This window comes from Erinaceus europaeus, chromosome 5 (genome assembly GCF_950295315.1).
Source record: "Erinaceus europaeus chromosome 5, mEriEur2.1, whole genome shotgun sequence".
In the NCBI taxonomy this organism is placed as follows: Eukaryota; Metazoa; Chordata; class Mammalia; order Eulipotyphla; family Erinaceidae; genus Erinaceus; species Erinaceus europaeus.
In genome coordinates this window covers 18,766,463-18,908,760 of record NC_080166.1, presented here as the reverse complement: position 1 = coordinate 18,908,760, position 142,298 = coordinate 18,766,463, and the positions used below count along the sequence as shown (strand labels likewise).

The 142,298-nt window shown below is 48.9% G+C and overlaps 2 protein-coding genes and 1 long non-coding RNA gene across 3 annotated transcripts in view; 1 reads left to right on the top strand and 2 right to left on the bottom strand.

Annotated features, from left to right (window-relative positions):
* DAP (death associated protein) overlaps positions 1-26,438 on the top strand; it is a 28,142-nt gene extending 1,704 nt beyond the window's left edge. The window contains exons 2-4 of the mRNA XM_007524311.3: positions 10,075-10,165; positions 24,893-24,935; positions 26,188-26,438. Coding sequence (XP_007524373.1) covers positions 10,075-10,165; positions 24,893-24,935; positions 26,188-26,301 — 248 coding nt within the window. The 3' untranslated portion in view covers positions 26,302-26,438. The remainder of the gene's footprint in view (positions 1-10,074; positions 10,166-24,892; positions 24,936-26,187) is intronic.
* Positions 14,397-15,602, bottom strand: LOC132538592 (uncharacterized). Its single transcript, XR_009549932.1, has 3 exons — positions 15,473-15,602; positions 15,264-15,380; positions 14,397-14,766 (listed from the first exon to the last, which is right to left on the bottom strand). It is a non-coding gene; the product is annotated as an uncharacterized LOC132538592 (long non-coding RNA).
* Positions 26,439-38,234: 11,796 nt separating the features above from the next.
* ANKRD33B (ankyrin repeat domain 33B) lies at positions 38,235-109,350 on the bottom strand. Its single transcript, XM_007524312.3, has 4 exons — positions 108,911-109,350; positions 53,902-54,031; positions 48,722-48,862; positions 38,235-46,262 (listed from the first exon to the last, which is right to left on the bottom strand). The coding sequence occupies exons 1-4, from the start codon at positions 109,247-109,249 to the stop codon at positions 45,448-45,450; spliced, it is 1,425 nt and encodes a 474-aa protein (XP_007524374.1). The 5' UTR covers positions 109,250-109,350; the 3' UTR covers positions 38,235-45,447.
* Positions 109,351-142,298: the final 32,948 nt, after the last annotated feature.

The window sequence follows — 142,298 nt, the reverse complement described above, 5'->3', positions numbered from 1 at the left end:
AGCTTCTCCTCTGCAAATATTTCCACATGATAGATGGGTCCTTGTTGTGGGTGATGGTGCACCTGCTTGCACAAACACAGTACGCGAGGACTCGAGTTCAAGACCTTAGTCCCCACTCGCAGGGGGGTAACTTTATAAGCAGTGAAGCAGTGCCGCAGGTGTCTCTGTCTCTCTATCTTCTCTTCCCTCTCAATTTCTCTTCTCTCTGTCATATATATATATTTTTATGGGGGAGGGAGATAGCATAATGGTTATGCAAAGAGACTTATGCCTCGGGCTTCAAGGCCCCAGGCACCACCATAAACCAGACTCAAAAATCCATTCACAAAAAAATACAAACATAAATAAAATGCTTTGGGGCCAGCAAAATAGCTGGGCTTGGACAGTGAGCTGCTTTGCACACGCATGATCCAGATTCGAGCCCGGCCCCCGTGGCTTTGAAGGGAGCTTCAGGGCTGTGGTCTCTTTTATTCTGTGTCTCTGCTTCCCTACCTCTTTGTCTCTTTAAAAAAAAAATTTTTTTTTTTTGAAAAGTGTGTCTGTTGGCATGGTACCAAATGCATGCAGTTAAATTGCATGTACCGATTAAATTGCACCTGGAGACATCTCCACATGGAGATGTTTTGGGGGCAGAGGTGGAGGCACCGTGTTGGGAGGAGTTGAATGAAGGAGTCTGCTGTTCTTTTTTTTTTTAATATTTATTTATTTATTCCCTTTTGTTGCCCTTGTTGTTTTATTGTTGTTGTAGTTATTACTGTTCTTGTTATTGGTGATGTTGTTGTTGGATAGGACAGAGAGAAATGGAGAGAGGAGGGGAAGACAGAGAGGGGAAGAGAAAGATAGACACCTGCAGACCTGCTTCACTGCCTGTGAAGCGACTTCCCTGTAGGCGGGAAGCCGGGGACTCGAACTGGAATCCTTATTGTTGTTAAAATTTGTAGGCTCTTGCCAGCCGGGTTGGCTTCGCAGTGGTGAACAGAGACACGGAGACAACGGCTGGGCAGGGAAGCTGTATTTCTTTATTCAGGAACAACGATTCATAAACTAAGACAAACTAATCACCAAACAGAACTCTGCTGTCTCTTGCGGTGGCGCAAGCACTCTTTCTTTTACTCTGGAACTCAGAAACCCAGGAACTCTGTCTCTCTGGCACTCTCTCTTACTCTGTAACCCTGAAACTCTCGCACTCAGGAACTCAGGAACTCTGACACTCTCGAACTCAGGAACCCTCTCCCGGGGTTCCTTGGGGCGGGGCCAAGCAGGCCCGTGAAATTAACAGGACTCATCCAATTCTCTTGGCGGGGGAGGGCTAGAACAAACCAATGTAAAGCATACGACACCTTATGCTGGTCCTTGCACTTTGTGCTACCTGCGCTACCGCCCGACTCCCAAGGAGTCTGCTGTTCTTTGGGTAGTCTGCACTCTGCACTCTGTTCTGTGAACTCCAGATCTATCCCAGGATTCCAGGGGTTTCTTAGCGAGGAGGTGGGGAACGGAGCAGCTGAAGTGAGACTTGTCACTATTGGGCTGGGCTTCACGGACTGGGAAGAGCCCAAGGCCAGGCCTGATGGGCTCGGGACAGTGGCCGGGTGGGGCTGCCTCGTCTGTGACTCAAGGGCCAGGAGGAGGTTGGCACCCAGGAAATGGGCCCCGGGGTAGTGAGTGAGTTACAGGGTTGAGCTACTGGCTAGCTCAAGGCTGGAATTGCTGAGAGTTGTCACTGTCTCTCTCTTATTTTCCAAGACCCCTCACACCTGGCATCCTGCACAGGGGCAGGAAGGGGGTGGCTCTGAGGAGTCCTCTGTGGTTTCTGATACCTCACCTTGCAGCTGTGGTCCTTGGAGAGAGGGTTCCCCAGCCCACACGCCAGAGGGGACCCCGGGTGTGAGAGCTGCAGGCGTTCTTGTTTGGCAGGGACAGCGAATTCTGCAAAGTACATATTTTGCTTTTCTTAAGAAAAGAAAAGGCAGCCCCCCCCCCCCCAAGCCCTTCACCAGAGCCCAGTTCAGGAGTCCCTGGGGACCGCTAGCGTTGCAGGAAACTTGGCCTGGGTGTGTCATATTGTACCAAAGCAAAGGACTCTGGAGAAGCAGGGAAAGGGACTGGATGAAGGGACATGGGGGTCCTGTTGTGTCTGCTAGACACCAGTCTAGGGGAGATGAGAGGCTGGGCCTGTGTGTTGAAGACTAGTCTGGTGGTCTGGGAGGTGGCACAGTGGATAAAGCATCGGACTCTCAAGCAGGAGGTCCTGAGTTCAATCCCCGGCAGCACATGTACCAGAATGATGTCTGGCTCTTTCTCTCTCTTCCTATGTTTCTCACTAATAAATAAATAAGATATTTAAAAAATAAATAAATAAAAAATAAAGACTAGACTGGGGAGTCAGCGGTAGCTCAGCAGGTTAAATGCAGGTGGTGCAAAGCGCAAGGATTGGCATAAGGATACCGGTTCGAGCCCCCGGCTCCCCACCTGCAGGGGAGTTGCTTCACAGGTGGTGAAGCAGGTCTGCAGGTGTCTGTCTTTCTCTCCTCCTCTGTCTTCCTCTCCTCTCTCCATTTCTCTCTGTCCTATTCAACAACAACAATATCAATAACAACAACAATAATGATAACTACAGCAATAAAACAACAAGGGCAACAAAAGGGAATAAATAAATATAAAAATAAATAAATAAGTAAATAAAGACTAGACTGGATTGTAAGCTATCAACTCCCCCAGTAAAATGGGGAAGGAAAAAAAAAGCTCCCACCACTCTTTCTCTCTCTCCTGGTTGTTTGTTTGTTTGTTTAATCACTGCTGGTCCCCAGGGACTCCATGTTCTCTGTCACTGTGCTTCTGCTCCTGTCTGCAACGTCCTCAATCCATGGGTCCTGGGTCAGGGTCCCCAGAGCCACTGTCACCTGTCACTACTTCCCCCACAGCGTGGTGACTCGTGGGGTCTGTCCACTTCTGGGCTGTCACCAAGATGTACTAGTGGTACCGGCAGGGAGCTCAGCCACTTGGTAGTAGACATTGTAACGGACCCACCCAGGCCAGCATGGCCCAGCCTGGTGTAGGAGGAGCAGTCCTGCCCCTCCAGCTCTCCATGGCTGAGCAGCCTGTGGAGAAAAAGCAGAGTGGCCAGAGGAAGCCAAGCAGAGGTTCAGTCCTCTGTACCTCCTGGGAGAGACCTGGGGAAACTGAGTCACTCCCCCAATGGCGCACACACCTCCGTCAGTAGCACGTTGGGCTAAAGACAGCCGATGTTGGGGCAGTGTGGGAGAGGGCACAGAACATGGAATGCCTGAAACTGTGAGTTCAAATCCCAGCACTGCAGATGTCAGAGTGATACTCTGATTCTGTCTCTCGTTAACAAGTAAGTAGATAAACTTAAAAACTAATAATAATGGGCTGGGCGGTAGCGCAGCGGGTTAAGCACACATAGCCCAAAGGGCAAGGATGTCCGTAAGGATCCCAGTTCGAGCCCCCAGCTCCCTGCCTGCAAGGGGGGGGCGGGTCACTTCACAAGCAGTAAAGCAGGTCTGCAGGTGTCTGTCTTTCTCTTCCCCTCTCTGTTTTTCCCCTCTCTGTTTTCCACTCCCCTCTGGATTTCTCTCTGTCCTATCCAACAACAGTAATAACAACAAGGGCAACAAAATGGAGAAAATAGCCTCCAGGAACAATGGACTCGTAGTGCAGGTACTAAGCCTCAGTGATAACCCTAGAGACAAAAAGAAATAATAATAATAATAATGTCAGGTGGGGGTCAGGCTGGGGTGCACCTGGTTGAGTGCATACATTACCATGCACACATGTGCAAACACCCCTCCCCACCTGCAGGAGGGACGCTTCACAAGTGGTGAAGCACGTCTGCAGGTGTCTCATTCCTTCCATCTCTCTCTACCTCTTCTCAATTTCTCTCTCTTATTAAATAAAAATAGAAGAATAAAAAGGGGAAATGACTGCTGAAGCAGTAGATTCATAATGCAGGCACCAAGCCCCAGCGATAACCCTGGTGGTTATAAAAAATAAAAATAGGGAGTCGGGCGGTGGCGCAGTGGGTTAAGTGCACGTGGCGCAAAGCACAAGGATCCGCGTAAGGATCCTGGTTCGAGCCCCCGGCTCCCCATCTGCAGGGGAGTCGCTTCACAGGCGGTGAAGCAGGTCTGCAGGTGTCTGTCTTTCTCTCCCCCTCTCTGTCTTCCCCTCCTCTCTCCATTTCTCTCTGTCCTATCCAACAATGACGACATCAATAACAACAACAATAACTACAAGAACAATAAAAAGACAACAAGGGCAACAAAAGGGAAAATAAATAAAAATTTAAAAAACTAAAATAATTAAAAATAACGTGAGGCCAGGTGGTGGTACCCCCAGTTAGAGCCCCTACGTCATCTTGCATGAGGATTCTGGTTCAGACCCCAATTCCCACCTGCAGGGAGGAAGCTTCACAGGCGGTGAAGCAGGGCTGCAGGTGTCTCTCAGCCTCTCTCCCTTTCTGTTTCTCTCAGTCTCTATCAGAAAGGGGGAAAAAAACAACTGCAGGGGAGTCGCTTCACAGGCGGTAAAGCAGGTCTGCAGGTGTCTGTCTTTCTCTCCCCCTCTCTGTCTTCCCCTCCTCTCTCCGTTTCTTTCTATCCTATCCCAACAACAACGCCATTAATAACAACAATAATAACTACAACAATGAAAAGCAACAAGGGCAACAAAAGGGAATAAATAAATAATTTTTGCTTTTTTAAAAAAAAGGCCACCTGGAGCAGTGGGATCATCATGCAGGCACCAAGCCCCAGAAATAACCGTACTGACAGAAATAAATAAGTGATGATGCTGGGGACCGGGGAGCAGTCAGAGGGCACGCTTGTGAACAGAAGTGGGGTTTGTCAGGCTGACGGAAGAGCCCCTGGAGACTCCGTGGGGGTCCTCTGCTCCCTGCACCCCTGACTCCCTCAGAGACAGGCCTATAGTCAGACAAGCATCATGAAGAGTGACGATAAGACAACATGAGAAGAAATTAGTAGTGGGCATAATCTTCGTATGCATGGAAGAGAGAGAAGAAAAAAAAAACAAAAGCAAAGTAACTTTCCATGTGTCCTGTGTGAGCCTAACTGGAGCAGAGGAGACTGGGAAGAAGCAAAGCCCAGCTCAGTTAGGGAGACACATAAGAGAAAGCCATGCAGGGTTCATTCCGACAGAGAGATTACAGGGAGCCAGGGCTGCGGAGAAAGCACAGTGGTGCTGCCAAAGACTCTCATGCCTGGGACTCTGAGCTCCCAGGTTCTATCCCTAGCACCACCACAGCCACAGCTGAGTCGTGTTCTGGTCTATCACTATTTCTTCTTTGTCTTTCTCTCTGAATCTCTCTCATTAAAAGAAATGAAATATTAAAAAAAAAAAAAAAAGACAAAAGAGCCACCTTTCAGAGAGAGATTGGCATGTAAATGTTGGTTTTTCTCCTCTCTCTCTCTCTCTCTCTCTCTCTCTCTCTCTCTCCCTTGCTAGCTAGTATTGGCACCTGGGAAATCCTGCCACTCCTAGTGGGCTGTTTCATTTTCTCTTTTACTTCTCTCTGTTATTTTCCAGATGGAGGGGGAGAGAAAGATAGATAGTAGACAGACAGACAGACAGGAAAGCGGGAGACAGAGACCACAGCAATTCTGCACCACCCTCGAAGCTTCCTCTGTGCGTTCTCTCCCATGTGGTAGCGGGGTCCCCAGCCTGGGTCCTCGTGAAGACATAGCTCTAACAGGTGAACTATCTTCTGGTGCTGGAAGCATCATTCTTCAAAGGTCACCCCCACCCCCACCCCCATCTTCAGAATGGCTGCCTTGAACTTGACCTTTGGCCAAGAACTTTTTTCATGAGAGAGAGTTCCTCCCCTGATGCTGCTAAAGACGCAAGGCCCTGGCTCAGCTGCGACTCCGCCAGTGCTGTAGCGGGGCCTTACAGCCCAGGTCACCACTGCAACAGAGAGCCTGACAGCTCTGGGTGGCCAAGATGTCTTCCTGCCCTGCCTGGACAGGAGCATTCTGCAAGGAACGGCCTGGCGTCCAAGGCCCCTCCCCTGCACAGCAGCCAGCCGGACACATGCACACGCACACACATGCACACACACGCACACACCCGCAGGGTCTGGCCTCTGTGGAGGGGGCATTGAGGGGACATGCATTTCACAGAAGAGCTCAGTGACCTACAGCAACGCAGCTGTATCATCTGATTGCCCCAGAGAGGATGGGTCTCCCTGAGCTGCCAACTAAGTGTCTGCAGAACTGCTTTTTTGGCCAAGACTCCAGGAAGAACCCACTCCTGGGCCTTTTCCTAGGTCCATCTGGAGGTTGCTCACACACCTTGGCTTGTGGTGCCTTCCTCCTCCTCTTCAGTGCTTTTAAATCCAGGCATAGCTGGTCAGGTCTTGCCTTCACCGCACACCTGGCCCTGATTCTTGTCTCCTCTTCCTCATCTTGGGGTCCTCGTGGTTACAGCACACCCACCTGGGGCTAAATAGTAGCCTCTGTGGCCACATGGCCTAGCTCATTTCTGCATTTCACAGATGGGGGAGCAAATGGTGGTGCACCTGGCTGAGCGCATGTTACTGTGTTCAAGGGCCAAGTTCAAACCCCTGTCCCCACCTGCAGGGGGAAAGCAGTACTGCGGGTGTCTCTCTCCCTCCCTCTCTGTGGTCCCCTACCCTCTCTATTTCTGGCTACCTACCCCAAAAACAAATTTCATAGACAGGCCCGTGGACATCCGGAAGATGGGGAAAAGCAGCCTGCCATGCCCCTGGACCATGGCTGGCACCCAGCTCCATGCCCCCACCCAGCTGTAAGGAAGGCCAGAGACAGAGCCTGAGCACTTGTTCAGCCTAAACTAGCCCCTCCTGCCCAGTGGCACAGACCCCACGGTCCCATAGACATGCATTCACACCTGGAGACACTCCCAGAGCCATGTGACACACACAGAGACAAACATGTAGACGCCAAGAACCCCAGTCACCTGCCTTCATCCCTTAAGCCTGGAAGAGGAAGCTTGTTTCTGTTTTTAATTTTTTTTATTTGTCATTGGATAGAGACAGAAAGAAATTGAGAGAGAAGGGGGAGATAGATAGGAAGAGAGACAGACACCTGCAGACCTGCTTCACCACCTGTGAAGTGACTCCCCTGCAGGTGGGGAGCCGGGGGCTTGAACCGGGATCCTAACCTGTCCTTGCGCTTTGCGCCACGTGCGCTTAACCCACTGCGCTACCGCCCAACTCCCTTTTTGTTTTTTGTTTTTTATGAGTGACTTAATATTGATTCACAAAACTGTAAGATAACTGGAGTATAATTCCATACAATTACCACCACCACCAGAGTTCTGTTTCCACTTCCCCTCCATTGGAAATTTCCCTATTGTTTACCCCCCTGGGAGTATGGACCACAGTTCTTTTCGGCATATAGGTGGGAATTCTGTCTTCTGAAATTTGGAAGCCTGTTTTTTTCCTTAACCCTGAAGCTCCTATTTCAATACCAGCTGCCAACACACACACACACACACACACACACACACACACACACACGGAAGAAAAAAGAAAGCTTCATTTCTCCTATTGTCTCTCATGAAAAGACCTGTGTTGGCAAATGAGACTGCAGAAATTTCTGGGGTGGGGAAGATCCCTCTGCCTTTTATGGTGGCAGAGACAGCAGTGCCAGATGACAGTCAGGGTGGATGGGGGCTGTCAGCCGTTGGGGTAGTGTCACAAGTCGGCACACAGCTGTCATGTTCCTGAGTTACTGGGATCCTTGCCGTGGTCACTGCTGCATCTGTCAAACTGCCACTGTGGGGGGCCGAGGAACTAATTACCTTTTTTTTTCTCTTTTTGTTGCCCTTGTTTATTGTTGTTGTTGTTATTGCTGTCATTGTTGTTGGATAGGACAGAAAGAAATGGAGAGAGGAGGGGAAGACAGAGGGGGAAAGAAAGATAGACACCTGCAAACCTGCTTCACCACTTGTGAGCAACTCCCCTGCAGGTGGGAAGCTGGGGGCTCGCGACCGGAGCCTTATGCCGGTCCATGCACTTTCCGCCATGTGCGCTTAACACGCTGTGTCACCGCCTGGCTCCCACTAGTTACCTTTATAGACTCAGTTAAGGACAGTGCTCACAGCTCAACAAGCCTCTGCCTCCCCCAGCACCCCCACCGGGCAGGATACAGCCCACTCTGAGCCTGGGCTCCACACACTGCCCCAGAGGTCACCGGCATCCAGTGTCCCTTTCCCTCTGCTTCTGGTCACATGGCCATGTCACTTGCCTTCAGTGCACGGGGCAGGTCTGTAAGCTGTTTAGGATGCTCGTGTCTGGGGTCAGTGCGTCTGTTTGGCCACATGTCTGACTCGGGCTTCAGTCTGGCCCTCTTTGTTCTGGACGAAGCTTTGGTGCTTGCCACACCTCTGTCTGTGTCTCTCTGTCTGAAAAAGTTGGCCCAGGTGACAACAAATGGAAGAAAGGATAGGAGGAAGGAAGAGAAGGGAAGGAGGGAGAGAAATATAGATTTGTGTCTACACTGGGAAGTAACTCACCCAGTAGAGTACACACCTTGCTTTGCACATAGTAGAGTGTGTAGGTTACCACGTGCAAGTATCCTGGTTCGAGCCCCCAGTCCCCACCTGCAGGGGCAGCTTCATGAACGGTGCAGCAGTGCTGTGGTGCCTCTTTCTCTCCCTCTCCTCTTTTTTCTTTTAAGAAATACATTATTTTAAAAAAAACACTTTGTTTTATTTGATAAGACAGAGAGAAATTGAGGAGTAAGGGGAGCAGAGGAAGAGAGAAACAGAGAGAAATTTGCAGCTCTGCTTCACCACTCAGAAAGCGTCCCTCCCCCACAGGTGGGGACCCGGGTTTGAACCCAGTTCCTTGTGCATGAAAGCATGTGCACTTCACCAAGGGCTCCACTGCCTGCTCGCTCGCTCTCTCTCTCTCTCTCTCTGACCTTCTGTATATTCCTTCCCTTTCAGTTTCTGTGTCTCTATCAAAAAAACACCAAGGGCCAGGCAGTGGTGCACCTGGTTAAGTGCACACATTACAGTCAGTGCTCAAGGACCCAGGTTCAAGACCCTTGTCCCTCCCCCGCCCCCCGAAGGGGGAAAGCTTCACGAGTGGTGAGGCTGGGCTTCAGGTGTCTTCCTCTTTCCCTCTCTCTATTCCCCCTCCCCTCTTAATTGCTATCTATCTGCAATAATAAACTGATAAATAAATATGGAGAAAAATGGCCGCTGGAAGCAGTGTATTCTTCATACAGGCACCAGGCCCCATTTGTTTATGTGATAAAGACAGCCATTGCATCACCCCAACACAGGCAGTGCTTAGAAATCAACTTCCAACCCGCAAGTCCAAGACTTTACTCACTATGCCACACCCTAGGAATGCAATAATAAGTCATGTTTAAATATATTGAACCTACAGTCACAGCCACAGGGCTTCTGCCTGGTTATTCGGTTGCTCTGATGAAATACTAAAAAGGGGGGCGGGGAGAGAATATGAAGAAAGAGCCCTGCCCCACCATGGAAAGAGAGGCAGGCTGGGAGTATGGATCAAACTGCCAACGCCCATGTTCAGCGGGGAAGCAATTACAGAAGCCAGACCTTCCACTTGCTGCATCCCACAATGACGCTGGGTCCATACTCCCAGAGGGATAAAGAATAGGAAAGCTATCAGGGGAGGGGATGGGATACGGAGTTCTGGTGGTGGGAACTGTGTGGAGTTGTACCCCTCTTATCCTATGGTCTTGTCAGTGTTTCCATTTCATAAATAATTTTTTAAAAAAGAGTTAAAAAAAAAAAAAAAAAGAGCGAGCAAGCCAAGGCAAAAGCAGACACAGAAGCCTTGTAAGGTTCTAGGCAGATCTGCAGAGAGAGAGCTGGGTGGGTCCTTCTGACTCTCCCCTGAACCCTCCTGACAGCAGTGACCTTTGTGGTGCAGACTGTCACCACCCAGTTATCTGGACTCTGCCGTGAGCGCTGTCACCTACATCCCTTTGCAGACACCCGAGTCCTGGGGTGGGGACACTGGGGTCCCCTTCCCTCCTCACTCCCTGTCCTCACACCCCTCCCCCTCTTTTGCAGTGAAAGCCGGGGGGATGCGCATCGTACAGAAGCACCCCCATTCTGGAGACGCCAAGGAGGAGAAGGACGACCAGGAATGGGAGAGCCCCAGGTGCGAGCGAGCGCGCGTGTCCCGGGCCCCTGCCGGTCACACAGGGGCGGGCGTGTGTGTGTGTGTTTCCCTACTCTTCCCGGGCAGGTGGGGGCAGGCGTGTGTGTGTGCTTGTGCGTGTGTGTGTGTGTGTTTCCATGCTCTCCTGGGCAGGTGGGGGCAGGCGTGTGTGTGTGTGTGTGTGTGTGTGTGTGTGTGTGTGTGTGTGTGTTTCCCTACTCTTCGCGGGCAGGTGGGGGCAGGCATGTGTGTGTGCGTGTGCGTGTGTGTGTGTGTGTGTGTGTGTTTCCATGCTCTCCTGGGCAGGTGGGGGCAGGCGTGTGTGTGTTTCCATGCTCTCCTGGGCAGGTGGGGGCAGGCGTGTGTGTGTGTGTGTATGTGTGTGTGTGTGTGTGTGTGTGTGTGTGTGTGTGTGTGTGTGTGTGTGTTTCCATGCTCTCCTGGGCAGGTGGGGGCAGGCGTGTGTGTGTGTGTGTGTGTGTGTGTGTGTGTGTCCATGCTCTCCCGGGCAGGTGGGGGCAGGCGTAGGCGTGTGTGTGTTTGTGTGTTTGTGTGTGTGTGTTTGCGTGCTCTTCCTGGGCAGGTGGGGGCAGGCGTGTGTGTGTGTGTGTGTGTGTGTGTGTGTTTCCGTGCTCTTCCCGGGCAGGTGGGGGGCAGGCGTGTGTGTGTGTGTGTGTGTGTGTGTGTGTGTGTGTGTGTGTGTGTGTGTCGTGGTCTTCCCGGGCAGGTGGGGGGCAGGCGTGTGTGTGTGTTTCCTTGCTCTTCCCGGGCAGGTGGGGGCGGGGATGTTCAGGGTCCAGCACAGTTTCAGCCCGTGCTGCCGCCATCCCTCTGGGGAGGGGCCTCACTTGGGTTCCTTTGAGGGTGTCCCACCCAGTCTGTGACTTCCAAGGGCAGAGGGTGGGACCAGGGTTCTGTGCAGCCCTGGGATAGAACCACCACTTTAGAAAGAAATGTCTGGAGATTGATCAGGACTCGAGAAATAGACCAGCAATTCCTTTCCTGGGATCTACCCAGAGGAAACAAAGACGCCTGCCCAGAAAGCCCTCTGCACAGCAGGTTTGTAATATCCCAGACTTGGAAGCAACCCAGATGCCCCACAACAGATGAATGGCTACGGGAGTTTGGTGCAGAGAGTACGATGCAGCTGTTAAAATGATTTCATCTCTTGCTCAGAACTTTAAGGCATCCTGTGGAGCGAGAGAAGCCAGAAAGAGAAAGACCAATCCCGAATGATCTCTTATAGGTAGACTTTAGAATGAAAGACACGGGGGCCAGGTGGTAGTGCACTGGGTTAAGTGCACATAGTATGAAGCACAAGGACCTGCGCAAGGATCCCAGTTCCAGCCCCTGGCTCCCCACCTTCGGGGGAGGGGTCACTTTCACAAGCCGTGAAGCAGAACTGTGGGTGTCTGTCTTTCTCTGCCCCCCATCTTCCCCTCCTCTCTCAGTTTCTCTCTGTCCTAGTCTATAAAAAAAAAAAAAGTGCAAGGACCAGCGTAAGGATCCCGGTTTGAGCCCCCAGCTCCCCACCTGCAGGCAAGTTGCTTCACAAGCGGTGAAGCTGGTCTGCAGGTGTCTGTCTTTCTCTCCCCTTCTCTTCCCCTCCTCTCTCCATTTCTCTCTGTCCTATCCAACAACAACAGCAGCAGTATCAACAACAATAATAACTACAACAATAAAACAACAAGGGCAACAAAAAGGAACAAATAAATATTTTTTAAAAGTGAATTTTTTAAAAAATTAAAGAAAAAAAAGGGATAAATAACCTCCAGGAGCAGTGGATGTGTACTGCCACACCAGGTCCCAGCAATCACCCTGGAGGCAAAAAAGGAAAAGGAAAAAGAAGAAAGGACAGACATGAGGTGAAACTTGGAAATGTGGACAAGGAGCTGCACATCGCACCAAAGCAAAGGACTCTGGGGAAGGAGGGAGAGGATGAAGGGACACTGGTGTCCCGGTATGTCTCAGACAGCCATCAAGGGGAGGTGAGAGGCTGTGCCTACTTGTTAAAGAGTAGACTGTAAACCATTCACCCCATTGAATTAAAAAAAAAAAAAAAGGAATATTTGCTCACACATTGGCCGCTGGGGAGATGGCTCAGCTGGTAGAGCACAGGACTTGTATGTCTGAGGCTCCTGGTTCAGGTCCCAGGGATGTTTGTACTAGAGTGGTACTCTGGCTTCCATGTGTGTGTGTGTGTGTGTGTGTGTGTGTGTGTGTGTGTGTGTGTGTGTTTCATGTAGAACACTCACATGTGAAATAGAAATTTTAAACCATTAAATCCCCAGTAAAGTAGAAAGAGGGAGGGGAAGGAAGGAAGGGAGGCAGGGAGGGAGGGAGGGAGGGAGGGAGGAAGAAAGAAAGAAAGAAAGGAAGGAAGGAAGGAAGGAAGGAAGGAAGGAAGGAAGGAAGGAAGGAAGGAAGGAAGGAAGGAAGGAAAGCGAGCACAGCAGATGAGAGACAGGAGCAGTTTCCAGCCTGGAGGGGAACATCAGCCTCAGTGCTCACACCTGTAGCCAAGGGCTAGCAGTCCATGGGCCCGGGACAGAGGCCAAGAAGCTGAGGCCAAGGCCAGCGTCCTGTCGGGTAGGGAACATCAGTGACTTGCCCTGACTCAGAAGCCCATGACCAGTGCTCTGAACTGATGGACTGTTTTTTGGTTTTTGGTTTTTTAATTGGGGGGGGGGGTATTAATGGTTTGCGGTAAATGCAGTTGTTGGTACATGTGTGAAATGTCTCAGTTTTCTGCAAAACATTCTCACTCCCAGCAGACACCAGGACCTGAAAACTCTCCCTCCCCCACCCCCCCCCCGAGTCCTTTACTCTGGTGCAATACACCAAACCCAGTCCAAATTCTGCTGTGTGTTTCCCCTTCTGTTTTTATTTCTCCACTTCTTTCCATGAGTCAGATCATCCCATCTTCATCCTTCTCTTTCTGGCTGGTCTCACGTCACAGGATTCTTGCAAGCTCCATCCAAGATGAGGTGAAGAAGGTGGGTTCACCATTTTTAACAGCTGAGTAGTATTTCATTGTGTATCTAGACCACAACTTGCTCAGCCACTCATCTGTGGCTGGACACCTGGGTTGCTTCCAGGTTTGGGCTATTAGATTGTGCTGCTATGAACATAGGTGAACACAGATCTTTTTGGATGGGCTTGATTGACTCCTTAGGATATACCCCCAGGAAAGGAATTGCTGGTCTTGATGGACTCTTTAAGGGCCAGCTGAACCAGCAATCTAGATCCTTCTGTAAAAACAGGCCCCAATGGTTCCAGTTCCAGGTGGCCCAAGCCCTTCCCGTTCATCCTCCAGCCCCTCCTGCCCTCTCTGACGCCTCACCCCTGCACACAGCTATCGCAGTCTCCCAGCCTCCACGGACCTGGCTGGACTCACTTCCTATTTGGAAGCATCTCTGTATTTGCAGAGTATGTCAGACATTCCCTGGGCTGCATCAACGTGCTGTGGAAATGGCGGGTCTGGTGGCATCTGCCACCACTGGGCTCCACTCCTCACAGTTTCTACTGTGTCAAGGCTGGGCAGTGGCACACATGGCAGAGTGCAAGTGTTGCCATGCACAAGGACCCAGGTTCAAGCCTCCTGTTCCCCACCTGCAAAGGGAAAGCTTTGTGAGTGATGAAGCAGTGCTGCCGGTGTCTCTCTATCTCTCCCCCTACTCTCTCCTCCTCCCCTCTCAGTTTTCTTTTTTCTCTGTCAGCAAGGAAAGGAGGGAGAGAGAGAGAGATTATTGTCTGACAGGCACCAAGTCCCAGCAGTAACTGTGGTGGCAGTTTCAGTCAATCAATAATCAATAATCAATCCAAGGGGAAAGCAAAGGCAGGGGCTGGGCAGTGTGGCACTCACTTTAGTGCATGTATCACCATGCAGGGACCCAGGTTCAAGCCCCCATTCCCCACCTGCAGGAGAGAAGCTTCATAAGTGGCAAGACAGGTCTGCAGGTGTTTGTCTTTCTCTCCCTCTCTATCTGCTGTCCCCTCTCAATTTCTCTCTGTCCTATCAAATAAAAATAAAGTCGAAAAAAAAGGGGGAAAATGGCTGCCAGGAGCGGTGGTTTGATAGTGCTGGCACTGAGCCCCAGCAACAACTGTTGTGGCAATGGGAGGGGGGGGAGAGAGAGAGAGGGAGGGAGAGAGAGGGGGGGGAGGGAGAGAGGGGGAGGGGGGGGAGAGAGGGGGGAGAGAGGGGGGAGAGAGAGAGGATGAGACAAAGGCATAATCTCAAATTTCTTTTTTACTAGTGATTTAATAATGATAAAAAAGATTGTGGAGTAAGAGGGGTACAATTCCACGAAATTCCCACCAGCAGAGTCTTATGATCCATCCCCTCCATTGGAAGCGTCCCTATTCTTTAACCCTCTGGGATCATGGGTCAAAGATCTTTATGGGGTGCAGAAGGTGGGAGGTCTGGCTTCTATAATTGCTTCTCTGCTGGACATGGGTGTTGGCAGGTGGATCTACACCCCCAGCCCGTTTCTGTCTTTCCCTAGTGAGACTGGGCTCTGGGGAGGTGAGGTTCCAGGACACTTTGGTGAGGTCATCTGCTCAGGGATGGTGTCATGGTAGCATCTGCAACTTGGTGGCTGAAGAGCATTAAGATATAAAGCAGAACAAATTGTTTAGTAAGCAGGAACCTAAAGGTAAGAATAGAGCAGGTAAGATTTGGGGTCTTCACGTTGGAAGAAGCTAGGAAGTCTATCGTAGATAAAAATCTCAGTTTTCTATTTCCCCCTTTCAGTCCATGTGTGTGAAGCCCTTTGCTCTCCCTGTAGATATCCTTAAAGACCAGCTTGACTATTCAAATCGTAGGAGAGAGCTTCGCATGAGATACAGAGGCAAAAAGCTTTAACCAAGTGATTCCAAGGATGGGACCCAGAGTCTCAGGCAGGCAAGCCCTGGACTCTACCAGCTGCTCTATTCCCCCGGCCGCCGTCACAACTCCTCCAGTCTGGCTGTGTGTGTGTTCTGACTCTTTGATGCTGTTCTTTCTCATGAATCATGAAATCAAAAAGTAATTAACTAGAGAGTGAACCGCCAGAATATAGGAGACATTATTATGTGAGCAAAGAGATAGCTTCACCTTGAACTCATAATTATTTTTCTCGAAAATATTTATGCTTCTCATACTCCCTTGAGTGCGATTTTGCAGAGACTCTGGAATGATTTCTCATGCTGCCAAACTGTTTTGAGATGCTGCCTTTTAAAAAAAAGAAAGAAAGAAAGAGAAAGAACGTAGCAGAGATTTGAAAATGTTCCCTGACAATTTGCATCGTGCTGAGCTCAACTCACCTGTGGTGCTTCCCAGCCAAGAAAAGTAATACTCTCAATCCTTATGGTTCAGCCATTTCCTGAGTGACTGTTAGATTCCGTCTCAGAACTGGCCCAATTAAGGTGAGGCCTCATTTTCCCCTGAGCGTTGTGTTGTGTCCACTGTGGGCCTGATAGGCTACTGAAAGGAGAAACAGTAGGGTTGAGTCATTCTATGATGGTGAGACTGCAGACCAGGCTTGAACTTCCAGAGCTGGTCACATGAGATACCAGCTAGATGGGATCATGTCTTGAATTCCTCTCTTGATTCAGACGTGGGGCAAGATGTAATAGAGGGAGAGGGAGTAAGGTTGAGGGAGAGAACACCCCTTCAGCCCTGAATCAACTTGACTTAGGACGGTGGTACTTTCCCTGCACCTGAAAAATAAGCAGTTGAGATCCACCAGGAGGTGGGAGAGACCCAAACCAGAACAGCTGACTCTGATTGTAACGTAGATGGTGATGACGGACACTGCAAAGACCTGAGAGAGGATAGCCAGCTTACGTAACTTCAGGAAGTGGTGTTTAGCCTGGATGCTTGAAGGTTAGACCACAGCTTCACAAGTGCTATACTCGAAGTGGTGAGCCTGTTTCTCGCACAGGTGGGGTGAATGAGCACTTCTCAAACTGCTTTACGAGTATCCTACCGTGGGAAAAATAAGTTAATATATTGTGGATATTGGTCGCCAAGCTCCTTGCTGTTCGAGAAAGAAATGACAACTAGAGAGGCAGGAAGACTGAAATGAACCTTGTGTGTTGAATTGGAAGTAGAGCTAATTATTTTTGTACTGATGGTCTTGGATGGATGGATGGATGGATGGATGGATGGATGGATGGATGGATGGACGGACGGACGGAGAATGGTGAGTGTACATACCTATAACCCCAAGTGCATTCACTGAAAAGATCTAAAAGACACCCATCAGGATCTGGTCAGAGGCACACCACATTAAGTATTGCCATGCGCAAAGATCCAGGTTCAACCCCCCCACCCACACACGTACTCCCCACATGCAGGGGTACACTTCACAAGTGGTGAGGCGAGTACTGCAGGTGTCTCTGTTTATCTCCCTCTCTTTCTCCTCCTCTCCTCTCACTTTCTCCCTGTCCTACCCAATAAAAAAAAGAAGAAATGGTTTCCAGGAGTAGTGGGATTGTAGTGCTGGCATCAAGCCCCAGTAATAACCCTGGTAGCAGAAAAAGAAGGGGAGGGGAAGGGAGGGGGGAGGGGAGAGGGGAGGCGAGGGTAGAGGAGAGGAGAGGAGAGGAGAGGAGAGGAGGGGAGAGGGGAGGAGACTCATCTACTATTGAGCATCCTTTGGGTCCAGCTATTCTGCTAAATACAGCTGTCCAGGCAAGGGACCAGGGTGACACAGGGAAGTCATTGATTCTAGGGCCAATGTAGGGAAAATATAGATGAGACTGGGACAGCCTGTAATGTCAGAACTTAAGAAAATGCCCCCAAAGCGTGAGGCATGTCAGAAGCCAACCTGGAGAAGCAGATTTTCCAACAATCAAATAATTGGGAGCAACTGCTGAGGAGGGAGCCTAAGACTCCGCCTGGAACTTGAATGTTCTTGGCGTATTTGCAGCACTGCGACCGCCTGACAAGGGACAGACCTCATTTCCGATCAAACAGTGTTGGAGACCTTCTGTCTGTCCCAGTGGTCAGCTCAGGTCTTGCAGCTTTGCCCAACTGCTGGGATCTGGGCTTCTGTCACAAACCTGGGATAGAAAGAATTGTTTCATCACACCATCGCCGGTGACAGAAGAGGTCCAGAGGGGCAGATACTGAATGCTTCTCCAGATGGGGATGCACCCAGTGCCCCTCTCACTAATCGCCCTCTCCATCCGTTTATGGAGTAAGTGCACACCCAGCTGAGTGTAAACACCTCAGGGGAGTTATGTGAGCAATCTCTCTCCTAGGATGTAGAGGCTCTCTGTCAGACCTGCTATCTCCTCTTCCAGTGATTCCACCAGACTCTGTGTTCACTCTGAAACTCCTGGCCCTGCCTCAAGGATATATATAGGCAGAGTTCAGGGTATCGGATATGGCCTCTTTCAGTCTGAAGGGCCTTTTGACCCACTGCCTGTTTTTACCCTGATGTTAGTCAAACGTCCCTGGGGTCTAGAGGCAGGAACAACAGAGAAAGCCAAGTATCCCTGACATGACTGGTTCTGATACGGAGTTCTTCATAATTAGAGAAATGAGTCACATATCCATAAATAACAGGCATTCTGAGTCACGGAGTTCCCAACCCCCAGCACCTGCTAAGATCTCCCGCCAGGAGTCGCCAAGCCTAGCCGGGAAGACAGCCGCGCACTTGGAGGCCGCCCAAGAGAGCGGTCCCAGTGCACTAGGTGGGGCCAGTCCACTTCTGGAGTCCTGATGGAGGGGTCCCCACATCAACTGCTAAGAAAGCAAATTGGCCCCCGAATCAAGCATGGTCCAGTCAAAGGAAGTTGGCAGCAGGTGAAAGTGGTGACTCACAGCCGCCCAACCACTGTGCCTGGAAGTGGGAAACAGGCGTCATGGGCCTTCCAGGGGGAGGGTGGTGCCGGGCGGGCAACACACACAGAGCTCGAGAACGAGTTCGCTTCCGCTCTGGCTACGGAGAGAAGCAGATGCACAGCCTTTCCAGCCCGGGCAAGGTGGAGGTTCAGGAGAGTGCCCCCAGGAACACCTGTGCTGGGGTCAGGAGTCTGCAGGTCGAGGCAGCCCGCAGTGAGGGGCCCTGACCACCCGTCCCTGTGGTCACCAGGGCTCCCCAGATCCCCTTCCTCAGTGAGGAAGGAGCTGCCAATGACTTACTTTGGGTCCCAGAGCCTTGCAGATGCCACAAAGGCTTTCTGCGAAGCTCCAAGAAGCACAGGGAGGGACTGGCTGTGAGTTCCTCAGCTGATGGAACTAATCTTCAATTTTCTGCTCTCCGTGTTTCTCCCGCACCCAGACAACGTGCATTTTGCAGGGAGTCTTCCCCATGGCATCCTAGTGAATGCACCAGGTGGCATGCTGTGTCCACAAGGCACAGGGCAGAAAAGATGGAGGCGTTTTCTGGATGGGAACTCCTCACTGTGGAGGGCAGGCGGCACAGTTGGGCGCCGTCAGGCAGATGCAGGCAGAGCCGCCCACCGCGGCTGGCGCTGGGTGGGAGTTCATTTTCGGGTTTGGTTCCAGCCTGTCACCTCAGTGTCCGCTCTCCCGGAAGGTTCTTTTAGCTATTGATGACTTCAGCAGACAGTCCTTCTCTTCACAAAACAATGTGCAAGGACTCTGTGACCTTCCCTCTCTCCTTGTCAGCTCCTGTCCCTGCCTCCATTTCTTTTATTATTCTTAGTAATGATTCAGTACTGATTTGCAAAACTGTAAGATCATACTGGTGTAGTGGCACACCATTCCCACCACCAGAGTTCTGTGTCCCCATTCCCTCCATTAGAAACTACGGTGGCAGGAGACGGGCGGTAGCGCAGTGGGTTAAGCACATGTGGTGCAAAGCACAAGGATGGGCATAAGGATCCCATAAGGATCCCAGTTCGAGCCCCCGGCTCCCCACCAGCCGGGGAGTCGCTTCACAAGTGGTGAAGCAGGTCTGCAGGTGTCTTATCTTTCTTTCTCCCTCTCTGTCTTCCCCTCCTCTCTCCATTTCTCTCTGTCCTATCCCGCAACAACGACATCAATAATAACTACAACAATAAAAAACAAGGGCAACAAAAGGGAATAAATAATAAATATTTTTTTTAAAAAAAAGAAACTATGGTGGCTCTCCCAAGGTCACAGATATGGGCTGACTTTATAACTATATTTATATATTTTTACCTGTTTCTTTTTTTTCATACAGTCCTGCCATAATTCGCTAAGTCACACCTATACCTACTATTACTTCCGAGTGTCCTTTTTTTTTTTATCTTCCTCTCAGATAAGAGAAACAATGCCTGGCTTCCTCTGATATTTTCCAGATTCACTTCCCTTTCAGTGATGGTATAAAAACAAGATTCCTGGTTGCAAACATTTTGGGTCCTGGTAGAATTGGAGGTTCAGAACCCTCTGGTCATCTTCCCCTGTCATTTGGAAGTATGGAACAAAAATCTTCATGGGGTGCAGAAGGTGGGAGGTCTGGATTCTGGAGTTGCTTCCCCAAAGGACATGGGCATTGGCAAATGGACCCATACCTCCAGCCTGTCTCTCTCTTTCCCTGGTGGGGCAGAGCTCTTGGGAGGTGGAATTCTAGACACACTGGTGAGGCCGTCTGCCCAGGATGGTCAGGATGGAATCATAGTAGCATCTGCACCTCCCTTCCTCTCTCACCTGCAGTTTGCCCCTGGGTGTCCTGAGCAGGTGTGCTTGGTGATGGCCCGCGACTGACCAGGAGAGGCTGGGCATTAGGCCTGAGGCTTTGTGTAGCTGCTGGGGCTTCGGGGTATGGAGAATATGGGTAATAAGCAGACCAGGCGTGGGGCAGCTGTGCCACCAGCCGGCTGGACGAGTGGCCTTGTACAACTCCAACCACATCTAAAGGAGAGAGACAGAGACAGAGAGTAAGTGATGGATGTGTAAGGTCTGTAGCGAATGTTTGTGTGTGTAGCCGAGAAAGCTGTGTGTATCCTCAATAGCATTCTACTCAGCTGTTGTAAATGTTGGCGTCCTTTGGATGAAACCTGAAGGCGTCGTGTGAATCTCAATAAACCAGAAAGAGAAGAACAAATATCGAATGATCGCTCTCACTCACTAAGAAGCAAGGACAGAGAGGGAAGCACAGAGTGAAAGTTGGACTGGGTGGGGTGTTTTGCAACAAAGCAAAGGACTCTGGGGAAGGAAGGGGAGGAGGAAGCAGGGATTTGAACCCAGGTCTTTGCATGTGGTAACGTGTGCACTCAACCAGGTATGCCACCGCCTAAGCCCCCAAATTCTCTTACTTTAATAATCATTTTATGTTTTTTTAAAAAATTCATCTTTATTTATTTATTGGATAGACACAATCAGAAATTGAGAGGGAAGGGGGTAGTAGACAGGGAGAGAGACACCTGTCTCACTGCTTCACCACTCATGAAGCTTTCCCCTTGCAGGTGGGGACCAGGGACTTGAACCTGGGTCCTTGCATGCTGTAATATTCAAATTTTTAAAGAAAAAAATCTATTTTCATGAGAGACAGAGAGACCAGAGCAGTGCTGTGCTCCGGCATCAGGTGGTGCTAGGACTCAAACCGGCGACCCCTGGGGCCTTGGGCAGGTATGTCTGATGCACTCTAGCTGTGCTGTCTCCCTCCCTGCCCTGTTGTACTTTTTTATCCATTGGGTCATTCGTACAGCGTCTTCTTCTGTGAGCTGAAGTGTTGGTTTTCATCGAGTCTGAGAGACTGTGTAGCTTTTTTTTTTTACAAAGTGTTTGTTTCTTTTTGGGGGGGGGTTGTGGGAGGGGCAGGTACCTGAGATTCACCTGTTTGCATTTCCTCAGCGTGGACATTACATCAGGGGGTGGGACAGGGCTCAGAAGGGGGAGGCAAGAATAGTCATTTCTAGCAGGAAGCACCCTGGGCGTCTGCCCACAAGGTGGGCGGGACAGGAGGACATTGCTGTCAGTGGCGGATCACTGGGACGCTGACGGTCTCTCCAGATGGTTTGGCTGAGGGTGACAGGTGGGCCCAGTGGGCTGTGACAGCCAGAGGCTGACCCTGGGACAGCAGTGGAAACCAGTTCAGAATTAGCAGCTGTTTGGGGGGGAGGGGGCGCTGGAGTGGGAAGGCATCTTTCTTCCTGCTACTGAACTCTTTCCAAAGAGTTCTCTTTGCGGCGGGCCAGCCTCTCTTCCCTGCAGCAGCTGCACAGGCCTGGCAGTTTGGGAGACGTGCCCCTGCACTAGGGCAGGACTCCATGGTGCTTTCCCAAGAGACTTCCAGAGAGCGAAGCTGTTGCTGAGAGGAACACAAGGGCGAAGCCCCCGGGCCAGCTACCTCCACCAGCTCAGCTCTGCCCAGTGCACTCTCCTATCCTGGGGGAGGGGCGAGGGCCAGAGGCCGGGGGTGGAAGGAGGGAAAGCCAGTGCCCGGTGTCCTCAGACAGCTGGTGCAGAGTCCAGACGAAAACTGCAAAGGCCTTCATATTTTCACACAGAAACTCCTAGGCCGGCAAAATAGAACTGCCATCAGGCTGTTCAGGGGCCTTATTTATCCTGCTGAGTGGCCAGCCAGGCGTTTTGCTGTGGAAGAGGTGTTTATAAAGAGCCACTTATTTTTATCTGTGTATTTATAAGAGTGAGGAGAGGAGAGGAAAGCAGAGGGAGAACATGGAGCCTGGCTCAGCTCTGGCTGTTGGTGTTGCTGGGGGCTGAAACTGGGAAAGTCATTTGCAGAACAGTTGTGCTGTCTCCCTTATTTGTTTCATTTTAACGAGAGGGATACAGAGAGAAAGATGGAGAGACAGAGAGACACCAGAACACTGCTCAGCTCTGGCTGGTGGTACTGCTGGGGATTGAACCCGGGGCCTTAGCTTTAGGTGGGAAAGCCATTTGCAGAACTGTTATGCTATCTCCCCAGCCCTATTTGTTTCTTTTTTCTTTTTCTTTCTTCTTTTTTTTTTTTTTTTGCCTCCAGGGTTATCGCTGGGGCTCAGTGACTACACTATGAATCCACTGCTCCTGGAGGCCATTTTTTTCCCCTTTTGTTGCCCTTGTTGTTGTAGCCTTGTTGTGGTTATTATTGTTGTTGTCATTGTTGTTGGTTAGGACAGAGATAAATGAAGAGAGGAGGGGAAGACAGAGGGGGAGAGAAAGAGAGACACTTGCAGACCTGCTTCACCACGCGTGAAGCGACTCCCCTGCAGGTGGGGAGCCGGGGGCTCGAACCGGGATCCTTATGCCGGTCCTTGCACTTCGAGCTATGTGCACTTAACCCACTGCACTACTGCCCAGCCCTCTATTTGTTTCGTTTTAATGAGAGATACACAGAGAGAAAGATAGAATGGGACGGGGTGGGGGGGGGGAGGGAACACTAGAACCCTGCTCAGCTCTGGCTGATGGTGGTGTTGGGGATTGAACCCAGGACCTCAGCCTCAGGCATGCCAGCACTGTTGCTGCATTACCTCCCTTCTCCCCCGCCCCCTGGGGAAAACATGAGTGCGTCTGATGGGTGTTGTGGGAAGCATTCGTTACACATGGTTGATATAATTAACCATTTTTTTGTAAGATCTAAAAACCATCTGAATCCTGAGACCTGCCTGATCCCAAGGGTTCTGGGTGAAGGATCAGGGGCTGTAAGGGAAACTGAGGCACAAAGGTGCAGGAGTTCTGGCGGGGGGCTGCTGGTGGGGGCCAGTGATCAGCGGCTAAGTCCTGCCAGGAAGCCACCTGCTGGAAAAAGCCGCAGCGCCACCTTGTGGGTGATCCGGGGAGGACGTCACCTTGACCCAGGGCAGCGGACAGTGCAGAGGCCGGTGGTGGCAGGCAGCCCCCATCACCGCCCAGTGGCTGAGCACCTCACCCCCAAATCAGTCAGCAGCTGTGGAATGACACCTCGGGAACCCAGGTGGAAAGAAAGAGTTTGTGTTCCCTCGAATTCACTAGGAAACTCATTGAAAATAACCCTGGGTGGGAAGGTATTTGGAAAAAAAAAGAAAAACAGGGCAGAGGGAGAGAGGGAGGGAGAGAAGGGGAAGGAAGAGAGAGAGATAGATAGAAAACATCTGTCTACCCTAGAAAACATTTTGAAAGTCATTCCAGGTGGGAATGTAGAGAGGAAAGAAAGAAGGAGGGACGGAAGGAAGGAAGGAAAGACAGACAGAAAGGGAGAGAGAACCCCAAAGCCAAGGTTTAAGAACAAAGTCCAAATAAAGATGCAGAGTCTGCTTTGGAAGAAGGCCCAGCTTCCAAGGGGCTGCAGGGGAGGGGCTGCAAGGGAGGAGCTGTCCCACAGGGGGGCTGCACCTCAAATCACCCGCCTCCATCATTGCACAGGAGTCCCCTGAACTCCCCCTCTGGCAAAAATTGCTTATTTTTCTTAAATTCCCACCGGCATTATTGCTGAGGCTGTATGCCTACATGATGAATCCACTATTCCCGGTGGCCTCCCCTCCCCACTTTGATATAAAGAGAAATTGATAGGGAAAGGGGGAGGTTGGGGGGGAGAAAAAGAGAGAGAAAAGGAGGCAAACAGAGAACAAAATGCATCATTACTTGACTGCTTGCAAAGCTTCCTCCATGATCAGACCTCAGTGGCCCTGTGACTGTGTCACCCGTGGGGCTGGAGTGGAGGGGGCTGTGGGTTTCCACCCTCCTGGACACTCACAGGGACTCTGCAGAGGTGGGGAGCTGTGTGGTCCCCTGCGGAAGCGTGTCACCCGTGACGGGGGATGCTGCTGTCATTTGTCTCAGCTGTAGCCACCTCACACCAACTGTCCAACTTCTAGGAAAATGGAACGAGAACACTGACCTCTGCTTTCTGAGCCTGGGGACAGGGACTGTTAGGGGGGACTTTTAGGGAAACCCCCTTTCTGAGCACTCAGGGACTTTCCTACCAGAAAGGAGGAAGTATCTTGAGATTCCCCCAACCCACCCCCATCTGAAGTGACATGTCACCTTTCTGGAAGACTCTGACCACTGGCCACTGCTAGGATCCCTGCTGGGGTCTCTGAGAAACAGAGCCTGGTGTTCCGGAAAGTGGTCCAGTGATAAAGCTTTGGGCTCGCAAGCATGAGGTCCTGAGTTCAATCCCTGGCAGCACATGTGCCAGAGTGATGTCTCGTTCTTTCTCTCTCATCCTATCTTTCTCATTAATAAATAAAATCTTTTTAAAAAAGAAAGAAAGAAAGAGAGTCTGAAAGGATATATCTTTAAAAGCAGTAATCAGGTATACATATAACTGTGGGCAAGGAAAACTACAAATAAGACTTTATAAAGAAAAAAACAGGGAGTCGGGCTGTAGCGCAGCAGGTTAAGCGCACGTGGCGCAAAGCATAAGGACCGGCATAAGGATCCCGGTTCGAACCCCGGCTCCCCACCTGCAGGGGAGTCGCTTCACAGGCGGTGAAGCGGGTCTGCAGGTGTCTATCTTTCTCTCCTCCTCTCTGTCTTCCCCTCCTCTCTCCATTTCTCTCTGTCCTATCCAACAACGACAACAACAATAATAACTACAACAATAAAACAACAAGGGCAACAAAAGGGAATAAATAAATAAAATAAATATTAAAAAAAAATTTAAAAAAGAAAAAAACAGGTACAGTTTCTCGTGGTGAAGAGAAAGTTCTGGAAACGGCTAGTGGTAGTACTTGCATTATGTTGCAGGCCTGGGAAGGTCACCTGTGGCTCTCAGACACAGGGCTCTGACCTCTCCGAGTAACCTTCTGGGTGTCCTGAGAACACACAGCCTGTGGTGAGCTGAGCGGCTAAATCTCTCTCCGCTTCTTGCCTTCCAGCCCTCCCAAGCCCACCGTGTTCATCTCCGGAGTCATCGCCCGGGTAAGTGCCGGCTCTGCCTCTGGACACCTGCTGTGGGGGCTGCTTTGTGACTCACGAGTGTGTAGGGGCTGAGAGGGGTCCTCGGCCACATCGCCTGTCAGTCAGTTTGGATTCAACCCTAATCACCTCATCAGGATCTCAGACAGCTCACCTGGGGCCCAGATCTGATCCCTGACACCACTTGGGAATGTCACAACACCAGGAAAAGCTCAGGCACTGTGGTGTGTGTGTGTGTGTGTGTGTGTGTGTGTGTGTGTGTGTGTGTGTGGTGTTTGCATTTTATCTGGTTGAAAAGAAAATCCAGCCCTCAGCAGTAAAACTGTGCATGTACGAGGTCCCAGCTAGCGATAATAATAATCTATGTGTATGCTTCTGTATCTGAATGTAAAACCAGAACACAGCACTGAGCAGTGAAGTGGAGCATGCGTGGAGACTAGGCAGTGGTGCGCTGTTCCGCACGCCCCCCCAGCATGACCAGGACTCACCCTCAGCGGCCGGACCCCCCTCAGTTGAACGGGCCTGTTGCCATGCATAAGCCATGAAGCAGTGCTACAGGCCTCTCTCTGTCTCTCCCTCTCTCTGTCTCTCCCTCTCTCTGTCTCTCCCTCTCTGTCTCTCCCTCTCTCTGTCTCTCCCTCTCTCTGTCTCTCCCTCTCCCCCCCCCCGCCTCCAGAGTTATCATTGGGGCTCAGTGCAGGCGCTACAAGTCCACTGCTCCTGGTGGCCATTTTTTTCCGTTTTTATTGGATAGAACAGAGAGAAAGTGAGAGAGACAGGGATAGTAGAGAGGGAGAAGGACAGACACCTGAAGCCCTGCTTCATCGCTTTTGAAGCGACCCCCCCCCCCGCAGGTGGGAAGCCGGGGGCTTGAACCAGGATCCTTGTACTTCGAACTATATACGCTTAACCGGGTGCGCCACCGCCCAATCCTCCCCCCCTCCCCTCTCTATCTCTATCAAATAAGTAAATAAATCTTTTTAAAGTTAAAAAAAATTGACCATGCATGAAGTCCTAGCTGCCATTAATAATAACAGTAGTAATAAGATAAGCAAGCCACCCGGTTCCCTCCCTGAGTTCTCCAGAGATGTGATGTCTCTGTGTGGGATAGAGTTCAGTGTCCTCAGCATCTGAATGGAGCTGTACCCCCTCTTTAGGACCCCACAGCCCCCCCCCCAAACTTTGATGGAGAATGGGTGGTGAGATGAGCCCCTCCCCTCTGTAACTCAGCTGTTCTGCACGCCCCTCCCCACAGGGTGACAAAGACTTCCCCCCAGCGGCCGCCCAAGTGGCCCACCAGAAGCCCCACGCCTCCATGGACAAGCACCCCTCCCCGAGACCCCAGAACATTCAGCAGCCTCGCAAGTGAGGGGCCCTGGCTGGACCCCCCTCTGCCAGGCCCCCAGGAAGAGAGCCAGCAGGTGCGGCCAGCAGAGGGCGCTCCAGGACAGAGACCAAGCCCAGCACCCTCCCTCACCTTCTGCTTCCTGGCGCCACATAGAATCGATCCAGCAGACAGACCCCAAACCTCCTTTCTGGGGAGGGGCTGGGGGGCACATTGGCGTGGTTTGAGGGCCCAGCAGATCCCAGTTCTTGCTTGGAACTCACCAAGGCCCACACAATATTAAAATGACCAAAAATCTCATTCCCACTCCCCAAAAAACAATCTGGGAAACATTCCTTCAGAAAATTCAGAAGGGTACAAACTTAACAAAAGCTGGAGACATGCCGTCATTCCACGTGCTGGGTCACAGTTCAGCCTGAGCACCCAGCAGAGAGCCAGGAGGCTGATGGGGCAGGGGACACCCAGCGTGTCCCAATGAAGCCACCCACCCTGGGGTGTCAGGAGTGTCTTGGGAGCCCAGCACTGACCACACCTGCCCCTGGTCTCCCAGAAGGAACAGACTGCCTGCCTCCACCTGTCTGTCCACCAGTCCACCTGCCCACCTGGCGTGGGAGATGGCACCGTGTTCTCTGGGAGAGCCCCTGCCCTGTCTCCCCGCCTCCTGGCAAGAGGCTGGGCCGCTGTGCTGGGTGTTCAGTGCTCTGGAACCCCAGGAGAGCCTGGGAAGAGCAGAATCTGGGACCCCAGGCTAGCAGCCCCCCGCCCAGTCCCCCAGAGCTGCATCTTAGAAGGGGGCTGTCAGGTGTGAACACTGCAACTTCCTCGCTGCCAGAGTTAACAGGCCTCCTGCCAGCCCCTCAGTGGCCAGCTAGGGGACCCCACACACACACTCAGCCATCCTTTGGGCTCCGTCTGGGGGGCTCTGGGGGCTCAGGGCTGGGAAGGCCAAGTGTCGCTCTGAGTGGGTTCACTGGCTGTTAACAGTGATGACAATGAGAATAAAGCCCCTGCTGCATTTCCTCCTCTGGGGTGTGTGTGTTATGTGTGGGGTGTGTGTGTTATGTGTGGAGTGTGTGTGTATGATGAGTGCATGGTCTGTATGTGGTGTGTGTGCATGTGGTGTAGTGTGTAGTGAGTGTGGGTGGTTGTGTGGTGTGTATGGTGTGTGTTTACATAATACGTGCATGTGGTGTATGATGGTATGTGTGTGATGTGTATGGTGTGTTGTGTATATATGTTGTGCTGTGGTGTGTGTGTTCATGTGTGTGTTATAGTGTGTGTGTTACATGATGAGTGAGTGTTATGTGCTGTGTATGTGTGTGTGTTATATGGTGTGGGGGGGTGTTATATGGTGTGTGTGTTATATGGCGTGTGTGCGTGATATGGTGTGATGTGAGTGTTATATGGTATGCATGGTGTGGTGTGTGTTAATAGTGTGGTGTATTACATGATGTGGTGTGAGTGTTATGTGCTGTGTGTGTTATAGTGTGGTGTGTGTGTTACATGATGTGGTGTGAGTGTTATGTGCTGTGTGTGTTATAGTGTGGTGTGTGTGTTACATGATATGGTGTGAGTGTTATGTGCTGTGTGTGTTATAGTGTGGTGTGTGTGTGTGTATGTGTGTGTGTGTGTGTGTGCCTGTGCACTCTCTCCCCTCGCAGCTGTTCCTCCCGCCCCCCAGGGCTGTGGGCTGGTTTCTGTGGCATCAGGAACATGTTTTTTGAAGACGGAATTTTCCCCAGTAGGTTCCCTGTGGCGATGCCTGTCCCCTCTGTGCTAAGCTTGTGCTCCAAGGTGACATTTGTAGCCAGGATGTGACTCCGTGACCCAGCACAAGCTTCCCTGCTCTGAGACCTCGGCTTTGATCCCGGGCACCCTACCCCTCCCCCCAAAAATTAAGCTTATAAAATAGAGAAGCAGCTGTTGTCTCTGGCTCCCAGCTGCCCTGTTCTCAGGGAAGCCTCAGAGGACTGGTAAGGGACAGGGAACTCGCACACCAGCTTACAGCAGATGGCGCCAAGACCTCAGGTGCAGGCCCCAGCACCACCACGAGGCAGGGCTGAGCAGGGCTCTGGTGAAAAGAAAAGAAACAGGCTGGTGGGATGGATCCACCTGCCAACGCCCAAGTCCATCAGAGAAGCAATTATAGAAGCCAGACCTTTCACTTGCCTCACCCCATAAAGAATTTTTGGTCCACATTCCCAGAGGGATAAAGACTAGGGAGGCTTCCAGTGGAGGGATGGGACACAGAACTCTGGTGCTGGGAACTGCGTGGACTTACACTCCTGTTACCTTACAAACTTGTTCATCATTATTGGATCACTAATAAAAAAAAGAAAAGAAAAGAAAGCAAGGGAGCAGGAGAGAGGCAGGAAAAGAGAGAACGAAAAGATAAAAAATAAAAGAATGGAGAGTCAGGTGGTAGCGCAGCAGGTTAGGCACACGTGGCGCAAAGCACCAGGACCGGCCTAAGGATCCCAGTTCGAGCCCCCGGCTCCCCACCTGCAGAGGAGTCACTTCACAGGCGGTGAAGCAGGTCTGCAGGTGTCTGTCTTTCTCTCCCCTCTCTGTCTTCCCCTCCTCTCTCCATTTCTCTCTGTCCTAACAACAGTGGCATCAACAACAACAATAATAACTACAACAATAAAACAAGGGCAACAAAAGGGAATAAATTTTAAAAAAAAAAAACCTCTGTGTAAGGGGCTGGGTGGCCGTGCACCTGTCTGAGCACACACATGTCCATGCACAGGGCCGGGGCTGAGCCCCCACTCCCTCTGCAGGGGCGAAGCTTCTTGAGCAGAGCGGCAGTGATACAGGTGTCTCTCTGTCTCTATTCCCCTCTACCCCCTCTTACCCTCTCAACTCCTCTCTGTCCTATAAAAAAACTAGAATCAATAAACATATGTTATGTGAAGGCTGTATGTGATCTATAAAGCTGCAGCATGCTGTAAACCAATGGCACAAGGATATGTTTGCATGAAAAGGCAGGAGAGGGGTCAGGCAGTAGCGCAGCGGGTTAAGCACACATGATGCAAAGCGCAAGGACCGGCCTAAGTAAGGATCCGGGTTCGAGCCCCTGGCTCCCCACCTGCAGGGGTGTCGCCTCACAAGTGGTGAAGCAGGTCTGCAGGTGTCTATCTTTCTCTCCCCCTCTGTCTTCCCCTCCTCTCTCCATTTCTCTCTGTCCTATCCAACAACAGTGATAACAAAAACAAGGCCAACAAAAATGGAGGCAGTGGCCAACAAGAGCGGTGGATTCCTAGTGCAGGCACCGAGCCCCAGCAATAACCCTGCGGGCTGGGAAGGTAGGGACCCCCAGGCTAGGGGTGATGGACTGAGCCAGTGTGACACGCGCGCACACACACACACACACACACACACTGACAGCAGGAGGCATGGCTATGTGGCACCCAGGCTCAGTCTTCAGCCACAGTGGGGTTCACACAGCAGAGCTGTGGTGTCCTGGCGTCTGTGGGGACCACTGGCTAAGTGGGAGCTCATCTGAGTCCAGAATGGTGCTGGGCTCAGTACCCCCTACCCCCCGTCCCTGAGAAAGGGCAGGGCTGGGAGCTGGGGGGCGGATGGAGAAAGGAGCCATTGACGGACCCAGCAACTTTTACATCAATTAATCATTTCCTAACACAGCTGCCTCTCTGGCCGCAGTGTGTGCTCCCAGCCTGCAGCTTTTGCTAACTCCACAGCTGGCCTACTGACTGAAGGCAGCTTCCTGCAGAGCCCAAAGCAGACTTTTATCTTTCTAGAAGACTCAGCATCCTGCTGGCCGCAGCACTGCAAAAGTAAAACTAAACCAAGAGCGTGGCTTGCGTCACCCTTCCAGGAGGCATTGAAGCCGGAAGCTCCTGAGGACGTGGAGACAAGTGGTTGGGGCACTGAACTGTGAAGTGCCCAGGGAGGCCTGGAGATCCCTGGCAGTCCTGCTCACACCGGCTCACTCAGCAGAGAAACAGAACAGAGGGGGCCAGTGGTAGAAGGAGAGATACATGCCCATGTGGATAAGCTGATGAGTGGATAGAAAGGCCAGATGGGTGAGATCTGGCTGGGCTAGTGGCTCTTTCTGTGGACTAGAAAGGCCAGATGGATGGACAGATGATAGATAGATAGATAGATAGATAGATAGATATAGTATATATGGCACACAAAGGAGATGACATGAATGGTTAGTAGATAGTGAAAGATAAATAGAAAGATAGATGATAGATGGATAGGTACCTAACAGGTGCCATATTGGGTGTAAATGTCAGAAGAAGGAGATGACATCAATGGTTAACAGATGTTAGATAATAGAGAGGTAGATGATAGATAAATGATGGACAGACAGATAGGAAGATGATTGGTAGAAAGACTTGTCTTGAGGAGCTTGTTCCTGTCATTATGTAGGCTGGCAAGTCTGTTATCTACCAAGTGGGTCAGCAGAGTCCATATTGGATTTGGTCCTGAGCCCTCCGCTAACAGAATCCCTCCTTCCTCAGAGGATGTGAGTCCTGCTATCTGCAGGTCTGTGATTGATTGGATGTGGCCCCTACCTTACTCATAGTCCACTCACGGAAAGAGGAATGTCAACCCCAGACATCCTGAGTGGCACTGACCCAAGCTCTGGGTTCTGGCCCAGACGTGGAATGAACCCCACGGGAGTCTACAGTCCAGGGTAGCGGAAGGGGAGTTCTTCAAGGCGTCTTGGCTCCATCTTCACTTTGACCGGCTGAAGCACCTGCACATCTGCTCACATCTGACGTTCACCACGCCCTTCCAGCCAACTCTCTGTCAGAAACGCTAGTGACGAGAAAATAACTCCCTCATCCACCCTTTTATTCAGTTTATTTATTTTGCCTCCAGAGTTACTGCTACTACAAATCCACTGCTTCTGGCGGCCAATTTTTCCATTCAATTGTATAGAACAGAGAAACTGAGAATGGAAATAGACTGGAAATAGAGGAGAGAAAAAGATAAGACACCTGCAGCCCTGCTTTACTGCTTGTGAAGCATCTTTCCTGCAAATGGAGAGCTGGGGGCTCAAACCCAGATCCTTCTGTGGGTCCTTGCACTTAGTACTATGTGCGCTGAACCGGGTGCACCACTGTGTGGCCTCTCACCCACTCTTTTAATCCTAAATATTATTATAAATCTAACCACCATGCTTCACACACACACACACACACACACACACACACACACACACACACACACACACACACACCAACTGTGTCCCTTGGAAATGACTCCATGGGGTCTGGTTTTGGTGAAGCTTATCTTCTTCTAGGATGTGGGGATTCTAGGATTTTGGATGCCGTCTCAGCATTGTCCCTGTGTGCTGCTGAAGGCACTTTAACGGAAAGTCCAGTGTTTAAGAACACGGGTGTCAGTTTCCAACACAGATGACAAGGAACTCACTTGCTGTGTCTTTCTGTAAATACGAACATACCGAGAACAGGAAGTATGCTTGGAACACTGGTCACCTTCTTCTTCATCTCCAAGGCTGTGACTTTCACCTGGGGGTGGATAACATTACCTCCTAGCGAACCTTCAGTCCACCTGGTACTGAAGTACACCTGGTTAAGCTCATGTATTGCTAGGCACAAGGACCCAGGTTCAAGCCCTCAGTTCCCACCTGCAGGGAAAAACTTCATGAGTGGTGAAGCAGTGCTGGCAGATGTGTGTGTGTGTCTCTCTCTCTCAATTTATCTCTGTTCTATCAAATAAATAAAGTAAAAAAAAAAAACACGTTTTTTAAAAAGAGGGAGTCGGGCTGTAGTGCAGTGGGTTAAGCGCGCATGGTGCAAAGCGCAAGGACCGGCATCAGGATGCCGGTTCGAGCCCCCAGCTCCCCACCTGCAGGGGAGTGGCTTCACAGGCAGTGAAGCAGGTCTGCAGGTGTCTATCTTTCTCTCCTGCCTTTCTGTCTTCCCCTCCTCTCTCCATTTCTCTCTGTCCTATCTAACAACGATGACATCAACAACAACAATAATAACTACAACAACAATGAAAAACAACAAAGGCAATAAAAAGGGAAAATAAATAAGTATATAAAAAAAAAAAGAGATAGAAAGCATTCATTCCTGGTCTAGAAGTCCACAGACAATAACAATAGTGTGATTCAGTAGTGAAGGGCCAACATCTCACCTCCTGGAATCTTAAGGAGAAAATTAACTAAGTCAAAAATATGTCTCTGAGGGCAAGTACACTGGAAAGGGCGAAAGCTACTCAGCCTCAGGCAACTTCAGTTCGTGGAGCAGAAGCTGGCCTGTGGGTAGGCTTCGATTTTGCTTCTGGATGCAATGGAAATGTTCAGATGAATTGAAAGCCTTTTTTTAAAAAAATAATTTTTATTTATTTTTTTTACATTTATTTATTTTCCCCCTTTTGTTGCCCCTGTTTTTTAATGTTGTTGTAGTTATTATTGTTGTCGTCATTGTTGGATAGGACAGAGAGAAATGGAGAGAGGAGGGGAAGACAGAGAGGGGGAGAGAAAGACACCTGAAGACCTGCTTTACCACCTGTGAAGCGACTCCACTGCAGGTGGGGAGCCGGAGACTCAAACCGGGATCCTTACATCAGTCCTTGCGCTTAGCGCCATGTGCGCTTAACCCACTGCACTACCGCCCAACTCCCTACTTTATTTTAATGAAAGAGAAATACAGAGGGAAAGACACACACAGAGAGAGAGACAGAGACAGAGAGAGACCAGAGCCCTTCTCAGCTTTGGCTGATGGTGGTGCTGGGGACTGAACCTAGGACCTTGGAGCCTCAGGCATGAAAGTCATTTGCAGAACCATTATGCTGTCTCCCCAGCCCAGGAAATCTTTTCCTCTGGGAGAACATGCAATACTTTGACAGTACAGCAGCTGTACTGTCAGCCCCCAATATGAAGAGCAAAGAGCAAAGACAAGGATTCCTGGTGACAGTCCCCTCGCAGCAGACACGCCTAGCAGAGAGAGAACGTTTACATGGGCGATGGACTCAGTGATTTAAATAGTCTCAAAAGAAGGTGGAGAAAGCTCTTCCCAAATGGCTCCAGCTTGTTTTCCAGTGTGTGTGAGCTTCAAGCTGCGTCAGCTGTGAGTCCACAGTGCAGGAGCAGAGAGTGGAGGAAGCACTTACCCTCTGCAGAGCCCAGCCTGGCATGGTGAAGGAGAAGGGGGTGGCTAGACAGGTCTCCTTGGGGCAAGGCCTTCCACCTCAGCCGCTGTTCCTAACACCCTCCCTGCTGGCACACACACCCCTCCATAAGCCCACATTCCTGCCACGGAAGGGGGAATGGAGACGATCATGGACAGAAGTGGAGAAATAAGAACAGAAGGGGAAACACAAAACAGAACTTGGACTGATTTTGGTGAACAGCACCAAAGGAAAGATAGCATGTAAGGACAGGGAAGGGATGGGAGGGCATGTCTGAAGTCCTGGTTTGATGGTGGAAAAGAAGTTTATCTGGGGGTGAGAGAGTTTTGCAGACACCTGTCATGGTGAGATAAGGAATTGGACACGTGCCAACAACTGTATGGGAAACCATTAACTTCCTAGTTAAAAAAAAAAATACAGAACTCTAGACAGAGCAAATGTGCAAGTCATATTTTTTTTTATTGCACAAATCTGCAGGGCAGAAAGCACACCCCTTTCCTCCCTCTGTGCCACTTGGTTGAGTCATTTCCGAAAAGCAGGACTCTTTGGGGACACTCTCACCCTCGGAGAGCCCTGTGAGGAAGAAAACCGTCAGGTCTAAATGAGTCATACTTTCAGTTTGACCAAAGCTCACCTGAACTGGGACACCGAGTTAAGCCAAACATCAGAGATGGTTCCCAGTCAGACACAGACAGACCAAATGAGGGAAGAGTCCCAGCCCTCTCAGTCCACCTGCAGCCTGAGGGAGCCTCCCTCCAGCCTGGGAGCTCAGACAAGAAGGCCACATCCTCACCAGAGAGCTTTAGCCAGGCCCAAGAAGGCAGGCCTCTGGGGGCAGAAAGGATCTTTGAGCAAAAACAGTTACGGGGAGAAAGGACCCTAAGAAACAGTGTGTGGGGCACATGTGAGTCGGGTTTCCATAAAGCACAAAAAGGAAACTTTCCCCCGGTGCGTATGATGCCACGTCAGATAGGTTTCCGGGCTCTGCTACGCCCCCCAGCCTGTTAAAAGAACCAGTGTTTTTCCATGTGTATTTGCTGTCTGGGTTACAAAGCTGTTTTTTCCCCTGCTTTCATACTAATTTTTCTCCAACTTAATGAGTGAAGTTATTGCACTAGCTTCACAGAGACCCTTAGTAAATCAAAGATTTCCCCAAGAGAAGTTGTAGGAAAAGGCAGTAAAACAACCAAAAGATTCTCTATCCCCTTGCAGACACAAAACTTGCAAAGTTGAAAAAAGGGTGGGGGGCAGGCAGTGGCACACTTGGTTAAGTGTACCCGTGACTGTGTACAAGGACCCAGGTTCAAGGCCCCGGATCCCCACGTGCAGGAGCCAAGCTTCACAAATGGTGAAGCAGGTCTGCAGGTGTCTCCCCTTCTCTCTTCTCCCTCTCTCCCTCCCTCTCCCCTCTCAATTTCTCTGTTCTATCCAAATAAAAGGGAAAAATAGCCTCTAGGACCCATGGACTTGTCAGGCAGGCACCCAGACCCAGCAATAATGGTGGTAGCAGTTTAAAAAAACCAAGCAGACATTTTGATAAGCATTTTTTTCTTCAAGAATCATCAGGTGGTCTGGGAGATGGTGCAGTGGAGAAGGCATTGGACTCTCAAGAGTAAGGTCTGGAGTTTCGTCCCTGGCAGCACATGTACCAGAGTGATGTCTGGTTCTTTCCCCCTCTCTTTCTATCTTTCTCTTTAATAAATAATAATTTTTTAAAAAAAATAGAATAATCATGGGGCTGGTTGGTGGTGCACCTGGTGAGTACACATGTTACAGTGCATAAGGACCCGGGTTCGAGCCCCTGGTCCCCACCTGCAGGGGGGAAGCTTTGCAAGTGGTTAAGCAGAGCTGCAGGTGTCTTTCCCTCTTGACTTCAGGACGTCTCTATCCAATACATAAGTAAAGATCATTAAATATATATATATATATATATATATATATAATCAGTAAGATAATAATGAAAGGACGCAAGTTAATTTTTCATATTTTTGCCACCAAGTCACTGGGCTCAGGTCTGCACTGCTTCACCAATCCCACTGGCCTTTTCTCCTTTCACAGTGATGGAGGGTGAGAGACAGAGAGATAGAAAGAAGCAGAGATGGGGAGTCAGGGATAGCGCAGCTGGTTAAGCGCAGGTGGTGTGTGGCACAAGGATGGGTGTAAGGATCCTGGTTTGAGCCCCCGGCTCCCCACCTGCAGGGGAGTCACTTCACAGGCGGTGAAGCAGGTCTGCAGGTGTCTGTCTTTCTCTCCCCCTCTGTGTCTCCCCCTCCCCTCCATTTCTCTCTGTCCTGTCCAACAACAAAGACAGCAGTAACAACAATAATAACTACAACAATAAAACAGCAAGGGCAACAAAAGGGAATAAATAAATATTAAAAAGAAAGAAAGAAAGAACAGGAGAGAAAGGAAAAAAGAAACAAAGAAAGAAAAAGGAAGGAAGGAAGGAAGGAAGGAAGGAAGGAAGGAAGGAAGGAAGGAAGGAAGGGGCAGAGGTATGGAGAGACATCTGCAGTGTGGCTCCACCGCTTGTGGAGTCTCCTTCCTCTAGGTGTGGACTGGGGACTTGAACCCGTGTCCTTGTTCATGATGATGTGTGTGCTCTATCAGGTGAGCCACCACCCAGCTCCCTGGTTACTTTCTTTATGTTTATTTATTTTCCCTTTGGTTGCCTTTGTTTTTATTGTTGTTGTAGTTATTATCATTGTTGTTATTGATGTCGTCGTTGTTGGATAGGACAGAGAGAAATGGAGAGAGGAGGGGAAGACAGAGAGGGGGAGAGAAAGACAGACACCTGCAGACCTGCTTCACCGCCTGTGAAGCGACTCCCCTGCAGGTGGGAAGCTGGGGGTTCGAACCTTGTGCTTTGCGCCACATGCGCTTACCCGCTGTGTTACCGCCCAACTTCCTCTTCATCTTTTTATAAACCTTTTTTATTATCTTTATTTTATTTATTGAATAGAGACAGAAATCAAGAAGGGGGGAGCTGGGTGGTGGCACACCTGGTTGAACACACACGTTACAATGCATAAGGACCCATGTTCAAGCCCCCGGTCCCCATTTGTAGGGGGTGGCTTCACGAGTGCTGAAGCAGGTCTGCAGCTGTCTCTCTGTCTCTCTTCCTCTCTATCACCCCCTCCTCTCTAGGTTTCTGGCTGTCTCTACCCAATAAATAAAGACAATTTAAAAAAGAAATCAAGAGGGAAGTAGGAAATAGAGAGAAAGAGACAGAGAGACATCTACAGCCCTGCTTCACCACTTGTGAAGCTTTCCCCCTGTAGGTGGGGGTGAGGTGGCTTGAACCTGGGTCCTTGCACACTGTAACATATGCGCTCACTTACCCAGGTGCACCACCACCTGGCCCTTAAATACAGCCTTTTTTTTTTTTTTTTTTTTTGCCTCCAGAGTTATCGCTGGGGCTTGGTACTTGCACTACAAATCCACTGCTCCTGCAACCGTTTTTTTTTTTTTTAATAGGACAGAGAGAAACTGAGAGGGGAGGGGAACATAGAGAGGAGAGAGACAGCATCTCTGCTGCAGGTGGGAAACAAGGGTTTGAACAGGTCCTTGGGCTTGATACACTTTACTGAGTGTACCACCACCCAGCCCTGAATCATATGATTCCTTCATGCATATCATTCATCTCCTGTCTGAAGTGTGATGTGCAAATATCTTCTTCTCCCAATTGCTGAGTTGCCTTTGCCCTTGTGCAATTTCCTTTTTACGAAATATATTCATTTATTGATTAATCAGAGATAAAGAGGGAAGGTGAGAGAGAGACAGAGAATCAGAGCTCTACTCCGATTAAGTGCAATGCCGGGGTTTGAACTTGAAACATGATGTTTGAGAGCCCAACATCTTATCCACTTCACCTTCTTCTAGCGTTTGCCCTTCTTCCGTAGCCAGTCAACAGCGTCAGGTTGAGCCTGATGTAAAGTTTCGAGACCTCCTTTGAATCTGGAGAGGTGGCAGTCGTTGACTATGTGGGTCATAGTCTGTCTGGAGCCGCAGGGGCAGTTCGGGTCGTCTCTGGCTCCCCAGCGATGGAACATAGCAGCGCACAGGCCATGGCCTGTTCGATAGCGATTGATGAGGGCCCAATCACTTCACCGATAGCGATTGAGGAGGGCCCAATCACTTCACCACCTCACAGTCACTCAGAACTCAGTCAGTGGTGGTAGTGTTTTGAATTTTTTCCCATTTCTTCTGAGAGTTTGTTTGGAGGTTCTAGCAGGGGAGCGCAGCTACTCATATACCCTCGACCAAAGACCGGTCCGTCTCTATTCGGTGAAGGCCGTCCTCTTCGACCCAGCGTGCAGCTTCGGGAGGGACGCACATGGAGTGGTGAGGGAGGACGGGGACACCCGCCTAGCCAGCCAGATCCGCCGAATCAACCCTGGCGATCAATGGGATGACAGATGTAACAGCCAGATCGCCCTCACATCCTCCCATTTCTTTTGAAAAATCACCTCTAGAAGTCATTTTTAGTGAAGGGACATGTGGAATCAGGACACAGAGAAAAGGATCTGACTCAAGACTCACCAGCCAGGTGAAAAGAGCTCACTCAGCAGAGACCATGCCTTACCTTGCAGATATTCCAGGGTCAAACCCGAGCACCACACAGCAACACCATAACACCTGGGAAGCTCTCTCTCTCTCTGTGTTTCTCTTTCTCTATCTCTCTCTGAAATAAAAGGGAAAAAATGCCAGTCCTGGGGCAGTGGAACTGCCAGTAGCAAGGCCCCAGAACTGGCAACAAAAAGAATATATATCATTACATCATTTTCTGATTTTTGCACATAGGTTTACTCAAACACCCACTGTTATACTTTAAGAGTGTTTATTTCACAAATAATTTTTAGTTCTTTCACCACAATTTCCCCATATTTTTTTACATGATCACATCTTTTATACTTTCTGAACATTATATACATACATTGTTAAAAGTTAAAAAGGGAAAAAGTACATTCTTTCTGCTGGATAAATGCATCACATTTAGCTTAGGAGATCATTGACCTTTGGGCCTTTAAGAGTTGAAGGTGCTGGCAGGGTTACATTTCTTTGTAATTCCCCAAATAGCCCTGAGATCTAAAACAGGAAAATACCTTTTAGAAACTGTAACAAACTCACCTCCCCCAAAGAAAACATAAAAAGTGGACACAGTGGCACCCGCAATCAACACCTTTGAAATCTCCTAAAACCTTTGAGCTTTCAGAAGTGACAATGGATATTGCTTTACAGTCAGAAAAATAGCTTTTTATTAAAATGACACTATGTCTTGAACTTCCACAGGCCATGCTTCAGTCTGCTTCGTAAGATGATCATAAGTTCCCCATTGCCAGCACACACGCCCAAACACCTTCTTCTTTTTCTAAATATTTATTTATTCCCTTTTGTTGCCCTTGTTGTAGTTATTATTGTTGTTGTTATTGATGTTGTCGTTGTTGGATAGGACAGAGAGAAACGGAGAGAGGAGGGGGAGACAGAGGGGGAGAGACAGACACCTGCAGACCTGCTTCACCGACCGTGAAGCGACTCCCCTGCAGGTGGGGAGCCGGGGGCTCGAACCTGGATCCTTATGCCAGTCCTTGCGCAGAGCCCACTGCGCTACCGCCCGACTCCCCCAGACACCTTCTGAACGCAGGTGTGGATGACGGGAAACTCAACAGGGTTTGTCTTCTCTGCTTGCCTGAATGGTTGTGTTACCCAAATTCCTGAAGCTTCTTCCCCAAAGGCTCATAGGGTGTCTGGTAACATTTCTGGGCTTGGAACATCCTTTTGTGACTAATTCTACTAGCAATGCGGTTGCGAACCAGCTTCCAGGATGTTCTGCTCAAAACCGGATATTAAAGTTATTAAAGTGTGTCCATGTGACCTTCCAAAGTGTGACAGAAAGCCGGCACCCGCAGCTGGACCTGGACTCACAGCGTCATTTGGATCTCACTGGAGCATTTCTTGGAAAGCAGTGTGGGGGGCATTACGGTAAAACGGTTTCTCTCGAGAACCGTAGGGTGTGAACTTTGGCTCCAGAGAGCCTCTGAGACACTTGGGCAGATTTGAGGGACACCCCAGAGCTTCCTCAGAATCCAGCGTGGAAGCTGCCGCTAGCATGGGCATCAAGCTTCAGAGAACTAAATGCCCACCTCTCTTCTGCCCCATGACCAAGGTGAATGCCCTCTGGGAGCCCCCTCAGGAGAAGGGACCCCTTTCTGCTCCACGGCTCCACTTAAAGGTTGACAGAACGTGCCAGGATGGCTCAGACCCTACTCTTGAGGGGCTCCCAGGTGAGCTGCCACCTCTCAGCACTGAATGAGTCAGCTGACACTGGGCAGGGGGCACCGAGGGTCCCTCCTGAACACACCCCATCCAAACCACCACACACATTTCCTGGGAGCCACTGGGAGGACACGGCCACACTCTGCAACAGGCGTGAGCATGCGCAGACCTGGTGATACAATGTCACAGGGTGACAGGACATGGCAGGGCTGTGCCTCTCACAGAAGCTGAGCCTGCACACTGATGTTCACGCAGTCACTCACAATTGAGTCGAGCCAAACTAGTGGTGGTGGGATCCTTTTCTCTCTCCTTCCTTCCTTCCTTTCTTTGTTATCCTTTTATCTTTCATTCTTTCTCTTTCCCTCTCTTCCTTTCTTTCTCTCCTACTTTTCTCTGTTTCTTTTGGAAAATCACCTCCAGAGGAAATCTATTTTTTATTTATTTTTATTTTTTTATTATCTTGATTTATTGGATAGCAGCCGGAAATTGAATGGAAAGGGGTGATAGAGAGGGAGAGAGACAGAGAGACACACCTGCAACTCCACTTCACCACTCACAAAGCTTTCCTCCTGTGGGTGGGAACCAGGGGCTTGAACCTGGGTCCTCAGAGGAAATTTAACATGCTAGTTGTGGAGAGATTTGTAGCCTGTGGTGCAGGAACAAGGAATGACCGCTCAAAACTCAGCAAGATCTTGAGAAGCCTGCGGTGACTGGCCACTGACTTCATGGCCTAAAGGACTATGCAGGGTGCAGTCCCTATATTGGGCTTTCTTGATTTTTATTGGCTCATTTCAAGATGATGCGTTTACATCAGCAGGACAGTTTGATAAGGGGGCTTATGGATAGTGAAGCCTGCATAGACTAGTAAGGGGAGACGAGCCAGAGGTCTCCACTAATATTCCAGGTCTTTTTTTTTTTAATAATTTATTTATTTATTCATGAGAAAGATAGGAGGAGAGAAAGAACCAGCCATCACTCTGGTACATGTGCTGCCGGGGATCGAACTCAGAACCTCATGCTTGAGAGTTTAGTGCCTTAGCCACTGCGCCACCTCCTGGACCACTCCAGGTCTTTTCTAAGCAGCATTCTTAAGGGGATTTTAGCAGATTCTACGGCTGCAATGACCAGAAAATGATCCCCACCCCTCCCCATTCAAAACAGGCACCAATCAGCTGTGGCCAGCTTTGGTTTCATTGACACCTGCCTGTGTTGGAGGAGTTCCAGATCTTTACTGGCCATGCAGAGTAAGGAAGCCATGACAAGCCTGTGACAAGCACAAAACCTGGTACGCTGGGATATCTAGTCTGGACATTATCCCACAGCTAGTGGAGAAATAGGTGGAGTCAAGGGCAGGGGGGAAGAGGAGCTGACCCAAGCGTCAAACCAGCTCCGTGCAAAGAATTCTAGATGCACCCAATGGAGGGTCTAATAGGACCCGCTCTCCTTAGACTGCTTTGGTATCAGGCCTGCTGATACCGAGGGAAGGGAGGCTGCCGGCAGAGAAGTGTGGGTCTGAACACATGCTGAAGGGGGTCTGATGAGTACTCCTGTGCTCAGACCATACAAACCCCCAAGTGGGAACGGGTTTGGGTTTCAGAACCAGGATGAGGTCGTGCAGGGGGATTCCCCCAAACACCAGAGAAATGAAGAAATGCTAGAACTTTGTCACCTGACAGACTGAAATGGGACACCCATAGGACAAAGCTCAGCCCTCCAGAAAGAAACTGCTCTGCTGAGATGGACAGGAGGGACAGGGTGTCAGGGTAAACCTGGGGACGGCTGACACCTGACACAGGTGGGCTGGAACTCTTTTCATGGGGACGCAGCACTTCTACCTGAAGCTACCAGAGATACATCACACCCACATCTTGGTCCTGCCTCCATCCACCTGTCTCTCGCGGTGCATCTCTTCCTGAGGACTGGGTGTCTGGAATTCCGTTTCCGAGGTAACAGTCACTCCTCCTCTGCCGGGAGAGACTTCTCAGGGTGCGGTCACCCACTGGCACCCAGGATAAGTGAGCAGAGCATCTGGGAAGTATTCAGGTCCCACTGTTCGAGTGATGTCATCATCTCTCCAGTCCTTCTGCACAGAGACCCGTCTGCCCAAAGCTGAGATGTCAAAGGGACACAGCTTCACCTTCTCACATTCCCAAGGTGCTGCAGGGGGAGGCTTCAACAAGGTCACAAATGGTCTAGTTTGCACTTCTCTAGCCTCTCAAAGCTTTACAGTGTCCGATCATCAAGCACCCAGGTCCTGGCAGATTGTGCCTCTTTCCTTCCCAGCCCGGAAATGCTCCAGACACATCTGCAGAAAGCAATGCTGTGCCGTGCCACGGTCCCACTTCACTGCCCAGTGTCACACCCACAGTGACCAGTTCTGGCGGCAAGAGCAATGGAAGACACACCCTCCTGGGTCTGGACAGTCATCACCAGCACTTCTGTGGAAGCTGAGTTTTCACTTACCCAGGGGTTCACAGACACAAAATGCAATGTACAGGACCTTGTGTCTACCCCAGAGCCAGCTCAGCCTCAAGTCCTCTCGGGTTCTTCAAAAACAGCAGCTAGCACAGGGTCTGGACAAGTGACCCATGACCACGACCCACTCAAATACTACAAGGTATTAAAATAAAACCAACCCGCCCCCACCCCAACTATGTTTATACAGAAATCCCTGAGAAGGTACCTGTTGAGTTGAACGTCACTATTTATAATGGCTGGTCTGCAGACCTCCCTGGCCGTCTCCCTCTCAAGAGCTGTGCAGAAGCTGGAGAGTCTGTCCTCCACCCACTCGGGACGGTCAGGAGGGCACAACATGCTAATTCCAGAGAGACAAATTGTCACTTTGAATGGTCTTGCTTTCCTGTCCATCCCTGACCTTGGATTCATGGTGGAGGGGGAGAAAGGGGAGGCCTCAGTCTCCCAAATTGGGAGAAGAAAACAGGCCAGGGAAGAAAAGGCAAGCGAGATGGGTGGGGGGAGATGGCATAATGGTTCTGCAGAACTATCCTGCTTGAGGCTCCAGAGGCCCAAGTTCAGTCCCCCACACCGCTATAAGCCAGAGTGGAGCAGTGCTCTGATAGAAAGGATGAAGAGGAGGAGGAGGAAGAGCAAGAGGAGGAGGAGGAAAGAGAAAAAGATAGTAAGAAAAAAGAGAAAAGAAAGAAAGGGGAAAGGCAGGTAAAGAAAAGAAGAAGTGAGAGCACAGCAAGGGATTGTCAATGGGAAAGCTTGGGGCAGACGTGGAGAGACGGGACTGTCTGTCGGTCCCATCGGCTGGCAGAACATGGCTTCTCCATGGGAAGATGCAGCTATCCAGAGTGATGAAAGCACTAAAACACAGAAACCTTTCTGCAGAGATGCTGGGCAGACTTTGGGGAGACTAGGTCCCCACTGCTGAACAGCATACATAAAGAAAGGGGGGGAAGAAAGGAAAAAAGGAGAAAGAGAGAGAAGAGGTGAAGGAGTCAGGAGACAGCTTACCCAGTTGGACACACATCTGGCTGTGCACAGTTTGAACTCCAGCATATCTCTCTCTCTCTCTCTCTCTCTCTCTCTCTCTCTCTGTGTGTGTGTCTGTCTAGAATAAAAAAGAATGAAAAAGTCATCACGGGAGCAATGGAGCTATGCATGCATAAGGTCCAAGCACTGCAGAAGGATCGTAATAAAATAAATAAAATGTGTCCTGAAAGCTGAGGCAGAAATCATGAAGATGCTGAAAATCGGACCAGCTACCTATCACCCCGACCCTAGTTCTTGAGGAGCTCCTGTTTCCCTTCATTGCCTCCACCCTCTCCCCTCACTTTTGGGGTGTCACTAGCCAGAGAAGCACAAGCAAGGGGACTCATTCAGAGACCCCAGCCTGGAGGGAGACTCCTCTCCCCAACACCTCTCTCTCCACATCTGTCCAGGAGCCTGTTTGCTCCAAGTTCCGGCCATTCCAGGGACAAGGAGGAGGCAAGGACTTAAGCCTGAACACAGAGCAAACTGAGACACTTGGCAGCACCGTGCCCTTTTGAGGAATGTCTCCACCCGCTGATGCCCCTCCAAAGCTTTCAGGAGTGCTCGGGGCAGCCGGGCAGCCGGTATCGGGAACCACAGGTTGGCGACTCTGGGCCCACGGAGACTGGAAGTGAGCGTGGAGCTCAGGGTGAGGGTGGAGATGACATGGATTCGTCCACGTGGCAGGGAGAGGCCACATGGTGGGGTACACAGGAAAGACCACATCCTAAGATGACTAAGGCTGGCCACAGCTCCCAGCTCACCCCAAGGGTCAGGTCAGATGGTTGCTGTACTAGAAAAGCAAAGTCCTTAAGGGTCCCAAGAAGAAGGGACTGGGGAGAAGCAGGCTCCCCCCACCCCATCCCCACCAAAGGACAGTCAGGGGACCTGGTCTGTGAAATGGCCCATGGCTCCCAAGCACGACGATCTCTCAATAAAGTGCCGTCGGTAAGTAGTGTTGTGCGGAGCAGTGCTCGGAGGCCCAGACGGCCAGAGGTTCTTCACACGCTCTCAGTGTTTGGCGGCTCATATCAGGAATAGCCAGGACACCCCCAGTGGCAAATCCCAGCCCTGGGGAACCCTGCAGAGTGGGCACCAGGGTCAATGGACAGGACACCAGGGACAGCAGCCATGAAAGGAGAGTGTGTCCTCCCCCTGGGGCATCTCTGGGAGGAAAGGAGGAGAGAGCCACCCACCCACCCACTCTGCCTCCTCCTGTCCAGTCCTCAAGACAGTCCCCGCTGCCCTAGCAATCCCCCTTCCATCCATCTGAGGAGCCTGCGTGAATTACTCCACGTTCCTGCGTCAAGTCTCCTGTTCCTGCTGCATCCTCAGCCTGGAGGCCATCGGGGCTCAGCACCTCCAAGAGCAGACGCAACTTCCTCTCGCCTCCCTCATAAGACCTCCTCAGAGTTTTGCTTGGGTTTATGGGATGGCACTCTTTTGTGTCTGACCATTTTGGAGACTGTGCTAAAGACTGTGAATCTCGCCTGTCCTGGCTGGCAGTGGGCTGAGTCCCAGTGGAAGCTGTGATGTGTCCAGTTTCATACCTGCAAACCAATCTTTGTTTCACCGTTTTGACTGTGCGTGTGCGGATCAGAGAGCTGGAAAAAATAAGGGAGAAAGAGACCGACCCTTTTCACTCTCGCTGGATCCCTCTGCAGTGAGCCAATGCCTCCATCCAGTGGAATAACTAATAATCCAGTTAGTTAGAACACATGGGGCTCCTCCAGGAGAAAGGGGCAGCAAACCCATTAGGAGGAGAATTCTGTGCCCTAGAGAGCACAGGACATTATTGCTGGAAACCTTTGCCTTCCGTAGAAGGGCTTTGGACGCCTTATTAAGAATAAGCCTTTGTCTTCAACACCCAGAGCCCCAGTCCCCCACCCCCTTGGGGCAGAGACTCGCAAATCCAGAAGGGAAGGTGAAAAGCACAGCATGATACAGAAGACACCTTTTGAGACACGGGTCTGAGAAATCACAGAGGTTCCAAAGGCAGCCGCCCATTGGGTTGACCAGTTGGTGGGGGCCAAGGGGGATGGGTTTGAGGCAGATGGACTTGTGCCCGGGCCTAGTTGGTTCTGGGGTGCAGCCTGGACAAGGGGGAGCCTTTCCAGATCCCCACCACCACCAGAAGCTGTGCATCTGGAAGGAGGCAGCAGGAGAGGGGAGAAGCTTTCCTCCCGGCTCACCACCAGGCCCCCCGGCTGCCAGGGACTCTGTGTGCAGGGTGCCAGGCCTGGGCACAGACACGTGCCCCTCTCACGTCCTTTTCTTCCAACGGGGGGTGCGTTTCTCCTGCGCCTCGGCCGCCAGCTGCTGCTTCTGAGCCTCCTCGGCCCTACGTTTCTCCTCCTTCACCTCCTTGTACCTCCACTTGGGGAGTTGCAGGTGGGTGTTGTCTTTGGTGGCAGCCTTGCCGGGGGCACGCTCGGGCTGGAAGGTGGGCGCTGGGGCCTTGCTCACGCGCACCCTGGGGACCACCAGCCCCGGTCGCACGCTGCTTCTCCTCAGCAGAGGCAGCAGGCTGGCCCTCCGGTGGGGGGGCCTGGACAGCAGCTGGGAGGGTGGCAGGCTGGCTCTCGGAGTCCCCTGCAAGGTCCTCAGTGGCTCCCCCGTGCTTGCCCCCTGCCCATCCTGCCCAGGCCCAGGCCCGGGGGTCTCTCTGTTGTCTAGCATCTCGGGCACCGCCAGGCGCCTCTTCCCCACACAGGGGGGACTCTGGGGGCACACAGTCTGGCAGGCGATGGCCACAGCGGGGCTGCGGAGGCCGGTGGTCATCCTGACCATGTGGTCCAGGGCGCCCCCGTCTTGTGGGCCAGGGCAGGGGGAGCGCGGGGTCAGGGTGGAGCGCAGGTAGTCACCGAGCCTCTGCAGGCAGTTCTTGGAGGCGGCGGGCTTGGTGGCCAGCTCCCGGGCCTGGGGCAGCTCCGGCCGGTAATGGGCCCTGAACTGCTCGGCGCACGGCCGCTCCAGCAGCCTCTGGATGAGCTGCACAGCCTCCCCGCGCCCCGTGAAGGCCGCCCACTCCGGAGAGGACAGCCCACGGCGGGGGTCTCGGGCATGGATGTCGGCCCCTGGAAGACAAGATGAGAGACTGGTGAGCGGGAACTCAACCCCGAGTCAGTTTTGCCAAGGGCTCAGCCATGCAGACTGGCTTCCCTCAGTGGGCCATCTGCTGCCAAGCTGAGGACTGTGCAGTGTGCGTTTGTGTTTGTCTGTTTGTAGCCACCAGGGTTACTGCTGGGGCCCGATGCCTGTAGGATGACTCCCCCACCCCTGGCAGCCACTTTCTCCTTTTTATTTTCTCACTCTTTTATTTGATAGGACAGAGAGAAATTGAGAGGTAAGGGTATTCATAAAGAGACACCTGCAGTCCTGTTTCACCATTCGTGAAGCTCCCCCCTCCCACAGGTGGGAACTGGGGGCTCAAACCCGGTTCCCTGAGCACTGTGGTGTTTGCTCGACTGGTGCAGCACTGCCCAGGTCCTCAAGACACCGAGGTCTAAGCAATGTCACCATGATGGGTCTTACAAGGGGGCAAAGTCCTGCAGCGACCCCCACCCAAATATGTCTGTCAAAGGTCAGTTTCCTGGAAGGGACTCTGAAGGCCATCTCTGAAATATGTCTACATGGCAATATTGAGAGAGAGAGAGAGAGAGACTCACAGGGGAGACACAACCTGTGGAGAAACGCAGGACTGGACCCTGCTTGCTTCTGTTTTCTGGAAACCTCATTAACTGACTTTCCCTCCCACCCCGCCCCACTGAAGCAGCCTTAGCATGAGCTGAGCTATTGGAAGACAGTGAAGAGCGTCTGAGACAGTTTAAGACACCATGAGAATCCACTCACGTCTTGTTGGGTCTCTACCGCATGTGTAGGAGGCCACATGTGGTGTTAATGGGCTTCTTCATATTTTCACTCTTATCAGTCTGAGGAAGTGTCCAGCGGGGACATGAGGAAGCCGCGGGGTTGTGGGGTGGCTTCATTTGTACCAAGACAGACTAAACCAGGGTTCTTCAGCCTCAGCACTACATATATATTAACTTAATTATTTATTCACTGGATGGAGACCATCAGAAATTGTTAGGGAAAGGGGAGATAGAGAGGGAGAAAGACACCCGCAGCCCTGCTTCACCAATTGTGAAGCTTTCTCCTCTGCAGATGGGGACTAGGAGCTTGAACCCAGGTCCTTGGGCATGGTGACACATCCTGGTCCCTGACACTATTATCTAAAGCCGAATGATGGTGGGGTGTCTGTCCTGTACGCTCCAGGGCATTTCTGTCCACTAGATGTCAGGAGAGATCCACTAACTTAACGACCAGCATGTCCCCAGATGCTGCAATTGTCCTCTGGGGGCAGAGAAGGGCTGATGGGTCCCCATTGTCCTGGCCTCTCTGCATCCCACCAATGCCCCCCCCCACCACACACACACACACACACACACATCAGTGAGCTGGGGGAGGGAGAGGAGGGCAGGGAGCACTGAGTCGGTAGGAAGCCCTACCGGGTCTGTGAGGTCAGTACTTGCAGGGACTGAGCTGCAGTACCAGCCGAGAAGTTCCCCAGCCCTGCTTGGGCTTTGGAAAGTATCACAAGACGACCATCCGTCGGTCAGCTCTTCCTCCACTGAGTGGAAATGTCCTCAACCCAGGGGAAATCCTCAGGGAGCTGGGCGGGGGCACAGGTCCCAGGTTCGGTTCTCGGCACCAGCAGTAGCCAGAGCTGAGTGGTGCTCTGGTTCAATAAATACACGCAAAGAGGAAAGGAAAACGGGCCCAGAGTCAGCACGTCTGAGTAAGAAGCAAACAGCCCAGAGCCTGCTGCTGGGGGAGGGGAGTTAGGCAGGTCCAGGAGTCGGACAAGTTCACGGGCAAGTCCTGGGGTGTGTGTGTGTGTGTGTGTGTGTGTGTCACACAAGGTGAAGCCGCCACCACGGTGTGTGGGGGGGAGCAAACCAAGGACAGCAGAGTGCTATGTGCACTTAACTGGGTGCACCACCCCCATAGATTTCTGTCTCTAGCCAATAAATGAAGAAAATATATATATTTTTGCCTCCAGGGTTATTGCTGGGGCTTGGTGCCTGCACTACGAATCCACTGCTCCTGGAAGCCATTTTTCCCCATTTTGTTACCCTTGTTGATGTAGTTATTCTTGTTGTTGATGTCATCGTTGTCAGATAGGACAGAGAGAAATGGAGAGAGGAGGGGAAGACAGAGAGGGGGAAAGAAAGACAGACACCTGCAGACCTGCTTCACCTCCTGTGAAGCAGCCCCCATGCTAGTGGGGAGCCAGGGGCTGGAACCGGAATCCTTATGCAGGTCCTTGCACTTCGCACCATGTGCACTTAACCCGCTGTGCTACCACCAGACCCCCAAGAAAATAGTTTTTAATCAAATAAATCATTCTTGAAAAGCAAAGCAGAAAGTTGAACCCCGGGAGTGGAGAGGCTGTGACCCCAGGGACAGAACCAACCCTGCCCCCCCCATGTCCTCTCACACAGCCCCGGGGGCTGAGGGGGGACAGGGTGCCCACCTGCCAGCATCAGGGCGCGGATGCACTCAGTGCGGCCCTGCATGGCAGCCTTCATGAGGGCCGTGAAGCCCAGCACGTTCCTCCGCTCCAAGTCCAGGCCCGGGAAGTAGTTCAGCAAGTAGTTGGTGATGGTGGTGTGGCCTGCGGAGGGAAGGGCACACGGGGGTGACTGTGGTGTGGAGAGAGGGAGAAAAGGAGAGAGAGAGAGAGGAAGAGAGGGAGAGAGGATGCAGGAGGGAGAAGAGGAAGAGGATGGAGGAAGAGAGGAGAAGAGAGGAGGGAGATAGAGGACAAATAGAAAGAAAGAAAGAAAGAAAGAGAGAGAGAGAAAGAGAAAAAAGAGAAGGAGGATGGAGGAGGAGAGGAGAGAAGGGAGATAGGAGAGCAGGACAAACAGGAGGAAGAGGGGGAGAAAAAGCGAAGGAGGCAGAGGAGGAAGAAAGAGAAGAGAGAGGAGAAAAGATGAGGAAGGGGAAGAAGAGGCAGAAAGAGAGACAGGAGAGGAAAGAAGAGGATGTTGGTGAGGGAAGAAGAGAAAAAGGGGAGGAGAAAGATAAGAAAGAGTATGTGAAGGGTTGGATAATTGCACCTGGTTGAGCACATATGTTACCGTGCTCAAGGTCACGGGTTCAAGCCCCCATCTGCACCTGCAGAGCAGTGAAGCAGGGCTCTAGGGGTCTCTCTTTCTCTTGTTGCCCTTTTTTTAAAAATTGTTGTCATCATTGTTGGATAGGTCAGAGAGAAATGGAGAGAGTAGAGGAAGACAGAGAGGGGGTGAGAAGCGACTCCCCTGCAGGTGGGGAGCCCGGCCTTGAACCTGGATCCTTACGCCAGTCCTTGCGCTTTGCACCATGTGCACTTAACGTGCTGCGCTACCGCCTGACTCCCTTCTTTCTCCCTTTCTATCTTCCCTTTCCTCTCAATTTCTGTCTTGCTTTTCCTTCCTTCTCTCCTCCCTCTCTTCCCTTCCTCCTCTCCCATCCTCCCCACCTGCTTCTTATCTCACAGTTTTCCTTCCCTCTGGTCTGGTGCTGCACTGCTGTGTGTCTCCCTCCCTGCCCTGGAAAGAATTTCTTTATTATTGATGTTATTTAAACCAGAGAACTGGCTTAGGATGGCTAAGGGAGTGAGGGGGATTGAACCCAGGAGTCTGGGGCCTCGGGTGGGAAATTCCTTTGGCACAGCCGCTGTGCTATCTCCCCACCCTGGGCAGAGAATCTGGTTTATGCCTTGATGCCAGGAAGGGAAGCCCGCCTGAAAATGGATGTGGACACGGGTGAGCCGGCACTCGCGGTGCCATTCCAGACTCAGCCGGCAGAGGGCGCTGTGGGCTTGGACGAGCTCGCACCTGCTCAGCCTGCAAGAGAGCTGAGGCCGCTCCTCTGGCCCGGGGTGTGGGGTGCTGGGAGCGGAGCAGAGGGTTCCCGGGGGAGGCCTGGAGGAGGCCTGGAGGTCTGCGCCAGAAGGAGCAGCCCGGGGGGAGCTGTGTGCATGCACAGTGGGGTGGGGTGGGTGGAAAAACTGGCGTTTTCGGGAGCCGCTCTGAGAAGGGCTCGCAGCCCTTGGGAGGCACAGGGGACTCCGCGGCCACCGCCCACTGGCCAAGTCGGACGGCAATGCAGGGTACCTGGTGCCCTGCTCTGAACAGGGCAGACACCCTCCTCTGAAGTGGGGTGCCTCCCCACAAATCCAGTGCATGTGACAGACCCCTACACTGATGGTGGGACACAGGACACCTGCAGTGAGGAGCCTCACTGCCCCACCCTGCCCTCTGCAGCCAGGCTGACTCTGGGGACAGTTCCTCAAGCACAAAAGTTTATTTTATTTTATCTTATTTTAACTTGTTTATATTTCTGTGACACTCAGACCTGAGCAAGTGCAATTGCACTCTCTCCCAAGCCAATTTTTCCATTCTCATCACTGGAGAGACAGAGGCAGAGACAGAAAGAGGCCACAGCGACCAGAACTCACACACAAGGCAGGCACCATACCAGATGAACTGTTTTTCTGGTCCAAAGAATGTTGCTTTCATGTGTGCCAGCATGATGTTTGGGCGGGCTCTCTCTCTCTCTCTCTCTCTCTCTCTCCAGTAAATATTTTTTATATTTATTTATTCCCTTTTGTTGCCCTTGTTGTTTTATTGTTGTAGTTATTATTATTGTTGTTGTCACTGTTGGATAGGACAGAGAGAAATGGAGAAAGGGAGGGGAAGACAGAGAGGGGGAGAGAAAGATAGACACCTGCAGACCTGCTTCACCGCCTGTGAAGCGACTCCCCTGCAGGTGGGGAGCCGGGGTTCAAACCGGGATTCTTATGCCGGTCCTTGTGCTTTGCGCCACCTGCGCTTAACCCGCTGCGCTACAGCCCGACTCCCTCCAGTAAATATTTTTAAAGATAGAAGAGGTCTGGGAGAAAGGCAGAGGTGACCTATAAGACTTGCATGCAAGAGTCCCAGGTTCAATCCCCAGCAAGCACCACCCATAAACAGAGCTGAGTGAGGGACGAGGGAAGTGGGCCAGAGAGTGTTCCTAGCATAGCACAAGTTTCTTGACATGTGCGTAGCCAGGTTCCAGCCCAGACACCATGTGGGGGCGCGCCATGCTGCCAGAAGAAACTGTGCTATTCTCTCCATCTCCCTCTCTCCCTCTCCCTCTCCCTCTCTCCCTCTCTCTCTCTCTCTCTCTCTCTCTCTCTATATATATATATATATATATATATATATATATATCTTTCTCTGAATGAAAAAAAAGTCCTAAAAGGGGGAAATCACACATCTGCAAAAGGAGCGAAGTAAAGTAAGAAGTGGAGCACACGCATCACCACTCACAAGGATCTGGGTTTGAGTCCCTGCTCCCCACCTGCAGGGGGGACGCTTCACAAGCAGAGAAGCAGGTCTGCAGGTGTCTCTCTTTTTCTCTCCCTCCCTATCTTCCCCTCCCCCTCTCAATTTCTCTCAGTCTTATCAAATAAACAAACAAACAAAAAAGAATAAGAAGAAGGGGAAAAATGGCCATCGGGAATGGTGGATTTGTAGTGCTGGTACTGAGCCCTAACACTGGTGGCAAAGGGAAAAAAAGAAAAAAAAAAAAATATATATATATATATGTATTTCGCCTGGCTACCCAGGACTGTCTTAAGAGCTGTGACCCACCAGCTTCACCTAACCTGGGCCAGCAAAGCTCAAGACAAGGCAGTCAATCCACGCTAGTAGAAATGAACCAGCCCCCAGACAATAATTAGGATATACCTGCGTATCATATTTCAGGCTCAGGCAAAAAAAAAAAAAAAAGAAAGAAAGAAAGAAAGAAAGAAAGAAAGAGAAACACTAGTATAGCCACAGGCCCTTTGGAATATAGCTAAAATATGCCTACTAGCTATCTACAAAATGGAGGGGCCCCCATCTGCACTATTCTAGCCCTTAGGTCCATGACTGGTCAACAATTTGTTTGCCTTTGTATGTTAACTCTATTTTCAGCCACCAGGTTCCAGATGCTAGCATGATGCTGACCAGACTTCCCTGGACAGACAACCCCACCAATGTGTCCTGGAGCTCTGCTTCCCCAGAGCCCCACCCCACTAGGGAAAGAGAGAGACCTGTCAACGCCCATGTTCAGCGGGGAAGCAATTCCAGAAGCCAGACCTCCCACCTTCTGCATTCCACAATGACCTTGGGTCCATACTCCCAGAGGGATAAGGAATAGGAAAGCTGTCAGGGCAGGGGATGGGATACAGAGTTCTGGTGGTGGGAATTATGCAAAGTTGTACCCCTCTTATCCTATGGTTTTGTCCAAGTTTCCTTTTTAATAAAAAAATAAACTAAAAAAAAAAATGAGCCAGCCATGCACAGCAGCAAGGGGCTGAGAACTGAGACAGGCTGGAATCTCTAGGCACCCTGAGAACTTCTCTCCAGAGGACACCCCCCCCCAGTTCCTCCAGGAGCCCTACTTCATGTGCTGTGCCCTATTTCTTACAAACTTGCTCTTTTGGGATATTGTATTACAATTTATTAGGTAGAGCCAGAGAGACATCAAGAGGGGAGGGGGAGATAGAGACAGAGAGACACTAGCAGACCTGCTCCACCACTCATGAAGCTTCCCCCCTGCAGGTAGGGGTGGGGGACTTGAACCCGGGCCCTTGTGCACTGTAGCAATTGGATGCAAAACTTCCCAACCTCCCCAAATTTCACCTGTGCCTGACAGTTCTTTCTGTGGCAGGGCTAAGAACTCCAAAGGGTCATGGCAGGCTCCTGTGCCCCCAGAGACAGGCTGCTGGAAAGTTTAATGGGGAGACAGACACAGCAGCACTGAGGTCCCAGAAGGCTAGAAGTGGACTTTGCCTGTGATCCTGAAATTCCTCTCCTGGAGATTTATCCTTAGGAACCCAACACAACCATCCAAAAAGGTCTGTGTGTACCTGTGTTCATAGCAGCACAATTTGTAATAGACAAAACCTGGAAGCAACCCAGGTGTCCAACAATAGATGAATGGCTGAGAAAGCTGTGGTCTAGACACACAATGGAATGCTACTCAGCTGTTAAAAATGGTGACTTCACCTTCTTCACCTCATCTTGGATGGAGCTTGAAGGAATCCTGTGAAGTCAGATCAGCCAGAAAGAGAAGGATGAAGATGGGATGATCTCACTCATGGGCAGAAGTGGAGAAATCAGAACAGAAGGGGAAACACAAAGCAGAACTGGGACTGGGTTTGGTGCATTGCACCAAAGTGAAGGACTCTGGGGGGTGAGGGGGTTTTCAGGTCCTGGTGCCTGCTGGTGGAGGAGGGCCTAGGCTGGGGGTGAGGGGGTGTTTTGCAGAGAACTGAGAAATTTTACACATGGTCCAACAACTGTATTTGCTGTCAACTGACATCCCCCACCCCAATAAAGAATAAAGAACTTTTTTTAATGCAGGAGTCTGAATGCACCCTCCTTGAAGAACAGGGGAGAATCACTGCACCACCCACTCTGTGGCTGCACCTGTTAGCCGTGGGAAGGCCTCCCTGATACATCTCCTGAGGAGTTTCTGGGTTCAGGTAAAACCAGCGCCCATCTGCCCGGACTCCAAGCCCCGCCCTCAAACCCAAGCCCCGCCCCAGGGTGGTGGCATTCTGCCCAAGCCCCGCCCCTGGGTGGAGCCCTCCAGCCCAAGACACGCCCCCAGGGGTGGGGAGGCGGGTCTTACCTGCCTGAGCCGCCGTGATGAGCGCGGTGTTGCCCTCCTTGTCCTGCCAGTTGACGTCCACGTGCGGGCACTCGGCAAATACCACCACCACGTCCACAAAGCCGTGGTAGCAGGCGACAATCAGGCCGGTCTGGAAGGAAGAAGAGACTCGCATCAGAGGGACCAGGGGGAGCCCCGTAGGCCCCAGGGCACCCACCATCCTCCCTAGGGCGTCTAGGGGCTTTGAGGACCCCCACTTTTTATTTTTTAATTTTAATTTTTTTAAGATTTATTTATTGACCAGAGCACTGCTCAGCTCTGGCTGATGGTGGTGCTAAGGATCGAATCTGGGGCCTTGGAGTCTCAGAAATTAAAGTGTTTTTGAAGAACCATGATGCTATCCCCCCAGCTCCATGACCTAAGTTTCTTAAGTCACCTGGGTTCAAGCCCCCTAGTTCCCACCTGCAGGGAGGAAGCTTCATGTGTGGTGGAGCAGGGCTGCAGGTGCCTTTCTCTTCCCCCCCTCTCTCTCTTAAATTAATAAGTAAATGTAAAAAAAAAGAAAAAAATTATTGGGGCTGGTGGTGGTGCACTCTGTAAACCACACATGTTACAACACTTACGGACTCGAATTCAAGCCCCCAGTCTCCACTTGCAGGGGAGAAGCTTCCTGAGTGGTGAAGCAGGGCTGCAGTTGTCCCTGTCTCTCTTTCTGTCTCTCCCTCCCCTCTCAGGTTCTATCTCCATGAACAAAACAAAGAAAAGGATGGTTGCAGGAGAGTGGAATCATTATGCAGGCAGCAAGCCCCAGCAATAACCCCAATGGCTATAATAAAACAACAATAAAAATAAGTCAACTTGAAACTTTTCAAGAATCTAACCTAACTAGTATAGTCATGGGCTTTGGAATATAACTAAAATATGACTACTGACTATCTACAAAATGGAGACCCCCACCCAACTCTTCATATGAAATATTCCAGCCAACAATTTGTTTGGCTTTATATGTTACTCTTTTTCAGCTACCAGGTTCCTGATGCTACCATGATGCCAACCAGACTTCCCTGGGCAGATGACCGCACCAATGTATCCTAGAGCCCTGCTTCCCCAGAGCCCTGCCCCACTAGGAAAAGAGAGAGACAGGCTGGGAGTATGGATCAGCCTGTCAACGCCCATGTCCAGCGGAGAAGCAATTACAGAAGCCAGACCTTCCACCTTCTGCATCCCATAATGACCCTGGTCCATAATCCCAGAGGGATAAAGAATAGGAAAGCTATCAGGGGAGGGGATGGGATACAGCGTTCTGGGGATGGGAACTGTGTGGAGTTGTACCCCTCTTATCCTATGATTTTTGTTAGTGTTTCCTTTTTATAAATAAAATTTTTTTTAAAAGAATGGTACCAAAACTTTAGTAAGGGGGGGGGGGGTTGAAGATAGCTCAGCTGTTAGAACGTATATCTGACTATACATGAGGTTGCGGGTTCAAGCCTGGGAGCACCGTAAATACCATGAATGCTTGGGCAGTGCTATGGCATCTCCCCTCTCCTCCCCCTCCCCCAATCAAAAATTAGTTCAAAGGGAGTCACTTAATAATAAATATATAAATCACACATGCATGAGGCTACAAGTTCATTCCCCAGTGCAACCCTGAAAAATAAAAACAAGTACCGATTATTTCACAAACTAAGGAGAGGGTCTGGACAAACCTCCCCGCAGGTATCCACAGGACTCCAAGCTGGCTTCACCAATGATTACATCACAGGCATCAAAAATGTGAAAGGTCTAGGGAAGACTGTTGACTTCTTAACTCGAACACCAGTGCCACACCGTGACCAGCCACACAGCCTGTGTGACTTAGGAGTGGCTGTGTACTGTCGTTCATTTCCTGTCTTTCTTCAAATAGTCCACCTGATCTCAGACCCAAAGGCTGCATATGACTGATGTTCAAGAGAAAAAAGCAGAGAGCGTGCAGTGAGCCTCACAGAATTCACCTGCGGACAGGGGAGGCTTTCAGCTTCTCCAGCACCAGACATCATGGCCGGTAGCTATCACCCGGCTCACCTGTTGGAATGACTGACTAAAAAAGCCTGTGATTCCATCCAATAGGCACCCAAATCTTACTCTGAACTTCTCAGATATCCTGCCATTCTCTGGCTTGCAAGTCAAGCGCTTGGGATACAACGCAACTGCCTCCTTTGCGGGTAATTCCACAAGATACTCAGATTTCTCACAGAAAGAAGACAAGGATGCAGAGAAGACAGCTCCCTCCCAGGTGTTCTCACACGTGCAGACATGTACATCTGAGTCAGCATCTCCAAGCACCCACAGTTTTCTGTTCCCCACATGTCAGTATCAGAATCCAAGTTAATTCTCCCAGTTATTTAAGGAGTCTTCCTTAAAAAATATAAAAACCTGGGCTTCCCCCCCCCCATTATCTTTATTTATTGTATAGAGACAGCCAGAAACTGAGAGGGAAGAGGGAGAGAGAGACAGAGAGACACCTGCGGACCTGCTTCACTACTTGTGAAACTTTTCCCCTGGAGGCGGGGGCTGGGGGCTTGAACCTGCTAGTGGATTCATAGTGCAGGCACCCAGCCCCAGTGATAACCCTGGTGACAAAAATCAATTAACTAATATGTTTAAGAGAGAGAGAGATTTCCTTAAAGGTAATTTTCCGTGAAATCATTATTTACATCAGTAGACTTTGAGGAAAGCAATTTGCCCTCCCTGAGTGGGTGGTGGGTGGTGGGTGGGGTCAGGCAGCCACCTGAAGACACTGATAAAAGACCCCCTCCCCCAGCTGGAAGGAGCGCTACAGCTGAATGGTGGCTTCTGGTCTTGAGCTGCAAGTCTTCCGTGTTTCCAGCCCACAGAGCCCGGACTTGTCAAAGCTCCAAGTTGCCTGAGCCAAGTCCTTAAAATAAACAGCTCTCTGCCTCCCCATATGTGTGTGTGTGGGGGGGTGCAGATATAGATATACTTGGACACATGGATACACATGGAGCCATATGGCTAGAGGAAAGTTAGACGTATCTCTCTGCAAAATAAGAGTGTACGTACATGCTAGCTAGGAAGAAGATAGACTGACTGGCGGGCAATAGACGGATTGGTGGGCTGGTTGTTTGACAGATGATAACTAGATAGACGTAGATACAGACCAATAGGTAGACACAGACAGATATAGAAGATAGAGCGGATGGATAGATGGGGTGGATGGATGGATGGATGGATGGATAGATGGATGGATGGATGGATGGGATGGGATGGGATGGGATGGGATGGGATGGGATGGGATGGGATGGGATGGGATGGGATGGGATGGGATGGGATGGGATGGATGGACAGAAAGACAAGACAGACAGAGAGACAGGTAGATGATAGGGTGGATGGAAATAGAAGCTAGGGGTGACAACACAGAGACTAGCAAGTACGGAGCGCAGGTGACCCCATGGCAGGTCATAAGCCATCAGGATGCCTCCAGCAGCTGCGCCTCCAACACTCAAAATGGAAAAACCCAAAGAGAAAGACCTCCAAAGCCCAGGGCTCAGAGGAGTTGACACAATAGCCTCGTTTCAAGCCGTGAATCCAGAGCTCGCCATTAGAGCTGACAGAAGCTGTGACAGCTGTCAGGCTGGCAGTCCTCTCACTGTGCGTGGCTCATACTGGTCACCCACATTTAACACAAGAGAGGAGAAGGACCTCTACAACAGTCATATGAGGAGGAGGACATGGAGGTGGGAGTGACGGTCTGTAACTGAAGATGGGGCTTCCGTAAGGCTCTGAGTGTTCAGATGGCAGACTCTGTAAGTTGCATCACCGCGTTACTGAAGGAAGAACAGTTGGGACCAAACCACCAAAGTGTTTTGTTTTTTTTTCTTCAAATCTTCTGTAGTCATCCCACTTTCTTTCCACAGAAAGAGCTTCTTGGTACTTTCTTTTATTAAACCCTCTTATAAACGTATCATGAAAATGGAAGTTTTTCTTTTGTTAGTTACTGACTTCGGTATTATAAAAGTGTCTACAGTGAAAGAAAAGGAGAAAGAAGATACAGACTACAAACAAATGATAGATATAGAAGATATAGAAAACAGATTAAGACAGATATGCAGACAAATAAATAGGTAGGGATAATAGCTAGATATAGAAGATAGACAGACATAGGGGGGAGAGAGAAAGAGTTGATAGACAGAGACACAGAGACAGAAATGCACACTCTTGTTAATTCTATTGCTTGGGAAGCCTGGTTGGATATAAGCTAGTTGGGGTTGCTTGGGAGAGCTCCTCTCACATTTTGCTCTCCATGCTTCTGCACAGCTAGACTTCTTCACATCAAAGCTGTGCTCACAAGAAGCCGAGATGATTTTAATTCCCACCCGAAGGCAAGTACGCAGACACGATGTTTACACTACTAGCACTCTCATTAGGAAAAACAGTTCCATCACAAGCACTGTAAACAGCTAACCAGAGTGTTGGGGGGGGTGGTCAGAGAGGAAGCAGGAGCTGACACCCCAGAGGACAGGCAGGAACACTCAGCAGCACAAGCAGACAGACACACAGCCCTGGGGATGTGGGCAGGTTGAGTCATTATCCCCAAGCATCCAGGAGGGAAAGGAGGCTCTTGGTGCTTCTGGGAGGACAAGTCCTCTCACTAGACAACCAACATTTCCCCTCTAGCTCCATCATCAGTTCTGGAAGGGAACATTCACTGAAAGAAATGTGGACGATTCTTCTAGACATCACAGAAATGCAAGTGAAACTGTTATCTTTTCAAATAGACAAAAAATTCCAAAATAGGAATGGGCATTAGACTTCAATGCCAGTCAGGAAACATTTCTGAATTACAGACATTCTATACAATGTTTGTGAAAATCAGGTTGAGTGAGATGACTCTTCTCTATAAAGCATGTGCTCATGAAGTGTGAAACCGTGTTAATGAACTTAAAATGCCTGGCTTTAGGGGCCTGGTGGTGGTGCGCCAGGTTGAGCACACACATTACAGTGTGCAAGGATCTGGGTTCAAGTCCCTGGTCTCCACCTGCAGAGGGAAAGCTTCATGAACAGAGGACAAATGCTGCGGGTGTCTCCCTCTCTTATCTTCTCCTTCCCTCCCAATTTCTCTGTATCTCTATCCAAAAGGAATTCATAAAACATAAATAAATAAATAAATAAATAAATAAATAAATAAATAAATAAATATAAAATGTCTTGAGAGGAGCTCAGAATGCCTTCAGGGAATATCGTCATCCTGTAATTCCTGATCCGAATGATGTCTGATCACACCACAAAGAAAAAACAAGATTGTGTGCTAAGACCACGCATTGCAAATATTCTCCAGAATGTCTAAGCCATTGCTCATGTTGGAAAATTCCATTTGGTGACATTAGCCCTGTGTCAAGAAACATGTAGTAGTGTGATTTTTACAAGTTCAGAATCAAGAGAATAAATATGAAAACATATATATGTTTTTTTCCTCCAAGTTTATTGCTGGGGCCCAGTGCCTGCACAACGAATTCACTGCTCCTGGTGGCCATTTTTTCCATTTTGTTGTTGTTTGTTGTTGGATAGGACAGAGAGAAATGGAGAGAGGAGGGGAAGACAGAGGGGGGGGGAGAAAGATAGACACCTGCAGATCTACTTCACCAATTGTGAAGCGATCTCCCTGCAGGTGGGGAGCCGGGGGCTGGAACCGGGATCCTTGTGCCAGTCGCTGTGCTTCCTACTATGTGCACTTAACCCACCACCCAGCCCCCTGAAAATATATTGCTATAAGCTGCCTGTTTCCAGAATTATAGATTTACAGGGAGGGTGGGTGTTTATGAAGTTTTATGAATGAACTTAAGAGTTCTGGACCTTGGGTGTCGGGCGGTAGCGCAGCGGGGTTAAGCATGTGTGGTGTGAAGCACAAGGACCGGCATAAGGATCCCAGTTCCAGCCCCTGGCTCCCCACCTGCAGGGGAGTCGCTTCACAAGCAGTGAAGCAGGTCTGCAGGTGTCTCTCTTTCTCTCCCCCTCTCTGTCTTCCCCTCCTCTCTCCATTTCTCTCTGTCCTATCCAACAACAATGACATCAATAACAACAACAATAATTACAACAACAATAAAACAAATAAGGGCAACAAAAGGGAAAATAAATAAATATTTTTAAAAAATTTTAGAAGAGCTCTGGACCTTTAATAATCTACTCTAGTTCCAAAAGGCACACAGAACAGAAGTCTGTGCATTTCAATCGTCTCCTTTAGGGTAAAAGGCAAGGTGAGAAGGTGAATCCCAGGGCGGGGAATTGGATCCAAACGCCAACAATGACACCTGCTCTCCCAGCAGTTCCTCTGCACCTGCTAAATACACGAATGAGGTCTGGGGTCTTAGGAAGGCTTTGCTTCCCAGCAGGCAAATGGATCAGACCTCAGCATGAGCACAGTTCATGATGGGGTGGGGGTGTCTGGAGACCCCCTGGACAGCAGGCAGTGCTCACGCGGCCTGAGGCATCCCCTGCTCCAGCCTGGAGCAGACACTTACAGACTTAAGGTCCAAGCAGAGCCTAACTCCCTCATTAAGCTCCACAGTGGTGGTGAGCCAGGCACACCCCCCCCATCAGCCTCAAGGCTGTAGAGAGAACAAGCCCCTGCACTTGGGAGGCAAGATTAGCCAGCTCCCACAGTCTCTGGTGTCCCCTGTACTTACAGAATTAAAGAGTGATTGAATGACTGACTGATCAATCGGTAGCTGTAAAAGAGAGGACATGGGGCACAGTATAGTGATTATGCCGTGCTTGGAATTGAACCTGGGGGCTTACTATGTGCAAGAAATGGGCTCTACCCACTGAACCACCTCCTTGGCCCCCCGCAGGACTAAATCTCTGTGATCCACTATGCATTTGCAGGAAAAGCAGATCACACCTCCAGGACCAGGATGGAGCACCTCCCTCGCGCTGGGACACAGGTGTGGGAAAGGGAGCCTCCAAAGCAGAATGGCAGGAGGCCCGTTGGCACTGACGCCTGGCACTTGACCTTACACCACCCAGAGGGCCAGTACCTCGTGAAGACTTGACAACCCCCCCCCCCATCCTCTTTTATGCCTGTCCTTCCCTTTGTCAGGTCTGCTGCACCAACATCATTGATCTGGTCCTTTGCGGCGATGTTCTTTGTGATTTGTTTAAGCAATTGTTCATAGTCAAAGGCCATTAAAAACATTACTGGGGTGGGAGGACAGTAGTGCACCAGATTAAGCACACATAGTGCGAAGCGCAAGGACTGGTATAAGGATCCTGGTTCAAGCCCCCAGCTCCCTCACAAGCGATGAAGTAGGTCTGCAGGTGTCTATCTTTCTCTCTCCCTCTCTGTCTTCCCCTCCTCTCTCTATTTCTTTGTCCTATTCAACAACAATAACAAGGGCAACAAAAATGGGGGAAAAAATGTCCACTAGGAGCAGTGGGTTCCTAGTGCAGGCACTGAGCCCCAGTGATAGCTCTGGAGGCAAAAATAAATAAATAAATAAATAAATAAATCTTCTTTTTATTCAGAAAGCTCTCAAAGTAATGCTTCATAGTCAGGTACAGTCAGGTCTAAGTCACATAGGTTATTTCCCCCTCCACAGGAAGCATATTGTAAATACGTCGTTTCTCTTTTTGTCCCCGGGCTGTGGAGAGGTGGCTCCCTTCCCATGGGTCAGAGACTCAGCTCCAGCTCCCTTTAAACACATGTGTGAAGTTGGGTGTTGGTTCACAGATGCTTGGGAGCTGGGTGGAGTAATTCAACAAACCCAAAACAACACTGATTGAACTCTTGTTCTTCTGTTGAAGCCAAGCATGGGCTCACTGCCCAGGACCACAGGAAGCCGGACTCTGTTACACCAGGTTTCACAGGAAAAGGAGAAAGAGGAGGAGGAGGAGGAGGAGGAGGAGGAGGAGGAGGAGGAGGAGGAGAAGGAGAAGGAGAAGGAGAAGGAGAAGGAGAAGGAGAAGGAGAAGGAGAAGGAGAGAAAGAGGAGAATGGGAGGAGGAGGAGGAGGAGGAGGAGGAGGAGGAGGAGGAGAAGGAGAAGGAGAAGGAGAAGGAGAAGGAGAGAAAGAGGAGAATGGGAGGAGGAGGAGGAGGAGGAGGAGGAGGAGGAGGAGGAATGGAAGGGAAGTTCTTTATTGCTACTGAACCCACAGTTGGAGGACAGAGTGCATCAACTCAAACCAGCCTCTAACTAGAGTCTGTTTCTATACAGGCAGCTGTGGACGAGGTCTGGGGAAGGAGGAGGTAGATTCAGGGACAACCAAGGACAACAAAGCCTTCAAGTCTCTCTCTGTGTGTATCCAAAATAAATAATGTTAATTAAAACTATAATAATAATAATAATAATAATAATAAACAACTAAGGCCTGCATGGTGGTGCAGCTGGTTTAGTGCACCTGTTACCATGCACAAGGACCCAGGTTCGAGCCCCCCATCCTGACTGGCAGGGAGGAAGCTTCATGAGTGGTGAAGCAGGTGGTCTACTGGTGTCTCTCTCTTTCTTTCTCCCTCTCCACCTCCTCCTTCCCTCTCAATATCTGTCTCCAAGAAATAATAAATAATATATTTTTTAAATATTAAAAAAAATCCAAGTCACTGAGCAGCCCTAGGGGACAGTGTAGAAGGCTGTGTTCCAGCAGCCGCGGACACGTGTGGACACGGGACTGGCAGGGAGCACCAGGAAGGGGCGGTGGCCGCGTCTCCTGGGGGACAGAGGACACTGCTTTGCAAAGTGCTGACTTCACGGGGAAGACTATAAATAGAGAGATGAGCTCACGAGGCCCCAGGCCGGAACAAAAAAACAAGCTCCAGGGCTCTGTGCTCAGTGTGCTTTGCTGCTGCCCTGAGGAAGCTGAGGGGCGGGGGGGGGGGGGGGGGGGGGGGGGGAGGCTTCACATAGGCCTTTTGGTAACCCTGTCTCCCAGCCCACCCCCCACCCCCCAGCTGCTGGCACCCAGACTGCTGGCTGTGCTGGGAAGGGGCTGTTATACACACACAGGGGCCCCTTGCCCCGGCTTTCTCCTTAGGAAAGCTTTCCTTTTTTAAAAAAGATGTTTTTATTTGTTATTCATACTTGTTACAAGACTGTAAGATTACACTTGACAGTTCCAAACCACACCCACCACAAAAGTTCCATAATCCTACCCATCCACCTTCCAAAGATAACCAGCAGAGTTCTCACAGTCTTACAGTTTACTTGCTTCTGTTTGTTTGAATTTTTTTTTTTAGCAAGTTCATGTAAATCAGATCTCTAGATTCCACATATGAGTGAGACCACCTGGTCTCTCAGCTTGTCTTTCATCTCTTATTTTGCTCAACATCATCACCTCCAGGTCCATCATCCATTTTGTCCTAAAGGACACAATATCATCGTTTTTGATGGCAGAGTAGTGTTCCATGGAGTCTACATCCCATAACTTCTGTAGCCAGACATCTGTTGTGGGCACCTAGGCTGCTTCCACTCTCTGGCTGTTGTGAATAATGCAGCTATGAACACGGGGGTGCATGCGTCCTTTCCAATCAGTGTCTGAGTGCCTACCGGATAAATGCCTAATTCGTCGGGATGCGCAGCATCATCTAAGTTCATTTCCCACGTCTACGCTCGACCGGACCTGCCAATATACGCGGATATCTTCGCCCACCCTGTCCAACGCTTGACGTCTCGTCACCCAATCTGGTCCCCTACGCCTACACTGAACTTCTCTGTTCCAGACTCTTGGAAACAGAGTTGGCAGTCAGCTGAGGTAAGGAACAAACACCTCATCACAGACCCCTGCAAGCGTCAACCTGGCTTTGACCTAGCACGTTATGATTGGGTCCTCCTCAATCGCTATCGAACAGGCCATGGCCGGTGCTCCGCTATGTTCCATCGCTGGGGAGCCAGAGACGACCCGAACTGCCCCTGCGGCCACAGACAGACTATGACCCACATAGTCAACGACTGCCACCTCTCCAGATTCAAAGGAGGTCTCGAAACTTGACATCAGGCTTAACTTGATGCTGTTGACTGGCTACGGAAGAAGGGCAAACGCTAGAAGAAGAAGAATGCCTAAGAGTGGTCTTGCTGCGTCCTAAGGTGATTCCATTTGTGTTTGTTTAAGGACTGTCCACACAGTCTTCCAAAGGGGCTGCCTCTGTTGGCATTCCCACTGTCCTTTGCTGTGTGATGGGGCATGAAACACACTCTCTCCTCACACACAGTGAAGGAGGTCTTGGTTTTGTTTGTTTTTCTTACCATCTCTTCACTTACAACATTAAAAGTTTGCTGGGCAGGGCGATGGCTAGGCAGTGACACATCTGATTAAGTGTATACGTCACCACGCGCAAAGACCTGGGTTCAAGCCCCCGCTCTCAACCACAGCAGGGAAGCTTCACAAGTGGTAAAGTACTGCAGGTGTCTCTCTGTCTCTATCTCTACCTCCACCTTCCCTCTCAATTTCTCTCTATCCTATCAAATTAAATAAAGTTTCTTTAAAAATTCTTAAGAAACACGCTAAATAAAAATTTAAGTAATACGGGGAAGGGAGTAAGTTGCTTTCCCAAATACATCTTAAGCAAAGAGTGAGTTTCTTGGGAGGAAGTCTGCAGGCCAGGTAGAGGGAACCTTTAAAAATTGCACCATGGGAGCCGGGGGTGGTGCAGAGGGTTAAGCACACTGTTGTTAAAATTTCGGTGGCTCTTGCCGGCTGGGCTAGCTTCACGGGCGGGTAACAGAGACGTGGAGACAACGGCTGGGCAGGGAAGCTGTATTTCTTTATTCAGGAACAACGATTCATAAACTAAGACAGACTAATCACCAAACAGAATTCTGCTGTCTCTTTGCGGCGGCGCAAGCACTCTCCCTTACTCTGCAACTCAGGAACCCTCTCCAACTCTCGACCTCTGGAACTCTGGTGGGGTTCCTAGGGGTGGGGCCAAGCGGGCCCGCAAAATTAACAGGACTGATCCAATTCTCTTGGCGGGGGAGAACTAGAACCCAATGTAAAGCATACAACAGCACACATGGCACAAGACTCAAGGACCGGCTAAGGATCCCGGTTCGAGTCCCTCGCTCCCCACCTGCAGGGAGTTCGCTTCACAGGCGGTGAAACAGGTCTGCAAGTGTCTTTCTCTCCTCCTCTCTGTCTTCCCCTCCTCTCTCCATTTCTCTCGGTCCTATGCAACAACTACAACAGCAATAACAACAACGATGACGATAAACAACAAGGGCAACAAAAGGGGAAATTAAAAATAAATAAATAAATAAATAAACATATAAAAGATTATTTAAAAAATGTACCACAATGACCCTAGGTCCACACTCCCAGAGGGATAAAGAATAGGAAAGCTGTCAGGGAAGGGTTGGGATATGGAGTTCTGGGGGTGGGAACTATGTGGAGTTGTGCCCCTCTTGTCCTATGGTTTTTATCAGTGTTTCCTTTTTATAAATAATTTTTTTAATTAAAAAAACTGTAAAACAAATGAAATGTTAAAAAATTGTAACCCTGTGGAGAGCAGTCTGGGGAACTCTCAGAAGGCTAGAAGTGGACCTACCCTAGGACCCTGCCATTCCTCTCCTGGGATATATCCTAAGGAAACAGACATAACCATCCAAAAAGATTTGTGTGCACTTGTGTTCATAGCAGCACAATTTGTAATAGCCAAAACCTGGAAGCAACCCAGGTGTCTAACAACAGATGAGTGGCTGAGCAAGCTGTGGTCTATATACACAGTGGAATACTATTCAGCTGTGAAGAATGATGAATTCACCTTCTTCACCTCGTCTTGGATGAAGCTTGAAGGAATCCTGTGAAGTGAGATTAGCCAGAAAGAGAAGGGTGAAGGTGGGATGATCTCACTCATAGACAGAAGTTGAGAAATAAGAAGAGAAGGGGAAACACAAAGCAGAACTGGGACTGGGTTTGGTGTATTGCAGCAAAGTAAAGTACTCTGGGCTGGGGGTGGGGTGTGGTGGTTCAGGTCCTGGAGCCTGATGGCAGAGGAGGACCTGGGGGGGCTAGCAGAGTGTTACGTGGAAAACTGAGAAATGTTACATATGTACCAACTACTCTACTTTACTGTTGACTGTAAGCCATTAATCCCCAACAAAGAAAAAAAAAACTTTAAGACTCGGGCACGGGGCATAAGCATAATGGTCCTGCAAGAGACCCTCATGCCTGAGACTCAGAGGTCCCAAGTCTCGAGTTTGGCTGTATGACTCGGGCTGTTACTGGCTGCATATCAGACAAACAGTCATGCTCTTGTTTGCCTTGAATGCTGGGGTGCAGAGTTCCATCTGCATCTCGGTGGAGCAATCTCGGTAGTGAGAGCTGAAAGAAGTTTGATCGAGTGTCTGTCACGTAGGCACTGATGGTTTGATCGAGTGTCTGTCACGTAGGCCACGAGGTTCTGATGGAACATCTCCTGCATGTGTCTCTCCCCTATCTCCAGTCTCTCTGATGTCTCACTAGGCTCACCGTCTGTCTGTGTGTTGGGTATCTGTACATACATCAATGTCAAGTACAAACATCATGTGGGTTACCCAGGGGCATCTTAAGAGCATGATCAGACTTGTTATCTCCAGCTCTAGTGATTATACCAGGTTCTGTTTCTCTGCAAATCCTGACCTTTCCCCCGGGATGTGGCAGGAGTCAGGGCTGTCAGACAAGGCAGGCTTCGTGTGAGCCTGAAGGCCTGTTGACCACTATCTGTGTTTGTCCTGTTTGTTTGGCCAGACACCCTGGGGGGTCTCTGGAGACAGAGCTACACAGAAAGCAAACAAGTTCTGATGTATCTGGTAGAATGCATAGCAGTGAGTAACTAAGAAAAATAGTTCAGTGGAAAAAATCACAGGCATTATAATCAGGGGCTCTCCACCAACTGTGTGAAACTGCTTTGTTTGACTCTAGTCTATCTCCAGAGCCACTTACTGGGCAACTTTCAGATTGGGGGTGCCAACTCCCTCCGCTTCCAACCACCCCACAGAGTGGAAAACTTGCATGTAACTTTTGACTCCCCTAAATAGGACCATTCACAGCTGGCTGTTTCCCAGAACCCCCACAGATGCCATCAACAGCTGTCCACAGTATTTCATATATATCTGTATGACAGGCAATGTTCTTAGAATAAAGTTTCATGTTTATGTGTGTGATATATTGTGTTCTTAGAATAAAATAGGGAAATCAAGATAAAGGAGACAACTACACAGTAAAGGCCAGAACTGGACTCCCCTATGGAGCCACCTGCCAACACCCATGTTCAGCGGGGAAGCAATTACAGAAGCCAGACCAATGGAGAGTTTTAAAGAGAAGGATACAGGCTCAGCAGTGGCATACCTGGTAGACAGCGCATGTAACCAGGTGCAAAGACCCAGGTTCAAGCCCCTGGTCCCACCCGCAGGAGGGAGGCTTCATGAGTGGTGAAGCAGTGCTGCTGTGGGTCTGTCTGTCTATCTTTTTTTTTCCCCAGGGTCATTGCTGGGGCTCAGTACCTGCACTATGAATCCACTGTGGCCATTTTTTCAAAAAAATTTTTTGATAGGACAGAGAGAAGTAGAGAGGGAGGGGGTGATAGAAAAGGAGAGAGAGACACCTGCAGACCTGTTTCACCACTTGTGAAGCGACCCCCCTGCAGGTGGGGAGCCCGGGGCTCAAACTGGGTTCCTTGCACAGGTCCTTATGCTTCATACTATGTGCGCTTAACCCAGTGTGCCATCACCCAGCCATATCTCCCTCTCCTCCCTCTCCCTCTCCCTCTCCCTCTCTCTCTCCCCCTCTCTCATAAATAAACAATCTAAAGCAGAAAGGGAGCCGGGTGCTGGTGGACCTGGCAGAGAGCACACTTTACCACGTGTGGGGATCCAGATTCAAGCCCCAGCCACCGGCTGCTGGAAGTTAAGCATCAAGACTAGGGGCCATGTGGCAGTGACTCTTTCTCTCTCCGTATTTCTCTCTACCTCCATCAAAAAAAGAAAGAAAAACAGAGGAAAAGACCCTCAGGAGTAGCAGATTTGCTATGCAAGCACAGAACCCCAACAGTAACCCTGGTGGGGAAAAAATAAATAAATACATATATACAGTGTGTGTACTTTTATAAATAATTCTCGGAGGTTGGGCAGTGGTGCACCTGATTAAGCGCACATATCGCCACGTGCAAGGATCCGAGTTCAAGCTCCCACTCCCCACCTACAGGGGGGTCGCTTCACAGGTCTGCAGATGTCTGTCTTTCTCTCCCTCTCTCTGTCTTCCCCTCCTCTCTCCATGTCTCTCTGTCCTGTCAAATTGAGGGGGGGTGGGAGAATGGCTGCTGGAAGCAGTGGATTCATAGTGCAAGCAATAACCTGGTAGCAAAAAATAAATAAATAAAACTAATTCTTTAAGGATGAACATTTTACAAAGAAAGATAGAAAGAGAAAAAGAGAGAAAGGGAGAAAGAAAGGAACCTGGAAACTAAGATTCCAGTAATGACAGCTCACACTGTAGACTTGAGAGGAAACAGCCCCTCACCTCAGAAACCCCCTTCCCTGGATGGAGTTGGAAGGGGGTATAAATGAAACTATAAGCCAGCAGGCAGCATGTGGAAAGCGAACCAGGCCTCTGGGGCTCTGTCCGTCAGGCTCAGCTCTGGGAATTTCCTGTCAAAAACACCCCAAATGGCTAAAAACAGGAATGCAACGTGTCTGTGACACTGGCTTCCACCAACTGAAACTCTTTGGGGGCATCTGGCCAGCTCTGCTCAGCTCCTCTGGCCAAAGCTCCCACCAGGACTGGGAAGACAGCTCCATGGGCAGGGTGTATGGCTTGGCAAGAGTGTGGTCCATGTTTGAGCCCGGGCACCACATGGAAGTGTCATAACACTGGAGGAACATCAGTGCTGCTGTCTCTCTGTCTGTCTGTCTGTCTGTCTCTCTCTCTCTTAATGAAAGTCATCCTGGATAGAATGAAATCATGCCTGCACAAAGTCCAGGCCCAAGAAAAACAGAATAAAAGTGAAACTCAGACATGACAAATAAAACTCTGCAACTGAGGAGGGCCTAGTGAGAGTTGAATGGAAATGTGGAAAACTGAGAAAGGTTACACGTGTACAAAGTATCGTGTTTTACTGCTGACTGTTAACCATTAATGCCCCAATAAAGAAATTTTTAAAAATAAAAATAATTTTTAAAATATTTTTTTAAAAACTCTACAACTGTCTCTGAAGAGATTTCTTTTAAAGCAAATACTGAGTCCCAGATACGGAAAAGCCAGGGACTGTCCCGGGCACTGTGGGCTCCGTTAATCCAGTCCCAGCCAGCACCTGGGGAGACAGGAGAGCTATCAAGATGCTTTGCAACTCACTGTGCACCCCTTCCTTCCGGACCAGGATGCTCAGGAGGGTCACAGAAACAAACACCAGGATGAAGCTTGGAATTTGAAGGGTGTGACACCCCCGCCCCCACCCCCGAAGTCTCCATCCTGTGACATCCTTTTGGGCTCAGAAGGGACCCAGACAGAGCCAGGCTAAGAGAGACCCCGGAAATTTCCCACTCATGAATATGTATGATTTCCAAAAAAAAAAAAAAAAAACCTAAATGTGTCAAAACGCTAAAGTGCCCTAATTCTCCTGGGCCCAGAACCAGACCCCCAAGGCCTCCTGTGGAAGCTGGCTCTAAGGCCTCTGCTCTCCAGGACGAGTATGTGATCCCTGCACTCCTCAAACCCACAGCCTCCCTTTCCCACAGTCCCTGATGATACTCTGACTTTTAGTTTTGGTTGTTACCGGGGCTTCTCTGCCGGAGGCCAATTTTTGCACCAAGAAGGGCAGAGACAGAGCTAAAGAGATAGAAAGACACCACAGCGTTGAAGCTTCCATCAGTGTGGTGGGGTCTGGGCTCGAACCCATAACCAAGTGAGTCCCAGTGATCTATCTTGCTTATGACGACATGATAAACAACTGGGAGTGGGGGGGTGGGGCATGGTGCACCCAGCTGAGCACATATGTTACAGTGCGCAAGGTCCTGGGTTCAAGGTCCCGCTTCCCACCTGCAGGAGGGAGTTTCACAAGCAGTGAAGCAGGGTTGCTGGTGTCTCTCCTTCCCTCCCTCCCTCACTCCCAACCTCCTTCCCTCCCTCTCCCTGCCCCTCTCCCTTTCCCCCTCTCTCCCTTGCCTTCCCCTTGACTCTTCTTAGTCTTTATCCAATAAATAAATATTTAAAAAAGAAACCTGATATATTATGTACCCACCCCCCTCCAACGGCAAACCATTTGCTGTTTTCTCAGGAGTTCAGTCTCCCACAGGCTCCCTCTGTGGAGTTTCCTGACACCGGCAGCTTGTGGAGGTTGGGGAGACATTAGAAATTTGGATGCTGGGCTGCAGAGACAGCACAATGGTTCTGCAAATGTCTTTCTTGCCTGATGCTCTGAGGTCCCAGGTTCAAGCTCTAGCATGACCATCAGCCAAAGCCGAGCACTGCTCTGATCTCTCTCTCTCTCTCTCTCTCTCATTCTCTGTGTGTGTGCATGTATCTTTCTGTCTGTATATCTCTCTTTCATTTAAAATAAAACAAAAATGATAATTGCAGAAGTTAGGGTTCAGACCTAGGGGCCTCGAGTGGCCCTTCCACCAGCCCAAGTCAGAAGGGCCTGAGTTAGATGGGCTTGGTACCCCAGGAGGGGCTCAAGTGACAGTGATGTCACTCTACCTGGGCACCCAACCTCCTTGGCCACTGGCCAGGGGTGCCCACAACAGGGCAGCTGCTTTGTCTTGTTGGCCTGCACGTGGGTCACTCTGCCTTCCGAAGGGGAGAACGTGTCCGTGTTCCAGGTCCTGCTCCTGCCTGTCTCTGTCAGGATGGCGCTGGCCCTGGTGCTGGCAAATGTCCCCTCAAAGGCCACCCAGCTCTGTCCCCTTCACCCTGACTCACCCCGAGCTTGTTAGCCTACAAGTCTCCCCAGAAGAGCGGGACAGACGCACAAGCAAGCTAGCCTGGCAGAAGACAGAAATGAGCTCTGAAATGAGGCAGCCCTTCCCCCTGGGAAGTGGGAAGCCTCCCCACTCCCCCAAGGAGACAGGGAAGGAAGTAAACAGAGAGCTGGGAACAGAGGCTCTGGAGACCAGCCGGCTAGGGAGGGCTGCTGTGGACCCGGAGCTGACTCAGCTAGGCCTCGGCTCATCCAGCTAAGGGGGGGTCCGCCTCCCCGCACCCCCACACCAAGACAGGGCTGGCACCAGCCCAGCTGAATCCTGCTAGACAAACAAAGAGGGTGCATTGCCTGGCAGGAGCCTGCACAGAGTCTGGGAGCCTGCAGCTCACCGGTCACTTCTCATGACTTTCTGGATCTGTCGCTGCCCACAGATGAGGAAGACGGAATTCTGAAGTTTTCCAGGAAGGCTAAGGCATGTGGATGGGGGGCTGAGACCACTGGAGACCGCCCCCCCCCCCAATCCCCAAGGTCTCAAAGCCAGTGGTCCTGTGATTACAGACTTGTCCTCTGAGAAGCCCGCTTTCTGGAAGGATGCTGGCAGGTCTTCTGGCAAAGGAGACGGACTTAGAACTTGACGACTGCCTGTCTGCCTCAGCTGTCACGGCTGACGGCCTCCACTGAACATTCTGGACTCTCTCCCCAGGTGCTCTCTTTTTCTTTTTACATGAGAACATTTAAATTATAACCTTTCCCACCAAGAAGGTTCCTGATATCATTAGTCACAGAGAAATGCAAATCACGCCCACACCGAGACACCACCAGCACCCGGCCCCCTCCTTGAACGGCTAAAATTAAAGAGACTGACAGTACAGAATGTTGGTGCAGGAGGGTGTGGACGGCTCCCAGCCGGGGTAGGGGAGGGGTGGGGAGCGGATGGGGCTCTGGCAAGCTGGAGGGGCTCTGAGAAAGCTCGGCTTATCCCTGCCTGCGACCCCACAACCCACACACACACACACACACACACACACACACACGGGAGACACAGGCAGGACTGCTCAAGGCTCCATCCCCTCAGACCGCAGGCAACCAGAGTCATCAGCAATGATAACACCCTGATGCAAACACAGGAATCCCACCAGCCAGCAAAGCAAGCAAAGATCTTTTCTGATCAGCTCAGAATGGAAGAAGCCCAGCTGGGGAAAAAAAGAAAAAAAAAAGTATCTGGTCTTGGGAGTAGGCAGCATAATGATTATGCAAAGAGACTCTCATGACTGAGGCTTTGAAGTCCTAGGTTCAATCCCCTGCACCACCATAAGCTACAGCTGATTCACTGCTCTGCTAACAAGAAGGAGAAGGGAGAAAAAGGACAAAGGAATCTGCTCTTTCCTTATAAGTGATGAGCCTCCAGGACAGATTAAAATGAAAGAAGAGCTAGAATGAAAGTGGATTGTTGGGGTCAGGCAGTGGCGCACCTGGTTAAGTGCACACATTCCAGTGTGATGCAGGTTCAAGCCCCTGGTCCCCACCTGCAGGGGAAAGCTTTACAAGTAGTAAAGCAGGGCCGCAAGTGTCTCTCTGTCTCTCTCCCTTTCTAGCTCCCCCTCCCCTCTCAATTTCTCTCTGTGTCTATCCAATAATAAATAAATAAATAAAACTTTTTTAAAAAAAAAATGTGGATTGTTGGAAAGGGGCACAAGAGAGCCTTTTGGGGTGATAGAAATGCCATGGGTCTTAACCTGAGTGGTACTGATACATGCACATGGATTTGCTAAAATTTACAGCTACTGGGGGGCCAGGCGGTGGCACACCTGGCTGAGTACACATTATGATGTGCAAAAGACCCAGGTTCAAGCCCCCAGTCCCCATCTGCAGGGAGAAAGCTTCTCAAGTGGTGAAGCAGAACTACAGGTGTCGCTCTGTCTCTCTCCCTTTATATCTCCTCCTCCCCCTCAAGTTCTGTCTCTCTCCCTTTATATCTCCTCCTCCCCCTCAAGTTCTGTCTCTCTCCCTTTATATCTCCTCCTCCCCCTCAAGTTCTCTCTGTCTCTCTCCCTTTATATCTACTCCTCCCCCTCAAGTTCACTCTGTCTCTCTCCCTTTATATCTCCTCCTCCCCCTCAAGTTCTCTCTGTCTCTCTCCCTTTATATCTACTCCTCCACCTCAAGTTCACTCTGTCTCTATCCAATGTAAAAACAAAAAAGAAAGAAAAAGAAAAAAAAATTTTTTTTGCAGCTAGCAGGGCTGTGTATTGGCACACCTGGTTAAGTGCACATATTATCCGAGTTCAAGCCCCCCACTCCCTACCTGCAAGGGAAGATGTTTTATAAGCGGTGAAACACCCCCTCCCTTCTCAATTTCTCTCTGTCCTATCAAGTATAATAGAAAGGGGGGAACAAAAATTAAAAGGAAGAAATGGCTGCTGGGACTTCTCTTGGCAGACGACCTCACCAATGTCTCCTGGACACTCGCATCTCCAGAGCTCTGGTCCACTAGGGAAAGACAGAAATAGGCTGGGGGCAGGTGCACCTGATTGGGCACACATGTTACAATGCACAAGGACTCAGGTTCGAGTCCCTGGTCCCCACCTGAAGGGGGAAAGCTTCACGAGTGGTAAAGCAGGGCTGCAGGTGTCTCTCTGTCATCTCTCTTCCTCTCTATCCAAACCTTTCCTCTCAATTTCTGGCTGTCTCTAGCCAATAAATAAATAAAGATTATATATGTATAGACATATAGAGAGAGAAAAGAAAAAGGCTGGGGGTAAGGATTGAGCTGTCAACACCCAGGCTCAGTGGAGAAGCAGCTCCAGAAGCCAAATCTCCTACCTTCTGCTCCCCATAAGCAGCCTTGATCCAGACTCCCAGCGGAGGAGAAATGATAGGAGGAAGAAAAGAGGACTCTGCACTCCAGCTCCATCAGCACCCAGAGAGAGAAGGAAAGGGAGAGGGACACGTGGAGGTAGCTATGATGTCATGAGTGGCTCAGAGGGGAAGAGAGGATTGAATCAGAAAAAGAAGGGGCAACTACATATAAATGTGGACAGATAGTTGTAGAGAAGATGGTTGGCCCAGGTCTACAACTTTAGGGGAGCTGTGGGGGATTGCAGTGGGGGAGAGGGAAGATTCAGAACTCTGGTGGTGGGAATGGATTCAAACCCCTGTTGATATGTAATTCTGTAATATAAAAATATAAAAACAAATTAAAAAAATAAGTCCTAAAAAAAGAAAGGAAGGAAGGAAGAGAGAGAGAGAGAGAAAGAGAGGGAGGAAGGAAGGAAGGAAGGAAGGTAGGAAGGAAGGAAGGAAGGGAGAAAGAAAGGGCTGCCGGGAGCAGTGGATTTGTATACCAGCACTGAGCCCCACTGATAATCCTCGTGGCAATAATAAAATTAAATATATATATATATCCAGGGCCAGGTAGTGGCTCCCTGGTAGTGCACACACATCCCCATGCAGGAGGGTACGGGGTTCAAGTCCTAGGTCTTCACCTGCAGAGGGGAAGCTTCATGGTCTGTGGAGCGGGGTTGCTGGTGCTTCTCCTTTCTCTCCCTCTCCCTCTCCCTCTCCCTCTCCCTCTCCCTCTCCCTCTCCCTCTCCCTCTCTATCTCTGTCTCTATCTATCTCTCTAACTCTCTCTCTCTCTCTTTCTCTCACCCTTATCCAAAAAAATTGAGTTGATGTATATTTCCATGTGCATGGAACAGTGGTGTTGTGCGGGCACTGGGACCCCAGTGCATTCCCAGGCTGAGTGGTGGTTCAGCTAGTCAAGTGCGCACATTACAGTGCACAAAGACCCAGGTTCAAGGCCCCGGTCCCCACTTAGCAAGTGGTGAAGCAGGGCTGCAAGTAAGTATCTGTCTCTCTCCCTTTCTTCCTCCCCTCTCAATTTCTCTCATCTTTATCCAATAAAGTAAAAAGAATTAAACAGTTATCTATTTCCACAGAAAAACAAACAAAGAGCATTTAGCTCCCAACAATGTGGAACACAATAAAACAGAGAAACAGAAGCCGCAGAAATAGGAGACAACTTTAAAGTAAGAAAGGAGGGGGAGATGGATAGAGGATGTTTAAAGCAAAGAACAGTAAGAACATTTTTAAAACACTCTCTTAGGTGTATTTATATGGGACATATTTATATGTGAACTATAGATATGCATTTAAGTATAACACATTTACACGCACGTAGTCCTCTATGTCTTTGTAAATCATGTCATTTTCTCTCTAGTACTTTGAAATCCCTCCAACATCTTTTTCCATTTGTTTTTCTCAGCCTTCTCACTATATATAATGCCTTGAGGTTCTTTAATCTGGTGCTCATGTCCAAGGCCTCTTGTTGCGACAGTTCCTATCTGCTATCAGATGACCTGCATTCTCAGAAAGAGCTATACCAGATGGTTTCCCTCATATGTGCAATGTAAAGAAACGAAACACATGAATTTGTTAAAAAGGAAAAAAAAAGTCAAACTGTCACTAAGACTTTGTGAAAACTATGATGGTTATCCTTGGGGGGAGAAGGGAGCAGGACACAGAACTGTGGTAGGGGCTGCAGTGTAACCTGTAACCTCATGATCTCATAAACCATTATTAAATCACTAATGATTTTTTTTTTTTAATTTTAGGGCTTGGACGACAGCATCACGGTTCTGTAAAAGACTTTTATGTCCCAGACTCCAAGGTCCCAGGTTCAGTGCCCAGCACCACCATAAGCCACAGCTGAACATGACTCTGGTCCCTTTCTCTCTCCCTCTCCTTTACTCTGTATCTCTCTTTCACTAAAAATAAATAAATTGGGGGTCGGGTGGTAGCACAGCAGGTTAAGCGCAGGTGGCACAAAGCCCAAGGACCACCGTAAGGATCCCAGTTCAAGCCCCTGGCTCCCCACCTGCAGGGGAGTTGCTTCACAGGCGGTGAAGCAGGTCTGCAGGTGTCTATCTTTCTCTCCCCATCTCTGTCTTCCCCCTCCTCTCTCCATTTCTTTCTATCCTATCCAACAACAACAACATCAATAACAACAATAAAACAACAAGGGCAACAAAAGGGAATAAATATTTAAATAAATAAATTGATTAGTTAATTAATTAACGTGCAAATGTATTTTTTAATATTTATTTTATTTATTTATTCCCTTTTGTTGTCCTTGTTATTTTATTGTTGTAGTTATTATTGTTGTTGTTGTTAGATAGGACAGAGAGAAATGGAGAGAGGAGGGGAAGACAGAGAGGAGGAGAGAAAGACAGACACCTGCAGACCTGCTTCACCGCCTGGGAAGCGACTCCCCTGCAGGTGGGGAGCCGGGGTTCGAACTGGGATCCTTATGCCGGTCCTTGTGCTTTGCGCCACCTGCGCCTAACCCGCTGCGCCACCGCCCGACTCCCGCAAATGTATTTTTTAAAGATTTTCACAGAGTTACGTATTTTACCATCAAATTATAGCTCCGTGGCATGCCGACAGCATGAACAGCCCAGCCAAAGGCACAACTGAACCACAAACACGTGTCATGCTCCCATCCTCAGGGAACCACAAGCCTAAACCACAAGGAGACACCACATCACACCCACGAGGCTGGTGGCAACAACAAAGAGAAGAGAGAGAGGAAGAGAATGACAGGTATCGGGGAGGATGAGGAGAAAGTGAAGAAAAGCCTCCTGCACAGCTGGAGGGAAGACAGCATGGTGCACGCGCTCTGGTCCTTCCCCAGAAAACTGAACACAGACTCAGCACAGACTCAGCCCCACAATTCCGCCTGGGAGTATATCCAAGCTGGGACTAGCTCAGCTGGCAGAGGGCAGGACTTGCATGCCTAAAGTTCCAGGCTCCATCCCCAGCAGGACACATCCTGCAAGGGTGCTCTGGCTGGCCTTTTGCTCTTTCTCTTAGCAAATAAATAAAAACCACTCCTTTTGCAAAATTAAAGTGGGGACTCAGATATCCGTACCCCAGGTGAAGATGCACGCTAACCAAGAGGGAGAAACCATACAAGTCCCGATGGATGGATGGATGGATGGATGGATGGATGGATGGATGGATGGATGGATGGATGGGCAGGCGGGCAAAATGAATTCTCGCTAAAGAGTGGAATGGTTGTCAGCCTTCAGAAGAACATGGAATCCTGACGCTGCCATCGCAAAGCATGTGCACAAAGACACGGAGCTGAGAAGGACAGGATTCCTGGGTGCGAATTCTCAAAGAGTGAGGCCCCAGAGACAGAAAGTGGGAGAGAGTCAATGGAGGAGGCGTGAGAGCCCAGAGCCGTCCCTCCAGGCCGGCAGGGCCTCTGCTGGACATGGTGAGAAGCTGCACAGACAAGCTGCACAGCAGGGTAACTGTGACCAGACCTTTGCCGCCCAACAGCACGCTGTTTACAGAGGTCTCCATGGCAACTAGACCTCATGTTTTGAAGAGTGAAGTACCTTGAAAAGTAGAGCAGTTTTGGTTTTGTGTTTTCCCCCTTTAAGTGGACGGCATCATCGGTGTGGGTGATATCTCAATAAAACCAGGAAAGGAACCCTCCTGCACTGCTGGTGGGAATGTCAGTGGGTCCAGCTCCTGTGGAGAGCAGTCTGGAGAACTCTCAGAAGGCTAGAAATGGACCTACCCTAGGGCCCTGCAATACCTCCCCTGGGGATATATCCTAAGGAACCCAACACACCCATCCAAAAGGATTTGCGTGCACCTGTGTTCATAGCAGCACAATCTGTAACAGTCAAAACCTGGAAGCAACCCAGGTGTCTAACAATAGTTGAGTGGCTGAGCAAGTTGTGATATATATACACAGTGGAATACTACTTAGCTGTGAAGAATGATGAATTCACCTTCTTTCTCTCCTCCTGAGCAGAAGAGCACGGTTGGCTAGGGAAATGAGCAGGCCAGACAGACAGACAGAGCTCTGGGGAAATAGAGATATAGACAGGGAGAGAGAAAAGAGGAGAGAGAGGGGAAGAGAGAGGACAGAGAGGGAGAGAGAGGAGACAGAGAGAGGGAGAGAGGAGAGGAGAAAGGGAGAGAGAGAGGAGAAAGGAAGAGAGAGAGAAGAGAGAGGGAGAGAAAAGAGAGAGGAGAAGAAAGAAGGGGGAGAGAGAGAGGAGAAGAAGGGGGAAGGAGGGAGGGGAAAGGGGGGAAGCCCTGACATCTGAGTAGTTTTCTTCCAAAGCAGGTACAAGCAAATGCCATGCCAACCTTCCCCTGGGAAGCCCCGTCCACAGCACAGAGAGCTGAGCAGGGTGGCACTTCATGAGGCCACCGTCATGTGCCCTCTGCCCCAGGCTCCCTACTCCCTCGGATGGAGGAGGGCATGTGCATGGGAGGCCGCATCACCGAGTCACTGTGCTCCAGCTGCCTCCTCCCACATTTTGCTTTGGCTTCTAGAAGCCCAAACTCTGGTGCTCTGCCCCCCAAGCCACCTCTGGGTGGCTGCATGTTGGTATCGGGGTTTGTTTTGGTGGGGGCAGTTTGAGGCTCACAGCAAACTGAGTGGAGCAGCTCAGAGACCCCCTTCCCCACACGGAGCCTGAGGCAGAGAGGTCTGTCCCCAAGCCAATTCCAGCAGCCAAAGCTAAGGCTGGGCTTCTTCAGTCGAGGAGCATAGAGGGTTAAGATGCTGAAGGTTTAAACAAAACAAAAAGAGGGGGAGGAAGGAGGAGGAGAAGGAGCAGGGAGAGGAGGAGGATGAAGAAGAGGAGGAGAAGGAAGAGAAGAAGGAAAAGAATGGAGGGAGGGAAGGGAAGGGAAACGAGTAAGCAGCAGGTAATAGTGTTCTTCATGCCATGGCTTAACAGGGACTTAGGAGGGAAGGCCGTGCGTGGTGCAGGAGGTTTGCAGTGGGCAGAGCACCTGATTTGCAAGCATGAGGTCTTTTCAATCCCTGGCATTACATGTGCCAGAATACTTACTCTGGTGTCCTCTCTCTCTCTCTCATTCATACATGAACTGGGGTCTGGCAGTGCTGCACTTGGTTCAGCACACACATAACCATGCTCAATCCCTCTCTCTCTCTCTCTCTGTCTCTCTCTCTCTGTCTCTCTCCTCTCTGTCTCTATCCAAAAATAAATAAATGAATTAATCAGTGTGTGTGTGTGTGTGTGTGTGTGTGTGTGTGTGTGTGTGTGTGTGTGTAAGATTCTGTGAAAACTCTTACCATTGGAAGAATAGGGGAACATTACTTTGGTGGTAGGTACAGTGTGGAACTCAATCTTGTCACCTAATAATCTCATAACCCACTATTAATCACAAATAAAAACGTAAAGAAACAGAAAGGTAGCATACAGTTGATTTTTCAGCTAGTAGTCATCCTATTGTAATAAATGCAATTTGCAGCCCATATAATTTGTAAGCTATGCCACTGACAACAGGTAAATCAGGACAAAGTAGATGAGACCCTTTTTCCATTTTTTGAGCCAAATTGTAGAAGGAGGAGAGGCACACAGGTATCATGAATTAGGGCTGGGGGGTGGGGGGGAACCACAGATGAAAACAAATTGAGGAGGGGGAGGGAGGGGAGGGGGGGAGGGGAGGTTGGAATGTTCTTCCTTAGAAGAAGTCAACGAACACTGGTTACAACGGACAGAAATGAAGCCCAGATGAAAATAAAAGTTGAGTATGGAACCAGAACAGTAAGTATGAAAAATGACAGGGAACTGGATGTGAAGGGAAGACAGCGTAAGTCAGCAAACAGTCTGCAGTCACTGCAAGGGACAGGAGTGCTGTCCTAAACAGACACATGCACCATCAAGGCACCATCAAGGCTGGGGAAACAGCACAATGGTTCTGCAAATGATTTTCTTGCCGGAGGCTCTGTGGTTTCAGGTTTGATTCCCCAGCACCACCATCAGCCAGAGCTGAGCAGGGCTCGGGTTAAAAAAGAAAATCAAAATAAATACAGCAACAGTGAAATCTTAAAATAGATATAGAGCAGAAAAAAAAAATCAAAGTGAAACATCAAGGAACACACGTGAAATAAATAGAACCTCGCTAGCAAGCAGTTGTGTCAATTAAAGTATTAACGAGACAGCATGTACTTAACACAAAAATAAGAATATATCTCAGACCTCCTACTGAGAGTGGAGTCTTCAAGTAACGGTGCTGGACCCATGCCTTTGCCTGGAAGGGAGCAGCGGAGGGGGTGAGCTGGACTTTACACCCCATGCCTTCTCTAAAAGGGATCATTAAATAGACAATAAAAAAAACAGTGGGAGAATTTTTTTAATGGCTATTTCTGTAAACTTGACTGTAAGAAAAAAATAGCATTTTTGAAGCATGCAAGGATAACCAGAGACTATCAAGAAGAAAGTAAAATGTGAGTCTACAAACCTGTGCGTTCCCAGAAAAACAAGACAATAAACAGAATACGGAGACAGGTCCTGGAGACTCTGGCTTTCAGCTAGGAGAAAGTAGCTTCAGCCGGCTCTGTCCTGCCTCCTGAGAACAAGCAGGACGGAATTCCTTTGCTATCACCCACCAGAACCAGCACCTGAGGGTACAAAGGTCCAGAGAGAAGAAGAAACACACCCCCCCCAACTCCTACTGCATTTGTGACTCAAGTTCTAGAGGAAAGGGTACTAAGCAGAGAGCCCGGGGTCTCTGCAGAGGAGCTGGGCACTTAACAGCATCTCTCATGGTCTCTAGAAAGAAGAAAATACTCTCAGAGTTCAGGGTCTGCCAGCAAAGTCACAGTCAGGCCTCACTTACCGTAGACAGCCCAGAGGGTGAGCCATGAGGGCCACCAGCTGGAAGTCCCCGGATGTTGCAAGCCCTCAGGGAAACAGCTTACCCAGTGGGGTGTGTGTCTGGCCATGAGTGAGGCCCAGGCTTGAGCCCTGACACCACAGTCACTTACGACTGAGCTTCAGGAGGAGAAAGACAGACAGAAACATCACTCTGGCACACTTCGTGCTGGGGCTTGAACTCATGCTTGAGAGGACAGGACTTTAGTCACTGCGTCAACTCCCAGCTACTATTTCCTACTTTGTTCCCTGCCCTGTTCGCTCCTTATTTTCCATGCCTATAAATTTCTATGAGAAACAGAAAAAAAAAAAATAGAAAGAAAGGAAAACAACTAACAGATACAAGCACAAAATGCCGTGGGAGTAAGAAGATGGTTCATGGGGCAATCAAGAGCAAGAAGCCAACAACATCCTCAGCACCTCTATCAGTGAGAACAATCAGGAGGCCCCAGTTTCACTGGCCCCTTGAAACTCAGCAAGAGAGATTCCCCCAGACCTTCAACCCAGCCAGCTCACACAGCCCCGGGAGGTGGGAAGCATGGAGAAGGCTCTGGTGGCTATAACTACAATGGAAGGAGTTTGCACGGCTGAGCTAGATGCAGGTAGAAAGGCCCCGTTTGCTCTGGAAGGAGCTTCTTCCCACCTCAGATTTGAATCTGAGGGGACTTGAAGCCACTGGCCTCCATGATGCATTTAAGGTCACACACCCAAACCCCAGCTTGGAAAAAGGGGACAGTGGGAACCCTTCTGCTGGCTGCAGTGTCTTTGAGGGGTGCAGAGGAGACAAAGAAGGCAGAGACACATTCTGTTTCCACAGGCTGTGAGAGTCCAGTCACGGCCTCCCCCAGGGAGGAAGACCCTCTTTTTCCTTTAAAAAATACTTTTATTAATGATTTAATATTGATTTACAAAACTATGAGGCAACAGGGGTACAACACCACACTGTTCCCACCACCAGAGTTCTGTGTCCCTGTTCCCTCCATTGGAAACTGCAGTAGTTCTCCCAAGGTCACAGATAATGGGCTGACTAATATATATATCCCCTCTTTCCCTTCTTCCCTTCCTTTCTAAGTCCTACCTACACCTATTGCTACTTCTGAGTGTCCATCCTTTTTCCTCTTCTCTCTCAGGGCCCTGATGAAACAAACCATCACCCAAACGAAGAGAATGGGAGAAGATCTTCACATGCCATCCATCAGACAAGAGACTAATAATTAAAATATACAAAGAGCTCACCAAACTAAGCAAAAAAAAAAAAATGAGGAGAGGATATGAACAGAATATTCACCGAAAAAAACATGCAAAAGGCCAACAGACATATAAAATTTTTTTAAATGCTCTACACCACTGATTGTGAGAAAAACGCAAATAAAGACAACAACGAGATACCACCTTCTCCTCTTGTTAGTCCTTAATGTCCCAGGACAGGGAAAGAAACAGGGTTCACTTGGCCCTGAGATAGAATGATGACGAAATGCCCAAGGCCTGCGTTATACAGAATCCGGAGTTTCACCACAGAGTGAGTTGTTGTTTGTGGGTTCCTTGAGGGCCCAGCCCCATGGTTTGTGCTTCTCTGGGTCACCCACAACTGCCTCTGTCCCAGGTAGAAAAGGCTGAGGGGTAGGGGTGAGAGACGGTCTCTGTGAAGCTCAGAGATACAGTCCTGTGCCCCTGGAGTCCTCACAACTCTGCCTCACACAGGTCTCTATGGAAACCTGCCCCGGCGCCCCCCCCACAGAACCTAATGGGGCCCCACAGCCCAGCACCTCCTCCTCCCCGTCGTGGGTCCCCAGCGCCCTCTCAGGCCAGCAGGCTGGTGATGATCAGGTCATGGGGTTGACAGGAAGCCACAGAGAACCCAGATGATCTTTCAGATTGCAGGGGTTGCTTTTGGGGTTTCCCTCCCCCAGATCAAGACCTCACACACCACAGGTGCTCATGACCACCCCCAGGAGCTTCCTGTGTGAAGCAGACGGGACCCAGAAACTTGGAGTCAGACGAAGAAAGAGTGAAAATGAGCGCAGCCTAGAATGTTCCCGGCTGTGACCACAGACTGTGAGTTCAGTCCAACAGGGATTCAGAGGCTGCACAGTCTCCAGGAATATATATATATATCCCAGGTTAGACCAATGTGGTCAAGTTAATTGCATTTATCTATCTTCTTCAAGTTTGCAAGCAACTCTCTGCCCCAATCCTCTTTCCTAGTTCTACTCCATCATCCCAGACAGTATTTCTAATCCGCTACTATAACTCCATCCTGACTTCCCTGCGTGATGACCTCACCAATGTGTCCTGGAACCTCACCTCCCAGAGCCCTGACAAAGTGCTACTAGGGAAAGACAGAAGCAGGCTGGGGGTGTGGATCCACCTGCCAATGCCCAAGTCCAGCGGAGAAGTGATGACAGAAACCAAACCTCCCACCTTCTGTACCCCATAAGGAATTTTAGTCCATGCTCCCAGAGGGATAAAGAATAGAGAAGCGGGGGGTTGGGCAGTAGCACAGCAGGTTAAGCGCACATGGAGCAAATTGCAAGGACCAACATAAGGATCCAGTTCAAGCCCCCGGCTCCCCACCTGCAGGGGGGGTCACTTCACAAGTGGTAAAGCAGGTTTGCAGGAGTCTTTCTCTCGCCCTCTCTGTCTCCCCTCCTCTCTCAATTTCTCTCTGTCCTATCCAACAACAACAACAGCAATGACAACAATAGTAATAAAGATAACAACAAAGGCAACAAAATGGGGAAAATGGCCTCCAAGAGAAGTGCATTTGTAGTGCAGGTACCACACCAGCAATAGCCCTGGAGGCAAAAAAAAGAATTTTAAAGAATAGGGAAGCTTCCAATGGAAGGGATGGGACAAAGAACTCTGGTGGCAGAAACTGTATGGAATCGTACCCCTGTTATCTTACAGTCTTGTTAAGCATTATTAAATAACTACTAAAACATAAAGAGAGAGAAAAAAGGAGAGAGAGAGATGAAGTATGTCAGGATGAGAGATGATTCAACCCAGGCCAGCCTAGGTCAGAGACCTAGCACCACACAGGGATCAGCAGAGATGAAAACATTTTTTTATTATTATTTAGAAAACATCACCTGTTGGGAAAGAGAGAGACAGGCTGGGAGTATGGATGAACCTGTCAACGCCCATGTTCAGCAGGGAAGCAATTACAGAAGCCAGACCTTCCACCTTCTGCATCCCATAATGACCTTGGGTCCACACTCCCAGAGGGATAAAGAACAGGAAAGCTGGGAGCAGCACAGCGTGTTAAGTGCACGTGGTGCAAAGCACAAGGACCGGCATAAGGATCCCGGTTTGAGCCCCCGGCTACCCACCTGCAGGGGAGTCGCTTCACAGGTGGTGAAGCAGGTCTGCAGGTGTCTTTCTCTCCTCTCAGTCTCCCCCTCCTCTCTCCATTTCTCTCTGTCCTACCCAACAATGATGACATCAATAACAACAACAATAAAACAAGGGCAACAAAAGGGAATAAATAAATATTAAAAAAAAGAAAAAAAAGAATAGGGAAGTTATGAGGGGAGGAGATTGGATATGGAGCTCTGGGGGTGGGCATGATGTGGAAATGTACCCCTCTTATCCTATAGTCTTGTCAATCTTACCATTTTATAAATAAAATAAATTAAAAAAGAAAAAAGAAAACACCACTTAGTATGGATCAACCTGTCAACATCTATGTCCAATGGAGAAGCAATTAAAGAAGCCAGAACTCCCACCTTCTCCTACCTTCCCAAAAAGAGTTCTGCTCCATACTCCCGGAAGGGTAAATGATGGGAGGAAAACTAGTGGGCTCTGAACCCTCATTCCACCAAGATTTAAAACATTTACCACCTGGAATGTTGGAGGAGGAGAGAGCAGAGGAAGGGAAGAGAAAGGAAAAAGAGGAGGAAGAAGAGGGGAGAGAAGGAGGAGGAGAGAGGAGAAGGAGGGAAGAGGAAAGAAGAAGAGGAGGAGGGAAGAGGAGGAATTAAGCCTGGGCTTCAAGGTAGTGCTCATGCTTTGCTTCAATGAGGCCCTAGAGCAATCCATTCCTGCTGTGTATACACACACACACACACATACACACACACACACACTCATTCATTCAATTCTGCACAACATTAACCATTAACTGAGCAGCTGAAACAACTATCCCTTAAGAATGTTGACTTTGGGAGGTGGGGCTACAGAGCAGCAGCAGCTGTGTTTCTCTCCTCTCATCTCCCAGGTCAACTAGGAATACCAAAGGAGACCACCTGGGACCACAACAAAGCAGGATTAGAACCACTTCAGGAATCTACCAAATCACCCGGTGAGTGCTTATACCTATAGCTCATGGACAGGGAGGAGCCTAGGGAGAAATTAAGTGGCTGGTAACAGTCCAGCAGTTTACCAGTTGAAACACCACCTCCAGTCTGTTTCACCAACAAAAAAGACAGCTGAAGGGAGGAGAGGACTCCCCTTCTTCTTCTTCTTCTTCTTCTACTTCTTCTTCTTCTTCTTCTTCTTCTTCTTCTTCTTCTTCTTCTTCTTCTTCTTCTTCTTCTTCTTCTTCTTCTTCTTCTTCTTCTTCTTCTTCTTCTTCTAGCGTTTGCCAAGGACTCCCCTAAGACTCACCAACTGCAACTGTGAGTCTCCATTGCTACTGCCCTCAGAGGCTGGAGCAGCAGGGGGGAGGCACTGTGCTGACATCCTGGGACAGAGAACTAACCAGGAAATTCAGGAGAAGAGCTACTCCTTGGTGGGGCTGTGTAGTGGGAGCCTTTCCATGTTGTTCTCCTGATAAGAACATGGTGAATAGTTGCCTCAGAACCTACAGACTTATAAATGGAACTCACAAGGCCTAGCAGTGCTGCCTGGTTTGGCAGAGAAGCTGAATTGAGCCTGAAGCTTTGAATCCTTGGGGTGTGAGTCTCTTTGCATAACCATTGTATTATCTCTTCCCCACCCTGCTTTATATCTTATTCAGGAGTGAGAGCTTAAGCTAAGAAGCCTACTTATAGTTTAAAAGCCGCCAGGCTCCAGTAGCATTCAGGGAAGAAAAGGAACAAAAGAGGTTTTTAAAGCCACTGTGCTCCAACTCAGGGATTAAAGTAATATCAAAATAAACCCTTTAAGTACCTTACTTAGACACAAGTCAATCCAGGCAAGAGTGATCAGTAATTTGAAAAGTACTGAGAGGGACCTCATAACACACTATATAGAATGGTTAAAACAATAAGAAGAAATATTGGAGAAATGAACCAGGACAACAGTCCAGCTAAAAGCCCCCCAAAGGTTGAAGCACGAAATAATGAGATCAATATCCAAATGTTAGTTAAGGAAATAGTCACAGGAGTGAGTGAGTAAAGAGTTTGAAAGAATTGTCTTCAGAAATGCAGAAACAACAAATGAGACTCTGAAAGAAAACAGTAATTATCTCAATGTTATTAGCTGAAAGCAGAAATAGCTGAGCTAAGAACACAACTTGCTGAACAAGCTAAAACAGTATCAAAATAGGGTAAGAAAATGGATGAACTCCAGAAAACAGTAGAGGGGAGAGAGAATAGAATAAATAAGGCTGAAGAAAGAAATAGCAAGATTGAAGATACATTAGAGACAACTAAAAAAGAAGTAAGAGATCTCAAAAAGAGATTAAGAGATGCTGAAAACAACAACAGAGACCTATGGGAAGACTTCAAAAGTAATAATATACACATTGTGTTACTGGCTTACCAGAGGAAGAAAGAGAGGGAGGGGAAGAAAGCATTCTTCAGGACATAATAGCTGAGAACTTCTCTAGTCTAGACAACATCAAAGACATAAAGGTTCAAGAATCCCAGAGGGTCCCAAACAGAATTAAGCAAGACTTAAAGACACCAAGACACATCATATTTAGCATGGAAAGGAAGAAGGATAAAGAAAGGATCCTGAAAGCTGCAAGAGAAAAATAAAGATTCACCAACAGAGGAAAACCCATAATATTAGCAGCAGACTTCTCCACACAAACACTATAGGCCAGAAGAGAATGGCAAGATATATATCAAGTGCTCAATGAGAAAGGCTTTCAAACAAGACTACTGTATCCTGCTAGACTGTCATTCAGACTAGATGGAGGCATCCAAACATTCTCAGACAAGCAACAGTTGAAGGAATCAACAACTATCACTAAGCCTGCCCTGAAAGAAGTTCTGAAAGGTCTCCTATAAATAGTCAGACCACCATAAATTTGCCATATATCAGAACACTCTAAAAATCTACAAGAGTGGCATTAAAATATCTTCAATCTTTGATATCAATAAATGTCAACGGCCTGATTCACCTATTAAAAGGCACAGAGTAGGAAGATGAATCAGAAAACACAACCCAACAATATGTTGTCTATAGGAAAACCCTCTAACTCAACAAGACAAGCACAGACTCAAAGTGAAAGGATAGAAAACTATCATACAAGCCAAAGGCCCACAAAAAAGGGCAGGAACAGCTACTCTCATATCTGACATGATAGACTTTAAAATAAATAAAATTTTAAAAGATAGGGATGGACATTACTTAATGCACACAGGATCAGTCAATCAAGAGGACTTAATAATTATTAACATCTATGCACCCAATGAGAAGCCATTTAAATACATCAAACATGCTACAGCAATATATTAACAGCAACACAGTCATAGTAGGGGACTTAATAATTATTAACATCTAGGCACCCAATGAGAAGCCATCTAACTACATCAAAGAACTACAGCAATATATTAACAGCAGCACAGTCATAGTAGGGGACTTCATAGTGGGGTCACTGTCTCAACTTGACAAATCGTCCAGGCAGAAAATCAATAAAGAAATGAGGAAGCTAAATGAGGAGATAAACTAGAACTATTGGACATTTTCAGTCATTCACCCCAAGAAACTGGAATACACATTCTATTCAAGTCCACATGGGTCATTCTCAAGGATAGGCCATATGTTAGGCCACAAAGACAGCATCAGCAAATTCAAGAGCATTGAAATCATCCCAAGCATCTTCTCAGACCACAGTGGAATTAAAATAACACTTAACAGTCAACAAAATATTAGTAATAGTCCCCAAATGTGGAAGCTCAACACTACTTAACAATTACTGGGTCAAAGAGGAAATAAAGGAAGAAATCAAAATGTTTCAAGAGTTCAATGAAAATGAAGACACAAGCTATGAAAACATTTGGGACACAACTAAGGCAGTACTGAGAGGGAACTTCATAGCCATACAAGCACACATTAGGAAACAAGAAAAAGCACAAATAAACAACCTGATTGCACATCTTAAAGGCCTAGAAGTAGGGAGCTGGGCAGTAGTGCAATGAGTTAAGCGCACATGGCGCAAAGCGCAAGGACTGGCATAAGGATCCCGATTTGAGCCCCCAACTCAACACCTGCAGGGGTGTCACTTCACAAGTGGTGAAGCATGTCTGCAAGTGTCTATTTTTCTCTCCCTCTCTCTGTCTTCACATCCTCTCTTCATTTCTCTCTGTCCTATCCAACTACGATGACATCAATTACAATAATAACTACAATAATAAACAAGGGCAACAAAAGGGAATAAATATTTTTTAAAAACCTAGAAGAAGAAGAAGAAGAACAACAACAACAACAACAAAGGAACCCTAAAGCAATTAGTAGGACAGAAATAACTGAAGTTAGGGCAGAAATACATAACTTTAAAAATAATAAAACCATACAAAAGATCAATGAAAGTAAATGTTGGTTCTTCGAACGAGTAAACAAAATTGACAAACCTTTAGCCAGACTCAAAAAACAAAAAAAAGGGAGAAGACCCAAATAAATTGGATCGTAATTAAAGAAAATATATCACAACAGGCACCACAGAAATTCAACATTTCATGCAAGACTTCTATGAACAACTATATGCCACCAAGCTAGAGAACCTGGAAGAAATGGACGATTTCCTAGATACCTACCAACTTCCAAAATTAAGTAAAGAGGAAGTAGATAATATGAACAGGCCCATCACAGCTAATGAAATTGAAACAGTTATCAAAAACCTTCCCAAGAATAAAAGTCCTGGACCAGATGGTTTTACAGATGAATTCTACAAAACCTTCAAAGAAGAACTAATACCTCTACTTTTAAAAGTCTTCCAGAAGATTGAAGTCACTGGAATACTCCCTTCCAGCTTCTATGAAGCCAACATCACTCTGATACCAAAAGCAGACAGGGACACAACCAAAAAAAGAAAATTACAGACCAATATCTCTGATGAACACAGATGCTAAATATTGAACAAAATTCTAACCAACCGGATACAGCAGTCTGTTAAAAAGATTGTTCATCATGACCAAGTGGGGTTTATCCAAGGCATGCAAGTTTGGTTAAATATACATAAATCAATCACTGTGATCCACCACATCAATAAAGGCAAGACCAAAAACCACATGGTCATATCAATAGATGTAGAGAAAGCCTTTGACAAAACACAGCACCCCTTTATGATCAAAACACTACCAAAAAATGGGAATAGATGGAAAATTCCTGAAGATAATGGAATCTATATATAGCAAACCTGCAGCCAACATCATACTCAATAGTGAAAAACTGAAAGCATCTCCCCTCAGTACTAGACAGGGCTGCCCACTATCACCATTACTATTCAACATAGTGTTGGAAGTTCTTGCCATAGCAATCAGGCAGGAGCAAGGAATTACAGGGATACAAATTGGAAGAGAAGAAGTCAAACTCTCCCTATTTGTAGATGGCATGATAGTATACATAGAAAAACCTAAGGAATCCAGCAAGAAGCTTTTGGAAATCATCAGGCAATACAGTAAGGTGTCAGGCTACAAAATGAACATACAAAACCAGTGGCATTCCTCTATGCAAACACTAAGAAGAAGATGAAATCCAGAAATCAATTCATTTTACTATAGCAACAAAAACAATAAAATATCTAGGGATAAACCTAACCAAAGTGAAAGACTTGTATACTGAAAATTATGAGTCACTACTCAAGGAAACTGAAAAGACATCAAGAAGTGGAAAGACATTCCATGTTCATGAAATGGAAGAATTAACATCATCAAAATGAATATACTACCCAGAGCCATATACAAATTTAATGCTATCCCCATCAAGATCCCAACCACATTTTTATGAGAATAGAGCAAATGCTACAAAGGTCTATCTGGAACCAGAAAAGACCTAGAATTGCCAAAAACAATCTTGAGAAGAAAGAACAGAACTGGAGGCATCACACTCCCAAATCTCAAATTGTATTATAGGGCCATTGTCATCAAAACTGCTTGGTACTGGAACATGAATAGACACACTGGCCAGTGAAATAGAATTGAGAGCCCAGAAGTAAGCCCCCACACCTATGGACATCTAATGTTTAACAAAGGTGCCCAGACTATTAAACGGGGAAAGCAGAGTCTCTTCAACAAATGATGTTGGAAAAAATGGGTTGAAACATGCAGAAGAATGAAACTGGACCACTATATTTTACCAAATACAAAAGTAAATTCCAAGTGAATCAAGCACCAAGGATGTTAGACCAGAAACTATCAGATACTTAGAGGAAAATATTGGCAGAACTCTTCCCGCATAAATTTTAAAGACATCTTCAATGAAACAAATCCAATCACAAAGAAAACTAAGGTAAGTATAAACCTATGGGACTACATCTATTTAAAAACCTTCTGCACAGCAAAAGAAACCACTACCCAAACTAAGAGACCCCTCACAGAATGGGAGAAGATCTTTACATGTCATCAGACAAGAGGCTATAATCAAAGTAAAGATCTTGCCAAACGCACCAATAAGAAAACAAATAACCCCACCCAAAAATGGGGAGAGGACATGGACAGAATATTCACCACAGAAGAAATCCAAAAAGCCAAGAAACACATGAAAAAATGCTCCAAGTCTTTGATTGTCAGAGAAATGCGAATAAAGACAATAATGAGATATTACTTCACTCCTGTGAGAATGTCATACATCAGAAAAGGTAACAGCAACAACAAATGCTGGAGAGGTTGTGGGGTCAAAGGAAACCTCCTACACTGCTGGTGGGAATGTAAATTGGTCCAGCCTCTGTGGAGAGTACTCTGGAGAACTCTCAGAAGGCTAGAAATAGACCTACCCTATGATCCTGCAATTCCTCTCCTGGGGATATATCCTAAGGAACCCAGCACACCCATCCAAAAAGATCTGTGCACACATATGTTCTTAGCAGCACAATTTGTAATAGCCAAAGCCTGGAAGCAACCCAGGTGTCCAACAACAGATGAGTGGCTGAGCAAGTTGTGGTCTATATACACAATGGAATACTACTCAGCTTTTAAAAACGGTGACTTCAGTATTTTCAGCTGATCTTGGATGGACCTTGAAAAAAATCATGTTAATTGAAATAATTCAGAAACAGAAGGATGAATATGGGATGATCTCACTCTCCCTCTCAGGCAGAAGTTGAAAAACAAGATCAGAAGAGAAAACACAAGTAGAGCCTGAACTGGAATTGGCGTATTGCACCAAAGTTAAGACTCTGGTGTGGGTGGGGGGAGAATACAGGTTCAAAAAGGATGACAGAGAACCCAGTGGGGGTTGTATTGTTATATGGAAAACTGGGAAGTGCTATGCATGTACAAACTATTATATTTACTGTCGAATATAAAACATTAATTCCTCAATAAAAAAATTTTTAAAAAGAACTTTGACACTTGTGCACTCGAAAGCCTGAGGCCTCAGAGGCCCCTGGTTCAATGCCCCGCACTGCTTTAAGACAGAGATGAGCAATGCTCCAGGGGCCCTCTCTCCCCTGGACTCTCCTGAACTTCGTGGCCATGTGCCACTAAGCCCCTCCCTGCTAGGTGGCATCCACTGGGGTTTCCCCACCTGCCCCCAGTCTGCCTCCTATCTTTATCCAGGACCTACTCCTCACCTCCTCTCCTGCTGTTTCCCCACCTACCCCTCTGGCCTCCTGGGTGTTCCAGAACATTCCAGACACTCACACCTCCAGCCCCAGCCAGGGATGGGGGAGACGGGCGAGGGGGGGGGATCTAAGCCTCTGACTGAGCACACAGCCCTAGCTAGGCCACTTCAGCAGTCTACCCAGAGCAGAGAACCCCATTTGAGAAGACCCCACTCTCTGGCAGGGTGGTGACACCCCTGGTTAAGCACAATTAGTACTAAGTGTAAAGATCAGGGTTCAAGCCCCCGCTCCCCATCTGCATGGAGGTTACTTTACAAGTGGTGAAGCAGGTCTGCAGGTCTCTCCCTCTCCCTCTCCCTCTCCCTCCCTCTCTCTCTCTCTCTCTCTCCTTTTCCCCTTCTCCCTCTCCCTCTCCTTCTCCATCGCCCTCTCTCTCTCCTTCTCTATCTCCCCTTCCCCTCTCAGTTTCTCTGTCTGATCAAATAAAATGGAAAAAAATCACTTCCAGGAGCAATAGATTTGTAGTATTGGCACCGAGCCCTGGAGGCAAAAAGAGAGAGGGAAGCCCCCCACCCCCGCCAACAGGACTGGCCCCCAGGACACATTCCACCAGCATTTGCTCAATCAATGAACCCCTTTAGCAAGAAAATAAAAATAATAATTAATAATAATAATAAAAGGCAGCTTCACAGAGAATCAGAAGCTTGTTTCATGCTAATTTTAGTGGCGCTTCTATTTGCTTTTAGAAACTTATTCTTGTGAATTTTTTCCCTATTTAATCACTGTTTACTCAGTTATTTTCTTATGTTTTGGACCATCTTCTTCTTAGTTTTAAACAAACATGGCGTGTCTGTTTTTTTAATGATGCATTTATTAACAACACAGACAGAGAGCCGGAGGATCTGACATGCGCAATGCTGAGATTCAAACTCAGGACCTCAAGCTTTCAAGTCCTGTGACCTGGGTCACTGTTTTTTTAAAGTGACTTTTTAAAAAATATTTATTTATTTTCCCTTTTGTTGCCCTTGTTGTTTTATTGTTGTAGTTATTATTGTCATTGATGTTGTTGTTGGATAGGACAGAGAGAAATGGAGAGAGGAAGGGAAGAAGACAGAGGGGGAGAGAGACAGACACCTGCAGACCTGCTTCACCGCCTGTGCGTGGCTCACTGTTTTTACAGCACTCACTATTTCGGCTGAGTGTTATAAAGCAACAGCAGACATCATTGTTGTATTTCTGGGGCTCGATGGCTGGGTCTTTTTGTCTTTTCCATTTTTTTTGTGGGGTTCATGGTTTATATAATAGGACTAGATGCCTCAGAAGCCTTCTGTTGTATTTTGTTTCGTTTCGTTTTGTTTTTAATGGTGGCCAGGCTGACTCACGAAGGTGCGTGTTTGAGCGGCGTGACTTCCCACCTCTTCGTGCTGTGTGTCGACACACCACACCCACCACCCAAGGGCCTGCGTCTCCCTCCGCCAAAATCCATTTCCTGAGCACCCCCCCCCCCCGCCACCCTGTCCCCCAAGCCCTGGACAGCCCCATGCTCTCCTCTGCTGCTCTCGGCTCTGCTCCAAAGTCGGCTCTGCCCCAAAGTCGAGCAGCGGGTGTCATCATCCACCCTGTGTCCTTCTTCCCTGAGCCACTTCTCAAAGCGTGGGGTCCACAGTCCAGTCCAAGTGGACGCAAAAACCAGGCTCTCCTCTTCCTTCTCAGCCATTCTTTCTCTTCTCCTTTTTTTGCAACCACGGTTATCACTGTGGTTCATTGCCTCCATCACTCCATCACTCCCAGTGGCCCTTTTATTTCTTTTTTCTTTTCCCTCTTTCTTTCTTGCCACAGGGTTATCACTGGGGCTCGGTGCCTGTACAATGAATCTACCGCTGCTGGCAGCCATGTCTGTCTGTCTGTCTTTCTTTCTTTCTTTCTCTCTCTCTCTCTCTTTCTTTCTTTCTTTCTTTCTTTCATTGACAGAAGTTGAGAGGGGAAGAGGAGGAGAGAGGGAGAGAGATAGGGAGACACCTATACCACTCCCCTGCAGACGGGGAGCAGGAGAAGGGAGCTTGAACCCAGGTCCTCCCTTTGGTGTCTCTTTTTCTACCTTAAAAAAAAAGTGAGAGATAAAGGGGAAAAAGGTAGGAGAGACAGGGAGACACCTGCAGCACTGCTTCAGCACTCATGAAGCTTTCCCCCTCGCAGGTGGGGACCGGGGGGCTTGAACCCAAACCCTCACATGGGCTAGCAGAGGCATTTCTTTTTTTTTTTAATATTTATTTTATTTATTTATTCCCTTTTGTTGCCCTTGTTGTTTTATTGTTGTTGTTGTTGGATAGGACAGAGAGAAATGGAGAGGGAGGGGAAAACAGAGAGGAGGAGAGAAAGATAGACACCTGCAGACCTGCTTCACCGCCTGGGAAGCGACTCCCCTGCAGGTGGGGAGCCGGGATTCGAACCGGGATCCTTATGCCGGTCCTTGAGCTTTGCGCCACCTGCGCTTAACCCGCTGCGCTACAGCCCGAACCCCCAGCAGAGGCATTTCTTTCTAAAGGCAGGAGTGCAGGGCAGAGTTGCCTAAAGTGCCACGAGCGGGAAGGCGTCGCTGTGGAATGGCCACAGACCAGGGCCGGGGGCCTTCAAACAGGACCAGGACGCCATGGCCCAGCCGGCCGGGAACAGGCTGCCTCTGCAGGCTCCTTCCAGAGCAGCTGGCGGCCGCCCCCAGCATCCTCCCTGCAGGCTCTGATCTGGGTGGATCTCATTCCAGTGCTTTGGAAAAGCACCACAGGCCCTGCCAGGAGTGATTCCAGAAACAGGCAGCCCAGGGGGTGCAAGGAGTGAGAATAGGGTGTCAAGGAGTTGGGGGCCTCAGGAGACAGTGCTCCTTAATGGGGGGGGGGGAGAGGAGGAAGAAGAGAAGGAAGAGGAGGAGGAGAAAAAGAAAAGAGAAGGAGGAGGAGGAGGAGGAGGAGGAGGAGGAGGAGGAGGAGGACACAGAGAGCTTTCTCCCCAATTGTGTGTACATTCTGACTTCAAACAACACTCAACCAAGCTTTGGATGAAGAGGAGGAAGAGGGCCCCCACCCAAGTTTTCTAGAAGTTTCTATGTTTTATTTATGTACCTATGTATTTATTTAGGATGGAGACAGAGAGATGTTGAGAGAGAAGGGGAGATAGAGAGAGAGAGAGACCTGCAATACTACTTCTCTGCTCCTGAAGCTTCTCCCCTGCAAGTGGGGAGCAAGGGCTTGAACTCAACTCTGCACAGTAATGTGTGGACTCAACCAGGTATGCCACTGCCTGGCCCCTCCAGATATTCTAGAAGTTTCCACAGCAGGTGAAAGACACCCATTTCTCCACTTAAGCACCACCACCCCCGTAGCCCACACTTCACTTCCACTGTGGTCAGTTTTAACCAGGGGTTGATTCTGCCAAGGACAATGGGCATTTTTAATTAATCCTTTTTAATATTTAGCTTCTTTCTTTTTTATTTGTTTGTGCTGAGGCAAGAAAAACCAAAGCACTGCTAAGCTTTGGCATATGGTGGTGCCAGGGATCGAACCCAAGACCTCAGAGATACAAGTTCTGTACTCCACTACTGTCCTGGCTTCGGGCATGTTAAAAAATAAAAAATAAAAAATAAAAAAAGCTTCTAGAAAAATGTAAGGGATTCCTTGTAGACTTTCACTGCTGGTCTCATCTCTGCTATTCACAGGCTGGTATTCCAGATTCTAAAAAGTCCCGCTCCCCATCTGCAGGGGGAAAGCTTCACAAGCAGTGAAGTAGGTCTGTCTACAGGTGTCCTCTGTCTCTTTCCCTCTCTATCTCCCCCTCCTCTCTCAACTTCTCTCTGTCCTAGCAAATAAAGAAAATAAATAGAAGAAAGAGAAGAGAAGGCCATTGGAAATGGTACATTCATCATGCAGGCACTTCAAATTTAAAAAGGAAGGAACAACGGAAAAACAAGCGGGAACTGACAAAATAGCTTGACTGGACAGCGCTCTGCTTAGCCATATGCTCAGGCTCAAGCCCAGCCACCACTGCATCAAAGGCAGCTTCAGCTCTGTGGTCTCGCTCTCTCTCTCTCTCTCTATCTCTCTCTCCCTCTCTCTCTCTCTCTCTCTCTCTCAAAAAATTAGCCCAGAGCAGTGAAGCCCTGAAGAGGAGCAAAGAACTGAAAAGAAAAATATATATTCTCCTCCAGATGTTTGATAAATCCAAAGAATGAGCCAGACATCACATTCGACACCAAATTCGGCTCCAAGAGGAGCCTCTGATATAATAAGTGTGAAGATAGAAAGAGTTGGAGTGGCTTTTTAAAATACATATGTGGAGGGGGTCAGGCGGTGGCGCAGTGGGTTAAGCGCATGTGGCGCAAAGCGCAAGGACCGGTGGGAGGATCTGGGTTCGAGCCCCCGGCTCCCCACCTGCAGGGGAGACGCTTCACAGGTGGTGAAGCAGGTCTGCAGGTGTCTGTCTTTCTCTCCCCCTCTCTGTCTTCCCCTCCTCTCTCCATTTCTCTCTGTCCTATCCAACAACGAACAACATCAACAATATCAATAATAATAACCACAACGAGGCTACAACAAGGGTAACAAAAGGGGGAAAAAAATGGCCTCCAGGAGCGGTGGATTCATGGTGCAGGCACCGAGTCCAGCAATAACCCTGGAGGGAAAAACAAAATACATAGGTGGAGTGCACACATTACCAGGCACAGGGCCTGGGTTCAAGTCCCCATGCCCACCTGCAGGGGGGAAAGCTTCAGAAGGGGTGAGGCGGGAGTCGGGCGGTAGCGCAGTGGGTTAAGCGCACGTGGCGTGAAGCACAAGGACCAGCGTAAGGATCCCGGTTCAAGCCCAGGGCTCCCCACCTGCACAGGCAGTAAAGCAGGTCTGCAGGTGTCTGTCTTTCTCTCACCCTCTCTGCCTTCCCCTCCTCTCTGCATGTCTCTCTGTCCTAACAACGACGACATCGATAACAACAACAACAACAACAGTAAATAAATAAATAAATAAATATGGAAAAAAGAAGAGGTAAGGCAGGGCTGTGGGTGTCTCTCCCTCTCTCCCTTCCCTCTCCTTCTCCATTTCTTTCTCTCCTATCAAATAAAAAGTAAGGGGGGAGAAATAATAAGCTTTTATCTTTAAAAAAAAAGTGTGGACCCAAGTTATAGTCTGGGGAGATGACATTATGGTTTGCCCATGCTCAGTGGGGAAGCAGTCACAGAAGCCAGACCTTCCACCTTTTGTACCCCACAATGACCCTGGGTCCACACTCCCACAGGGTAAAGAATAGGAAAGATATCAGGAGAGGGAGTGGGATATGGAGCTCTGGTGGTGGAAATTGTACCCCTCGTATCCTATGGTCTTGTCAGTGTTTCTATTTAATAAATAAATAAATTTTTAAAAATTAAAAAAATAAAAGTGTGAGGTGTGTATGTCTTTTTTAATATCTATTTATTATTGTATAGAGACAGAGAGAAATTGAGAGGGGAAGGGGGACAGGGAGGGAGAAGGGGGCACAGGACATGTCATACCTGGTTAAGCGCACACATTACAATGTTCAAAAACCAGGTTCAAGCCCCAGGACCCCACTTATAGGGGAAAAGCTTCAGGGGTGGTGAAGCGGGGCTGCAGATATCTCTCTGTCTCTCCTTTTTTCTATCTTCCCTCCACTCTCAATTTCTTTTTTTAATATATGTTTTTATTACTTTAGTATTTATTTTAGTGAGAGAAAGGTATAGCAAAAGGCCAGAGCACTGCTCCGTTGGCTTATGGTGGTGCTGGGGATTGAACTTGAGACCTCAGAGCCTCAAGCATGAAAGTCTTTTGCAGAACCCTTATGCTGTCTCTGCAGCCCCCCCCCTCAATTTCTCTCTGTCTCTATGCAATAATAAATAAATAAATAAATAAATAAATAAATAAATAATACTAAAATAGAAAGACACCTGCAGCCCTGCTTCACTACTTGTTAAGTTTTCCCCCTGCAGGTAGGGAACAGGGACTTGAACCTGGGTCCTTGCAGACTGTAATGCGAGCGCTTAACCAGGTGCGCCACTGCCCGGCCCCTGTGTGTGTGTCTTAGAGACTAACAGGGAGGGTACCTGTTTTGCCCTGAGCCCCCATTGGGGCATCACAGGCTGCAGCAACTTCCAGGAACAGGTCTCCTCTGTCTCTTGGGCTTACTGGCTCCAGACAAAACAGGAGCCGCAGACCTGTGGCCCCTGACACACACAGGACAGTGGGCGTGCCCAGGGGAGACAGACACGCGTGCCCAAGCAGAGGGTCTGCTTCCAAGTCTCCCCCAGCCTGATCTGGAGCTGCCCACCCTGTCGCCAGGCCCTATTTTTAGCACCTGACTCTTGTCCCTCCTGGGTCCAAACACAAAGGCTGGGAGGAGGTCTGACAGGAAATGACAGCAGACCAGCTGACCCCGGCCAGTTTGGTGGGGAGCACCTCCCTGAGGAGGCCCCGAGACACAGAAGTGGAAAGAGGCTTCCGGAGTTACCGCAGCTGCCAAAGTTTACACTCAGTTCTGGACACTGCAGGGGGAAGGGGCTCAGCTGGCAGAGTGCAGGGCTTGCACACCTGAGGCTGCCGGTTCAATTCCCAGCAATGCATGTGCCAGAGTAAGTCTCCGGCCTCTCTGTCTCTCTTTCTCTTGCTCTATGCTGACATATTCTTCTCTCTTTTTCTTTTTTAAGATTTTTATGTATTTGTTAATAAGAAAGATAGGAGAGAGAAAGAACTAGGGGCCAGGTGGTGGCACACCTGGTTGAGTGCATATGTTACGGTGCACAAGGACCCAGGTTCAAGCCCCTGGTCCCCACCTGCAGGGGGGAAAGCTTCATGAGTGGTGAAGCAGGATTGCAGGTGTCTCTGTCTATCTACCCCTTCCCTCTCAACTTCTGGCTGTCTCTATCAAATAAATAAATAAATATAATAAAGAAATTTAAAGATATTTTTTTAATTTAAAAAAAAAAGAACTAGACATCACTCTGGCATACATGCTGCTGGGGACTGAACTCAAGACTTCATGCTCAAGAGTCCAAGGCTTTACCCACTGCACCACCTCCTGGACCACTACACACTCTTCTCTATCTCCTATGAGATCAATACAAGAAGTCTTCATTTGTTTATTGATCTTTTGAAAAACCAGAGCCTTCACAATTCCACCATCCCTGAAGCTGTTTTTTTTGGTTTTTTGTTGTTTTTTTCATTCACACAGACAGACAAAATGACAGAGAGAAACACTACACCTTGAGAGCTTCCTCTGGGGCCATGGCATCTCTCACGGAGTGCTGGGGCTTGCACCTAGGTCGTGTACAAACAAGGTAGGCTCCCTAGTTGGTGCATTAGCTCTCTGATCCATAGCATAAATCTTCAAAATAAAATAAAAGATGTTAAAAAAAAAAAAAAAAAAGATTCCACTCCATTCATTGAATAGGCTCTCCTTTAACATCCAATATTTTGGGCAGCCTTGTCAGAGTGGTTGACCATACGTGTGAGAGCTGATTTCTGGGCTTTTGATTGTATTCCACTGGTCCAGGTGTTCTTTTTTGTTTGTAGCAGCAGAACGTTTTGGTTATAGTGGCTCTGAAGTATAGTTTGAGGTCAGGAGGCATAATGTCTCCCCCCTTCTTGAAACCGATCTGATTCCAGGTTTTCTGTGTGCACTTGGACTCACAGAGAAATGCTGAAGCGCTTACTATTCACTATCAGTATTCCAAGCAATCTATGTCCATAACTTCTCTAGCCAGTCATCTGTGGATGGGCATCTAGGCTGTTCCTGCTCTTTGGCTGCTGTGAATAATGCAGCTATGAACACAGGGGTGCATATGTTCTTTTAATTAGCGTCTGAGTGTCCACTGGATAAATGCCTGAGTGGTACTGCTGGGTCATACAGTAATTCCATTTGTATTTGTTTAACGACTGTCCCAGTTTGCATTCCCACCTGTTGTATGCTTTACATTGGGTTGTTCTAGCTCTCCCCCTGCCAAGAAAATTGGATCAGTCCTGCTAGTTTCGCGGGCGCCCCAAGGAACCCCAACAGGGTTCCAGAGTTCCAGAGTTGCAGAGTTCGAGAGTGCTTGGCGCCGTCACGGGGGAAAGAGGCAGCAGAGTTCTGTTTGGTGATTAGTTTGGTTTAGTTTATGAATCGTTGTTCTTGAATAAAGAAATACAGCTTCCCTGCCCAGCCGTATGTCTCTGGTCGTCTCTGTTACCCGCCCGTGAAGCTAGCCCAGCCAGCTAGAGCCTCCGAATTTTAACAACACCCACCAGCAGTGAAGCAGAGTTCCTTTTTCTCCACAACCTCTCTAACACCTGGCATTTCCTGACTTGTTAATGTAACATCTATCTCTCAGGTGTGAGACTATTCTATCATTAAATTCAGCGTCTTTATAATTTCATTTTAAATGTACTCAAGGGGCCTGGGGAGTGGTGCAGTGGCTAGGGTGTTGGGCTTAAAAGCACACGGTCCTGAGTTCGATCCCCAGTATCGCATGTGCCAGAGTGATGCTCTGCTTCTCTAGCCTCTTCCTCCCCCCGCCCCTCTCATGTTAATAAATAAATTTACATTCATAGAACGCTGAGTTCTGTTCCAGCACCGCAGGCCAGAGTGAAGCTCTGATTCTCTGCCCTTTCTTATTTACTAATAAACAAGTCTCTTAATTTTCTGACAAATTAATAAATAAAACAGAATCACAATGTGCTTCTCAAATGCACTTCCATGCCAAAGAACAGAGAGACTTTCCAAAACTGCAGATTCCAGTGGGGCTGGGGTCGGAGGGGCCTGAGAGCATGCGCCTGGGAACAGTTCTCAAACTTTGCACCAAAGGTCCCAACACCTGATGTCCCCACAGACACACACACACACACACACACACACACACACACACACTCGCCCTGCCTCATCCTGTTTCCTTCTCCTAAAGGCGGCCAGGGCACAGCAGGTAAGGCCTCAGAATAAAAGTGCCGGGAAACTGTCTTTCCCGTTATTTTTATGGCGGCAAAATCCACAGGCGACTTACCACTTCAACCCACTTCTGAGTGGTACCCACCTTCCTTTCTGTTAAACCTTTTACATGGAAACAGTGAGAGGCCACAGGAAGCGGCTTCTTCCCCTTCCTGCCCAGGGCAGCACCGTGCCCACTTCAACGGGCAACACTGTGAACTTGGCATTGCTGCAACCCACAGAGGCTATGCAGGGTCTGCAGGTATACAGTGAGAGAGAGAGAGAGAGAGAGAGAGAATGTGTCTGTGTCTATGTGTGAAAGTGTGATAATGTGATAATGTGTGTGAGTGTGTGCATGTGTGTAAGAGAGAGTGTGCATGTCTGTGTGCTTGTCAGAGTGTGGATGGATGTGTGTGTGTGAGTGTGTGTTGTGAGAGTGTGTGAATGTGTATGTGTCTGTGAGTTTGTGCGTCTGAATGTGTGTGCATATGTATATGAAAGTGTCTGAGTATGTGTGTGTGTGTGTGTGTGTGTGTGTAAGGAAGGAAGGAGTGTTATAAATTTATTTGATCTCTGCAGCCCAGGAGATAGAGTTCTGAACTTGTAAGCGTGAGTCACAAGTTCAATCCTCCCCAAAGCACATTCTAAAGTACTTCTATGGTCACTCCCTCTCTCCCTCCCTCTCTCGACAGAGACAGATGTACACCAGATAAACATCTTGTGAGACAAACACATCTTATACAGAGTGTATTAACTCCCGTTCTGGGGCACTTCACCTGGGCCTTCTCTTGCCTCTGGCATGTGCCCTCTGTCATCACCCCCCCCTTTCTGGGCCTGTCCAGGCTGCTCTCCCGCTGTGAGCCCCACTTCCAGAGTCTCAGAGGAGCTCGGGCTGCGCACCCCCTCAGAGACCCTCCTGAGAGCTCGCTTTCGGTCACTGTGACCCTAAAGCTGCCCTCGGTCCCACGATACAGAAGCCAATTTTGCCGCCGAGCCGAGTGTCACGGGGGACCCTGTGTCTACCTTGATTCTAGCAGCTGACAGGAGAGAAATCAGTCACAGTCACCTTCATCTGTCTTTCAGATTCAGGGACGACGTTTAAAAATAGGCTCTCCCCCAGTCTCTCGTGTTCATACACATGACACGATGCTACCCAGGAGGGTTCAGATCCTACTTCTTCCTCTTGCCTCTGGTCTCAGGACACACATGCACGCACACACGCTACCAAGACATCTTAAAGAACGACTTCCCAGCCTCCTGGAAGCAATCTCATTTTCTTTGTTCACCTATTTTAACGACTTGCCCACGGCCTTCTGATTCCTTTTAATTAAAGGGACTTGCATCTTGTCTGACATACGGAACTGTTGGGACTCAAGTCACATGAATTCTAGAGTGTCATATGGTGATCGTTTAGAATTCCTGGCCCTGTACTTTTGGAAGCCTTGAGAAATTGCATTTGGGGCCTGGAAATATTTGAGACAGCGTTAGGAACTGGATTTTCACGGAGGCCCTGGAGATCCCGGGTTCAATGTCCAAAGCCACTGGTAAGCCACAGCTGAGGGGTGCTTTTGTCTCCCTCTCTCACTGTTTCTCTCTCATTTAAAAAATAATAATATTTTTTTAATTATAAGGTTTTGTGGGGCCAAGCAGTGGTGCACCTGGTTAAGCCCACACTTCACAATGTGCAAGGACCCAGGTTCAAGCCCCTGGCCTCCACCTGCAGAGGGAGAGCTTCAGGAGTGGTGGAGCAGGGCTTCAGGTGTCTGTCTCTCTCCCTCACTATTTCTCCTTCCCTACTCAATTTCTGTCTCTACCCAATAGCCAATGCATTTAAAAAATTATAGGTTGGGAGTAGGGTGGTAGCGTAGCTGGTTAAGCGCAGGTGGCAAGAAGCACAAGGACCGGTATAGGATTCCGGTTCGAGTCCTGGGCTCCCCACCTGCAGGGGAGTCGCTTCACAGGCAGTGACGCAGGTCTGCAAGTGTCTATCTTTCTCTCCCCCTCTCTGCCTCCCCCTCCTCTCTCCATTTCTCTCTGTCCTATCTAACAACGACAACATCAATAACAACAATAATAACTACAACAACAATAAAAAAAAAACAAGGGCAACAAAAGGGAAAATGATTTTTTTAATTATAAGTCTTCACTAAATTTTTTTAAAAAAAGCATTCTAAAAGTTCTGGACAGTTGAAATAATGTAGATTTTTGAGATTTACTTATTAGCATGAGCGAGAAAGAGAAAACAAGAGCATCATACCAGATGATACAATGCCAGGAATCCAATTCGGGAGAGACATCACAGTTTTAAATACAAGGATTCCATCACTGAGCCATTATCTATGCCACCCAAACAAATGCCAGATCAAATAAGGGACCTCATAATACGAGCTAGAACACTGCAATATGGTGACATGAACCAAAACCTGGGGCAAAGGCAGGTGACCGCCTGAAAGACAGTTGTTAGTAGACTAAGCCTGAAGGGAGGAAACAACAAATAAATAAATAAGTAAAATTGGCTGAAATTGTGAAGAAATAAAACCAGACCAAATGGAAGCGTAACAGGACACATATTTCTGACACTACTTCTCATAAAAATAGCACAAATTGGGGGGGGAGGCAGGTGGTAGCACAGCAGGTTAAGCGCACATGGCTCAAAGTTCAAGATCCCAATTTGAGCCCCTGGCTCCCCACCTGCAGGGAAGTCACTTCACAAGCAGTGGGGCAGGTCTGCAAGTGTCTGTCTTTCTCTCCCCCTTGCTGTCTCCCCTCCGTCTCTCCATTTTCTCTCTGTCCTATCCAACAACAACAACATCAGTAACAATAATAATAACCACAACAACAAGGGCAACAAAAGGGAAAAAATAGCCTCCAAGAGCAGTGGGTTCATGGTGCAGGCACTGAAACCCCAGCAACAGCCCTAGAGGCACACACACACAAAAAAAAAAAAAATAGCACAAATTTGAAAGTACAGATAGAAAGGTACTTTGCCACCTGCAGGGGGAAAGCTCTGCGAGTGGTGAAACAGGACTGCAGATATCTTTCCATCTCTCTTCCTCTCTGTCTCCTCCTTCCCTCTCAATTTCTGGCTGTCTCTATGCAATAAATGAATAAAGGTAATTGAAAAAGCAGAAAGAAAAAAAAAGGTACAGGATGCAATATAGCAGAAAGTGATAAGACAAAAATTCAGACAATTAACCTTTCAGACGGAAAAAAAAAAAAAGAGAGAGAGACTCCTTGAAGTTACCACAGTGAACTCAACAAGAAACAGAACCTTGCTTTCCAACCCATGACGATCCTACAGCCATTGACGAGCTACTGCCCCCAAGTTCCGACAGATCCTGGACATTAGTGGCTTGACACTTAAAGAAGACCAAAGGCTTCCCCAGGAGTTGCCACTGAGAACAGCTTTGGATACTCACTTGCATATTCCAAGCCAAGGTGAGAATGAATAAATGATATCATCTGGAGTAGTCTGTGACTGCTCTCTGTTGTTAAAATGCACCCCTGGGGTCTTCTTTTATATAAACATGGTGTTGGGAGTCCAGCGGTAGTGCAGCGGGTTAAGCGCACATGGCGCAAAGCGCAAGGACCGGCATAAGGATTCCAGTTCAAGCCTCCGGCTCCCCACCTGCAGAGGAGTGGCTTCACAAGCGGTGAAGAGGTTCTGCAGGTGTCTATCTTTCTCTCCCCTCTCTGTCTTCCCCTCCTCTCTCCATTTCTTTCTGTCCTATCTAACAATGACAACATCAATAACAACAACCATAATAACTACAACAACAATGAAAAACAAGGGCAACAAAAGGGAAAATAAATAAATATTTAAAAAACATGGTGTTAAAGATGTTTGTGAGAGGGGGCCAGGCTAAACAGCATAATAGTTATGTGAAGAAACTCTCATGCCTGAGGCTCCAAAGTCCCAGGTTCAATCCCACATACCACTGTAGAGACAAATAATTCAATCCCCTTAGAGAGACCTCTAAGGGTGAAAAGAGCAGCAAGAGCCTCAGATCATTTTAAAGCTCAACTCTCTCAGCATCACCCAAGCCCCCACTTCTTTTAAAGAGAAAAACAAGAAGCCAGGTGGTGGCGTACCTGGTTGAGCACATGTTACGGTGCGCAAGGACCCGGGCTCAAGCCCCTGGTCCCCACTTGTGGGGGAAAGCTTTGCAAGTAGTGAAGCAGGGCTGCAGGTGTCCCTTTCACTCCCCATCTCTATCATCCCCTTCCCTCTTGATTTCTAGGTAACTCTACCCAATGAATAAAGATAACAAAAAATTTAAAAAAAGAAAAAAGAGAAAGAAAATCTAACATCCCCCCCACCCCGCAAAAAAAAAAAAAAGAGAAATCAACTCAAGTTCCCCCCTAAGCTGCCAGCCCTCAATAGGCATAGACACATGAAGCCAGAACTCACTTTTGGGGGTGTCTTCTGCTTTAAAGATTTAATGAAAGCATGTTTAGGGAGTGAGAAAAGAGAGGTCAGGCAGTGATGCACCAGGTTAAGCGCACATGGTATGAAACACAAGTCCCCCCCCCCCCCGCAAAGGATCCCGGTTCAAGCCCCCGGCTCTCCATCTGCAGGGAAGTCACTTCACAAGCAGTGAAGCAGGTGTGCACTTGTCTATCTTTCTCTCTCCCTCTCTATCTCCCCCTCCCCATTTATCTCTGTCCTATCCCAAAAAAAATAGCCCACAGGAACAGTGGATTTGTAGTGCCAGCACCTAGCCCCAGCGACAACTCTAGAGGGAAAAAAGAAAGAGAGAAAAGGAGGGAGAATCACATCACAATGGCCTGTGTGGCGATGGGGTTTGAACCTAGGGCATCAAGTTTGCAAAGCATACCACCACCCTGAACCCCCTTACAGGTGATACAGGTAGGGAGCTGGGCGGTAGCGCAGCAGGTTAAGCACACGTGGTGCAAAGCGCAAGGACCCGCATAAGGATCCTGTTTCAAGCCTCAGGCTCCCCACCTGCAGGGGAGTCTCTTCACAGGCGGTGAAGCAGGTCTGCAGGTGTCTCCTTCTCTCCCCCCTGTCTTCCCTTCCTCTCTCCATTTCTCTCTGTCCTATCCAACAACAACGACAACAATAATAACTACAACAGTAAAAAAAACAACAAGGGCAACAAAAGGAAATAAATATTTTTTTAAAAAGATACAGGTAAATAGTATAATGGTTATATAAAAAGATTCTCATGCTTGAGGCTCCAAAGTCCCAGGTTGAATCCTCTGCACCACCATAAGGCAGAGCTCAGCAGTGCTCTGGTAAAAATAAATAAAATAAAATATTCAGATGACCAGCAAACACCTGGACAGTTTGCTGGCTTTGCCAGGTTTGGAAGGAGCTTCAGTGACATGGAGTCTCTCTCTCTTCCTGTCTCCCTCTCTCTCCCCTCATCCTCATCTTCTATCTCTGTCTCTGTCTCTCTTTTTCAACACAGAAAATTTAGACCAGAGCAGTAAAGCCCCCAAAGATGACCAAAGCATATTTTAAAAGATTCACTAAAAAATAAAATATGAAAAATGAAAAATAAAAATGAAAAAGCAGAAGTGAGCAAACGGTCGCTAAGACACTGAGAGCACTCTGGTGGTTGTCTTTGGGAGGGTGGGGACACAGAGCTCCGGTGGTGGGGGTGGCGTGGAGCCAGACCCTGCCACCTTGTAATCTCGTGACCCACTGTTAATCACAAATAAAGAACGAAAAAAAGGACTCATTTTAGTCACGTCATACGACAGGAATTCTCACGTCGAAGGCTGCATAGCTCACCTGAATCATGTGAGGCTCTGCCCTGTGTGTGACCCAGGTTCAAGGCAGTGTTGGGAGGAGGAGGAGGGCAAAAGCGGCCGGAAGCATCTGGGGACACAGGACTCAGCAGGCTGGGGCTGTGTGTTCCCCACTTTTCTGGGTCCTTCCTACCACTGTGTGAGACTGACGGGGGCCCCCACATCCCAGACCCTTGTACCCTTGTTCTTCAGTGTGTCCTGTGACATCCTGCCTCTGGCTATCAGCACTGAGCACAGCACTCTCTGAGTACTTGGTCCCATTCCTTGCTAAGTAGCAAGCACCACTGCTAAGCACTGGGCACTACCATTCTCTAAGCACTAGGCTTTCCTCAGCGCTGGATAGTATCACTCTCTAAGCACCAGGTACTATGGCTAGGTACTTTGAACCATCACTGTGTAAACGCTAAGCACTATAAGCCTATAAACACTAGCACCATTACTAAGTACTTGCACAGTACTCTCTAAGCACTGAGTACTCTGACTCACTATTACCCTCTTAGCACCAGGGCCTACTGAGCACTGCGCACTATTTAACTCTCAGTACTGCATATGCTTACTCTCTAAGCACTTAGTAATATTACTCTGAGTAGTCGGTACTATAACTAAGTTCTTCTTTCTGTAACCAGAAAGTGAAGGCTCTTATAAGTAGGGGCCAGGCAGTGGCACACCCAACGGAGCACACGCATTACAGTGCACTAGGACCCAGGTTCAAGCCCCCACCCCCCACCTACCTACAAGGGGGAAGCTTCATAAGCCCTGAAGCAGAACCACAGGTGTCTCTCTGTCTCTCTCCCTCTCTGTCTCCCCCTTCTTTCTCGATTTATCCCTGTCTCTATCCAATAAAGAATAAATTAACAAATCTAAACAGCAGGGACTGGCTGACTCATCTTCAAGTACCCCCGCGCACCCGGCCGTGCTCTGTACACAGTAGGTCTGTAACAGACACCAAGGTGAGGACTCACTGCTCCCTCCGCGAGGAGCTCTGAAGCATCTGACCTAAGTAACACTTTCCTCTTCTTCTAGTTGTCGTTGTTGTTGTTGTGTGTGTGTGTGTGCAGCCTGTGTGTGTTTTCAGGAAGTTGAGGCCCCTTTGAAGTGGTTTGGTCTGGTCAGCTAGGAGCCCCGGGCCTGCCCCAGCCCAAGGCCCAGAGCACAAGGAAGCAGGCAAGGGAGCCAGGCGGCCCAGGGTCCAAGAGCCAGGTGCTTACACCCCCAAACTAGAATCACCACCCCTTCTCCCTGGTTTAGGGGGAGGGGGGACTGAAGTTCAGAGCAGTGGAGACAAAGGCAGTCTCCTCATCCCCTGCAGTCTCCACAGAGGCCCCGCAGAAGCACCCAGAAGTTCTGTGTGTCCCCACAAGTGTCGGGGGGGGGGGGGATTTACATCCTTCTTGGTGGCTGGGGTGTCAGCTGTTTTTAACTTTTCCTTTCTGGTCCCCCAAAACACACACACACACACACACAAAAAAAAAAAACACCCACCTCTCTGTCTTCCCCTCTTTCCGTTCTCTCTGTTCTATCCAACAACAGCGACATCAGTAACAACAACAATAATCACTACAACAACAATAAAAAACAACAAGGGCAACCAAAGGGAAAATAAATAAATATAAAAATTTTAAAAAACCTGAGATCTGGGGGAGAGGGGCCTTCCTGAGTGACCCCCTCACCTTCCTGGGATCACAGAAGAGGTATCCCAGCCCCTGTCCCCTCACCCTTTCAAAAGGGTGTCGTGTCCCCCCCCCCACCTGCTTCCCAGAACCAGCCACCTGAGCCACAGCAGCTGCTGAGACCTGAGTAAAAGTGAAAGTGTCCTTTGGCAGCTCCCCAGCGGCTCCCCCAAGTCCTGGCCATGCAGAGCTCACAGGTGCTGGGGAAGGGGTGTCCAACTTGAGTCTACTTGCCTTTGGGGGACCCTCTGGCTCCTTCAAGGAGTGACCCACAAAAGATCAGCCCCTCCTCAAGGTCAGACGCAGAGTCCACGTGGAGGGAGGTCCCTCCCTCCCTCACCCCACCCCAGCTCAAGCAAAGACTTTGAGGGTCATGGGGATCCCCAGTCAAAACAGAGTTTGGGGGCGCCCTGGCAGAATCCCTGTCCCAGCTAACACCACTCAGCCCCAGAGCTGAGGACACAGGTCCCAGGGGCCCTGAGGACCACAGGCCAGCGGTCACTCACAGCTTCTGCGCCCCAGGACTTGCGGCGAGTCCGGGGGTGCACGGCGACCTTCCCACGGTGCCCCCCACCAACTCCGGCCAACTTCTCCTTTCACTTTCTCTGGGTATCTGGCTCCCGGCCCGCCCCCTCCCCAGCTCCCCAGCCGCAGGAGCACAGTCCAGTGAGCCCGCCCTCACCTGCGGGTCAGGGGTAGGGGAGCAGGCGGTGTAGACGTAGGGGCCTCACTCGGCATGGGGGAGGGGGCACAGGTGAGGGGATCGCAATGGGGGAGCACTTGGCGCTCAGGGTAGAAGGGCTAGCCAGGGGGGTGGGGTGTCCCGGCAGGCGGGGACAAGAAGGGGTGACAGCTGCATCCCAACCCGAAAGAGAGGGTGGGAGGTCGCAGCGCCTTGACACCCCGGAGAGGACACTCTGTGTCGGGCTACCCAGGGCGCAGAGTCGCTGCGGGGGGAGGGTCCCAGTATGGGGGTGGGGGGCGCTGGGTACCCCAGAGTGGCGGGTTGTCCCTAGGGTGGTGGTGGGGGGCGCTGGGTACCCCAGGATGGTGGGAGGGTGCTGGGTACCCCAGAGTGACGGTTTGTCCCCAGGGTGGTGGGGGGGCGCTGGATACCGCAGGGTGGGGGGGTCGCCTCCCCCGCTTACCCGGCCGTTGCGGTCCGTCTCCTGCACCTCCTCGGCTCGGGGCCCGCGCTGGACCAGCGCCCGCAGCAGCCCCACGTCGTTGGCGCCGGCCGCGCTCAGCAAGCTGGGTGCCTCCTCCTCCGGGCAGCCCACTGGCTCGCCCAGCCCGGGCTCGGCGCCCCGCTCACCCTCGCCGCTCGGCGGGTAGAAGGAGTCGTCCGAAGCGACGCTGCGGGCGTCCGGGAGGACCGAGAAGTCCCCCAGGTCCTCGAAGTCCTCGGGCTCCTCGCGGGGAGCGGGCGGCGGGGACACGCAGCGCGCCCCGCCGCCCTCCAGCCCCGGCCCGGCCAGCAGCACCATGTCGGGGGCCGAAGGGGCCCGGGGGGGCCAGGGGGAACCCGGCACTCGGGACGCGCGGGCAGGTCACCCAGCCACCGCGCTGCGCCTCTGGCTCGGCGGGCGGAGACGCCCCTGGGCGGGCGGGGCTGGAGCTTTCCGGGGGGGGCGGGCGGCGGGCGGGGCCGCAGGGGGCGGGATGGGGGGGGGTCCCCCTGACCCCGCCCTGTCCCCCGCCGCGGGTCCCCACCCCGCAGAAAGTTGAGGGGCTTTCGGGTGTGGGGAACTGGGGCCACCCTGGGGCTCAGCCTCCAAGCGGAGCACCCCAAGTCCGCACCCCAGCACCTCAAAACCAACGCTGAAGTGGGGCTCGGGGTTGGTGTGGGGGGACCCCCGCCGCCAGGCTGAACCAGCTTCCGGAGGCCGGAACCCGAGCCCCACCCCCCACCCCCCCACCCCGGGGAGCCAGGCTCCGAGCTTTAGAGGGGAGGGTATTTCAGGGTGCCGTCCGCACCCCGCTGTTTCTGCCAGCTCCTTACCCCCGGGAGTCTGGCTCTACGAGGGGCTTTGCAGATTTGGGGGGTCACTGATGGGGAACCCGGGAGGTGGGGGTCCTGCGGAGCCGGGCGTGGGGGTGCCTGGAGTTGGGGTGCTCCGGCCTGGGAGCCTCCCCCGCAGGCGCAAGGTAGCTGGAGGAGCGCGCGGTGCCCAAGCTCCGCACCTGCCTCGGGGGATTCGGGGGCCTGGGGTGGGGTTTGGGGGCGCACGGCGTGTTCAGGGCGAAGCTGGAGTGCCCCTTCCCCGGCCACCTTCCCGCGGCGCTGTCGGGGTTTCAGGAGACTGAACCCCGCGCAGACTCGCAGCTGGAGCCCCAAGTGCTGCGCCCGCGCCCGCCCCCGCCCCCGGCGGGCTTCAGCTGCTCCCCGCAGCTCGGGATGGGGGTGAGCCCCCCAGCTGAACCCCGGTTTCTGGGGCCAGGAGGCTCCCGGGACTGCTGGCTAGGACGCCCCGAGTCTGGGTGGGGGTGGTCAGGGCGCCCCGAGTGAGGTATGACGAAGACACCCCGAGTCTGAGTGGGGGGGGGGGTGACGAGGGCACCCAACTTGAGGAGAGGGGGCGAGAGCTCCGGGAATCTGGACCTGAGGGAGGGACTGAGTCAAAATGTTGGGGACAGGATTTAAGGGAAGCTGAGGGTCCCCACAGCCTGTAGGTGGGGAGGAATCTCACTTGGTGGTGGGTGACTTGTAAATGCATCATTTCCCACAATTAAAAAAAAAAATTAAGTGCTGCACGGTGGCGCACCCCGTTAAGTGCACACATTACATACAGTGCACAAGGACCCAGGTTCGAGCACCTGCTCCCCACCTGCAGGGGGGAAGTTTAGCAACCGGTGAAGCAGGTCTGCAGGTGTCTCTGTCTCTCTTCCTCTCTTTCTCTTTCTCTCTTCCCTTCTTTCTTGATTTCTCTCTGTTTCTATCCAATAAATAAATTATATTTTTTTTCTTTTTTTTTTTTCCTCCTCCAGGGTTATTGCTGGGCTCAGTGCCTGCACCATGAATCCACCGCTCCTGGAGGCCATTTTTTTTCCCCCTTTTGTTGCCCTTGTTGTAGCTTCGTTGTGGTTATTATTATTGCCCTTGTTGACACAATTCGTTGTGGATAGGACAGAGAGAAATGGAGAGAGGAGGGGAAGACAGAGAAGGGGAGAGAAAGATAGACACCTGCAGACCTGCTTCACTGCCTGTGAAGCGACTCCCCTGCAGGTGGGGAGCCGGGGGCTAGAACCGGGATCCTTACTCCGGTCCCTGCGCTTTGCGCCACATGTGCTTAACCCACTGCGCCACCGCCCGACCCCCTATATATTTTTTTAATTAAGGGCCTAGGTCCCAGGCTAGGGGAAGGCAGCAGATGAGACGACACAGACTCTTGGGGACCCCCACCTCCCTAGCTGTGTGCTCAAGAGGTTGGAACTTGCTCGCTGGGGGGGTTTGCTACATGAAAATAACCCAAGTCAGACTGGCTTCTCCATTGACTTCCCCTCTCACCACCTAGATACACAGAAATTCCCACTGGGAATCCCCCCCCCCCTTAATGGCTTTTCCAAGGATCCAGTCAGTGAAGTCAACTTCAGGTGGGCCTGAGTGTCTTGGGGGCCCGGTTTGCTGTCCTCCCCCAATCCCAGCTGGGTGGGCGCTGGGCAGGAGAGGTAGCTCAACTGGTAGTGCGCCTGATGGGCCCTGGCTGCATCCCTAGTCCCTCCGGCTCCTGAGGGATACTTTGGAGTGCTCCTCCTCCCCCTTCTCCTCCTCCACATTCTCGCCCTCTTCTCTTCCTCTCCCCCTTCCTCCTATTCCTTCTCTTCCTCCTGTTACTCCTCCTCCTCTTCTTCCTCCCCTATTCCTTCTCTTCCTCTTCTGATCCTCTTCTTCCTCCTCCTCCTCTTTTTCACCCTCCTCCTCCTCATCATCCTCTCCTCTTTAGTCCTCCTCTTTCTCCTCATCTCCTCCTTCTCTTCCTCTTTCTTCTCCTCTCTCCCTTCCCCTCCTGCTCCTCTTCCTTCTCTCCTCTTCTGCCTTCTCTCCTCCTCTTCCTCCTCCTTCTCCTTCTTCTCTTTCCCTTCTTCCTCCCTCACTTTCTGTCTCATGCAAACCCCTCTCTCTTGGGTAATAAGTAAAACAAACCTCTTGCTCAGCGAGCAGCCAGGGTCCCCAGGGAGGGGCGGGGGCCTTCCACAGGGAAACCCCCTAGAGGAGAAGGTTCCGGCTTCCTTCTCTGGAATCCTCAGCCCTGGAACCTCCAGGGGGCCCACCCCCTGAGCAGGGAACCTGCTTTCCTGCTTTCTCCTTTCCTTCCTCTGAAATCTCTGAAATCTTAAGTGTGGGGGGGGGCGGCAAAATAACCCACCTGGACAGTGTGCGGATTTGCTATGAGTGCGGCCCAGTTCTCTCCAGGCCCCCACCACTTGGAAAGAAGTTTTGACACTGTGATCTCTCTCATTCTGGACCTCTAACTGAAAAAAGAAAGAAAGAAAGAAAGAAAGAAAGAAAGAAAGAAAGAAAGAAAGAAAGAAAGAAAGAAAGGAAGGAAGAAAGAAAGATATAGTCAGTCTGGAGCAGTGAAGCCCTAGAAATCACACACACACACACACACACACACACACACACACACACACACACACACACATACACACACACACACGGTGGGTGCATGGTCTTTCTCTTCCCAGATAAACTTCTGGAACATTCTGCTCCAAACCAGAGCCACCTTGTGTGAATGTTCAGACTTCAGGCCTAAATGAGCCACCCTTTCTTTCTTTCTTCCTTCCTTCCTTCCTTCCTTCCTGTTGTTTGTTATATACATATATTTTTTTTTCCCTTTTGTTGCCCTTGTTTTCTATTGTTGTTGTAGTTATTATTGTTGTTGTTATTGATGTCATTGTTAGATAGGACAGAGAGAAATGGAGAGAGGAGAAGAGAGGGGGAGAGAAAGATAGACACCTACAGACCTGTTTCACCACTTGTGAAGCGACTCCCCTGCAGATGGGGAGCCGGAGGCTCGAACCGGAATCCTTATGCCGGTCCTTGCTCTTTGTGCCACATGCACTTAGCCCGCTGCACTACTGTCCGATTCCCTCTATTGTTTGTTTTTATATTTCTTTTCTTATTTGTTTGTTTAGTTTGATAGGACTGAGAGAGAAATTGAGACACAATGAAAGAGACACCTGCAGACCTGCTTCAACACCCCCCTCCCTGCAAGTGGGAACTATGGGACTTGAACCCAGGTCCTTGTGCACTGCAACAGATGAGCTCAACCAGATGTGCCACCACCCAGCCCCCGCTTTCTCATTTCTTGATGCGGTTCTCCAGCACAGACAGTTACTTCTCAACAGCCCTCAAGGACAGACTTGTGAGGACCATGGCTCAGGTGGGCTTGTGTGTGTGTGTTAGTGGAGCCAACGTTTTATTTCAGGTGTGTGGAGTCGACACAGGAAAGGGAAAGTCTCTTGTCAGAACTACCTGCACGGGGGCCTTTGGGATGGCTCACTGGGAAGACACCTGCCTTGCCATGCTTAAGACACGGGGTCCAGCCCACCTGCTTCTCCTGCACTTCGGGAAGCTTCAGTGCTGTGCTGACTTTCCCTCTCTCCATCTGTCTCTCTGTCCCTATCATCCCAAGAGACAAAGAAACTGCTCACAATCTCAGAACATTTCCATAAGGGGCCCAGGCAGTGGCACACCCAGTTAAGCGCAAGTAGTACAAAGTGCAAGGACCAGCATAAGGATTTGGGTTCGAGCCCCCAACTCCTAACCCGCGGTGAGGGGGGTCTCTTCACAAGTGGTAAAGCAGGTCTGCAGATATATCTCTCTCTCTCCCTTCTCTGTCTTCCCCATTTCTTTTGGTTTTTCTCTGTCTTATCCAATAAAATTGAAAAAATGGCTGCCAGGAGCAATGGATTCGTAGTGCCGGCACTGGGTTCCAGCAATAATTCTGGAAGCAAAAGAGAGAGAGAGGGGGAGAGAGAGAGAGAGAGAGGTAGGGGGAGAGAGAGAGAGAGGGAGAGGGAAAGATAGAGAGGGAGAGAGAGAGAGAGCTCAGTGGGTCGGGTGCCTGCTTTGCCGTCTGAGCTGCCCATTTTAAGCCCCGGCACCACATCGGTACTGGGGGAGCACTGGCGCTGTAACGTCTCATCCTGGCACTTTCTCTGTGTCTCATGTCTCCATCTGATGAAGCGCTTGGCCCGGAACTGTGATAGGGAGCAGAGGTGAGGCCCCTCCTGCTCTACCAAACAGATCACTAACCTGATGAGCAATTATTGTCTTCTCCTAGAAAATGTTTACTTTCAGGAAAGGCATCCACTTCATGATTTTTTTTTTTCTGAGTGGTGTGTATGTTGTAGCCATGACACAATTTGTAGGTTTAGAAAAATCATTTGTCTTCAACCACTAAGAAAAGAAAAAAAAATAATAAAGCTGCCCAGAACTACTTCATTTGTATTTCTGGAGCTGGCCTCCTCAGCAAAACACTGCCCAACACAGGAACCTTCCAGAATCCCCAGCCATCAAGCCAGGTTCAAACCGCCGATCTCCACCTACAGGGCTGAAGGTGTCTGGTCTCTCTCTTCCTCCATTCTCTTCCCTCTCGATTTCTCTCGGTATTTAATTAAATTAAAAATAATAGATAAATTGGGAGTCAGGCAGTAGCACAACAGGTTAAGCGCACGTGGCGCAAAGTGCAAGGACCGGCGTAAGGATCCTGGTTCCAGCCTCTGGCTCCCCACCTGCAGGGGAGTCGCTTCACAAGTAGTGAAGCAGGTCTGCAGGTGTCTGTCTTTCTCTCCCCCTCTCTGTCTTCCCCTCCTCTCTCCATTTCTCTCCTATCCAGCAACGACGACGACGACATCAATAACAACAACAATAACTACAACAATAAAACAGCAAGGGCAACAAAAGGGAATAAATAAATAAATATTTTAAAATAATCATAAAAATGGATAAATAAATATTGGGGGAAGAAAAGAAAGTCTGAAAGCCTGTCTATCTTAAGGAGACCGGTGGGGGAGGGAGTATGTCTATTTTTTTTTCTCTTAAAGACATCTGCAGGGGCCAGGCTGTGGCACACTTAGTTGAGCACATGTGTTACAGTGCACAAGGACCCATGTTCAAGCCCCATGTCCCCACTTGCAGGGGGGGAAGCTTCACAAGCTGTAATGCAGGGCTGCCGTGTATGTGTGTGTGTGTGTGTGTTTATGTGTGTGTGTCCCTCTGTCTGTGTCCCCACCCCCTCTCAATTTCTCTCTGTCTCTATCAGAGAAAAAGGAAAAAAAAAAAGGAGGGCCCAACCGCTGATGCCCTTGGCTGAGCGCACATGTTACCATTCAGCATTCATTCACCTTTGCATGTGACAAGCTCAGAGGAGGAAGGGTGACGACAGTACCGCAGATCTAACACAAATCTCAGGAAAGGACGTTCATCTATATGCGCAGGAGAAGGCCTGGCTCCCTGGACACTTATGGGGGAGGGGCACAGAGACAGAGAAATCACACCACAGGAGCTTCTCCTGGTGCTATGGCAACACATGGTGCCTGGGTCTGAACCCCAGCCCAAGCATTCCGAGGCATGCACGCCATCAGGTGAGTAAGCTTCTGGCCGCAGCATGCCCTTCTGATAAGTTCTTGTATTCTTGTTGAAGCTTTCAAAGGTGTTGGCTATTAGCACGCAACAAAAAAAAAAAAAAAAAAAAGTGAGCCAATGCCAGATGGAAAACAAAAACAGACATTGTAGAGAGATGCATGTTGTATCGCTGCTCATGCGTTGTTCAGAGCAGTCGCTGAGAGAACAGGAGAAATCAGTGTGTTCATCCTGTGGCCTCCTGCAGAGCTGGAAAAAAAAAGGCACCTCTTCCCCCCCCCCCCTTTTTTCCCTAGGGGCTTCATCTCTTGGGGTAACCTTTCCATAAGAGGAAACTATGGGGGAATCATCACAGCACCAAAACTGCTTCCAGTGTGGTGGGGACCAAGCTCAAACCTGGGTTGAGCACAAGGCTAAGGAGACGAACTGTTGGGGCCAGGTGGTGGCGCACCTGGCTGAGTGCACACATCACAGTGCAGAAGGACCTGGGTTCAAGCCCCTGGTCCCCACCTGCAGGGGGAAAGCATCAGGAGTGGTGACGTAGGGCTGCAGGTGTCTGTCTGTCTCCCTCTCTCTCTGTCTCCCCTTTCCCCTCTCAATTTCTCTCTGTCTCTGTCCAATAATAAATAAATAATTTTTAAAAAAGAAATGCCCTAGCCCAGTGAATTATTTGGAGGTCTCATTCATTTCCAGTGCTACTGTTCCCCCTAGTTTAAATTTCCTTTTTTTTTTAATTACTTGATTGGGGGGTTAATGGTTTACAGTTGACAGTAAAATACAACAGTTTGTACATGCACAACATCCTAGTTTAATTTCAATTCTTTATTATTATTATTATTTGAATAAGGGGGGAAGAGCTCAGCTCCCTCGGTACCATCATAATGCCCCAGTGTGGTGCCAGGGCTTGAACCCATGCTTTTGTACATGGTGAAGCATTTATCCACTAGCACCACACTGGGGCATCATGATGGCACTGAGGAAACTCTAGGATGGTGGAGGGATGCTGAGGTGTCTCCTTCTCTCATCTTTCCCTGTATCTTTCTCTTTTTTTTGGCCTCCAGGGTTATTTCTGGGGCTCAGTGCCTGCACCATGAATCCACTGCACTTTCCCCCTTTTGTTGCCCTTGTTGTTGTAGCCTTGTTGTGGTCATTATTGTTGTTGTTGATGTTATTCATTGTTGGATAGGACAGAGAGAAGCCGAGAGAGGAGGGGAAGACAGAGAGGGGGAGAGAAAGACAGACACCTGCAGACCTGCTTCACGTCCTGTGAAGCGACTCCCCTGCAGGTGGGGAGCCGGGGACTAAAACCGGGATCCTTATGCCGGTCCTTGCGCTTCATGCCATGTGCGCTTAACCCACTGCGCTACCACCTGACCCCCATCCCTGTATCTTACTAACAACGATGATTTTTTAAAAATTGCCCAGTGGCAGGTGTGGGAGGCTTCTGAGCAGTGGCTGAGGCCCTGAGTTCATGCCCCCACACCCACGATAAAAGGAAAATTATCATAATGAAAAATGAACTTTCTCACCATCCTGGGGGCTAGAACTCAGACCCAGGTGGCAGGAGGGCCAGCCCAGGAGCATTCTGACAGGGTCTGCTGCAGGCAGTGCCCTGGCTTCTGCCTCCTTCCTGGTAAGCTCTGGGTCCCTGGCCTCCTAGAAATGGCACCCCATCTGTGTCTCTGTCTCCACATGGTGTCCCCGGTGCCAGTGGCTGTGTCCCTGTGTGCACGCCTTCCCACTACCAAAGGACATCTCAGACACTGGACCAGGGCCCAGTCCAGTGACTTCACCTGGACTGACGGCCACCACAAGGACTATCTGTCCAAATAAAGTCACTTTCGGAGATGCTGGGGAGTGAGGGCTGCAACATCGGAGGCTTAGGAAGACCATCTGGACCCAGATCCCTGCCCTGGGAGCGCTCCGTCCCTCCAGGAGACACATACAGTGGAGAACAATGTTCTTGATGTTCAGAGCAGGTCCCTAGAGGTGCGGGGGGGGGGGGGGGGGGCGGGGAGAAAACCGGTCCCCACCTACAGCGACAAAGCAGGACTACAGGTGCCTCTCTTCCTCCCTCCCCCTCTGTCTCCCTTTCCCCCTCTCAATTTCTCACTGTCCTGGCAAATAAATAAATAAAAAGAAAAAAGAAAGCAATGACAGAGAATGGGAAGGAGGCAGGGACATTTTGGGTGAGAAACAGAAAGAGAGAAGTTCCCACGGAGAAAGGGGCTTTTGTCTTACTTATTTGTTTGTTTTATTGGAGGCATTAATGGTTTACAGAAAATACAGTTGTTGGCACATGTGTAAAGTTTCTCAGTTTTCTGCAAAACACTCACCGCCAGCCTAGGTTCTCCTCCACCATCAAACAGCAGAATCTGAACACCCCTGCCCCCACCCACACACACACATACAGGGTCTTTTACTTTGGTGCAGTATGCCAAACCCAGTCCAAGTTCTGCTTTGTATTTCTCCCTCTCTCTCTCTCTCTCTCTCCTTCATTAAGGGGATTGGTGGTTTACAGTCAACAGCAAAATACAGTAGTTGGTCCATGTGTATGTAACGTTTCAATTTTCCACACAACACTCTACCCCCTATACCCAGGTCCTCCTCCACCATCATGTTCCAGGACCTGAACACCCTCTACTCAGCCCCAGAGTATTTTACTTTGGTGCAATACATCAATTCCAGTCCAAGTTCTGCTTTGTATTTCCCCTTCTCTTCTTAATTTTCAACTTTTGTTCATGAGTGACATCATCCCATCTTCATCCTTCTCTTTCTGGCTGATCTCACTTCACATGGGTCCTTCAAGCTCCATCCAAGATGAGGTGAAGAAGGTGAAGTCACCATTCTTAATAGCTGAGTAGTATTCCATTGTGTATCTAAACCACAGCTTGCTCAGCCACTCATCTGTTGTTGGACATCTGGGTTGCTTCCAGGTTTTGGCTATTACAAATTGTGCTGCTATGAACATAGGTGTGCACAGATCTTTTTGGATGGGTGTGTTGGGTTCCTTAGGATCTATCCACAGGAGAGGAATTGCAGGGTCATAGGTCCACTTCTAGCCTTTTGAGAGTTCTCCAGACTGCTCTCCACAGGAGAGGGAGAGAGAGAGGGAGAGAGGGAAAGGTAGAGAGGGAGAGAGGGAGAAGTAGAGAGGGAGAGAGGGAGAGGGAGAGAGAGAGAGGGAGAGAGGGAGAAGTAGAGAGGGAGAGAGGGAGAGGGAGAGAGAGAGGGAATAAACTTCAGAAGTATTAGGGCTCTGAACTCCAATTCCATCAGGACCTAGAGAGGAGAGGGAGAGAGAGAGACTCAGAAGTAGTAGGGCTCTGAGCTTCAATCCCACCAGGACCCAGGGAGAGAAGAGGAAAAAAAGGAAGGACATTCAGAAGTAGTGACAGGTGTAGGTGTGACTTAGAAAGGAGAAGGAAGGACCATGGGGAAAAAAGTGGGGGGAGCAAATATGTATAAATATAGACAGTAATAGAAATAATAATCAACCCATATCTGTGACCTTGGGAGAACCACTACAGTTTCCACTGGAGGAACGAGGACACAGAACTCTGGTGGTGGGAACAGTATAGAATTAAATCCCTGTTATCTTATAATTTTGTAAATCAATATAATATCAAACCCCTGTTATCTTATAATTTGTAAATCAATATTGTATCATTAAATAAAATCTTTTTAAAATAGCATTTTTGGAGCCTAGTACATGAGTGACCATACCACTTTGGGTAGACTTTGTCAGAGAGAGAGAACAACCCTAGAACTTCCTCTGAGGTCATGGCACTTCTGTGTGGTTCCCAGGCTTGAATATCAACCCCCTGCACCCCCATCCACCCCCTTCCACACACACACACACACACACACACACACACACACATTCTCAGGTGTATGTCAGAGCAGTACCAACCCTGGTATGTGGTAGCATTAGTGATAGAACCTGGGACCTCAGGCATGCAAGTCAGGCACACTGCCCTTGCACCACCTCCCCAGATCTCCATTTCCTTTAGGTCTGTGAAAAGTCATCCTTTCTGGTATCATTTGAGTGGAGCCCGATGCTGCCTTCACAGAGAAATCACACGAGCTCTCTGGGGCCAAAGACCTTTGAAGCAGTTGTTTTCAGCAATCATCCAGTAAACAGTTGAGCAGTCCTCTGAGTCACGGATTTTTTTCTAGGATAGACACAGAGAGAGAGAGAGAGAGAGAAAGAGAGAGAGAGAGGGAGAGAGTATAAGAGACCACAGCACTGTGAATGTGTGAAGGGGAGGTGACCAGAGGAAGGCAGGAGAGACAGCTGAGGGGAGCAGTCTGTTTAGAGACTTAGATGTGAACTAGGAGGTGGCACTGCAGTGATGTCACAGGCTCTCCTACCTGAGGCTCTGAGGTCTCACGTTCAGCTCCCAGCACCACCATCAGCCAGAGCTGAGAAGAAAAAAAAATCCTACTATTTTAGTGTGATCAAACCTCACTGCTGTTTGCTTCCCACTCTGACCTGGAACTACCAATCAACTTTCTGAAGGGACACAAAGCAAGCCAGCATCTTGGTCTGCACAGCTCATCACCTGCCCCCCCCCCCCCCCCGCCCATGACTCACCACCATGTGCAGGTGGCAGCAGCTGGGTCCTGAGTGCTCCCCACCACTCAGCCAGGGTGGTCCAGGGACCACCACCCTCTGGGGTCTGGCTTCTGCCTCCTTTCCAGTCAGTATCAGACCTTTCTAACCCCTCCCAAAGGTTCTAACCTCTCCCATAGGTTTTATTTTTTATTAGTGATTTAACATTATAAAATAGTAAAGGTATAATTCCACAGCGTTCCCAGAGGTCTGTGATCCCATCCCCTCCATGGAAAACTGCAGCAATTCTCCCAAGGGTACAGATATGGGCTTGACTATCTATAACTATGTACCTCTACCTCTATCTATCATGTTTACCCCTTTTTTCTATGAACCTGCCCCTCACTTCTTTTCAAAGTCACACCTATACCTATTACTACCTCTGAGTGTTCTTCCTCCCCCCCGCTTCTCTCTCAGATAAGAGAAACAGTGCCTGACTTCCTCTGGTGTTTTCCAAATTTGCTTCCCTTTCAATGATGGTATAAAAATTTAGATTCCTGGTGACAAACACTTTGGGTACTGCTGGAAGAGGAAGGAGTATGGAGTCCTCTGTCATCTTCCCCCATCATTTACCTCTCTGGGAATATGGGCCACAGTTCTTTTTTTTTTTTTTTTTTGGGGGGGGGGGGAGGTGGGAGTTCTGGCTTCTGTAATTGTTTCTCCACAAGAAATGGATGTTGGCAAGTCAACCCATATCACCAGCCTATTTCTATTTATCTGTTTATTGCTACCAGGCAAATACTGATAAGGCTTGGCACTGGCACTACAAATCCACCACTCCTGGTGGCCATTTTTTTTCTTTTCTGTTTTTATTTGACAGGATAGAAATTGAGAGGGAAAGAAGAGATAGAAAGAGAGAAAAACAGACACCCACAGGCCTGTTTCATGGCTCATGAGTGTCCTCCCTGCAAGTGGAGAGCAAGGACTCAAACCCAGATCCTTGCACACAGCGACCTGTGCACTTAACCAGATGTACCAACTCTCTCCCACCTCCACCTCCCCCACCTCAGGCTGTTTCTAATGGGGCAGGGCTCTGGGGAGGGGAGGTTCCAGGACACATTGGTGATGTCATCTGCCCAGGGAAGTCAGGATGGCATCATAGAAACATCTGCAACTTGGTGGCTAAAATGTGGTAAGACATAAAGCAGGAGAAAAATGTTGAATAAACAGGAATCCAAAAGAAGGAATAGAGTAGATGAGAACAGGGACCTTGGGGTGGGATGAAGCTGAAGTCTATTTTAGGAATTCCCACACACAGTAGTTATTAAGTGTCACTTCAGTGTGGGGGTGTCATATACAGTTTCAGTAACTCCAGGGTGCTAACAGCCACTCAGACATGGACTGGTTTTGTACTTGACAACTCAAGTCAATTGCACACTATTTTTTTAGAACTTGTTTTCTTTTTTTTAATATGTTACGTATTTGACAGAGTCAGAGAGAGATGGAGAGGGAAGGGGGAGATGGGGAGGAAAAGAGAGACCTGTAGCAGTGCTGCAGGTAGGGACTGTGGGGTTAAACCCTGGTCCTTCTGCACAGGAATATCTGCCCTCAACCCAGTGCGTTACCACCCAGAACCTACAGGCTTATTTCCATGGGGTGTGTGTTGGGGGAGCAAGGTGGGGAGCAGCTTTTGACCAGAGCACTGGCCTAAGGCAGTGCAGGAGTGTGAACCTGGGTCCCTGAGGCGTGGAAGTCTGTCATGCTAGCTCTCCTCAGCCCTCCAACGGCATGCAATTACAATATAATTTTTAGAAGATTTTTAAAGTCTTTATTTTTATTGGACACCGAGCACAGTGTACCCACTGTAGGTGGGGAGCAGGGGCTCCCACCCAGGTCCTTGCATATGGTAATCTGTGTGTTCATCTAGGTGTGCCATCACTGGGCTCTCAACAACAATGTGATTTTAAAGTTTCTTTTAAAAAAAAAAAATCTTTGTTTATTGGATAGAAACAGCCAGAAATTGAGAGGGGAGGGGTTGATAGAGAGGAGAGAAACAGAGAGACCCCTGCAGCCCTGCTTCACCACTCGTGAAGCTTCCCCACGCAGGTAGGGATGGGAGGCTCGAACCCAGGTCCTTGCACTTTTTAACATGTGCGTTCAACCAGGTGTGTCACCACCCGGCCCCCAACAATATGATTTTATTGGGTGCATTACAACAGCACCTGACTATGACTCAGCGAGCATCGGAGTGTGAAAGGAGGAATGGGAGTCAGGTTCAGGTGAAGGAAGCCACTGAAGCCCAGGGAACTCATTTGCAGCTGTCTGTCTGCAGCAAAAGAGAGGCCTTTTCTGAATGAGGCTCCCTGGTGACTCCCATCAAAGAAGGTGTTTGATACACAGATGTGGAGACCACAAGACAGTTTAAATCTGCCCCAACCTGTAGCTTTTCACACAGGTGTCCTTTCAGGAGAACCTGATAATTTTCATTTAGGTGGTTAAAAATGGAATTAATAATAAATCTTAGGAAGTGTGTGTGTGTGTGTGTGTGTGTGTGTTTACGACTTTGTGTTTCACTCATATGTGGACTCTGGAAAACTGATACACACAAAGTCGTAAACACACACACAAAAACAGTTCCTAAGATTTATTATTATTATTATTTTGCCTCTAGGGTTATTGTTGGGGTTCGGTGCCTACACCACAAATCCACTGCTCGTGGAGGCTTTTTTTTTCCCTTTTGTTGCCCTTGTTGTTTAACGTTGTTGTGGTTATTATTATTGTTGTTATTGATGTTATTATTGAATAGGACAGAGAGAAATGGAGAGAGGAGGGGAAGATAGAGAAGGGGAGAGAAAGACACCTGCAGACCTACTTCACCACTTGTGAAGTGACCTCCCTGCAGGTGGGGAGCTGGGGGCTCGAACCGCACAGTCCTTACACCAGTCCTTGTGGTTTGTGCCAGGTGCTCTTACCCTGCTCTTACCCTGCGCTACTGCCTGACCCCCCCCCCAGTTCCTAAGATTTTATGAGAACAGTGTTTATCTTGGGGAGGTGGGAGGGCAGGGACACAGACTTTGGTGGTGGGTGTGGTGTGGAGCTAGACCCTGTCACCCTGCCATTTTGTAACCCACAACTAATCCAAAATTTAAAAATATATATTTCTTTCATTGCGGTGAAGACTCACACAACCAGGCTTCCATTTGTCCTTGCTGTTCACACACCTGCCGACCCTGATAGCAGGAACCCCTCCATTTCCTCCACCTTTGGATCAGTGGGTGTCACCCTGCCTGCATGGCCCCATCTCTTCACCAGCTGTGGTCATTTCATAGCATGTGGGACAACCGGAATCTTTCAGCAACAGCCAGGGTCACAGGGAGTGAACAGCCTTTCAGCACAGCCCTGCCTTACAAGCTTGCAACCACTTTCTCCTCTCCTCCTAGAAAGCATTTGATTCATCATCATTCAAGTCTGAATCTCCACCACCACCCCCAATTTTACTGGGGGAGGGAGTCTTAATGCTTTCCAACATAGTTGCGGACATACGAGTACTGTCTCTCATCTCCCAGAGGGAGGTCTCTGCAAAAACGCTTTCTCCCCCGACTTTGGGCTTTTTCTAGTCATGCACCAGGACCTCAAAGCCCTCTCCACCTATTCCCTCCCTCTACTTCCCCAGAGTCCTTTGCTTTGGTGCAATATACCACACCCGGTCCAAGTCTCACTTTGTGTTTTCCTTTTCTGCCCTTTTCTTAAGTTCCACCCATGAGTGAGATCATCTGGCATTTGTCCTTCTCTTTCTAGCTTATCTCATTTAACATAATGCCTTCCAGTTTCATCCACTATGAAGCAAAGGAGGTAACGTCATCAATGTTAACATCGGAGTGGTTTTCCACTCTGCCTATATAACACAGCTTTCTTAGCCACGCATCTGTCACTGGGCATCTACATTGCTTCCAAGTTTTGGCTGTTACAGATTGTGCTGTTGGGAATATAGATGTACAACAGATCACTGTCAATATTTTTGTTTCCTTGAGGGTAAATTCCCAAGAGTGAATTGCTGGGTCATAGGGTAGGTCCATTCCTAGTATTCTGAGAGATCTCAGACTGTTTTCCACAGGGTTTGGACCAACTTACACGCCCAGCAGCAATACAGAAGTGCCCCCTTTCCCACATTCATGCCAACACTTCTGTTCTTTCTACCGCAAAGTGCTCATTGTTGCCTTTATTTGCATTTCTCTGCTCAGCAGTCTGAGATGTAAACAGACCCTCAGATGGGGTGCCTCACATCTGTCCACATGCTCAACTTTACCTCATCTCCAGGACCTTTACCATGAAGCTCCACGAAGTTCCTCCCCCACCCCCCAGGGGGGCTGTTGCATCACCGGCTCCTGTCACCAGAGCAGGAGGAGGTAGACCAGAAAGCCCTTCCTGTGCTCTCTACAACTGTGTCATCTACAGTCAATTTGCTGACTACTCTCTTCAAGTTGTTCATCTCTGTGTCATGATGTCCAATGATCTTCTTCCAAATTTGCCACTTACTGATGTTGAGGGGGAAAAAAATATTTTCCACAAGTGATTGTTGTTGTTGCTGTGGTTGTTTTTAGTAAAACTGATACAGAATTAATCGAGTAAATAACATTTTGTTGTTGTTGTTTGGGTTTTATTGCCACCAAAGTTATCACCAGAGTTTGGTGCCACCACTCCCAGCAGCCAGTTTTTTCTTTCTATTTTGTTGGGTAGGATAGAGAGGAATTGAGAGAGGGAGAGGAAATAGGGAGAGAGAAAGAGAGACACCTGCAGACCTGCTTCACCACTTGTCAAGCTTTCCCCTGCAAATGGGGAGTTGGAGCTTAAACTTGGGTCCTTACTCATGGTAATATGTATGCTTAACTGGATTTACCACTGTCCTGCCCCCACAAATAACATTTTTAAGAAAGAGAGAGGGGGGGGGGAGGGAGGGAGGGAGAGAGAGAGAGACAAGGGGCCAGGTGGCAGCACACTGGGTTGAGTACACACATTACAATATGCAAGAACATGGCTTCAAGCCCCCACTTCCCACCTACAGGGGAAGCTTTCCAAATGGTGGAGCAGGGCTGCCGATATCAGTCTCTCTTCCTCTCTGTCACCCCCTTCCGATTTCTGACTGTCTCTATCTAATAAATAAAAACAATAGGAGAGATTGAGAGAGAAGGAGGGGAAAAAGGAAGGAAGAAAGAAAGAAACCACAGCACTGAAGTTTCCTGCACAGTGATGAGGGCGAGGCTCACACCTGGGCCACATGCCTGGCAAACAGCAGCACCATCCAACTATTTTGCAGATACCCCAATATTTCTTCTTCTTCTTTTAACGTCTCATTCTTTCTTTTCTTTTAGATTTTTTTTTTTTTGGTCTAAGAAAAGATTTGTTTTGAAATGATGGATTAATGGTTTACGGTAAAAATAGTTATGGATCCGTGTGCAAAATTTGTTTTCGGCAAAACATTCCCCCAGCCCAGGTCCTATTCCACCAGCAGGCACCAGGACCCGAACCCCTCACCGCCACCCCCTCCCGAGTCCTTTTCTTTGGTGCAATACACCAAACCCAGTCCAAGTTCTGCTTTGTGTTTCCCCTTCTGTTCTTATTTCTCCATTTCTGTCCATGAGTGAGATCATCCCATCTTCATCTGACAATTCCTCTCCTAGGAGTATATCTTAAGGAATCAAACACACTCCTCCAAAAAGATTTGTGTATACCTATGTTCATAGCAGCACAATTTGTATTCTTTCCTTTTTGTTTTTTTTTTTTAATTTGGAGGGATTAATGGTTTATGATAAATACAGCTGTTGACATATGGGTAAGATTTCTCAGTTTTCTGAGATCACCTGGGACGGCAACAAGACAGGACTAGAACAACTTCAGGAACCCACCACATCACCAGTGAGTGCAAACACGTGTGGCTCATGGACAGAGAGGAGCCTAAGGAGAAACTGAGCAGCTGGTAACAGTCCGGCAGTTTACCAGTTGAGGCACTGCCTCCAGTCTGTTTTAGCAAAAAAAGACAGCTGAAGGGAGAAGAGGACTCCCCTAAGACTCACCAAATGCAACTGTGAGTCTCCATTGCTACTGCCCTCAGAGGCTGGAGCAGCAGGGGGAGGCCCTGTGCTGACACCAGGGGACAGAGAACTGACCAGGAAACTCAGGAGAAGAGCTACACCCTGGTGGTCTAGCAGTGGAGCTGTATAGTGGGAGCCTTTCCACATTGTTCTCCTGATGAGAAAACGGTGAGTAGTTGCCTCAGAACCTACAGACTATATATGGGACTAGTTCAGTAACTCACAGGGCCCAGCAGTGCTGCCTGGCTTGGCAGAGAAGCTGAATTGAGCCTGGAGCTTTGGATCCTTGGGATGTGAGAGTCCCTTTGCATAACTACTGTATTATCTCTCCCCACCCTGCTTTATCTCTTGGTCAGGAGTGAGGGATTAAGCTAAGAAGCCTACTTATAGTTTAAAAGCTCTCAGGCTCCCATACCCTGCAGGGAAGAAAAAGAACAAACTAGGCTTTAACAGCCACTGTGCTCCAACTCAGGGATTGAAATAATATTGAAACAACTGTTAATTTCCACAACTGTGAGCCCTTTAGGTACCTTACTTAGACACAAGTCAATCCAGGCAAGAGTGATAAATAATTTGAAAAGTACTGAGTGAGGAACCTCATAACATACTATATAGAATGAGTAAACCAACAAGAAGAAATACTAGAGAAATGAACCAGGACAAGAGTCTAGCTAAAAACCCCCCAAAGGTTGGAGCACAAAATAATGAGATCAACATCCAAACGCTAGTTAAGGAAATAGTCACAGGAGTGAGTAAAGAGTTTGAAAGAATTGTCATCAGAAATGCAGAAACAACAAATGAGACTCTGGAAGAAAACAGTAATTATCTCAAGGTTATTAGAGAGCTGAAAGCTAAAATAGCTGAGCTAAGAACACAACTAGCTGAATAAGGTAAAACAGTATCAGACCAGGGTAACAAAATAGATGAAGTCCACAAAACAGTAGAGGGGAGAGACAATAGAATAAATGAGGCTGAAGACAGAATTAGCAAGATCAAGATTTCTCAGTTCTCTGCAAAACACTCTCACCCCCAACCTAGGCCCTCCTCCACCATCAGGCACCAGGATTGAAAGCCCTCCTTACTCACCAGAGTCCTTTGCTTTGGTGTCTGACAATATTCTTGTAAGGAACTCCTCTGGCATGTCCATATCACACCCATCATTCACTGATAATCCATCAACCTCTTTTTATTGAGGTTCCCTTTCAGCCACCTCCACTAAGAGGGGTGGGGGTTTAGCCCTCACCTTGGTGCTTCTCAGAGAACCAAAAGCTGGCACTTTGGGGCCGGGAGACAGCTATTCTGGTAGAGCACACAATTATACCTACACAAGGACACAGGTTCAAACCTCCAGCACCACTTTGGAGCGGTGTTCAAAAGGGTATCTTTGGGGGCCAGGTAACACATCTGGTTAAGTGCTCACAGTACTAAGCACAAGGACCTGTGCAAGGATCCAGGTTCAAGCCCCCACACCCCACCTACAGGGGGGATGCTTATAAGCAGTGAAACAGGTCTGCAGGTGTCTTTTTCTCTCCCACTCTATCACCCCTCACCTCTCAATTTCTATCTGTCCTATCCAATAAAATGGAAAAATTGGTCACCAGGAGTGGTGGATTCATAGTGTTAGCACCAAGCCCCAGCAATAACTCTGGAGAAAAAAAAAAGTTTTTGCCACCAGAATTAAATATATATATATTATGAGTTTATTTTGAATAGAGATAGAAAGAAGTTGAGTGAGTAGGAGAAAAGAAAGAGAGACAACCACAGCCCTACTTCACCACTTGTGAAGCTTCCTCCCTACAGGTGGGGGCCGGGGGCTTGAACCCAGGTCCTTGCACACTGTAATATGTATGCTGAACCAGGTGCATGACCACTTGGTCCCAAAGGATTTATTTATTTATTTATACTTAAAATGTATTCATTTATTTTCATGAGACAGACCAGAACTGATGGTAGTGCTGGAATTGAATCTGGGACCTCATAGCCTCAAGATGGAAAGCCATTTGCAGAACCATAATGCTGTCTCCCCGGCCCTATTTCTTTTCTTTTCTTCTTCTTCTTCTTCTTCTTCTTCTTCTTCTTCTTCTTCTTCTTCTTCTTCTTCTTCTTCTTCTTCTTCTTCTTCTTCTTCTTCTTCTTCTTCTTCTTCTCCTTCTCCTCCTTCTCCTTCTCCTTCTCCTTCTCCTTCTCCTTCTCCTTCTTCTTCTTCTTCTTCTTCTTTTTTGCCTCCAGGGTTATTGCTGGGACTTGGTGCCTGCACCATGAATCCACTGCTCCTGGATGCCATTTTTTCCCCCTTCTGTTGCCCTTGTTGTAGCCTTGTTGTGGTTATTATTGTTGTTGTTGATGTTGTTCATTATTGGATAGGACAGAGAGAAATAGAGAGGGGAGGGGAAGACAGAGAGGGGAAGAGAAAGACAGACACCTACAGACCTGCTTCACCGCCTGTGAAGCAACTCCCCTGGAGGTGGGGAGCCAGGGGCTCGAACCAGAATCCTTAGGCTGGTCCTTGCACTTTGCACCACGTGCACTTAACCCGCTGCTCTACTGACCAACCCCCCCTATTTATTTTAATGAGAGAAATACAGAGAAGATGGAGAGAGAGAGACCAGCAGCAGTGCTTCAGGGTTTGTGAAGCTTCCTCTCCCTGCAGGTGGGGAACAGTAGTTCGAACCCAGGTCCTTGCATATTGTATAAGCCAGGGAGGTCAACACCTAGTCCATGCCAGAGCTTCCAGTAGTCTGAGATTCAGCCTGGGCATTACTGCTTCTCTGGTTGGTAGATAGTATATTCCATCTATCTATTGTCACTCAGTTCCTGGCTCAGTTCACTTGGCAACATCACTTCTCCATGGCATCCTTTTCAACAGCTGATCCCTCCCTCTGAGTGCCTCCCTCTGAGTGCCGCTCTCCACTGAACTATGTGGGGGTCTTCAGAGGGTCTCCACGTCTTGGCCGCTGAGCACAGAGATGCAGAGATCAGACCTCACAGGACTTCATGTCTTGAGATCCATACAAGGACTGATTCAGTCACTTTTTGCTTTATTTCTTTTTTTTCCATTGAGCACTTTTTCATCTTGAGTATGTTATTTCATCTTTCTATTCAAGGCTCTATTTCCCTCTCTAGGAATAATGCCACCTGCCTTATAATGTTGGAAAAAGATATTAAAAAAAAAAAAAAACAGTGCCTAGAAAGAATTTGACCAGGCACATCTATTGGAAGAAGTCCTCCTTTAAGAATAAGGATAGGGAAGGGCAACAGAAGGTAGAATAAATAATTTTTTTTTAAAAAAAAGAATAAGGATGGAGGCCCGGCAGTGGCACACTGGATTAGGTGCATATAGTATGAAGTGCAAGGACCAGCGCAAGGATCCCAGTTCAAGTCCCCAGCTTGATAAGCGGTGAAGCAGGTCTGCAGGTGTCTATATTTCTCTCCCTCTCTGTCTTCCCCTCTTCTCTCAATTTCTCTCTGCCCTGTCCAACAACAACGACAATAACAACAACAACAACAAAAATGGGAAAAAAACGGCCACCAGGATTTGTGGTGCTGGAGACCCAGCAGAAACCCTGGAGGCAAAAGAAGGAGGTGGAGAGGGAAGGGTAGGTGGAGGGGATGTGGATGAGGAGGGGGAGGGGGAGCGGGAGAAGGAGAAGAAGAAGGGAAAAAAGAATGACGGTGATGACGGTGATGATGGTAGCGGTGGTGGAGTGCTGATCCACTGGCATTCTTGAACTTTTGTAGGTCAGACCCATCACTCTCCCAAACCCAGAGAGCTCTTTTTTTTATTTTTTATTATCTTTATTTATTGGATAGAGACAGCCAGGAAAAGGAAAGAGAGAAGGGGGTGATAGAGTGGGAGGGGGACAGCGAGACACCTGTAGCCTTGCTTCACCACTTAAATAGCTTCCCCCTACAGGTAGAGGCCGGGGGTTCAAACCCAGGTCCCTGCGCATTGTAGCATGTGCCCTCAACAAGGTGTGTCACCACTCTGCAGGCCGCTCTTCAATCCCTGGGGCAGAGCCAGGACTTTCTGGGACTAACAAGGTCCTGTAGTTCCCCCTCCCCAGCCCCCACCCCCAGCCTCCCACAGGGAAAGGAATTCCTAGCCGGGTGGGGCTCTGGAATTCCGAAGAACTCCTGGCTAAGGCATTCCTCCACGGCTCCCAGCTGAACCAGGATCCTGTTGTTATTTAACTCAGACGCCCCTCAGCCTTTGAGACTTACCCACCTCCTGTGTCCCTCGACCTATTCCTGCCTAGGTCACCCCCAAAGCATGACAAACAGGACAAAGAATGTGCCCGGCCGCACCTCGCCCCCAGCAAGCCCCCTAAATCCATATTGGTCTGAGGCCCAGCTGCCCAAGGTGACCTGACTCCCTCCCCCACTCCCCTCCCCTCCCAAAAATCATACAGTCAGGCTCAGGAAACTGGGTGTTTGCTTTGACAAGTAGACTCATTTCTCAGGCTCTGTGGAAGCTCTTGCTGCTCCTGTTCCTTCTGTGAAGATGGGGGCGATGGCAGTGCCTTCTGCGTGCTCCTGTTCGTGAGAATTAAATGAGATCATTTATATAAAAACGTTTCAGGCAGCGCCTGGCATGTGAAGAGTGGGACATCAGTGTGAGAAGGGGCATGGGGACTGTTGTTGACTAGAACACCCGCGGGTAGCTTCTCCCACTTCCATTTGTTGAAGGAGAGAAAGCTCACCCAGAAATGGGGGTGGTTGCAGGTGTAGGTAGGGCCTTTGGCTTTAAGAAGACTTGGGGGCACACTCTCTCTCCCAGGAGCACCATAGGAGCTATATGTAAGTCAGTTTTCAGTCCCCTTGCTTTCTTCCCCTCTCTCTCTCTCTCCCTCTCTTTTCCTCTCTCCCTCTCTCCTATAAAGTTTAATTTACCTGAGTAGTCATGTTTTCCATCAATTCTTTGTTGGGAAAAGGCGTGGTAAACTCTCAGAATGGGGAACAGAGGTTGGCCCCCAGCTTTCCTTCTTTAACAAGTTCCTGGAGGGGGCTTCTGGGGGCTCCCTGTGCTCCAAGGAGCCACCGTGGGGCCTGAGGACATAGCTCCTTGGGTGAAGCATGGGACTTGAGAGCCTGAGGTTCCTGGTTCAAGTACCACTACTGCAGGTACCAGAGTGATTTTGAAATTACCAGAGTGCTGCTCAGCTCTGGTTTATGGAGATGCCAGTGATTGAACCTGGGGCTTTGAAGCCTCAGGCATAAAAGTCTGTTTGCACAACTGTTGAATTCAGAAATGACAAGAAGGCTAAAATAATCAAAACAACAACACACAGTCAGTGGAACAGAACTGAGGGCCCAGAAATAAGTCCTTACACATATGGACTGTTTATGGCAAGGGGGCCCAGAGTATAAAATGGCGAAAGGAGACTGTAGGGATAGCCCCAGTCGAAAAGAATGTTTGGGAAATAGATGCAGCCTGCAATGATCCCAGTTGTGACCATGAACTGTGAGCTCAGCCCAATAGGCCCTGGAGCAGGTGGATGGAGGTAAATAGTTCATTCTAGCCACAGAATTTTTTTTCAAGACCAGGAGCTACTCCCTGCCCTAATCCAACTTTCTAGCCTTTTTCTCTACTCTAACACCATTCTCTCAAACAATATCCTTTTTAAAATTTTTATATTTTAATTTATAAAAAGGGAACACTGACAAAAACCATAGGATAAGAGGGGAACAACTCCACACAATTTAACCACCAGAACTCCGTATCCCATCCCCTCCCCTGGTAGCCTTCCCATTCTTTATCCCTCTGGGAGTATGGACCCAGGGGCATTGTGGGGTGCAGAAGGTGGAAGGTCTGGCTTCTGTCATTGCTTCCCCACTGAACATGGGCTGATGGTCTTCCTGCCCCGCCAGATGCCCCCAAATCCAGCTCCTGGCTCCCCAGCCCCCAGCCCCCTGCCCCCTGTTTAAATAAGTCTTTTTCCCAGCCCCCTTCCCCTGTTTCAGGTGGGAAGGGAGGTTGACTTGAATTAAAACCTCCTTCCTAGATTACAAATGGCAGTCAAAGCAGCAGCATCTGCAAGCATACAACTTCCAAATAAGGCCGAGTCCTGAGATACTGGGGCCCATCCACCTGCTGAACCTGGACGCCCAGCTCCCTCCTTGAACAAAGCTCACAGTCGCTTTTAGCACTGCTTTGCGATTCAAGAGGCCCAGGCCAGCAGGGACAACCTGCAAATGCCTTTGAACATTGAGACCACATCACCTACTGAAGAGTCTAGTAGAAAAGTTTTGAACAGTGGTCCAGGGCAGGGGGAGGGGGGTTTGCAATGGATAAGACTTTGGACTCTCAAGCATGAGGTCCCAAGTTCAATCCCCGGCAGCACATGTACCAGAGTGATGTCTGGTTCTTTTCTTTCTCTCCCTCCTATCATTTCTCATGAATAAATAAATAAAACCTATTTTTAAAAAAGTTTTGAATAAATAAATTACCAATTAAATTAAAACAGTAAATAATTGAAGGGGCCAGGTAATGGCACACCTGGTTGAACGCACGTGTTACCATGTACAAGGACCCAGGTTCAAACCCTCAGTCTCCGTCTGCAAGGGGGAAGCTTCACAAGCAGTGAAGTAATGCTGCACTCATCTCTCTGTCTCTATCCATCTGTCTGCCTCCCCCTTCTCTTTCAATTTCTCTCTGTCTTTATCCAATAGATAAGAAGAAATAAATAAACAATTGAAGGAGAATGAAGCCTGGTCTCTCTTTCCCTTCCTGCTGACCTTCCAGGGTAGAAATCCTTGTTGAACGAGTCTCACTCGCGGATTAATGATAGTAATGACAATAACACATGATTTAAGAATGAAGAATACTTTGCCTACAAAGTTTCTTGGCTAGGAGGAGTTGGTCTTTCTGTTCTCTGTTGGTGGGTGCCCTATGTCAGGAGGGTGTAGGAGTGAGATGTTCTGGACTCAGAGACGTAAGAAGGGACCGTGGGAAAGCTGGTCCAGGCTCCAGCCTGTGACTCGAGATGATGCCCAACAGTGATTACACTGGATCAGCTGACTGACTCTGTGCCCTGTCTACGTCGCTTCTTCTCTTTCATGTTTTCTTTCTTCCTTCCTTTCTTTCTTTCTATCTTTCTTTCTTTTTTGCCTCCAGGGTTATCACTGGGGCTTGGTGCCTGCACTACAAATTCACTGCTCCTGGAGGCCATTTTTCCCATTTTGTTGCCCTTGTTGTTATCCTTGTTGTTGTTGTTGTTGTTGTTGTTATTGTTGTTGTTGTTGTATAAGACAGAGAGAAATGGAGAGAGGAGGGTAAGACAGAGAGGGGAAGAGAAAGACAGACCTACTTCATCTCTTGTGAAGCAAGCCCCCTGCAGGTGGGGAGCCTGGGCGCTTGAGTTGGTATCTTTGCACTGGTCCTTGAGCTTTGAGCCAGGTGTGTTTTAACCCACTGCGCTACCTCCCAGCCCTGCTTCTCTTTCATTTTTTTTCTATTAGTGATTTGGCAAGACTTTACTATAAATAAATAAATCTTGGAAGATGGTTACAGGGCTAGAGAGGTGAAATCCAGCTGTGGGATGATTCTGTGCAAAACCATTGTTGTCCTTACTGATCTCACTGATACTCACCTCCAGTTCCATCCATTTTGTTCCAAATGCTACAAACTCTTTTTTTCTTCTTTCTTCATTAGTGATTGAATATTGGTTTACAAAATTATCAGTTTTCATGTTCTGGGAGGTGGCAGTGGATAAAGCATTGGACTCTCAAGCGTGAGGTCCTGAGTTCAATCACTAGCAGCATATGTACCAGAGTGATGTCTGGCTCTTTCTCTCCTTCCTATCATTTCTCATGAATAAATAAATCTAATATATATATTTTTAATTACCAGTTTTCAGGTGGATTTTCATATTCACATGCAATTCAAGTAAGTCACCTTGACAAACCCCACCAAGGGTTGTACCTCCACCCCCATAATCATCTTATGTATTATGATTATGTATGTGCGCGTGTGTGTGCATGTGTGTGCACGTGTGTGTGCGTGTGTGTGCATGTGTGCGCATGTGCACGTGTCAGCGTGTGTGAGCGTGTGTGAGCGTGTGTGTGTGTGTTGCTACCAGGGCTATAGCTGGGCCTTAGAACACTGCTCCCAGTGGTCTTTTTTTCTATTATTATGATTATCATTATTATATAATAGGATAGAAATTGAGAGTGGAGGGGAGATAGGGAAGGAGAAACAGTTACACCTGCAGCACCGCTTCACTGGTTCAGGAAAATTCCCCCCTACAGGTGGGCAGTAGGGGGATTTGAACCCAGGTCCTTGTGCAGAGTAACAGGTGTGTCCCCACCTGGTCCCAGACATCTTAGGTCTTATATTGTACAAGAAGCAGTCTTACTAGCCTCTGTTTTGACCCCTTTGCTTTAGTCATCTCTATTCCACATATGAGCTAGACCATCAGTAGTTGTCCTTCTTTCAGTCAGAATAGTTAATGGAGCTGTAAACACATGGATGCAGCTATCCTTTCAAATTCGTGCTTCCAGTGTCTTCCAGGCATATGCCCAGGAGTGGGTATTGCTGGAGCAGAGGGCATTTGCATTTCCATGTTCGTTCGCTAAAGTCTTCTCCAAATTGCTTTCCATAAGAGCTACACCTGTTGCATTCCCATCAATCAAATGAGATTTTTTGACACTGTTCCTCTCCACATCCTGGCCAACAACCCTCATTTCCTGCTCTGCTGGTGTAGGCCGTTCCGCCCAGTGTGTCTCCTTGTGGCCTGGGTTTGCCTTTCTTTGATAATAAGTGATACAGAGCAATTCTTCCCTCTGTCTGTGATTCATGACTGTCCTTTCTTTAGAGAACTGTCTGTTCAGATCTCTTGTCTATTCTACTCATCTTGTTACTGTGTTGTTTGGTTGCTGAACTCTCTGATTTCTTTGTAAATGAGTATGGTCTGTGGATGGCAACTCTGGTACTGCAAAAACTAAAAATAATATATTTGGGGGGGCCAAGTGGTGGCACACCTGGTTGGGTGCACATGTTACAATGCTCAAGGACCCAGGTTCAAGCCCCTGGTTCCCACCTGCAGAGGAAAGCTTTTGCAAGTGGTGAAGCAGTGCTGTAGGTGTCTCTCTGTCTCTCTCCCTCTCTACTCCCCCCTCCTCTTAATTTCTGGCTATCTCTATCCAATAAATAAGTAGAGATAATAACAAATAATAATATATATATTTTTTTTTTCTCCTCCAGGGTTATTGCTGGGCTTGGTGCCTGCACCATTAATCCACCGCTCCTGGAGGCCATTTTTCCCCCTTTTTGTTGCCCTAGTTGTTGCAGCCTCGTTGTGGTTATTATTGCCATTGTTGATGTTGCTTTGTTGTTGGATAGGACAGAGAGAAATGGAGAGAGGAGGGGAAGACAGAGAGGGGGAGAGAAAGACAGACACCTGCAGACCTGCTTCACCGCCCGTGAAGCGACTCCACTGCAGGTGGGGAGCTGGGGGCTTACTCCGGTCCCTGCGCTTTGCGCCACGTGCGCTCAACCCACTGCGCCACCGCCCAACCCCCAATAATATATATTTTTAAAGTTCTCAGTTTTCATTTAAAACAAAGGAAAAGAAACCAGTGTAGTTGAGATTCATGGCTAAGTCATCTCATGTTAAGCACCTCTTTAAAATATTTTATTTTTAAATATGTTTAATTATTGAATAGAGACAGAAATTGAGAAAGAAGGGAAGAGAGAGAAAATGAGAGAGAGAGAGAGCAAGCTGCAGACCTGCTTCAACACTTGTGAAGTTTGCCCCTGCGTGTGGGGACTGGGGGCTTAAACCCGAGTTCTTATGCACTGTGACAGGTGCACTCAGCCAAGTGTGTCACTACCCAGGCATTTTATTTTAATGAGATAAATACAGAGAAAGAAACACCAGAACACTAATCAACTTTGGCTTCTGCTGGTGCTCAATCTGAGACCTTGAAGCCTCAGGCATGAGGCTGGCCCTTCTTGTGGAAACATTCGGAGGGGCAGGTGTCTGACTATGAACAGAGGCATGAGACATATTAGTGTCCTAATCTAATCTCTACTTAGAATATCAAAAACACATTTTTAAAATTTTCTAATTCAAGCTATAGAGAATGAATAACTAGTTTCCTGAATGATTTCCGTTGTTGTCATATATGATTTCATAGAAAAAGATGGAATATTCCCCCAAACCCCATATGTTAGTGTCCCAAAGATGCTGGATAACTGTGAAATTCTTGATATATTAGTGGCCAGAGGGGTGGTTCAGTGTGGGAACATAGGATCCTGAGTTTAACTCCCAACACCTCTGCATATGCCAGAGCATCTCTCCCTCTCTCTCTCTCCCTCTCTCTCCCTCTCCCTCTCCCTCTCCTTCTCCCTCCCCTCTCTCTCTCTCTCTCTCTCACACACACACCAGTAAAAGCCTGATATGTCAGTCAAAATATTTTAAGATTATTTTCATATTGTTTTCCCCACCAAGCAGAACTTTCTGCTGTACCCAGGGTTGGGTAGAACTGGAATGTAAGCCAGGGAATCCACAAAGTGCCAAAGGTTTTTGTGTGATTCAGCTTCTTCTCCTTCACCGAGATGCAACAACAACTTCTGATGGCAGAGGAACTCCTGTGAAAATCTGTATCCTGTCAGCCGCCAACGTTTTCTCCGGAGGAGAATCTAAAGAGAGAAATCAGATTGTTGCTTAACCCTGTTCATTTTTTTTTTTTTCAATCAAAACATGTTTAGCGGAATTGGCTTGGTTTTTTCCAGAGAATTTAATGCATCTTTTCACCAGGACTTGCCATGAACAAGCCAATCCAAAAAAAAAATCCTTTCACATTCTGGTTAGACACCAGGGCTCCAGGCCATTAGACAGACAATCAAAAAAAAAGGGGGGAAGCAGTTTTCCCCTGAGATCATTGGGAAAGCTGATAGCTTTTGAAGCCCTGTGAAAATTCTTCAAAGTCATTTGGCCAAAGAAGAAAACAGATCTGTGAATGGGTTTCTATCCTGATGGTGTTCCAGAGACTCTGAGCTTTGCAGATGCTAAGTTGGAAAAAAAAAAAAAATCAAAGAAGAATATTCATTTCTGGAGCACGCTGTGTCCTGTGTCACTTTTGAAACTTGGTCCAAGAACTGATACAACAAAAACCAAACCAAGCAAAAAAAAAAAAAAAAAATCCTTCACTAATAGGAACCGAGTGTCTAATCACCGCGGAGATAGTTGTCTTAGCTGTGTGTGACCTCCGCTTTGAAACCATGACCCCAAAGGGCCTGGCTGGCCTGGCCCCAGATGGGGAAGGTGACCTACAACTGACAAACTGGGTCAAGCAAAAAGACAAGCAACTCTCAGCATGCTGTTGGTAGCAACTGTTTTTGCAAGGGACGGTTAATGTTTCATAACTGCATTTGCAAAAGAAAGGACAAGGATCCGCCGCAGTCCCCGCCCTCAGTCCTGTTTGCCCCGCCCCCTTGAAGGAGAACTAGGATCTGTTTTGCTTTAAGGGGAATTTCTCTGAAAAGCGAGCACGTTGCAGGGGGAGGGGGCGGGGAGCACAGACAGCACCCCTGGTGGCTTTCCAGCCCTTCTGCTGCATGTATCAGTATTTCTCAAAAAGCAAAAGAAGTGCGGAGGTGGGTTGGAACAGGGATCCTGCCTCCATTCTACTTGCTTTGCAACACAGACCCTTCTTACATCCTGCAAAAAAATAAATAAATAAAATAAACGCAGGTGGCTATGTTTGTACTTCGGTCCAAGTGGCCTAGGTCAGGACCTAGCTTCAATGTTATTTAGAAAGTTTTACCCAAGGGGTCGGGCGGTGACACACCGGGTCACAAAACCAAAGACCCACTCAAGGATCCAGGTTCGAACCCCCAGCTCTCAACTGCAGGGGGGAGTCGCTTCACAAATCTGCAGGTGTGTCTGTGTCTCTCTCTCACTCTATCTCCCCCTCCTCTCTCAATTTCTCTCTGTCCTATCCAATAAAATGGAAAAAGTGACCTCCAGGAGCAGTGGATTTGTAGTTTCTACACAGAGCGATAACCCTGGAGGCAAAAGAAAAAAGAAAAAAAATTTTTTTTCTACCCCACCAAATTTTGTTGATTGATAAAAAGAAAATTGGTTTGTTCTTTTTTTTCTTTCTTTTGAAAAATTAATTATGGGAGTCAGGCAGTAGTGCAGCATGTTAAGCGCAGGTGGCGCAAAGTACAAGGACTGGCATAAGGATCCCGGTTCCAGCCTCCAGCTCCTCACCTGCAGGGGAGTCTCTTCACAAGCAGTGAAGCAGGTCTGCAGGTATTTTTCTCTCCCCCTTTCTGTCCTCCCCTCCTCTCTCCATTTCTCTCTATCCTAGCCAACAACGACATCAGTAACAACAGCAATAAAAACTACAATAAAATAACAAGGGCAACAAAAGGGAATAAATATTTTTAATTAATTAATATTTTATTTTAATTATTTAAATTATTCATTATTTAACTTAAAATCAAATTATTTCTTATTAAATTTTAAATTATTAATTTCTTAAATTATTTTTACACATTATTTTAATTAATTATTCCGGATAGAGACAGAAATTGATAGTGAGGGAGGAGATAGAGAGACACCTGCAGCCCTGCTTCACTACTCAAGAAGCTTTCACCTTGCAAGTAGAGACTAGGGGCTTGAACCCAGGCCTTTGTGTATTATAACAAGTGGACTCAATCTAAAACAGACTTCCTAGCTTCTTTCCACACAAAGACCCCCTAGTTTCATCTGCTCTATTCTTACCTTTGAGTCCCTATTTATTAAACAATTTGTCCTGCTTTATATCTTACTGCCTTTCATCCACCAAGTTCCAGATGCTGCCATGATGCCATCCTGACTTCCCTGGGCTGACGACCTCACCAACGTGTCCTGGAACCTCCCCTCCCCAGATCCCTGCCCCCATAGGGAAAGAGAGAAACAGGCTGGAGGTGTGGATCTTTCTGCCAACAACCATGTCCAGCATAGAAGCAATTACAGAAGCCAGAGCTTACCCGCTTTGCACCTCATAGGAATTTTGGTCCAGGGGGCCGGGTGGTAGCACAGCGGATTAAGCGCACATGGGGAGAAGCGCAAGGATGGGCCTAAGAATCCCGGTTAGAGTCTCTGGCTCCCCATCTGCAGGGGGGTCGCTTCACAAGAGGTGAAGCAGATCTACAGGTGTCTACCTTTCTCTCCCTCCTTTCTCTCCCCTCCTATCTTGATTTCTCTCTGTCCTATCCAACAACAACAACATCAATGGCAACAATAACAAAACGACAACAAGGGCAACAAAATGGGAAAAAGGTGGCCTCCAGGAGCAGTGGATTCATAGTGCAGGCACCAAGCCCCAGCAACAACCCAGGAGGAACAACAACAACAACAAAATTTCATGCCTGAGGCTCTAAGTCCCAAGTTCAGTAAAAATAAAAATAAAAGAATTTTGGTCCATACTCCCAGAGGGATGAAGAATAGGGAAGCTCAGATGTGAGGGCAATCTGGCTGCGACATGTGGGTCCCTCCTGAAGCTGCGTGCTCTGTCTGTTGAAGAGGCCTTCCCCAAATAGAGAGGGACCTGTCTTTGGTGGAGGGTATAGGAGTAGTTGGGCTCCCCTGTAGAACCTCCAAACAAGCTCTCAAGAATAGGGAAGTTTGGGGGTTTTTTGTTTGTTTTTTGTGTGTGTGTCACTCTGTGTGTCTCTGTGTGTTTGTTTTTTCCCCCACAGTGTTATCACTGGGGCTTGGTGCCTACACTACAAATCCACTGCTCTAGGGGTCTTTTTTTTCCCATTGTTGCTGCTATTGTTGGTGCTGCTGTTGTTGTTGTTGGATAGGACAGAGAGAAATGGAGAGAGGAGGGGAAGACAAAGAGGGGGAGAGAAAGACAGACACCTGCAGACCTGCTTCACCACTTGTGAAACGACTCCCCTGCAGGTGGGGAGCGGGGGCTCGAACCAGGATCCTTAGGCTGGTCCTTGTACTTTGCACCACGTGCACTTAGCCCGTTGCACTACTGGCCGGCTCCTACCTTTTCTGATATGTGACATTCTCACAGGAGTGCAGTGGTATCTCGTTGTCTTTATTTTCATTTCTCTGACAACGAATGACTTGGAACATTTTTTCATGTCTGCTGGCCTTTTGGATCTCTTCGGTGAATATTCTGTTCATATTCTCTCCCTGGTTTGGGATGGGGTCATTTTGGTGTTGTCGCTGCTGAGTTTGGCAAGCTCTTCATATATTTTGGTTATTAGCCTCTTGTTGGTGTATGGCATGTAAAGATCATCTTCCATTCTGTGTGGAGTCTCTCTGTTTGGATGGTGGTTTCTCTTGCTTTTCAATATGATGTTATCCATCAAGGTCCCACCAACTTTTTTTTTAAAGAGAATAGAACAAAAGATGCAAGTTATTTTCAAGCCGGTCCACCCCTTCCTGTGAGTGAATTACCTAGCCAGACTCAGGGCTCAACCCAGAGGGCCCTGAGCCTGGGAGCCATGCCCACACTGATGGAGAGAGCTGCTGAGAAGATAAGACTGAGGCACTGGGTCCCGGTGAGCAGACACAGCCAGTGTCTCAGGAATCCTGCAGCCTAGTTACAGTTGGCCTTACTCACCAGACAACATTATCTGGGCATGGAGATGCCCAAGTCAGGCTCTTCTGTTTCGTGTGTGTGTGTGTGTGTGTGTGTGTGTGTGTGTGTGTGTGTGTGTTTAAACACACAGCAGTCTCAGGAGTCAGGCAATGGCACACCAGGTTAAGCACACAGATTACTATGCACAAGGATGCAGGTTCAAGCCCCAGATCCCTATCTGCAAGGGGGAAACTTCATGAATGGTGAAGCAGGACTGGAGGCATCTCTCTGTCTCTTTCCCTCTCTGTCTTCCCCTCCCCTCTCAATTTCTCTCTTGTCTCTCTGCAAAGATAAATAAATTCAAATATTTTAAGGATACAGAGAAAGGCCAGAGCCCTGTTCAGTTCTGGCTGATGGTGGTGCTGAGGATTGAATCTAGGAGCTCAGAGCCTCAGGCATGAAATTCCTTTGTAGAACCACTATGCTGTCTCCCAAGCTCTGGACAGTCGTTGTTTTTAACCTATCATTATTGTTATCATTATTATTATTTTACCAGAGCCCTGCTCAGCTCTAGATTCTGGTGGTGCCGGGGATTGAACCTAGGACCTTCAGTGTCTCATGCATGCCAGCCTTTTAGCATCACCACCTATGCTGTCATTAGCCGCCCCTGGCCCCTGAGCTCTTCACAGATACTGTCTCTCCAGTCCTCCTTCTCTCTGCAGACGCGTGGGGTCCCAGGTTCTGCCCGGTGGGAGCGTGTGGCTCGGCTGGGGACATGAAACCCACTCTCCAGCCTTTGCAAAGGGCCTTTGGGTGGAGGCCCTGTGCCGCCCTCACCCGGCTCCGGCACCGGCAGCTGGGAAAGCAGGAAGGTTCTGGCACAGGACGCTCAGGGCTAGCCTGGGGAGACAGCGGCTCCAGGGCTGACTGCTCCCTCCTTGCTGCTGGGCTGATTTCTATTATTTATTTTCATTTGTGTTGGTGGAAAAAGGGTCTGGGGAAAAGAGAGAGAGAGAGAGGAGTATGTCTTGTGCTGCAGGCTATGAATCTGGGTTGTGTGCAGGCCAGTGCAGGCGCCCTACCAGTATGCTGTCTCCCTGGCCTTCCAGTCATTTAAAAACATTGATTGGAATCATATGAGAGAAAGTTTCGTATGACAGGGAGGGGCATCCTCACCACTGGGTCAGGACTTGCCCCCACTTCGGCCCCAGGGGGGTGTTTTTCTTTCTCCCTTTCTTCCCCCTTTCCTTCCTCTTTCTGACTCCTCCTCCACCTTCTCCTCCTCTCTCTCTCTCTCTCTCTCTCTCAGCACTGCTTAGCTCTGATTTCTGCTGGTGTGAGAGATTGAACCTGGGATTTTTGAGCTTCAAGCAAGAGAGTCTTTTTGCATAACCATTATGCTCTCTCTTTTTCTTCTTCTTTTTTTTTTTCTCCATGATTTTTGCAGGGGCTTGGCACCTACACTAGAAATTCATCACTCCTGTGGCCATTTTTATTTAAATTTATTTATTTATTTATTTATTGTTGGATAGGACAGAGAAAAATTAGAGGGGAGGGGAAGATAGACAGGTAAAGAAAAAGACAGACCCTTGTAGACCTGCTTCACTTTTTGTGAATCACCCCCCCACACACAGGTGGGGAGCTGGGAGCTCGAACTAGAATCCTTGCACAGATCCATTTGCTTTGTACTACGTGCACGGAACCTGATGCACTATTGCCCAGCCCCCTCTTTCTTTTTCTTTCTCTTTCTTTCTCTCTGTTTTCCC

What these genes read in the sequence shown, in the direction of transcription:
- ANKRD33B (XM_007524312.3), bottom strand. Translation starts at nt 109,249, where the DNA reads ATGGTGCTGCTGGCCGGGCCGGGGCTGGAGGGCGGCGGGGCGCGCTGC. An exon ending in AGACGGACCGCAACGGCCGG is followed by an intron (nt 54,032 to 108,910) that starts GTAAGCGGGGGA and finishes TCTTCCTTCCAG; the next exon opens with ACCGGCCTGATTGTCGCCTG. An exon ending in CCGCGCCCTGATGCTGGCAG is followed by an intron (nt 46,263 to 48,721) that starts GTGGGCACCCTG and finishes CTTGTCTTCCAG; the next exon opens with GGGCCGACATCCATGCCCGA.